Source organism: Neomonachus schauinslandi, chromosome X (assembly GCF_002201575.2).
Source record: "Neomonachus schauinslandi chromosome X, ASM220157v2, whole genome shotgun sequence".
Classification (NCBI taxonomy): domain Eukaryota; kingdom Metazoa; phylum Chordata; class Mammalia; order Carnivora; family Phocidae; genus Neomonachus; species Neomonachus schauinslandi.
In genome coordinates this window covers 108807378-108951556 of record NC_058419.1, presented here as the reverse complement: position 1 = coordinate 108951556, position 144179 = coordinate 108807378, and the positions used below count along the sequence as shown (strand labels likewise).

The 144179-nt window shown below is 40.2% G+C and overlaps 1 protein-coding gene, 1 long non-coding RNA gene and 1 pseudogene across 2 annotated transcripts; all 3 read left to right on the top strand.

Moving 5' to 3' along the window:
• Positions 1–41230: 41230 nt before the first annotated feature.
• On the top strand, positions 41231–48637 carry LOC110573607 (annotated as a pseudogene).
• Positions 48638–54804: 6167 nt separating this feature from the next.
• MBTPS2 (membrane bound transcription factor peptidase, site 2) lies at positions 54805–93358 on the top strand. The gene is made up of 12 exons (XM_044911582.1): positions 54805–54996; positions 58103–58251; positions 61877–62117; positions 68375–68478; positions 70164–70291; positions 78356–78474; positions 79378–79558; positions 87418–87512; positions 87876–88065; positions 89497–89572; positions 91097–91696; positions 92323–93358. The coding sequence occupies exons 1-11, from the start codon at positions 54922–54924 to the stop codon at positions 91317–91319; spliced, it is 1581 nt and encodes a 526-aa protein (XP_044767517.1). The 5' UTR covers positions 54805–54921; the 3' UTR covers positions 91320–91696; positions 92323–93358.
• Positions 93359–93388: 30 nt separating this feature from the next.
• Positions 93389–99027, top strand: LOC110573638. The gene is made up of 3 exons (XR_002479917.1): positions 93389–93410; positions 96192–96248; positions 99009–99027. It is a non-coding gene; the product is annotated as an uncharacterized LOC110573638 (long non-coding RNA).
• Positions 99028–144179: the final 45152 nt, after the last annotated feature.

Below are 144179 nucleotides of genomic sequence, written 5' to 3'. Positions count from 1 at the left end.
AAGCTTTTAGGCAAAGGCACTGATTATACAAAAATAGAGTAATCCCTGTCCCAAATCCAAGGCAAAATTATGAAGCCAGTGAAACTCAGGTTCTGTGTCCTGATGCCTCTTGTTTTTTGCTCCTGCCTTCAATAAAACTGGCCTTAGGAAAGAAGAGAGAGAGGGAAGGAGAGAAGGAGGGAGGGAGAGAGGGATGGAGGGAATAAGAGAGATAAGGAATCCAGGTCTTCGTTTGGGTTCCCTGGAAGTAGAGTCTGAGATGGGACTCTTGTTCATGTGGTTGTGGTGGGAGTGCTCTGGGGAGAAGTGGTGTGAGGGAAACAGGATAGGAAGGGGTAGATGTTTTGCAAGAATGTGGTCTCAGCTGTAGACCAGCTTTAGCCTGATGCAGTAAAGAGCTCTGGAGTACAAATGGCAACACACCAATAAGGAGACAGCATTGGCGCCCCCATGTCTTTTCTGGGGGGTTGGAGGCGGGAGAAGCCACACTGAGCCAAGGGCAACTCTGGAGAAGGGGCTCCCAAACTCACAGGACCTGGGTGGCTAATGCACTTAATAGTAAAAGAGATCTGGGCAGAGCACCAACAGCATCCACTAGGCTTCAAGAGGTTGTCCTATGAGTTCCTTTTCAGAGGTCCTTTCCACCAAGAAGCCTCCCCTGAACCTCCAGTGTGGGTCTGAGAGAATACCTCATTTTTTCAAGTCTGCCCTCATGCAGGAAGACCAAACTTTCATGCATTTTCCTTTGACTATAGCAAGCAAACAGGCTTCTCATAATCAAAGTACTGGATTTCTACAACTACAGCTGAATAATGCAGGGGTTAGGGGCATGTGCCCCTCACACAGTCAAAATCCAAGTGTAACTTTTGACTCCCCAAAAATGTAACTGCTAAGAGCCTACTGTTGACCAAAAGCCTTACCAATAACATAAGCAGTCAATTAACATGAGTTTCCATAGTGTAGTGGTTATCACGTTCGCCTCACACATAAGCAGTCAATTAACACATATTTTGTTTGTTATATGTAGTATGTACTGTATTCTTACAATAAAGTAAGCTAGAGAAAAGAGAATGTTATTAAGAAGATCATAAGGAAAATACATTTACAGTACTGCACTATAAAAAATTTATATATAAGTGGGCCCGCACACTTCAAATCCATGTTATTCAAGGGTCAACTGTAATACAAAACTGGAAGGAGGGTTAGCTGCCTCTGGTACATCAAAGATATCTTACCCAGTGGCATGAAGATATGCCTCCCCGTCTTTCCTCTGTCTTTTTTTAGTCTGCTTTCTATGCTGGCCTTCCTCAACCTCCATTATTTTTTCTCTTCTACTTCTGTTCTCTATTGCCCTGTCTGACTCCATCCAAGGCTACAGGTAGTCTATCATGGACCTCATTTTGTGACAATATGTAGGGCCAACTTCAAAATGACAGACCACAAGATGGGTCTGTGGGCTAAGGGTCCCACCTCAAACAGGGGCAGCCATGCTTTGATCTACTGTATATATTGGCCTTCCACAAGAGCTATTATTTGAAGACAGGGCTTAATGACTTTACAAAGATTCAAAAACACTGGTCTACACCACAGCTGTGTTTATAGTGTTTCATTTGAGGAAGCTGAATCCTTCTGCAGACCGTGGATTCTTACTTTTCTGCCATAAACCCTTTTGTGTCTAGGAAAGCCTTTGGGCCCCTCCTCAGAATAATGTTTTTAGTGCATAAAATAAAATATATAGTACTACAAAGCTAATCAATTATATCAAGATAGTTACCAAAATATTAAAGATAAACTTATAATATGTGCTGATTTATTAATGTGTTCACTGATAAAGTCCAGAGGTAGTTCCATTAACTATCATAATTTCCAACTGATGAGCATAAACAATGTTTCAACAATTGCAACAGTTGTAATGTCCTTGGAAAATACATGTTCCATTGGTGATAAAGTTACAGATCAATGCCTAATATTGTTGTGGTTCATTGCCTATATTCATAATTGAGATAAATACTAAATTTCGGTTAGGAGATAGTGAAAAGAAAGATATAAGTCCTTAAGTCCCCTAAATTAATCCAGGTTAAGAAGCCACGTCAATGGGTAGAATTTAGAAGACGGCTATCAGGTTAATCTTACAACTGTGAGGTAGCTCATACAAACACACATACACCCACAACAGAAGAGACATTTTTGTGGTGCATTCCATCGGGTCGAATGCCATGACCAGTGACTCGGCTTCCAGGAAGGCCTGAGGCCATCTTTCAGGGTCCAGTTCATCTTACAGCCCTTGGAAACAAGGTCAGACAATAGATGGATGCCCTGAACATACTTGAAAATTAAAAGTAATGTGTTTTTGGGAAAATTTACATCTAAAATCCCCCCAAATTTGGAATATGAAATTAAGTGGTAGAAAAATCACTTGCCACCACAGTGTGAACTATGTGGTTTGCAAGATATTACTTGCATTTGGCACTTCTGGGGCTGGTGTGAGATGTGTTCTTCTTCGTTTCCAGAGTTGTTTCTGACCTGCTTTCTCCCTGACCACCCCACCAGGAAAAAAGGAGGAAAGAACTTTGAATTTGCTCTGTTTTCCTGAGTACTTTTAATTAAAATATTTTGAAGGATAATGTGCTTTCATAAAAATTGTAATGGCACTTTTCTTTAGAGCTCACATTTTATGTCAGTGAGCAGTTTTGACCCAGATTGAACAAAGTTTGGGCCTGACTCATTTTTCTATTAATATAGTAATAATCCCTCAGGAATATTCATAATTCCTCCATTCTTACTATTTTTACATATCTCCCTTAGATGAAATAGCCTAAAATTTCCACTTTATCATGGAGGAAATAAGCATAGTTAATTTCAAACAGATAATGTAAATTTTTATCAAACTTGGGTTAGTTTTCTTCATTGATTTTTGCATAAACATATTTAATTCTCAAATGAAACTCAAATAAAATGAGTCCCAATTCTTGAAGACTACCTAACACATCAAGTTCTTTCTTCCCACTCCCATACGATCTCTCTCTTCCTCGAATAAAAGAAGTGTTTATTCAATCCTTAGCTACTAGAATGTTCTAAACTTCAGTTTATTCATTCAACAAATATTTACTGAGATGCTCCTCTCTGATGGTCAGTGAACTAGACCTGGGAATGCAAAGATAAATAAGACGTGTTCTGATCCCTGAGAGTTTCATAGTGAGGAAAACAGATAAACCTAACCAGACTGGGTACAACAGAGGCAGGGACCGAATGCTGTGGAAGTGCTGAGGAACTCACCATTAATCAGCTTAAGGGATTAAGGTAGGACTTCAAAGACATAATGATTTTTGGATTGGGTTCTGAAGGATGAGTAAGAGTTTTCCAGGTGGAGAAGCCTAGAAAAAGACACTCCAGCTTTGGGATATACAATGTTCAGAAAAGAAAATTCTGCTAAACATTTAAAAAACAAACCTAAATATATTAATCCAAAAATTGAATAAGGATACATACAAAACACACAAAAACAATTACCTCTAGGAAGGGGAGGAAAAAATGGGGAAAAAGATTTCAAGTTTAGCTATAATGCCTCTTCTATATAAAAAATAAATTTGATGTTAGTCATTAGCAAATTATGGTTCATGGATACAAAGGTATTTACTATACTGGTATGGAGATACTTTTCCATATCTCTAAAAATTTGTCAAAATTAAAAATAAACAAATAATGAAAAAATAATAAAGACATTTATTTTATTTACTCTAAAATGGAGACGGTTAAGGTAGCTAAAAAAATTCAAGTAGAAGAAAGACAGAGATAATCTTTTATCCGTTCCTTATAAGGAAATGTTCCCCAACTCATAAGTTGCAGATTTACCAGAACATCCTGAAATTTCACTTGGTCCACCGCCAAGCCATTTGCCAACACAATGCCTGCCCTCTCTGAACCCCTGCCCCTGCACCTCCAACTTGCACCTCTTGAATCAAGAATGTTGAAAATAAAATGTATAAAAGTAGATACCAACATAAGTACAATGACATCTCAGGGAGGTAAAGCATTAATTAAATTACTAATGAGGTGGTGATTAAATCAGGGAGGTCCAATTACACAGGCAAAATTACAGAACAAGACCAAATTGAAAATAGCTTCATTTCAATGGATTATCTGATTCAAATTCTTTTCTAGGGTTCTTTTATGCCATTCTTTCGGTCAAAGACTGGCCAATACCTATTTATCTCCATCACCTCTAATTTACTGTGCTATTGAAAACTATTAAGACTCACATACCTGGTGATGCTTGATGTACCTTTGATTGATCTTCTATTTTTTTTTTACCATGCAAATAAAAGTTCACCATGATGGGGCACCTGGATGGCTCAGTCATTAAGTGTCTGCCTTCTGCTCAGGTCATGATCCCGGGGTCCTGGGATCAAGCCCTGCATGGGGCTCCCTGCTTGGCAGGAGGCCTGTTTCTCCCTCTCCCACTCCCCCTGCTTGTGTTCCCTCTCTCGCTGTGTCTCGCTCTGTCAAATAAATAAATAAAATATTTTTTTAAAAAGTTCACCATGATGAGTTGAACATAATGAATATTCTCATTATTTGTCCTCCAGGATGTAATTTGGCTATATATAATTGTATTTCCTCAAATCTCAGCCATTTCCTAACTTTCATTGCCACTCTCCCAGTATTGGGACAATTCCCAAACTCATTTCTGATGAAAGCTTCTCTGACTAGACCCATTAGGTATGTCTTCCATGAATGTGTTTGTTAGAACACCTGTAAAACAATGTCCATATTTCAAAACCAATTTCAAATCAATATGAATTTGGTATAATCCTATAAACATTTTTGGAACACATAATTTCATGGAATGCTCTATTTGGGGAAGGAATGCAAAGAGAAGTAACTTCTGTCTTGCTAAAATTCATGTTCTGTATGAGGAAACTAACATGTAAATAAATACTTAGGATGTTTTGTGATGAGCACTATACTGTTACTGAGGTTTACACACAGCATTATGACAGCACTGAGGGAAGGGGGATTAATTTGGCTTTGCAGGGTGTCTTTACAGAGGAAGTGATATTTGAAGTAGGTATTGAAGGATGAGTCAGCCACATACAAAACATTGTAAAGGCATGAGGAGAAGAAAGGCTAGATCTTGAGGACAAACGGTTGGCAAAGTGACAGGATCAAATATGTGTTTTGCAAACACACTAGTGTTTAGACCACTAGTATGTCCTGCAGATTTGCCCAGGAGGGAGACTATCATAGCCTTCAATGTCAAATGAGAGTGCCAGAGAGGAAAGAAGAAATATGAGGAAAGAAGAAGTGTGAGGTATTGTGGTATGAAGTAAGACAATGAGGAAAAATAAGAAGAAAGCTGAGGAAGAGCAGACTTGATACAGATACTAAAGAAGTTGTAAACGTGCTGAATCTGAATCTGTTTACCAGTGGTTGAGAGCAAGAGTATGGTGTGGCTTATCCGCTCTGTACTAGCCAAGACTTCCAGCTGTCAGCTCCTGTAGTCCTGGGCTTCAGGGCCTTCTCTGGCTACTATAGCCCATTTTGTCTGCAGGATAGAAGTGGCAGAGAATTAAACCCCCATGGGGCCAGTCTGCCTTCCCTGCCCTGTCTTACTTCCCCATCCCCAAATGGGGATTTCCCAGGATAATCTCTCAAAGGAACAACTTGTATTTGAATCCTCATTCCATACCTTGATTAGAAATAAAGTATGTGTGAGAGAACAAATAAGAATGGAAAAGTGAAAGGTAGGTTGAAAAGTGAACATGAAAAATAAAATAAGAGGCAGGAAAGACAGGGGTGCCTGGGTGGCTCAGTGGGTTAAGCATCTGCCTTCAGCTCAGGTCATGATCCCCGAGTCCTGGGATCGAGCCATGTGTCAGTCTCCCTGCTCAGCAGGGGGATCCTGCTTCTCCCACTGCCTCTGCCCCTGCTTGTGTGCTCTCTCTCTTGCACTCACTCTGTCTCTCAAATAAATAAATAAAATCTTTAAAAAAAAGAGGCAGGAAAGACAAAAAGGAAACTTGCTAAGTCCTAGGAGAGATGAAACAGAAGAATCCAACCACAGATCCCTTAAAGCAGAGGTTTTAAACTTTGGCTGCACATTAAAATCACCTGAGATCAAAAACAAACTATTCTTTTTATGGCTGAGTAATAGTCCATTGTGTATATATACCACTTCTTCTTTTTTTTTTTTTTTAAAGATTTTATTTATTTATTTGAGAGAGAAAGAGAGAGAGCACATGAGAGGGGGGAGGGTCAGAGGGAGAAGCAGACTCCCCACGGAGCAGGGAACCCGATGCGGGACTCGATCCAGGGACTCCAGGATAATGACCTGAGCTGAAGGCAGTCGCTTAACCAACTGAGCCACCCAGGCGCCCATACCACTTCTTCTTTATCCATTCATCTATTAATGGACACTTAGGATGTTTCCATACTTTGACTAATGTAAATAATGCTATAATAAACACAGGGATGTGTATATCTTTTCAAATTAGTGTTTTTGCTCCTGGGTAAATACTGAGAAGTGGATTACTGTATTTTTTGTTTTTTGAGGAACCTCCATGCTGTTTTCCATTGTAGCTGCACCAATTTACATTCTCACCAACAGTACACAAGAGTTCCCTTTTCTCCACAGGGTCACCAACACCTCTTGTTTCTTGTGTTGTTGATTTTAGCCACTCCGACAGGTGTGAGGTGATATTTCATGGTGGTTTTGATTTGCATTTCCCTGATGATTAGTGAAGTTGAGCATCTTTTCATGTGTCTGTTGGCCATCTGATGTCTTTGGAAAAATGTCTCTTTGGATCCTCTGCCCATGTTTCAATCAGATTTTTTGTTTTCTTGGTGTTGAGTTGTATGAGTTCTTTATATATTTTGAATGTTAACCCCTTATCAGATACATCGTTTGCAAATATTTCCTCCCATTTAGTAGATTGTCTTGTTTTGTTGATGGTTTCCTTTGCTGTGCCAAAGCTTTTTAGTTTGAAGTAGTACCAATTATTTATTTTTGTTTTTATTTCTCTTGCCTCAGGAGACAGATGCAGAATAATATTGCTAAGGTTGATGTCCAAGAGATTACTGCCTATGTTTTCTTTTAGGAATTTTATGGTTTCAGGTTTTGCATTTAGGTCTTTAATGTATTTTGAGTTTATTTTTGTGTATGATATGAGAAAGTGGTCCATTTTTATGCTTTAGTGTGTACCTGTCTAGTTTTCCCAGCACCATTTCTTGAAGATGGTCTTTTCCCCATTGTATATTCTTGCCTCCTTTGTCTTGGATGGGTTGACCATATAAGCATGTGTTTATTTCTGGGCTCTCTATTCTGTTCCATTGATCTGTGTGTCTGTTTTTATGCCAGGACCATACTGCTTTGATTACTACAGCTTTGTAGTATGTCCTCAAATCTGGGGTTGTGATACTTCCAGCTTTGCCATTTGCCACAATATGAATAAACCTAGGGAATATTATGCTAAGTGAAATAAGCCAGACAGAGAAAGTCAAACACTATAGGATTTCACTTACATGTGGACTCTAAAAGGCAAAACAAACAAACAACAACAACAAAAATGAGAGAACCAGACTCATAAATATAGATTGGTGGCTGCCAAAGGAAGAGAAGGGGGATGGGCCAAATGGGCAAAGGGGATTAAAAGGTACAAACTTCCAGTTATAAAATAAATAAGTCACAGAATGAAAAGTACAGTATAAGGAATACAGTCAATCATACTATAATACACTTACTGTGGTGAGCTTTTCATAATGTATATAATTGTTGAATCACTATGTTGTATAGGTGAAACTAGTTTAATATTATATGTCAACTATACTTATTTAAAATTTAAAAAAAAAAAACTGTACCCAGGTCCCATGCAGAAATTCTGATTTAACTGGTCTGGCTGAGGTTTGGGGCCTCAGATATTTTATAGAAGTTTCCCATGTGATTCAAATGTGCAGTGGGTTGAGAACCACCACCTCGAAGGGACAAAGACACTGTTTAAAATGTAACAGGGACACAATAATTGTAAATATACCAAGTGTGTCTCCTGACTCTTCTGCCCCTGCACACCCTGCTTTGTGCTGCTCTGCTATTTGGTGTCATTGTGATCAGGGGAATAGGTAGAAATGCATACTTGTACGAACGAGTGACTGAAAATGAATGGAAAAGGAGGGAAGAACAAAAGGAGAGCTAGCCGAGTATTGAATAAAGATCTGCATTGGTCTTGAAGGCTTTGGAATTAGACTGGATTTTTCTTTTAAGTGTACACACTGAGGAGGGCCTCAAGGTGGCCTAGATTTTTTCAGGTTCAAAACAACAATTTTTTTTAATGAGCATTTGATTGACAAGGTCTTCAAGAGGAAGGAACAGAACAAATGTGCCTAAAAGAAAACAGGGCTGGGTCTGGGAATTCCTTTTACCTTACTGGGAACAAATCCAATAGACTAGGTGACACTTACTCATGATCTCTACCGTCCTGATTTGGAGTGGAAGATAATTTCCTATTTGATTTCAGACAAGCTTTTAAGGAAAATAATGACACTACTCCATGTTTGTTGGGGACTGGGTTGGCAGAGAGACTCAGGATGGGAATAGATAGAGGATCAAGTCCAAGAATCATCACTGAGTGAGCCAAGGGTTCTTACTTCAATGAATGGGATGGAAATAAACACTGCAATAAATGCAAGTCCCCCAAATGTCATCTTCTCTAGGAGGAGTAAAAATTAGTGGTACAGACAACCTATTAGCAACCCCCAAAAGAAATCTACAGCAAACTTAGAACTAGAAGAAAAATTAAGTTTACTTTCATTCTTCAGCTATTCTTCATTTATATCATTAAATTACCATTTTTAAAGATAACTGGTGGTGAATGACACTATACGGTGCAATAGAAAGAGCTGGACTTTGAAGTCAAATACACCTGGATATAAATCCCAGCTTACTAGGTATATGTTCTGATGTCTATATCATTGGGTTGTTGCCAGGATTAAATGAGATAAAGAAATACAGAGCATGTAGCTGGTGTATAGCTATTGCTCAATAAAATTAACCAGCAGTTCCAGTGGTAGCAATAGTAATAGCATTCCTATTAATTAGTAACCTTTCTCAACCTCTCTTTCTTCATCTGTAAAGTGAGAAAAATAAGACCCACCTTTTAAGGGTTTTGAGAATAAATGTGCAAATTAACTAACTTATATAAAATACTTAGGCCTTGGGGTGCCTGGGTGGCTCAGTGGGTTAAGCAGCTGACTTCTGCTCAGGTCATGAATGATCTCCGGGTCCTGGGATCGAGCCCCGCATCGGGCTCCCCACTTGGTGGGGAGTCTGTTTCTCCTTCTCCCTCTGCCCTTCCCCCCACTTGTGCTCTGGCTTGCTCTTGCTTGCTCTCTCAAATAAATAAATAAAAATCAATCAATAAATAAAAATAAAATACCCAGGCCAGTGTCTGCCTCAAAGTAGATATTCAATTAATGTAGTAGTTATTGTTATTGGTGTGCTGTTATTTGCCTGGGACCTCGTGATGTTTCCTTACTGATCCCTGCCCCCACTCCCTGGACGTGTCCTCAAACTCTCTGCAGGTCAGCAGTTTGACCAATGGACCACAGTTCTTTTTCTACCCAGGTGCGCGTGACATGCATTTAGAAATGTTTATCATCCTCATAATAGAGCAGATAGGAACATTGGTTTGGTCTGATCCTCACTCTGGGTCGTCTGTCCCTGATTCCTTTGGCACTCTTCCCCTCACTGGCACTCTTTACCTGTTACCAACCCCCTTTAAGTCACCGCTTAAACCTAAGTGTTTTTATGTGAGGAAAGGAAGTGGGATTATTGCTGAAGACAAAGTCCTCAGGGCAGTCACAGTAGGAGACTTGTGGAGCCTTTTGTATGGACAGTGGAAGGAACAGTCCAAGGAACGGGTACAATGGGAAAGAACCCAACTCCTGGTCCCGCAAAACACTGGACAAGCCAAGTGGTATCAGGTGGCTGGTGAAATATGAGGTCTGCTTCTTCTTTTGTAGCTTATTTATAAACCCCAAGTAATCTCCATCTTGTTGAAGGGGACCTTGAATCTTTGTAACAGAACCAATCCCAGCTTTGATTAAACACGTTTACTGTGAATTTGTAAAGCACCTGAATTTACAAAATGTGGCTCTCACAAAGCTAAATTGTGCAGAGAAATCTGGCTCATGATGATGAACCCAATCAAGCACAGAAGAAACAATCATTTCCTGTTCCACTCAGGTTGCTGAGGTGGCTATCTTTTTCATTTATCTTAAATTTCTTTTGGCTTTAATGTTAATTGTTTCAAACAAGCAATGAATACAGCATAAACATGGCCTTTTTTTTAAATTAACTATGAAGTCCTATAGGACTAACACTCCCATTTTCCATTTCCTGTCTTCTGTCCCAATTAAGCACAATTATGAAATGACATACAGTCCAATTCAATCAGGTCCCTTTAAAAATATATATATTTATCTCTTTTTCTGGATAGTAAACGAAAAGATGTTCACTGTGAAGGCAATGTAGAAATGCCACAAAGGCCAAAGAGGAAAAAAAATTACTCATTGCCCCAGCAGAGAAATACTATTAACATGTTGGTGAAGATCGCTCCTGTACTTTTATATCCATTTGTATGTTTTATTTAACCAGGATGATAATGTACATAGTGCTTTTATGATCACATTTTTAAATCATTCAATGTCTTTCTCAACATGATTTTTATTTATTTATTTTTTTAAGACTATTTATTTATTTGAGAGAGAAAGAATGAGACAGAGAGAGCATGAGAGGGGGGAGGGTCAGAGGGAGAAGCAGACTCCCCACCAAGCGGGGAGTCTGATGCTGGACTCGATCCCAGGACTCCGGGATCATGACCTGGGCAGAAGGCAGTCGCTTAACCAACTGAGCCACCCAGGTGCCCTCAACATGATTTTTAATGACTGCACAGTTTTCTGTCAAATGGTTACTTTAGATAGCCAATCTCTAATTGTTGACCATTTGGGTTGTTACAAGGTATTTCTGTTATTTTTAACACTTCAGGGAACATTCCCGTACATACATTTGGGCACAACTACGATTATTTCTCTAGGGTAAATTCCTAAGGGGAAAGTTTCTGTACAAATGGCATGTTTATTTTAAAAGGCATTTTTTACTTTGTAGAACCTATCACAACTACAACTAAATGACTATTCTTGTAATTATTCTTCAAATGACTGACTTCCGAAGTAGTCAGAAAGTTCTAACATTTTGGCTTCCAGTCTCTATCTCCCTCACTGTCTTTCATATCTGAAAGAAGTGTAAAAATCTTTCGTCATGAACATGTGTCTATGTTTTTAGTTTGGGAAACGTGGTGGCCATAATAACCACATGGCATGAAAGTAAAGTGTTCAGTAAAGTCCCATATATTGACACACCTAACACAGAGTAGAAGCTCAAAAACTTCTTCCTGAATAAATGAATGAATGAATGGTTATCTGGTAAGGATTATATCATTTTGCATTCCCACCAATAAGGAGAGGAACTTAAATCTTTTAACTTCAGTCAGCCAACTTTTAGGTAAAAGTTCTATGTATTCCGTATATACCCAACTGTTTAAGAAAATATATTTTAATTGCTTAAGTGATAAACCTGTCTAAAGGAATCACTCAGTCTCACCAAAGTAAAAAGCATATGATATTAACCTACTTCATATGTGTCATTCTAGAACAGCACTGACCAACAGAAATATGATGCAAGCCACTTAGATAATTTTAAATTTTCTGGTAGCCACATTAAAAAGAACTGAGTGGAATTCATTTTAATAATATGTTTTATTTAATCCAATATGTCTAAAATATTGTCACTTCAACATGTAATAAATAAAGTATTAAAATTTTACATTCTCTCTCATACTAAGTCTTCAAAATCCAGTGTGTTTTATACCACAGTTCAGACACCAAATTTTCATCAGAAATTCTTTTTTTTAAAGATTTTATTTATTTATTTGACAGAGAGAGACACAGCGAGAGAGGGAACACAAGCAGGGGGAGTGGGAGCGGGAGAAGCAGGCTTCCCACTGAGCAGGGAGCCCGATGCGGGGCTCGATCCCAGGACCCCGAGATCATGACCTGAGCCAAAGGCAGACGCTTAATGACTGAGCCGCCCAGGCACCCCTAGAAATTCTTGACCTGTGTTTAGATTTCATAACATTTACAGTTGTTCCATACTCAAGGTGTTCCAAATACAATGCAAGTTGTTCCAAATATACTACAAAGATTTCCAATAACTGAATCAAGTATCGGTTTTTAAATTTTAATTTAAATGAAACAAAATTCAATTCCTCAGTGGCACCAGTCATATTTCAAATGCTCAGTAGACACACATGGCTAGTGGCTGCTGTGCTGGACAACACTGCAGAGGCCAGCCCTTTAGATGAATATGGGCTGTCAGCATTTAACAAGTTATCCCATAAATTAGATCTTATTATCCCCAGTAGATAAGGACATGGAGGCTGTGAGAAGTTATCATTTGTATAAGATCACACAGCTAGGGAATTAGTTTAACCTCAAATCTAGGCATTTAGACCCCAAAGGCTGAATCCTTTCCCCAGTCCCACCAGCAAAATGGAACATCTGTGTTAGGTGTGTAAATATCTAGGACTTTCCAAGACACTCTGCTTTCATGGCATATGGTTATGGCTACCATGTTGCCCAAATTAAAAACATAGACACATGGTTTTGACAAAAGATTTTTGCACTTCTTTCAGGTGTGAAAGACAGTGAGACAGACACAGTTTGGAAACCAAAATGTTGGAATTTGAGGACATTTCAAGAGCTTGTGGCAGTGGTTTCCAACTTCTTTTAAACAGCAGGACCCTTTTATCACTGAGATCTTAGATGGAACCCCAATATATAAAATCAAAACAAAAGTGAAGCTGCTCTATGAAATCATAGGGAAGGGCTCCTAGAGGATCAACGACCACTCCACACTCCCCTCGGTCACCCTCTCCCCCACTGTAGCAGCCCCTGCAGTAACACCCCAGAAGCCTATGACCCCATGAAATGGAATCTTAAAACAACTTTCAGAAAGGACTTCTGCTTTCAGAAGGATAGAGTAGTTGTACTTTGCCCTATTTCACCCACTAAGTGCACCTTAATACTCCTGGACATTGTATATCAAACAAATAAGGAGACTCAGAAAGGTAGAGAAAAGAAGGTAGACAAGCTAGAGACCTTGAGGCCTGAAAAACAACATGGTGGTGAGTTCCTGGGTTCTTGCTTTTTGTTTTTGCCTCAAATATCCCAGTCTGGGTACTGGAGAAGCTGGCTAACTAGAATTCCAATGGGCACGGACCAAAAGAAGCCCCAAGAAAAGCCTGCCTTCCCTAGCCAAACGATCACGAAAGGTATGAACAAGAAAGATAGAAAACTTTTAGGCAATAACCCCTCTACCCCCAGCATACACCAGAGAAAATACTGTAGCCCCCATGCCCATCTTCATCGACAAAGCCTGACTGGGAAATCTGTTCTTCTATACTTGTCAGGCTGTAAACAAGCACCACAAGTCCCCCACCAAGGTGTTTTCAGAGAAGGCCAAATGAGGAGCCCAGACTTTATTCTCCACTGGGCGGTAACAAGGCTCACCAACCTCCTGGTGTCAGTGGAGACCATGTGGGGAACCTGGACTTCCACTCTTACCAGTCAGTAATGAGGCACTCCTCCCCTTCCCCCATTAGAGTGGTGTCAAAGGGAGCCTAGTGGAAAGTCAAGACTTTTACAACCACCCAGTGGTAATGAGGCCTCCCACTCATGATGTCAGTGGAAGCTATGTGGGGAGCAGTAAAGAGGCACCCTGTTCCTCCCAGCCAGGGTGGTATTGGCAGAGGCCCAGTAGGAAATGAACCTGAACTCCCACCTTAACCTAGCAGTAATGAGGAGTGTGAATGGAGGTCAATGAAGAACCTGGATTTCTACCTCCACCTAGCAGTAACAAGGCAGCACCCCTCTCTTCTCCCCACCAGAGTGATGTCAAAAGAGGCCAGCTAAAACAGAAACTTCAAATAAGATCCACCCCCTCATTACATAATACCAAACATGTCCAAGTTTCAACAGAAAATCACTTGTCACGCCAAGAACCAGAAAATCTCAACTTGAAAGAGAAAAGACAATCAACAGACACCATCACTGAAATGGCACAGATGTTAGAATTATCTGATAAGGATTTTGAAGCAGCCATCATTAAAATGCTTCAATGGGCAATTATGAACATGTTTGAAAAAATGAAAAATTAGAAAGTGTCAGCAAAGTAATAGAAGACATAAAGAAGCATCAAATGGAAATTTTAGAAGTAAAAATACAATAACCAACATTCAAAATTCACTGGATGGGCTTAACAGCAGAATGTAAAGGATATACAAGAGAATTGGTGAACTGGAAGACAAAATGATAAAAAAAAAATTACCCAATCTAGGGGTGCCTGGGTGGTTCAGTTGGTTGAGTGCCCAACTCTTGATTTCGGCTCAGATCATGATCTCAGAGTCTTGGGATCAAGCCCTGCCTTGGGCTCTGCGCTCAGCACTGAGTCTGCTTGTTCCTCTCCCTCTGCTCTTCCCCTCACTCTCGCTCTCTCTCTCAAATAAATAAACTCTTTTAAAAAAAAACTACCCAATCTAGGGGTGCCTGGGTGGCTCATTCAGTTAAGCATCTGCCTTTGGCTCAGGTCATGATCTTGGGGCCCTGGGATTGAGCCCTGTGTCGAGCTCCTTGCTCAGCAGGGAGCCTGCTTCCCCCTCTGCTTGTGCTCTCTCTCTCTCTCTCTCTCTGTCAAATAAATAAATAAAATCTTTAAAAAAAATTACCCAATCTGAACAACAGAGAGAAAGTATACTTAAAAAAAAAATAAATGATAGAACCTCAGGGACCTGTGGGACTCCAACAAATCTAACATTCGTTATCATCAGAGTCCAAAAAGGGGGAGGGAGAAAGGTCAGGCTTATGAAGTATTTGAAGAAATCGTGGCCAAAACTTTCCAAATTTGGCAAGAGATACGAACAGATTCAAGAAGCTGAGCAAACCCCAGATGGGATCAATCTAAGGTATTTCACACAAAGACACATCATAGTCAAACTTCTGAAAATAAAAGACAAAGGAAAAATCTTGCAAATAGCAAGAGAGAAACGACACATTACCTACAGGGGTAAAACAATTCGAATGACAGCAGATATCTCATAAGGAACTGGGGAGGTCAAAAGATTTCTCAAGTGCTAAAGAAAAAAAGAACTGCCCATCCAGAATTCTATATCCAGTGAAAATAACCTTCAGGAATAAAAGAGGAAATAAAGACATCCTCAGATCCAGGAAAAATAAGGGACTCTGTCACTAGCAGACCCATGCTAAAATAACGGCTAAAGGAAATTCTCTGAACACAAAGGAAATGATAAAAGGAAATCTTAGAACATCAGGGAAGAAGGAAGAATAATGGAAGGAATAAAATATGGGTAAATACAATAGACCTTCCTTCTCTTCTTGAGTTTTCCAAATTATGTGTGACAGTTAATGCAAAAATTATAATACTGCCCGATGTAATTTTCAATGTATGTAGAGGAAGTATTTAAGATAATTATATTATAAATGGGAGAGGGTAAAGGGAGTTAAGGGGAAGTAAGAACTCTACACTTCACACAGACTGGTAAAGTGTTAATACTAGCAGACCGTGATAAGTTATGTATATGTAATATACATATTATATACCATTTGCAACATTATTCAGACGGATACACTATGAAACACAGGAAATCAAACACAAATCCCAGAAACATAATAAATCAAAATGGAATTCTAAAGAATGTTCAAGTAACCCACAGGAAAGCAGGAGAAAAACAAAACAGAGTAAACAGAAAATAAAAAAGAATGACAAAACCAACTTCTTTCAAGGATGTAGAGTACCTGGATCTCTCTTACACTGCTGGGAAGAATGTAAAATGGTACAGCCCTGCTAGAAAATAGTTTCACAGTTTCTTAAAAAACTAAACATATACTTACCTTAAGACCCAGCAATCTCACTCCTGGGCATTTATCATAGAGAAATGGAAACTTAGAACCACACAAAAACCTGTACATGATTTTTCATTAGCAACTTTATTTGTAATAGCCAAAAACCAGAAATGACTAAAATGTTCTACATAGGTGAATGGTTAAACTGTGCTGCATCCATACCATGGAATACCACTCGGCAATAAAAAGGATCAAACTTTTAATATACACAACAATTTGGATGGATCTCAGGGGCACTATGCTGAGTGAAAAAAGCAATCTCAAAAGGTCACAGACTCTAAGATTCCATTTATGTAACATTCTCAAAATGACAAAAGTATAGAAATGGGGAACAGATTAGTGACTGCCAAGGGTTAGGATGGTATGGGGAGCATGCTGGGTAGAACTATACAGCTCTGTATCTTGATTGTGGTTCTTCCAGTTGGTCATTATTCCAAAATAAAAAGTTAAAAAAAAGAGTGATCAGACTGAACCATATGAAATGCTGGTAAGAATGTGGAGTAACTGGATCTTTCATACACTGCTGATAGAGGAGTATAAATTGATATAATCCCTTTGGAAAATAGTTTGGCCATTCCTACTAAAGCAAAATGTGTGTGTGTACATGTGCGTGTGAACCTTTTGGTTTGAGATACACACACACACACACACACAGACCTTTTCGTTTGACAACTCCACTCCTTGGTATAAACTCAAGTGAAATGAGATCGTATGTCCACCAAAAGGCGTGTACAAGACGTGGTACTTTTATTCATAATATCCAAAAACTAGAAATAACTCAAACATCCATGAACATTAAAGTGGATGAGTAAATTGAAATATATTCATACAATGGAAATGAGACAGTCATGAAAAGAACAGACTACTGCTACACACAACCACACAGAGAAATGTTAGGGACATTTTGCTAAGGAAAAGCCAGATACAAAAGAACACATACTGTATGATTCTATTTGTGTGAAATTCAAGAACTGACAAAACCAACTGATAGGGATGATAGAGGTCAGAACATTGATCACCTCAAGAGAGGGGTATGGGTACTGACTGTGAGAGGACAGGAAGGAACCTTCTCAGATTATGGAAATGATCTATATCTTACTCTGGGTGCTGTCTACGTGGGTGTATACCTTTATAGAAATTCATCAAGCTGTACACTTAAGATTAGAGCACTTTAGTGTATGTAAGGAAGACCTCAATAAAAAGTAACAGACGAACAAAGAAACCAACAAGAAATGACAAACCAAACCACTGGTAGTGGGAGACTGTTCTGCAATGTCCAGGCTACTGGGTCACTTGGAATGGAGCACTGAAGCGAGGAGCTGTGTGTGATGGACACAGAGTCACCTTCCTGCTCTTATGCCCTTCCCGCTTCTGCCACCTCCCTTAGTGGCACCATTTAAGCCCCAAACCTGGTGTCCCTGACTCTTCAACCAAAGCCATGGTTATGTTTTAGTACATTTACTTACCTCTGTTAAAGAGGTTATCACACCTTAAGTAAATATCTGTTTGCAAATATTTGCAGGGAGAAATGTGACACAGTGCTTAGCCGTGTGGGCTGTGGAATCAGAGAAGATTGCCTGGGTTTGAATCTCTAATCGGTCACCTACTAACCCTACTTTGGGCAAGATCTTAAATTCTGTGGTTTTTCACTTTCCACCTGACAGCGGGTTATGATATCCAGTAAACTCCAAATTAAAGATGGGGTGGGGCGCCTGGGTGGTGCAGTCGGTTAAGCCTCCGACTTGGTTTCGGCTCAGGTCGTGATCTCTGGGTTGTGGAATGGAGCCCCGCGTCGGCTCCGCGCTGGGCACGGAGTCTGCTTGGGACTCTCTCTCTCTCCCTCTCCCTCTGCCCCTGCCCCACCTAAGCCTCTGAAATAAATAAATAAATCTTTGGGGCAAAAAAAAAGGTGAGATAGGCATAATATGCCAGTCTCTCACACTTGGGGACAAGAAGCAAATCTGATTCATTTGCCGTGTTCCTAACAATCCAGTGCTTGCCACACAGCTATGACCACCATAGCCTAATGGTTAAAAGTAAGGACTCTGGAGCCACAGAGACTTGGGTTCAAAAGCCAGCTCTACCACTTACCAGCTGTGTGGCTTTGGGCATACAACCAAACCTCTCTGATACCAATCTCCTTGTTTATAAAACAAGAGAAGAAATGACAATTCATAATGCTCCACACAGTATCTAGTGCGCAGACGCTCAAATAAACATCTTAAGCTTAAAATAAACATCTATTTAACTGAAATGAACCATCGAGGGGTTGTAGTTGAATCTACAGTATGAACAACTGTACTTCTCTGAGTAATCCAAACCTAAAGTCTGCATGGGGTTTAGAAGAAAATATTTGCCCGCAGAGTGTCCATCATAGCTGAAATGTAAAATGTATTATTTAGGGGGAGGGAAACTTCTTTTACTTCAGACTCAGCCAATGTGGGGAGAGAAGATGTGACATGTCCCTTCCACCGGGGCGAGATGGGTGAACCAGAAGGAGGGGAAGGAAGAGCTGTCCTTTCCATCCCCTCCTACGACTGGAGGCTGATGTGTGGCACTGGGCCCACCGAGGGGTATTGATTTGTTCTTTCCAGGAAGAAATGCACATTATTCATTTTTTAACAGGCTGTCTTGTTCTGGAAGGCAACTCCTGCGACTTTGAAATAATGCACTTGCGTGGTTTAGGTATAGCCTGCTTTGGCGGAAATTCTGCTTTGGAGGTGTGCTGTTTTGATTAAGTGGGTACACAGGGGAGCTCTGTTCTCGGTCCCATGATTAATGGAGGAAATGTCCTTAGTCCTGTTCTCTGCCTGTTCCTCGCTTGACTGTCATGGTACACGATCTCCCCAGAGCTCATTATGACTAACAACTTGTTCTACGGTGCTGTCTTCTCCCATATGGTCAAATGTGTCATTCTACACAGGGGTTTGAAAAGTTCCTAGTGCAGTCTCACTTTGCCTGGCTCTGGTCACTTTTCTCAACATTTCTGCATCACCGTATTATTTTGTCCTCACAACAAAAACCCAGCGAGGTCACATACTGACCCGTTCCACTTCCGAGGAAAGTGAGGCACGGCAGTAGAAAAGAGAGGACAGGGTGGCTCAGTCGTTGAGCGTCTGCATTCGGCTCAGGTCATGATCCCAGGGTCCTGGGATCGAGCCCCGCTTCGGGCTCCCTGCTCAGCAGAGAGTCCACTTCTCCCTCTCCTTCTGCCCCTCCCCCTGCTTGTGTTCCCTCTCTCGCTGAGTCTCTGTCAAATAAATAAAATCTTTAAAAAAAGAAAACAGGACAGAAAGAATGAGAGTTAGCCACCTTGAAGAAGGAGGAGTGGCAGAGGCATTTAGGACCTAACCAATCATTTATTAATTAATTAAGTAATAGTATATAGCTGGTGGGTGCTTTTTCTACTAGGAAAAAGACAGGAGAAAAATAGATATATTGAAACACCAGGAATGTCAGATACTTAAAAACACTTTCCCAAAATATACTGCACAACTTTATGGAATAGGATTCCAAAAAACTATACTAAATATAATTTCCTTCTGTATCTGTGAGTTTCTTCATTAATTGTCTATCAGTATCTCCTGTATGCCTCTTAAGTACAAGACACACTGGAGAAATGGAAAACCTCAAGAAGTTTATCATCTAGTAGAGGAGAGTTTAAGATACATAAATAAAACAGAATACGGCAAGCGACTTTCGGTTTCCCGAGGAGGGAGAGGCCCATGGGAGCAGCAAGCGATCCCGGGGAGATGTCATTAAAGGTATCTCCGAGCCTGAAGGAGCTCAGATTGGCACAATGAAGGGAGTATGAGACGCCACCAGAGAAAGTAGATGCCAGAAAGAAACGCATCAGAAGCCAGAAAGCAGGGCACTTTCTCAAAGTGTCAGAGTGACTACAGTGGGGCCTATTACTATTGAGGCCTATTTGAGAATGCTTCAGAGAAGGAACCTGAACTACATTCTCTCACAGTGTGGATTCTCTCCACTTGGGTTATGCTTTGTGCAAATTCAAAACAGTGTTTGGGTGCTTTTGGAAGCGCTGGTGCAATTCTCTGCAGCAGGGATGTGGCAGGGGAAACTTTCCTAATCGTACGGGGATGTTAGTTTTAGTAGAAATGAGTCCCAGTGAAGCTCACAGATAGAGCCGGACTGGGCTGTGCAACTTCTGACCCCAGAAATAATTTGGTCTAGAAGGCTGCTTTGAAAACCGCCTGGGGTTTGCAGCCAAGCAGGTTTTGTACCATCCAAGATTCATGTCACCGTGTTTGGTGAGCCCGAACGTGGATAGCTGTACAGTTCTGGGTTGAGAGCTCACCTACCCTGGATTTGGCCCAGGCAAGCTGTTCTCCTGGCTTTCTTCGCTACATGACCTTTTCTACTGTTGCGCCTGCTCGAGGGATAAACCTGGAGATGAGGCGTGAACTTCCTTCCCAGCAGGGATTAGGACGCCACCTGGTTTGTGCCCTCATAGAATTACTGACCTCCATGGCCTGGAGTGGCCTCTGCCGTTATTTTTAAGCCAAGTAGTTGGGAATTAGTCATCACCTAGAATTTAGTATGTGTGTTTCTTGGCCTCCTAACAGAACACTTTGCTCAGTACACATGCAATGTATTTACCCTTGGGTCCAACATATAATAAAACGGTGCTGTTTTGTAATAGTTCCTCATGTCATAGGCCAGGATGATGGATCATCTTGAGCCTTTAGCTACTCACTTTGGTCTCAGAAGGGAATGGCTTCAGCGATCCTCTCCCACAGGTAGGCTGTGGTCAGGATGGGCCCTTATCTAGGTGCCCTTCCTCGCAAACCAAGAGCCATCCCAGTTTTCTCCCTGTAATAGCAGGAGGGATACCAGAGGCCTTTTAGCTTGGGGGGGATGGCCACAGGATCAAAGCTTATTAGCTTCCCGGTCCTATACTGCCTTCTGGATGACTCGTTTGGCCCCTGACCCCTACTCTGCCCAGCCACTTGGTTCCTGTGGATTCTTTGTTTCTTTACTACACGGCCACTATTTGACGCTCTGCCCCTTGCCTTCCTGGCTGCTCAGTCTCCCTGTCAGCTCTGTTCCACCCTCCCTGGAGCTCCTGCAGTTTTTCTACAAAGGGACCGTTTACCCAGCTCCTGACCCCCCGTTCTGCCTTCACTGTGGATCTGACCAAATCTCAGCATCTTATAGGACAACCATATGGTCCATCTCTTCCAACCCTTTCTTCTCCTTGCACTTGGCTCTGATCCTTACCTCAGCCCTCTGGACATGGCTATGTGTCTTATCTTTGCAAACCCTTACTGCCTGTGTTGGTGCTAATGACACCATGGCCACATGTAAAATCCTGTGACTCAGCATCCGCACTCCTAGGTGTCTATCCCAAAGAACTGAAAGTAGGGACTTGAACAGATCTCTATACATGAGTGCTCATAGCAGCACTATTCACAACAACCAAAAAGTGAGAACAACCCAGGTGTCCGTGGAGAGATGAATGGATAAACGAAATGTGGTCTATCCATACCATGGACTATTATTCAGCCAGGACAAGGCATGAAGTTCTGACACAGGCCATAACATGGATGAACCTTGAAAACACTATGCTAAGTGAAAGAAGCCAGACACAAAGGACAGATATTGTGTGATCCCACCTATACGAAATATCTAGAATGGGCAAATTCATAGAAATAGGAAGCAAAATAGAGGTGACCAGGGGCAGGGGGAAGGGAGGAAGGAGGAGCTGTTGTTTAATGGGTACGGAGTTTGTACTGGGGGTGAGGATAAGCTTTGGTGATGGGTACACAGTATTGGGAATGTAATTAATGCCACGAGAGTGTATACTTACAAATGATCGACATGACAAATACTATGCATATTTGACCACAATTTAAAAAATTTTTTTAAAAGTCTCTATTACCAGCACCCATGAGTGACCCCAAATGGGCTTTCTTCTTCTGGTGCCCGGCACCCACTTTGCCTCTCAATATATCTGTGGACATAGCTGGGCCCTAGAAATGCTCAGATATGAAAAACAGACGAGCTTACCTTGGGACAGGATTGACGATACACCAGCAGCCCCGCCATTTCCAGCAGAGCTTATGCAGCAGGACTCTGCCACGGCCTTGCTGAGTTACAAAGACAAATGTACTCATGAGGGAAAGAGTCAGGGCCTGCATTTCTTAAGAGAGCAGAGAGAAGCAGCAGAGTACATTGAAAAGGAGAGAAGGTACCTTGCGTATGCCAGAAAGCAGGAACACAGAGCTCACTACCCCACTCCCATCCCTCAAGCTTCTTTCTTGGATCAGCACAGTTGGAGGAGAAACCTCATCCCCAAACAGCCATTCCGTCCCTGGCTCCATTGCTTCCCCAAGAGGGCAGTGTCTCTGGAATTTGTCGAAGAGCAAAATGGATTTTTAGGGCCCAAAGACTTAATTCACATAAAAAGCAAGGTTTACAGCTGGGAAGAATTACTATTTGGTGCCTTTTTTTTTCTCCTTTCTGTAATTTATTTCTGGTGTGTTAGATAACCCTGGGGGGAAAATTAATGTGATTTGTTTAAAATTAAGACAGGCTCCAGTGCAATTTTCATTATACTCCCCAAACCTCAAAATTAAAAAGACACCATGAGAACTTACAGAAATTTCCCTCAGTGCTCTAAATAATTTCTTCAAGGTGTACTCTGTAATTTTTATCGTGTCTCTAAGTTTAAAATTCACTTCCTAAAATGTGTAAATGGCAGTGTCAGGCAAAGGATGGACACCCCATTTTGTACACAGAAAATAGAAGCCCAGAAAGGAACAGGAACAGCCTGCTTTGATTTGTTTGTGGGAGAGTCAGGACCAGAGCCAAAACCTCCTAACTCTTCAAATCCAGGCCTCTTTTCAGAGAAACCGTTCTGAACAGATGCAATGCAGGGATTAAGATCAGGTTTCTTGGCTAAAGTCAAAATGACAAGTCAGCAGCACGAGAAAATCTGAGGAATGAGGAATAAAGCACCCTGAACTCAACATCGTCAGGCCTGAGAAGAGCAGTTTCAGGACCTTAACTTTCCAAGCTGTGTGGGTCCCAGCCAGTGTGGGCCTAGCTACCAGTCATGCTAGGATGTCGCCTCAGCCAAAGGCCTATCAGGGAATCGTGAGTCAGTCAGAACTGGGCAGGACTGGGACTAAGGGAACTGACCTTGCCTTGGGTGGCCTGTAGTTCAAATCAAAATGTTCCAAATAATAGGGAAGCCTTGGGTCTAGAAGGACATCAACACAGCAGGGGTACGATTCAGTTAATGGGACACCATGGCAGGAATATCTGGCCAGATTCTGCATGTGAGACCAAGTAAGCAGGGCATCCTTGGGTCTCAGCCAGTGGCTGAGGATAGTCAACTCCAGCACCTTGGAGAGAGAAATAGAAAAGCTGGTAAGGCAGTCAAAGCCTGGTCAGACAAGGGCCTGCCTCCTGGCCAAAGGGTGTACAAATCAGGAGAAAGGACAGCAGTTTAAGTACACAACTAGACACACGGGGTGAGAGTTAAGGCATCGTTTGGAAATGCTTCTGGCTGTAAGTATCAGAAAAACAGCTAACAGTGGCTTAAACCTTAGTAGCATTTATTATTTACTTAATAAAGAGTCCAGAGATAAACAGTCCCAGGATTCATTCAGGAGCTCAACAAGAACAGAGAGATTTCGGGTTTTTTCCGTCCTTCCCTCCCACCATTCTTCAGCATATTGGCTTTTCTGCCCTTGGACTGCTACCTAATGGTCACAAAATGGTTGCCACAGCTATAAGCATTTTATCTTCAAATAACTGTCCCCAAAGGCAGACAGTAGGGGAAAATATTTCTCAGAAGAGTTCTCCTTATGTCTCATTGGCCAAAGCTGTGTCACATCAGTACCCACAAGACCATATAGTATTTGACTTTGCACTTCTCCAGTGTGAGGTAGGCAAAGGAAAAGAGGAATGGTTATAGGACAACCAGTCAAGGGGCACCTGGGTGGCTCAGTCGTTAAGCGTCTGCCTTCGGCTCGGGTCATGGTTCTGGGGTCCTGGGATCGAGCCCCGCATCGGGCTCCCTGCTCCACAGGAAGCCTGCTTCTCCCTCTCCCACTCCCCCTGCTTGTGTTCCCTCTCTCGCTGTGTCTCTCTCTGTCAAATAAATAAAATCCTTAAAAAAAAAAAAAAAAAAAAAAGAACAACCAGCCAACAGTATGTGCCACAGTGTGGCAGGGAGGTTGCAGGTTGGTGGGACGTGCTGGGGCCCAGGGTCTCCCCAGACACCAGGATTGGGCAGCCAGACCAACTGCAGACCCCCATTTCCTAGTAAGGATGGAGGTACTAATACTCCTGTTCAGATGGCACAGGGCCTGTGTGGGACTAAATCTTTAGTTGAAGGTCTTTAGCGCGGACATATGTTTTGGAACAAGCCTCTTAACCTAAAACCATGTATGTGAAATCCTGTCTTCCTATAAGAAATAATGGCAAAGTCCATCATTAGGGATGGCCAAGCCTACCCTAGCCCCACCCAGTGACAGAATTTAGTGAAACTGCCCCCTAAGACTCTGGTCTCCTTGGGTGGCCTTTGGGAGGCCAGGGCCTCAAATCAGTTCCTATGATAGGCACCTGAGTGTTCCGATAAACCAGACAGACCCTCTCCTGACAGATGTAATTCCAAATCACAGCAACCAGGGGCAATGATAATTAGCCAGTGACAGCTAACACAGAGCATTTCCTATGAGCCAGGAACAACATGTTCTATGCCCTTTCTGTGCCCAGACTCATTTAACCCTCGTAACAACCCTGTGAGTAGGTACGGTTATCATCATACCCATTTTACACATAAGGAAACGGAGGCACACAGAGGTTAAGGAGCTTTTAGTAAATGGCAGGGCCAGGATTTGAAGTAGGACAGCCTGGCCCCAGAATCCATGCTCTGAACCACTACCCTGCCTCTGATCCAGGTCAGCTTTGCTGTGCTTTGAATGACACATGGCAGACGCGCAGCACGCAGAGGCCGGAGGAAGCATATGGATGAAGAAGGAAGACGGGGCACTGCCATTCATTCATTCATCACCCGCCAGGGTCTGGTGCCCTTACCCAGTGCTGTCGTGGTAGCTTGTGGTGGCACCCACCGGACAGGGAGGACCACTCCATCTGGACAGTGGCACACTGTGTTAACAAGAAACCTAAATGGAGAGTGTCTAATCCAAATATGTGTGAAAAGAGCAGTGTCTGGAGCTAGGCTGCTGTGGGCCAGGCAAGATCGGACATGGCCTATGTGAGGATGGAGTTGTCACTTGGGTTATACTTAACATTCCCACATAATGGAGTCTTTGTGAACTTTTTACAACGTATAAACAAAACATCTTCTTTCTCATGCAGTTACTTCAGAGCGATTTTATGGCTGCCTGCCTAACCCTGACATGAGATTGCTTTTGTCTTAACTGCCCGAGTCATGAGGTGACATTATTTGAAACACAAAGCTTGCTCCTATCTGTTCTCATTGCTTCATGAATTTTTTGCCCACGAAGTACCAAGTATAAAATTCATTTTAAAAAGGTTTTGTATCCATATACATTCCCTCCAGGGTTCCTTTTAAAGGGTACTCACAACTATATAAAATATATGAAATTGGGGTTAAAATATGCAGACTGTTTAATGACCTAGGGTTTTGAGGTTGTAACGATGAAAGTCAATCACTCTTTGACTTCGGCAGCACCTTTAGGTAACTTGGCCTCCGTTGAGGAGAATACCAAAATTCTAAAAGCTCAAAAATAATATTTCACCCAAATCAGGTGGATTTGCTTCTAGGTGATGTGAGAATCACAGGGCAAGTATACAATATTTTCAGCCAAAGGATGACTCTCTAATGACATAATCTACTTTTGGGGCCACCCTTACCTCACCCTAAGCTAATTCACTTTAATGACACAATGGGTGATGTTAATGACATAATGTGATAAACAATCACCTTTGAATACCCTAATTCAACTTCTTTCATCATTTAAAGTTTGATTATGAAAAGAAGAAGCCATGTAGAATGAAGACTTTGTTTTACACTGCAAAGGTGGAAATTGAAATTTAATATTTAGGACATAGTCCCAAAGCCACCATCTTAAAAGTACCTTCTGTCCCTGATTAGAGATCAGGAATAGCCTCTTGTTAGAGGGTGGGCCACCTGGAAGGGTACCAAGTAAGAAAGAACCTTCTAAGGGTCAGGTACAGAGCTAACTCTCAAGGTTGGCCCTAAGCAAACATATGAAGTCGGGAAATTTTGCCTGTCGGCGATCCCCATGTCCCTTTCTTGACTTGGCCCCATTTCCCCTCACCCTCCTGCCTCTCTCCCTTGCTTTCTCTCTAGTAGAGGGAGGGATGGTCAGGGAAGGCCTCAACGTCACTGTTTCTTTTCCAAACTCTTGGCTCTTACTTTCCAGTTACCCAGGTTGATTGGATCCATTCAGATACTGCTCAGGCAACCCAGACTCAGAGGAAATGAATGTGTAACAGCAATCCAAATTAATAGCTTGCAGGAGAAATGCAGTTTTTAGGCTGACCAGTGGATAATACATTCCCTCACTTGCAAAATGGTCTGCTTACAAGGCAGAAGAAAACAGCAAGAGTCAGGATAGACTAAGTCAGCCTGTGGTAACAAACAACTCCAAACTTCAGTGGCTTATACCGAGCCAAAGGTATTGCTCACTCACACTCGATGGCCGGCCCAGCTCTGCTCCTTGCCATATTCCCTCAGGCTGTTGAGGTAAAAGGAGAAGAGAGATCATGAGCCACAGGGAAGGGGTACTGAAGAGAGAGAAAAAAAGGGAATATTTTGGGGAACAGTAATACAATCTGCCAGAAGCACATGGGACTATTTCTCAGAAGACCCCTAGGCTTAGAGTCAAAAAACAGGGTTCCCCTTCCAGCTCTGCTGCCTAACAAACTCTTTTTTTTTTTTTAAAGATTTTATTTATTTATTTGAGAGAGAATGAGAGACAGAGAGCACAAGAGGGAAGAGGATCAGAGGGAGAAGCAGACCCCCCGCCGAGCAGGGAGCCCGATGTGGGACTCGATCCTGGGACTCCAGGATCATGACCTGAGCTGAAGGCAGTGGCTTAGCCAACTGAGCCACCCAGGCGCCCTGTCTAACAAACTCTTGACCGTGGACAAGTCTCTTCACCTCTCTGAGCTTCATTTTACAACAGGAAAGTAAGGGGACTGAATTCCATGACTCTCAAGGTGCCCTCCAGCTTGGAGACCTGAGGTTCTGATTGCTAGAATAGGGACCCTCTCACCAACCAGGGCCTTCAACACACTCCCGAAGTTTTTCTCTAAACTCTTCTGACTCTACCAGAAGTTACCTTATTTGGGCTATAAAAAGCCTGATGTCTCAATTAGGAGTCCATTTCTGAACCCCGGAACACAGAAGATGATTCAGGTGACTCCGTTCTCAATTCTCCCAAGGAGAGTTGAAAACAAGTACCATTCTAGATGCACAGGAAAGAAGTTAATGCATTACATACAATGTGTGATGTGCATCAGGGTCTAATTGTCTCTTGGAACTCTCTTTTAATTATCACCTGGGTCTGCTCCTTGGATTTGAAGGAGCTCAATCAGCTCAAGCCTCCCCAAACCTTGTGAGAAATTCAATGCTGTCCCCAAATGTCTGCAAGGAGCTCATGATCTCCTGACCGCTTCTCAGTAGGAATCCCAGCTCTTCCTGAGTCTCACTCACACATTTCTTCCTATTCTGTTACCTCATCTCATCTCTGTCCAGGTGAGAAAGGCAACGTCTTTATCCTTCATCTAGTTGAGGGAAATTAGCTATACCCAAAGCAAAAAAGTTCCATGTTATATGTCCCAAAAGTTAAAAACCCAACTAACAAAATAGATCCTTAATGTTTTGTTCCCTCAATGTTTAATTCCTAGGTTCTTAGCGAATACTGCAATTCTTTTTTTTTTTAGGATTTTATTTTTAAGTAATCTCTACACCCCTACATGGGGCTCAAACTCCCAACCCCGAGATCAAGAGTCACATGCTCTATCAACTGAGCCAAAAAGACACCACTGCAATTCTCTTTCTTTTTAAGTCACCTGAATCTTTCTCCAGGTGAACACTCATTCAGTTTACTTTGACTTCCTTTGTTTTCAAAATGTATACTTTAATTGCTCTTCAAAGTTGTATAAATTTGTTTATGAATACAAGAGTCTCCATCCCCTGCAGATCCCAGCACAATTTCTGGAAGGGGGGGTTGCATCTTGGACCACACACATGAATTAGAGTAGCGGTAAAGCTGATGTGTTAAGAACTGAGGCAAATTGTCATTTGGCTCTAGCTTGCAGGTGCTTTCCTCCTTTCTTCTCACATGAATAATTGTAGTAAATGTCAAGTGTTCCTATTTGAAAAACTCTTGAGTCTGTGGTCTCATTTCCACATCAGTTTCAACAGAAAACATTCCAAAAAGGCATAAGTTTATAGCAAATACTGAGTACTAGACGACCTTGTTCTAAAAGTTTTCCACCTGCTCACTGGCAGGAACTTCCCCAGAGTTCAGCCTACTGCCCACTGCCTGGCGCCTTGCCCACTCTCACTCTCAGCCTCACACCCACCCTGGGCCTTCCTGTCTTCACTCACTCCAGGAATTCCCCTCCGTTCCTATGTAGGCAATTTTCCTGAGATCTTTGTTGTCTCTTTTCACTTTGTCCAAGTGCTTTGTCTTCCACCCCCTAAGCAGCCCTCCAAAGGATTTTAGGCCCTTCCCTAAATTCTGGTAGCAGCCAATATAATCAAATGTTCATGCTACTCTGCTGCCTTACAAGGAATCATTTGGTAGAGGTACAAATAGTGCTAGGATGGGTTTGACCAACCTTAGTAACCATGTCCCCAGGTTTCCTATCAGTGATCTTAGCCTCCCAGTATCTGGGAACTAGTCTTCCTGTCTGATTTCATTCTCTCTTGTTACATATGACATACTGTAGAACCTAGGGGCTTAAACAATCATCTCATTCTCTTTCACCATCCCTTAGTTGACTGAGCTCAGCTGGGTGGTTCTCTTGCTCCACCTGACGTCAGCTAGGACTACAGTCATCTAGGGGCCCGCTGGTCTGGAACATTCAAAATGGCACACTCACATGGCTGGCAGCAAATGCTGGCTGTCTGCTGGGCTCTCAACTAGGGCTATTGACAAGTGTACATCAGTTCTCCTTTATGTGGCCTTGCTTTGTGGCTCAAGCTTCTCATAGCATGGTGACTGGGTTATGAGAGCGACTGTCTCAGGAATGAGCAACCCAAGGGGAAGAAGCCTATGCTGGCAGTTCTATTAATGATTGGGCTCAGAATTCCCAGAATATCAGCATAAAGCCAGTCACAAGACAAGCCCAAATTCACAGGGAGGGGAAGGAAGTTCTACCCTGATGGAAAGACTGGCATGTGTGTAAAGGCAGGGAAGGTATTACTGGGACCATCTTTCGAGACTAGCTAGCACACAGTCTTTTACTCCCAGGCACAAAGTGCCTGCTTCCCCAATACCTGCTGTCACATCACTGTGGTAACTAGATCTTGGAAAATCTCCTAATGACCTGATATAGGCCTACCATACTGACATTTTCAACCTTGGGCTCTCCAAAGATAATCATATTCTATTAGTCCTTTCCTTGTAAAGTAACCTTTTGGTTTGAAATTTTCATTGCAAAGCTCCTAGAATTTTTTTTTTTTTTTTTTTTTTGCTTCTGTTCTTATATTTAGACCCTGACTGTATCATTTAGGATCCAGGCTGGAAAATAGAACCCAGATCAGTTATTTTAACAGAGTAAGTTTAATATAGGGATTTAGTAGAGCAGGTACTGGAGGACTGGAACCATAAAACAAGAACAATGAGGCAACTCAAAGACAGTTGCTGCAAGAAACAAAGGGAAGAAGTCAGTTCCCAGAGCCTAGGGGCCCCGGGGAAGGGTCCCGTGGAGCTGGGACCCAGACCTCTGAGCAGGGAGGGGCTGGGCTGGTGCCAGTGTATCAGAAGCACAGGAAGGTGATGCTGCTGACAGAGCAAAGTGTAATCGCTGGCTGAGGCTGGACCCAGGAGGGAGCAAAGTGCTTTCTTCTTCCTGCCTTGTGGTCCCTGCCCAGGGGCCCTCCAGGCAGAGCCTAACAGGGACGGCTGGCTAAGCAGGCACGCCCACAGAGTCCCCACCCCAGCGGCACAAAGAAGAGTTTGGAATTGAGGAACAATGGTTAATAATCTGTACACTACTTTACTGTGAGGGGCAGGGACTTTATTGAGTTATTTTATTTCCATGAAGGATGTGTATAATATTGTTCATGAAGATTAGTGGGGGGGGGGGGGGGGGGCGCGGGAATTGCTACAGGAGGGAAAATGTACTTTAATCTACACCCCAGGGGCAGTTAGCGAACACTGAAGGGCTCTCATCAGTAAACCACATTCCAGGGTAGCTCTGCAAACATGGCCATGTGAATCTTCCCTGGGGCTTTTATATTAATTCAGGGGATGTTGGAAATCATTGCTCATTGGTGAAATGAGTGGTGTTGGAGATCTATGAGGGACCTGAAAGATTCCATGAGCCTCAGAGCTCTTGCATAAATAAGAAAATAGGAATCTACTACATCGAGTAGCCAAACATAAACTTAAACCAATCTATTTGATCTGGTGTGTGCTCCCTTCAAAAAGGACAATGGGGGCCTGATCTCACTAAAAGGTCCGGTCACCCATCTTCACAGCAGTGCTGGGTCTGCCCTGGATGAAACCTTTGGGACCAGGGGCTTGTCGGAATGCCTAAGGAACTGACAGCGAGCTCACCGAACTCACGGGGATGAGTCGTCTGTCTGGTGACTGTTGGCTCTAAGTACTTGTTATGTTTGGCAGAATTAGGTTTGGTTTTATAGTGGTATCCACCTGGTTGTGGGGGAGGAGATCCATAATTCACATCCGTCTCTGCTCATTGAGTATTTCCTTATATTAACCAAAAACCCTGGCAATGACTGAACAGCCACACCGGGTCAGGTTCCTTCGCCAGAACGCTAGGGGGCCTGGCGGTGGTGGCAGCAATAGCTCCTAAGAGAGCCCCAAGAAGGTCAGATTTGGGAGGTGAGTCAGACAAGCATGGTCAGCAGAGCATCCATCCCTGATAGTTCTCTTTCCAGGGCCTCTCCCTGGAACCCTGGAAACACGTGCGTTGAGAAGCCATTTCTTCACCTTGAAATCCATGATCCTCCAGCCCTCCAGATCCAGGAACAGCCGCGCCCTCCAGCCTCAGCCCTCTCTCCCTCACCTGGCCCCCTCACCCAGGCCCTGTCCTGCTGGGCTCCTCTCTGTGGCCACCGGAGCAGTTCCCATATGCGCTGGGAGAGGTTCGCTGTCCTGTGAATGACAAAATGGGCAGAGGGGAAGTCCCGAAGGCCGTTGTGAAGTTCAAGCAGCTGTGCTGAGAACTGCGTAGCAACTTCTAAAACAATTGGGAGATAAAGGGTCACAGCACAGAGGATGGGAGACATTTTGGAAGAGGTTAATCATACAATCTGGAGTTCTCCACATCCCTGCTTGCACATGTAAAGTGTTTCCATAGTCTCTTTATAACCACCTCCCACTGCTCCCCGACACACACGAACCCACATGCTTTTCCAAAGAGATTACTGATCCCATCTGAGAAACAATCAAGTCAGTGTTGCCAAGCCCTTAAATTAGCTGGGAAAAATGAGGCTACATTTTAAAAGGACCAAGCTTTATATAAGAAGAAACTCAGAAAATCGAAAAAATAAATAAATGCCACGAGTCTATACTGTAACCTAGGATGATTTGGGCCCTTCAGCAGAAGCTATTTGGCAGCTTTGGTTATGATATCTGTTCTACTGTTTGGCCAGGATGGGATTTTTCAAGGCATTCATGCAGCTCATTAAATATGTTATTATGTTGGCTTATGTTTCTCTTTCAATTTAAGAACTCAGCTCTTAGAAAACATTTGCCTGAAATGAGTCCAAGTAGTTTAAGCCTCAGAAGCAAATCCATTTTGACTAATAAAAGACTAATTCTCTAAATAAGCAAGATGGTTTTTCTTAAATGAGAATCTAATTGTGAAATCCTATATCCTTAAATTTAGCAAATTACTAGCATAGACATTTCTAAGCCTATGCGACTTGGATCAGATTTCTCATCATCAGAAAAAGGAATAATTTCTCTATCATCAGAATTTGAAACGAGCTGCAAGAACACAGGCCTCAGCTGGCAATCACCTCTAGAAGTAAACAAACCCATATGCTAGGACCTGGAAGATTTGGGTCCTCCATGACTTCTACTATCCCCCCTCCATGCACACCCCACACCCACCAGCCAATCACCTTCAGATCCTTAATTGGCCTTCTTGTCTGCCCTTTATTGGGGACTAGGAATGGCTCCCATCCTTAATGAAATTTTCTTCCTCAAATTCCAGAGACAAGACATTAGTGCTCATATTTTCATGTAGAGCAGGTAGTCAGGTGTGACTGATCGACTCCCATCCCTCAAGCCAGAACTGCATAAATTGACACACTCTAAAAGAGAAAATTAGCATGTAACATCTGGGGCTCTTCACTCAGAAATGCATCAATTAAGAATTAGTCTTCTGGCTATAAACAAGTAACTTAGAGCCGTGTATCTTACAAAGGCAGATCTCACCACTCAGTCCTGGGGGAGCTGCTTTTGTCCCTTGGCATACGGTCAGCCACAAAAGCTGATCAATATTCTGGCTGTGTCCTTTGAATTGTTGCAAACATCATCGGCCCAGTTCTGTCTTCTTATTACAGCCACAGGGTAAAGTCTTTCCTCAACACTACCGGGCTCACCTATAGGCTGTCTTGCAATGTAGTGTGTGGATGACAAAAGTCTCAAAAAGGGGAGATTTGTGTAATGAAAATGAGCAGCAGAGACCAGAGAGGACTCTGAAAAAATGAAAAGGCTATGCACATATTTCATTGCCTTGAGCCTTTTGGACATGTGTATATCCTAGACTTTTCAAAATAAATTACTTTGAGCAGACCCTCAAACCAAATTGTATTCTCTGTTGGTTGTTCTTGCTTATGAGTATATTCGTTGAATAAAAACAAAATGAGTACTCTTCTATGCAAGGCACTAACTGGGGACAGGCTGGTGGAACAGAGTCACAGTCTTCAACCTCAGGAAGGTCACAGTCAATCAGGGGAGCCAGTCAATTACATAAGAAAAAAAAACAATACCTGGTGAGAAAGGCTCTGATAAAATCAAGTGCTGGAGCTTTGGCGATGCAGACAAGGAGGGATGGACAGGAGGTACCATTTATACTGGCAGCCAGGACAGGTGAATCCCCTGGGGCGAGTGGGAGCAGGAAGGCAGGGGTGAGGAAGAGAGACGGAAGGGTGCATCAGGAGAAGGCAGTAGCACGGTTGAAGGCTTGCACGTGAAAGACAGCATGCCCTCTTATTGGACCTGATCGTCTCCTGATCATCCAAAGCTCGAAGAAAATGCAGTGAGAGAGGAGGAGAAGTTGCAAGAGAAGGTGGGAAAGTAAGAAAACAGATTGTGAAGGGTTTAGGACTGAATCCTAAGGTCAAGGAAAAGTGGGGTCGATTGGGTTGTTGCTCCCAATTCTTTCCGCCATTCGTGTTACAGAACTGACCACAGCTTTATGGTGTGCAGAGCAAACGTCCCTGCCCCTTGACCTCGGGTTTAGCAATGTGACTTGCTTTGGCCAATGAAACGGTAGCAGAGAAGGCCAGCGGAAGCTATGAATGAGCTACTTGGGTTCACCTGTCGTTTTGCGCCCCTGTGGTGGTCTGTGTCAAGGATATGCTTCAGGGAGCCGATGCCCCTTCGGGCTAGGCCCTAGAATGATGGTTCAAAGACGACACCTAAACCCTACCAGAAACCTGGAGTCCTACCCAGCTGAACCCAACCTGGGTGAGCCAAACTGCTGCCAACCTGCAGACCTAAAAGCATGAAAATATTTATTTTGGTAAGTCACTCAGATGTGGGGGCTGTTATACAGCAAAAACTGACTAACATACAAAACCATGGCAAATTTTGCTGAAGGGAATGACACGGTCATAGTCATATTTTAAAACACTCCCTGGCTCCATTATGGAGAACAGATTGAGGGAGAGAAGCCCAGTTGGAAGAGGAACACAGCCAAGCTGAGAGATGGTTTTGTTAATCCAGAGAAAAATAAATGATGGGGTCTTGTCTAGGGTGTCAGTGGTAGGGGGCAGAGAGAAGCCCTGATTCTTGTTTAATATGTATTCCTTTTAGTGCAGTATTCTTGTTTTGTGGGGGGTTTTCTTTTTAATATAAAATCTACTTTCCTCTAAGACCAAGATAAGCACAATCTCTCTAAGACATTAGAGTGCAGGCCTGTTTAGCAATCCAGCTTCATTTGTTCATTCAGGTATTTATTCTACTGACATTTATCAAATGCCCGCCGAGTGTCAGCATAATGAAATACGCCATCCCTGCCATCCCAAAAGCCGTAGTCCAGGATGGAGAGACAGACCCATAAGCAAACATTTGCAATAATACATTGAAGGTACTGTAATAAAAATGAGAATAAAACCTACAGTGACATGAAGGAGAGAATAAAATCCTTTATTCTGTTAATGTTCCTGGAAACATTTATATTCATTTGCGTAGGCAGCAGTCTTTGTTTTATTCACTGATACATCGCAGGTGCCTGAAAGAAAATGCCTAGCACGCATAATTAGCGGATGCCTAATAAATATTTAGGTTTCGTGCTTAATTTCCTGAACTGTGGCTCAGATTCACCCTTCTGTCTCTTTCCAGTCTGGACTGCCTCAGATAGGATTCCCAGGAACTGAGACGGTGGTCAGTAGGTTCAAGTAGCAAAGCGAGTGTAGGATAAAGGCTGAGAAGTGCAATGTCTTCTACGACAGTGCTACTGACTTCTGAGGGCAGAGTTTCAATAGAGGCCTGGAGTAAAACATCATACTGCAAACACAAGCTTCTTCACCGTCTTTTAAGTTCTTCAGCAGTAGGGACTGGAATAGTCACCATATGCACTGTAGATGGGGGAGGAAAGGTACACAACCAAGAAGGGCTAGCAGGATGGCTACTCCCTTGATGGTGTTTATCTTAATGAATTCACCCTGGTCTAAGTCTGGCCCTTGGTTGTTACTGTCTATGAGATTTATCTCAGAGATCATGATTCAGCCTAACCCACAGGGGACTAAATATGACACCCCAATATGCTTCATGATGAATTTTTATTGAGAAATATAACTGCTGTGTGGACTTTTTTATTTGTGATAAACATGGGGGTGCATATATCTTTTCAAATTAGTGTTTTTGTTTTCTTTGGGTAAATACCCAATAGTGGAATTATTGTGTCCTATGGTATTTCTATTTTTAATTTTTTGAGGAACCTCCATACTGTTTTCCACGATGGCTACACCAATTTACATTCCAACAGTGTACAAGGGTTCCTTTTCCTCCATATCCTCACCAACACTTGTTGTTTCTTCTCTTTTTTATTTTAGCCATTCTGACAGGTGTGAAGAGATATCTCATTATAGTTTTGATTTGCATTTCCCTGATGCTGAGTGATGTTGAGCATCTTTTCATGTGTCTTTTGGCCATCTGGATGTCTTCTTTGGAAAAGAAGTCTGGTTGGTTGGTTAGTTGGTTGGTTGGTTTGTTGGTTGGTTGGTTGGTTTTGAGTTGTGTAAGTTCTTTATATATTTTGGATATTAAACCCTTATCAGATATATCATTTGCAAATATCTCCTCCCATTCAGTAGATTGCCTTTTTGTTTTGTTGATGGTTTCCTTTGCTGTGCAAAAGCTTTTTAAAGCTTTTTATTTTGATGTAGTCCCATTTTTTTTTTTTTTTTGCTTTTATTTCTCTTGCCTTAGGAAACATATCTAGAAAAATGTTCCTAGGGCAAATGTCAGAGAAATTACTGCCTGTGTTTTTTTTAATATTAAAAAAAAATTTAAGTAATCTGTACACTTAATGTTGGGCTCAAACTCACAACCCCAAGATCAAGAGTCGCATGCTATACTGACTAAGCCAGCCAGGCTCCCCCTGCCTGTTTTTTCTTCTAGGATTTTTTACGGTTTCAGGTCTCACATTTAGGTCTTCAGTTCATTTTGAGCTTATTTTTGTGTATGGTGTTAAAAGGTGGTCTAGTTTCATCCTTTTGCATGTAGCTGTCCAGTTTTCACAGCACCATTTATTAAAAAGACTGTCTTTTCCCCAAAATGGAATCAAGTTTCATTAGCTTGCCATAATTTCAGGGTTTGAAGCATCAGGTATTTTGGATATTTGTTGAGACTCACAGTGGACCCTCTCCCCAGGACAGGGCATATAATGTTTACCTAGCTCACCGTACTTTTTTCTAGGGCTCCATTACTGACCAAATGTTGCTTCTGATTGACACTTAGGTTTCCACAAAGCTTTTGAGGACAATTGCATACCTCAAGGCCATGTAGCTCTCACACGTGTAATGTTTGAATCCAGAAAGGTTGAATATGCCAATGCAATTTGTAAAAACAATCTGCAAGTGAAGTAATGCTAAATAAATTAAAATTTGACTGGCTCTTTTTTTTTTTTTTTTTAAAGATTTTATTTATTTGTCAGAGAGAGACACAGCGAGAGAGGGAACACAAGCAGGCGGAGTGGGAGAGGGAGAAGCAGGCTTCCCGCCGAGCAGGGAGCCCGATGCGGGGCTCGATCCCAGGACCCCGGGATCATGACCTGAGCCGAAGGCAGACGCTTAACGACTGAGCCACCCAGGCGCCCCCTTGACTGGCTCTTCTTATAAAGCTGATTGTAGTACCATAATGCTGACGCCCTGATTTTCATTTGGGGTTACACCTCCATGACAAAGGATTAAGGAAAATTTCACAGCTATTTGTTTGAACAATCTTTAGTCTTCCAATGAACCACAAATTAATAAACCATTCTGTTAGCTATGTATTCACCTTTACATCTCCCCCAACTTACCCCTAATCGACTCAGCAGTTTCAAGATAAAATTGCATAGTACTGAATAAAATGTAAGCACACGTATGTAAATAATATCACCATAGATCACCATTCTTATCAAATTTAGCCTGTCTGCATCTACCCATGCATTCATTGCTCTACAGGTTATTAGAACAGAGTAGCAGATTTCGACTGGCAGTTACTCAAGTCACCTGGTCGAGTGGGAATGGCAGTATCTTGCAACTTTCTCCATCTTAACTGGAAGGGGAAGTCATTTCTTATTTACTTAAAATCCTTGATTGGCTTGTTAGTATTTCTACTACAATTGGTACTTGGTCAGCATAAATTGTTGTTTTTCTCTTGAGGCATCTGTATTCCTCAGATGTCTGGCCTATGAACTCATATTCCCATGGAGGTCCTGGCAGCTTAGCCTCATATCAACAGGTAATGGCTGAAGGCCAGCCCTAATCTGAGTCAACTCCAAAGTTCAAGGGAAGCAACAAGGAGTACTCCCTATATGCAAGTTCTCACACAAGGCTCTAACTATATCATTTGCTGGGGACAGGATGGTGAAAGAGTCATCTGTTTACTCTCATCCCACTGAGCAAATTCTGAGGCTAAGTGTACACCTTTGGACTCTCAGAGTAGTGGCACTTGGAGAAGACAGTCTCCATCAGCTATGCAGGGAGCAGGGTGATTGCCTGAGGTCAGGCAGTCCACCCTCTCTTCAGCCACTCCGCACCCCAGGAGCACCTGGGCTCTGGTTAAATTACTCCCACAGTCCCCCACAACCATGCTTTGGTCTCACTTGATTGTGCCCCTCAAAAGATGTCCTGCATTTGCTTTTTCCAAGAGCCGTGAAAATAATCTAGTCTGCAACCATCTCTTAAACTAATTTCCTAGCTTGGGGCTGCCAGGCCACAGAGGTAATATAAATTCAGACTGAAAACTACCCTCAGAAAAGATGATGATTATTTATTCCCATGGATGTGTGTGTGTAGGTGTGTGTGTGTGTGTGTATCCCCCCCACTCAAAGCTCAGATAAGGGTAGACCAGCTGCTTTGTTTTCTACCTCAGCTAATGGATGGCTTTGCTTCCTACTCCACTGTAGCCCTCTCAGGGTCCTAAGTTTATACAAGGTTCTTAGTTCCAGATCCCCATCTTGTCTGCTCCCAGACCCTTTTCGCTGGACCACCAAGGCTGTTAAAACCCAAGATCTTGGTTACAAAAATAAGAGTTCTCTCTTGCTCTCCGGGGGAAATAGTGTCAGCAGCTCCTTACCATGTGGAACTGTAGGTCCAGCTCTGACTTTGGCCTTGAAATATTTTCCTTACTCTCCTAACTGTGCATTTAAAATGCTACTTGCCAGGGCGCCTGGGTGGTTCAGTCAGTCAGGCTTCCAACTCTTGATTTTGGCTCCAGTAGTGATCTCAGGGGTGTGGGATCAGGCCCCAAGTCAGGCTCCGGGCTCCACACAGGGTCTGCTCCTGATTTTCTCTCCTTCTTCCTCTGTCCTTCCCCCTATTCGTGCTCTCAATAACTAACTAACTAAATAACTAACTAACTAAATAAATAAATAAATAGAATAGATAGATAGATAGATAGATAGATAGATAGATAGATGAAATGACACTTGCCTCCTCAGGGTGCCTGGGTGGCTTAGTTGGTTAAGCGTCCAACTCTTGATTTTGGCTCAGGTCATGATCTCTTGGGTCATGAGATCAAGGCCCAGTCTGACTCCGTGCTCAGTCAACACTCTGAGATTCTCATGTCCTCTGCCCCTCCCCGCACTCGCGTGCAAGTCCACATACGCCCCCTCTCTCTCTCAAATAAATAAATCTTAAAAAAAATAAAATGATATTTGCCTTTTAAAAGAAAATAAACTTTAAGAAAAAGGTGGGGGGGTACCTGGCTGGCTCCGTCAGAAGAGCATGTTGACTCTTGATCTCGGGGTCTTGAGTTTGAGTCCCATGTTGGGCATAGAGATTACTAAAAAAAAAAAATAAACTTTTTTTTTTTTTTAAAAAGGTGCTTGCCTTATTTTATCCAGCACTTCTAGGTGTTCTATAGCAGAAGGGCTTTCACATTATCCAAACTGCCCCGTGGCCCAAAATGGTGGTCTTATGGGAGCCTAAAGAACATGTAAACACGAACATGTCCATGTTCCAGCCTCAGAGAGTCTCAGCCTTGCATCTACCCAGGGGCCAGGACCAGGGCTATTGTGAAGATGCACCCCCCTCCAAGTTATTCTCATGTGTGTCTCCACTTAAAAACCATTGGAAAAGAAAATAACAAGCCTGGATCATTACAGCATGCAAGAAGACTGTTTATATTTTGCTGGAAAATCATCTTTGTCTATTTTTCAAAAGAAATGAAACCTTTATTGGCATCTACAAAGATAAAATGTTTTGCTACAGATGATTGCCTTTTGATGGTTAGTTCTTTTTATAGCTAATTGGATGCAGAAGAATTGTTGGAATTATGTATTATTATATAGTGGACAATTCTATTTTCTGAAAGGTAAGAAAAAAATAGATGTTTGCATCATGTTTCCTGCATGAAAACTTTTCTTGGCCAAAATTTTACTGAGCTCTGAAAACATTTAAAAATTTTTGCATCATTTGCTTTGGTGTGTCAGTATGCCAAAAACCAGTATCAGAGATTTTGACCTTTGGCTGTTTTATCGCTGAATGGATAATAATTCAGCATTTTTTAATTGTGCCACTGATAAGATAACTGAATAAGTAAATGAAAATTTCCAAGTGCCAAGTACAGATATCCAATTTGCAGTTCTCACCAAAACCCATTAAATCCAGGTGGATAAAATGTCCATTGTAAATACTGTACATAATATTGTACAGAATTTGCCGAGAAGATATAAGCTAAATTTTTCAAGTCGCCTATCAGAATTATTGTTGACCCAATATATGCTCTGTGTTAAGGTGATAAAAATAGAAATTTTAAAAACTAGCTTTCTGCGGGCGCCTGGGTGGCTCAGTCGTTAAACGTCTGCCTTCGGCTCAGGTCATGATCCCAGGGTCCTGGGATCGAGTCCCACATCGGGCTCCTTGCTCGGCAGGAAGCCTGCTTCTCCCTCTCCCACTCCCCCTGCTTGTGTTCCTGCTCTCGCTATCTCTCTCTCTGTCAAATAAATAAATAAAAATCTTTTAAAAAAAATTAGCTTTCTGCAAATTTCTTAGTTACCAAAAAATATTAGAAAATAAATGGAGGGGTGCCTGGCTGCGTCCATCAGGAGAGCATATGACTCTTGATCTGGGGGTTGTGGGTTTGAGCCCCACGTTGGGTATAGAGATTACTTAAAAAAATAAAATTTTTTGGGCGCCTGGGTGGCTCAGTTGGTTAAGCGACTGCCTTCGGCTCAGGTCATGATCCTGGAGTCCCGGGATCGAGTCCCGCATCGGGCTCCCTGCTCGGCAGGGAGTCTGCTTCTCCCTCTGACCCTCCTCCCTCTCATGATCTCTGTCTCTCATTCTCTCTGTCTCAAATAAATAAAAATAAAAAATCTTTAAAAAAAAAAAAAATAAAAAAATAAAATAAAATTTTTTAAAGAAAAAATAAAAAGAAAAGAAATGAATTTTCTTCTGTTGTTTTGACAATACTCATTATAATATCTAAACAGTGTCTCCTTGCCCCAACTTAAACCAGGCAAAAATCCATATTCCATATACCATAAGTTTTTTTTTAAGATTTTATTTTGGGGGCGCCTGGGTGGCTCAGTAGGTTAAGCAGCTGCCTTCAGCTCAGGTCATGATCTCGGGGTCCAGGATTGAGCCTGCATCGGGCTCCCTGCTCAGCGGGGAGTCTGCTTCTCCCTCTCCCTTTGCCCCTCCCCCACCCCATCCTCCACCCCCTGCTCGTGCTCTCTCTCAAATAAGTAAAATCTTTAAAAAAAATTTATTTTTAAGTAATCTGTACACCCAGTGTGGGGCTCAAACTCACAACAATGAGATCAAGAGTCATATGATCTACTGACTAAGCCAGCCAGGCACCCCCATGATAAGTTTTATATGAGGTATCTCATTTATTCCTTACAAGAACCCCCTGCTCATATCATCCACATTTTACAAATGAAAAATGAAGTAATGTACAAAACTGCACAACTGATAGGTGGTAGAGTTTTGATTTGAACCTAGAGCTTGTATGTTTAAGAAAATTGCACTGGCTCTTACATTTAAAAAACTAAAAAGCCCCCACATAGAAGCAGCTTCTTGTGTCCTTCTCGAACCTCTTTCAGGTTCAGCCTACTCGCCTCCACTCTAGCCTCCACCATGTCCATCAGGGTGACCCAGAAGTCCTACAAGGTGTCCACCTGCAGCCCCCGGGGCCTTCAGTAGCCACATGTACGCAGGTGCACCCGGCGCTCACATGAGCTCGTCAGCCTTCTTCTGTGTGGCCTGAGCACCAGCGTGAGTATGGTCTGGAGCCACAGTGGGGCCGAGGGTATGAGGGGCATCACTGTTAGCTCAGTGAACCAGAGCCTGCTGAGTCCCCTTAAGCTGGAGGTGGACCCCAGCATCGAGGCTGTGCACCCCCAGGAGAAGGAGCAGTTGGAAACCCTTGACAAGTTCGCCTCCTTCATCAAGGTGTGGCACCTGGATCAGCTGAACAAAATTCTGGAGACCAAGTGGAGCCTCGCGCAGCAGCAGGAAACAGCTCGGAGCAACAAGGACAACATGTTCAAGAGCTATGACAACCACCTTTGGTGGCAGCTGGACACCCTGGGCCAGGAGAAGCTGAAGCTGGAGGTGGAACTTGGCAACATGCAGGGACTGGTGGAGGATTCAAGAAAAAGTAGGAGGAGGAGATCAAACAGCATGCAGACATGGAGCATAAATGTGTCCTAATCAAGCAGGATGTGGACGACACTTACATGAACAAGGTAGAGCTGGAGTCCCACCTTGAAGGGCTGACTGACAAGATCAGCTTCTTAAGGCAGCTGTATGAAGAGAAGATCAGTGGGCGCCTGGGTGGCTCAGTTGGTTAAGCGACTGCCTTCGGCTCAGGTCATGATCCTGGAGTCCCGGGATTGAGTCCCGCATCGGGCTCCCTGCTCAGCAGGGGGTCTGCTTCTCCCTCTGCCCTCTTCCCTCTCGTGCTCTCTGTCTCTCATTCTCTCTGTCTCAAATAAATAAATAAAATCTTTAAAAAAAAAAAAAAGAGAAGATCAGTGAGCTGCAGGCCCAGATCTCAGACACGTTTGTGTCTGCTCCATGGATCTGGACAGCATCATTGCCCAGGTCAAGGTCCGGGACAAGGACATCACCAACCACAGCCAGGCTGAGGCCTACACCATGTACCAGATCAAGTACGAGGAGCTGCAGATATTGACTGGGAAGCACAGGGATGACCGCTGTCACATGAAGATGGAGATTTCTGAGATGAACCAGAACATGAGCCAACTCCAGGTTGAGATGGAGGGCCTCAAAGGCCAGAGGGCTTCCCTGGAGGCCGCCACCAATGATGCAGAGCAGTGTGGGGAGCTAACTGTTAATTAAGGACGCCAATGCCAAACTGGCTGAGCTGGAGGCTGCCCTGCAGTGAGCCAAGCAGGACCTGGCGTGGCAGCTGCATGAGTAACAGGAGTCCGTGAATGTCAAGCTGGCCCTGAACATCGAGATCACCACCTCCTGCAAGCTGCTGGAGGGCAAGGACAGCCAGCTGGAGTCTGTGAGGCAGAAGATGACTACTCACGTGGGCTGAGCTCAGCCTACAGGGCCCTCATGAGCCCTGCCCTCAGCTACAGCCTTAGCTCCTTCCAGTCCAGCTTCAGCTGCGGGAGGTCTCCAGTTCCTTCAGCCAAGTCAGCTCCTCCAAGACCATGGTTGTGAAGCTGGTGTGCAAGTCATCTGATGTCCGGTCCGAGTGAACAGCCACTGTGGTCCCTTCCAGCCTCCCTGCTCCTGAGGCTGCCACAGAGCCTTTGGGGGAAGGAGTTATGGAGGTTGCATCAGGAACAAGACACACACCTGAGGCTCAGCCTCAGCCCTCAGCCTACCCTTGGGGGTGTCTACTGCCTTGGGTACCCCCTCTTGCCCATGCCCCCCTCTTGCCCATGCTCTGCCAACCCCTCCACCTCAAAATTTTAAAATAAATAAATAAGTAAAATAAAAAACTAAAAAGCAGAAACACACAAACAGGAAACCTACTTAAAGAACAACCTAGGATCACAATGTTTAACATCAAGTTTCATTGGCTAGACCCCTCCAAATATATCCTAAATCTAACAACCTCTCACCTCCACTGCCTCTCACTGGGACATCGCAATCAGGGACCTCAGTGGCTCGCACTTCACAGTGTGCTCTTGGGATCAGCAGTATGGGCATCACCCGGGAACTGGTTAGAAATGCAGATTCTCCACCCACTCCACCAACCGAGATCTAATTACTCAAAAACTCTGCGGGGTGGGAGTGGTAAGCTGTGGTTCTCTTTATTAGACAGTTATGGGGAGAGAAGTAGAGAATGTTCAGTCTTTAATGTATCTTGTCTTCTCATACACTTAGCTATGAAGTTAATGAAACTTTCCTATGGAAAAGGTACCACTGAGTAATTATTTCTTTTTAATGATAGCGGGTACACATACAAACAACAGACTTTTCACTTAAAATGCAATAAGCTTTGATCTTGCTCTTCTTAGCAATATCTACTAGCCTAAACCAGGAATTCCATGCCGCATGGGGGGTTTTTTGCTTAAGGTTATAAAGGTAAAATTGGGAAACAGCAGGGCTTCTGGAGAATGGCAGAAAAGCCAAATTGCAATCTCCTAAAATATGAATATTGGCAGCACATGTCAACTTTAAAAGGAACTGGTCATTGGCACAGAGCACAGAAATAATCAATAGCACTTCCCTGGAGTAAGCCCTCAATGTTAAATTTATAGTCTTTGACCATTTTTCCTCAACCTAGGATCTGAGAGTAGCTGGGGTTAGGCAGATATATTCTCAAAAGATCTGCAGTAACTTATCCCTTTAAAGAAGGCCTGTAGGAAGTTACCAAGGGCTGGGAGGAAGGTGGGGGGAATAGAAAGTTATTATTTAATGGGTTCAGAGTTTCTCTTTGGGATGATGAAAAAGTTCTGGAAATAGTGATGATGGTTATATACCATTGTGACTGCACTTAATGCCACTTTAAAATGGCTGAAACTGTAATATTTATGTTATGTATATTTTACCACAATTTAAAAAAAAAAAAACAGGTCTGTAGGGACTTCCATTTCCAGTAATATGACACATTAGCTATCCTGAAAAACTTCCTAGGACAAAAATGCATAAAATATTAGAAAAGTATTTTAAATATTTCGTAAATGCATGGTTGAAGTAGTGGAAAGTAAGGGAAATCCTCAAAGGTTTTATTTTTTTTAAGATTTTTTATTTATTTATTTGAGACAGAGAGAGAGAGAGCACAAACAGGGGGAGCAGCAGTAGGAGAGGGAGAAGCAGACTCCCCGCTGAGCAGGGAGCCCACGGATGACACAGGGCTTGATTCCAAGACCCTGAGATCATGACCTGAGCCAAAGGCAGACGCTCAACCGACTGAGACACCCAGGCACCTTCAAAGGTTCTAAAAAAATTCAGGCTGAGAAAACATGAATTCAGAGAGGGGAGTAATCTCTAAAACTGATGTCATCTGCTGATCTTAGCTATTTTAACATGCCCTCAGTAGGGACAGAAGATGTGGAAACTGGACCCTCAGTGAGTGAACTAGAACAGACCAAACATCCCCAGAGATTAAAGAAGAAACTCGCCCTTCCTGGCCTTGGCTATAGATGGAAGAGGGAAAAAAAAGTCTCCCATGGAATTTTCTGATTACAAACTAGCCTCCAACAGCTTTGGAGCCTATAAGTGTTGAAAATTCCTACTGCTCCTAGATGAGGCTTCTTTTCAAACACCATCTTTTTTTAAAATGTGAAAAAAAATCATAATACATAAATTTTTCAGGTAGAACTCACCTAATTCATTCACCTGTTCTTCATATGACATATTTTCCAGACCACTTACCCCCCTAACAGTCTTTCTTTGGGTACTTTCTGGTTTGTTCCAGGATCCTCTTGAGGAATGATGGCCACAGTGGGAGATAATAACATAGATTTGGCTCAACCTGTACAGAGTAGAATAGGACTATTACTGCTGGTGATTGGTGTGATACTTACCTACTACTTGATAACAAATAACACCAAAACTGAGTGTCTTGAAGTAACATTTCTGATCTCACCATTTCTGTGGGTCAGAAATCTGGGCCCAGCTTAGCTGGGTCCTCTGGCTCAGGGTCTCTCACAAGGTGGCAGTCAAGTTGTCAGCTGGGCCGCAGTCGTTTCAAGGTTCAGTCGGGGAAAGATCTGCTGCCAACCCTGCTTGTGAGGTTGTGGACAGTATTCAGTTCTTCAGGCTGTTGGTCTGAAGGCCTCAGTTCCTCACTAGCTATTGGCCGGAGGCTGCCCTCAGTTCCTTGCCTCTCAACAGGACAGCTTATAACATACTAACTTGTCTCATCAGAGTGAGCAAGTGAGAAGAGCCAGAAAGAGAGAGAGAGAGAGAGAATAAGGAAGATAGAAGTCACAGTCTTTTGTAACCTAATCATGGAAGTCACACCCCATCATTTTGTCAGTATTGTATTTGTTAGAAGCACATCACTAGGTCTAGCCCACATACAAAGGGAGGGGATCACACAAGGCATGATTACCAAGAGGCAATGATCATTGGGAGCCATTTCAGAAGCAGCCTACCACAACTGGACACCACACCTCTAATCCATCTAATTGGGACCTAAAAAATTAATGATTTGGATTTAAGTGACCCCTCAGGTTAGTGGGGCCCTAAGGTACTTAGCAAAAGTAAATGTTACTCCTCTCAGGAGGAACTTACCTTAAACTCAGGCATTAATTACTTCCACCAGATAGAATTCCAACAAACATGAGTTTGCAATAAAAAAGGAAAAAAACACACATTACCATGAGCAATAATTAGCAGAAACAAAGGATCAGAACAGCTGACATTACAGATACTGGAATCATCGGATACACAATATATAATGAGCATGTTTAATATGTAGAATTGAGAATATGACTAAGGAACAAGAGAAAGTAAAAAAAAAAATAGCAAATCAGATTTGAAACAAAACCGAATATAATTTCTAGAAATTAAAAATAAAATAATTAAAATTGGAAAATCAATACACCATTCAGAACAGCAAATTAAACACAGCCAAAGTAAGAAATAATGAACTGAAAGATGGATTTCAAGAAACTATCCAGAATGCAGCATGATAAAGACATGGAAAATATTAAAGAGAGGGAAAAAGACAGGGCGGATAAAGAACCTATTACATTTAATCAGACTTTCAAAATGAGGGGGAAAAAAACAAGGGAAAAAGAACAGTCAAAGTGAGAATGGCTAAGAATTTGCCATGTTTGATGAAGATGACAAATCCTAAAATTCAACAAGCTAAATAGTGCTGGATACCTACCTAGCTTTCAGCTCCACATTCATCCTTCTATCCCCAGCAAGGTAGCACTGGGGTTGGGTGTTTGCAAAATGCTGTCCCAGGCTCCTTTAGCAGGTGGCTTCCTCCTGGATTCCACCAATAAGAGGCACTGGTACTTAATCATAAGTAGAAAGAGGGTAATAGTAGGAGTTCTGCTCTCACACTTGCTCTCTTAATTTTTCTCCTTCTGGCCACAAGCCCTTAGCCACAACATTTCCTCCAACCATCCAGCCCAACCATTCCTGGGATGGTGGCCCCCTCCCCCACCCTCCAAGGTTCTGGTAGCATAACCTCCTCCCTTTGGTGCCTTGAGCCCTAGGGATATGCTAGCTACTTTATGCTTTCCAGTCTCCCAGCTACCTCGCCTTTGTTCCTCTTTCAACCTTCCAATATATGTGTAGCTAATTCCCTTATAAAATCCTCTCTGCTTTGAAGTACCTAGCATTGTTGTCATTTTCCTGCCTGCACCCTGACCCATATACCAACAAATTCCAAGCAAGTTAAATAAAAAGAAATGTACATCTAAACACGCCAAAGAGGAACACCAAAAAGAAGACAGATTACCTAAAACAAGACAGTTAAACTGACAACAGACTTCTCGACAGCAACAATAGAAGCCAGAAAATAAGTAACATTCTCAAAATGCTAAGTGAAAACAACTTTCAACCTAGAATTATATGCCCTATGAAACTATCTAAAATAAGAGGGAAATCAAGATATTTTCAGACAAGCAGTAAAGGATTACTTTCAGAGCCTGCTGAATTAAATAACAGTGATGCAATGAAGTTTTGTTTAAACCTTGGAACTTGGCACTTGGGATTTTGTTTCCCCCTGAGCCTTGTCTTTGGAAGTCCAAATGGCTGAAGCAGAGCAAAATATACCACCCCAGAATATGCCTCTTTGGCATATTGATTATTTTAAACTAGTTTGGTGTTTTGTTTTGTTTTTTAAGAAACAGCAGACAAAGGGGAAGCTTTGAAAACTGAATACAAGTTACCCTTTGTAAGAAAGAAACATTTACAAGGCAAATCTCCATTTGTAGGGGTGTCTCCCTCTGTACCAGAAGGAGGAGGATGACTCTTAATCTCTAGAAACTCTTATCAGTGCAGAAGGCAACAACTTAAATCTGCTTAACAACCTTACCCTTGTTTACTGTGCTTGTCCTGGTCACCTCCCAAAAGTAGCTCCCCCCACTAATATCGTTTGTTTCTAGCTGAAGATATTTAAGGTCGTGGCTTGGGCTATTTCAAGGAGTTACTCAGTTTTCCTGGGTCTCTCCCCTGTATATAGGACGTGTTCATGTTATTAAGCTTCTGTTTGCTTTTCTCCTGTTAATCTTTTATTATGGGGGGGGGTCTCAGCCAAGAAACTCAAAGGGTAGAAGGAAAATTATTTTTCCTCCCCTATATGGCCAAATGCCTACTTCAACATCATTTCTGGAATCTCTGAAAATTTGCACAACCAGTGATCATATGACAGAGGAGATATCATCATATATAATTAGTGAAACAATGTCAATAATATGAATAAGGTGTATCACTTGAATGTACTAAAAATATTTTAATATTCACTTTCAAACATACACGCAGAGTCTAAAATAACTTGAGGTAGAAACATTTTTATGTGCTTTCTAAGTTTAAATCCATCACTTGATTAACAAATGTATACCCATTACTGAAGAGTAAAATGCTGTGATAATTATAATTTTTAAAACTATTAAGCTTACAGGGCGCCTGGGTGGCTCAGTTGGTTAAGCGACTGCCTTCGGCTCAGGTCATGATCCTGGAGTCCCGGGATCGAGTCCCGCATCGGGCTCCCTGCTCGGCGGGGAGTCTGCTTCTCCCTCTCCCACTCCCCGTTTGTGTTCCCTCTCTCGCTGTGTCTTTCTCTGTCAAATAAATAAATAAAATCTTTAAAAAAAAAAAAACTATTAAGCTTATGTAGAGAAACAATTAAGAATCTGCATTGCTTGGCTTTTGCTAGGTTATGCTGTAGCAACAAACTCTAAAATAAAAACTGTATTTAATTTTTTCTTCTTCACTTTCACTTAGGTTATAAGCCTTACAAGAAAAAATCTCACTAAGGAATTCTTCACATCTTGCAAGGGTAAATTAATGGCAGAATGTCAGTTTGTCATGTCAAAATTTCACAAGCAGGAAAAATTCCAAAGTCCTGTTCAATAGCATCCTTGATAAATCATCTTCAATTTATACATTAAAAAATATAAAGTATAAGAAGAATAAAAGAGGGCGCCTGGGTGGCTCAGATGGTTAAGCGTCTGCCTTCGGCTCAGGTCATGATCCCAGGGTCCTGGGATGGAGTCCCACATCGGGCTCCCTGCTCAGCAGGTAGCCTGCTTCTCCCTCTGCCTCTCTCTCTCTCTCTCTCTCTCTCTCTCATGAATAAATAAATAAAATCTTTAAAAAAAGAATAAAAGAAAGTGCTAAAGCAAAATGAGATCTCAAAACCGCATTTTATTCCCACTTAGCAAATTTCAAAATAATAGACTTCTTGAGAAGGCTTTAAGAAGAGAATTCCTTATAGTTCTATGCCTAGGGAAGCTAAAAGTTAAAGAAAATCTTATCGACAATATTACTATAGACCATAGGTCAGCACACTTTTTCTTTTAAGGGCCGGATAACATTTTAGGCATTGGCAGCCATTAGGGCTCTGTCACAACTACTCAGCTCTGTTTTGGTGCAAAGGTAGATAATAATGCAAACAGAGGAGCATAGCTGTGTTCCAACAGAACATCATTTACACAACAGGCAGAGGGCTAGATCTGACCCTCAGGCCATAATTTGACATCTCCTACCAGATACTATGAAGTATTTTCAATATTTGAAAATGAAGGATTTTTTTTTTGTATTTGCTAGAGCTATAAATGCTAGTTTTAAATTCCTTCTAAAAAATGTGTCATCAGAAAATTTCTTGAATAGTGTTCTGCTGTATATAGAAAGGCTACAATATTGTTAAATGTGCTACTTTATGGAGGACATCAGACATTTGCATATGTAGAAACAACTACAGGTCATATTTAAGTCAGATGAAATGGTAGATTAATAATGAATTCCACTCTGTTTCTGTTCAGAGATTGCTGTGCTCTCACACAGCTATCAACATCATGCATTCTGACTGAAGAACTACTTATAGGATGGAAAATCAGTTGTAAAATGTGTCACTATTATTAATAATAAAACAAACACGGTAAAGGCTAAGAGTGATTTAGGAATCATAAGTATACAGTGTTTTGTTCACTTCAGTACTCTAATCAAAAAGCCATTATCACTGTCTGTAAGCAGAAGGATAGTGGGCCACTTCATCATACTTCAAAGACAAAAGTACATGATGTCCAAAGATTTTGGAATTGCCTTGTCATATATTTAACAAGATGTTTAAACAATTTAAAAGCCATCTTGAACAAAACCAAAATAATATGCTTTTTAGATTAAAACAATACATCTTATTACAACTGCTTGCAGAGCAAGTACTTTGCTTGCTGGAACCTGATGAAGAAGTAACCAAACTGATACTTTCAGAGTACAAGTTTTTCTTACATGATAGCTGCCAAAAAGATTCACTTCTCCCACCAGAAAGATGAAGACACTCATGTACACGAAATGAAACTGAAACACAGATGGAAAAACCTAGATGACTAGTTTCTTGAAAGCCAATTATATTGCTCGAGTAGCACATTTTTAGAAGCAAGGTTTATAAGGACAAACATTATTCACATGACTGTAAAACAGCAATTGCAGGCAAAATGTCTATATATATTAGGAATGAAACGATAAGTGAAGACATCACTTTCAGAAGAGATTCAGAAAATATTTTCTTCAACTGGCACGAGAAACTTCCATTTATGGGACTGTTTCCACCAAACTGTACCATCTTCAGCAACCATACCGACTGGGATTTAAAATGGAAAGGAGTCTTTACCTTAGCCAGTTCCTAGTAAACAGAAAGGAAAGGCTTAGTAATTATGTGGCAGCATCAACACTAGCAGTATCCCATAATGACAGCATTAACCAAACATTTTGTGTCACTACACCCCCCACAGGTGAGAGTGAATGGCTATTTATGTGGTAGATAACACTACTGTGTATTTCCAAGTGTTCTTCTCTCCTTCCACGTGATGACACTCCCTCTGCCCTTTATGTTAAGTACAATTATTTGACTACTTTTGGCTAATGAAACATGAGTGGAAGTAACATGTGCACATATGGGCCATAGCATATGGCCCATTCACTGCCTGTGGTACATACTCTAGTCTTCTCTTTCTCTGCCACACTAAACTCTGAACCTCATTTTGAAATGTGAGCATGATAAAATGGTGGAGTCTCCATCAGCTTGCGAACCCATCAATGGATACATAGGACAAACAAAAAATAATTCTTTGCTGTTTTTAGCCCTTAAGATTTTTTTTAAGATTTTTTATTTATTGGGGTGCCTGGGTGGCTCAGTCCGTTAAGTGTTTGCCTTCAGCCCAAGTCATGGTCCCAGGGTCCTGGGATTGAGTCCCACATTAGGCCCCCTGCTCAGTGGGGAGTCGGCTCCTCCCTCTCCCTCTGTCCCTCTCCCCCTGCTCATGCTCTCTTTTTCTCTCTCTCAAAGAAATAAAATCTTTTTTAAAAACTATTATTTATTTATTTGATAGTGAGAGCTCAAGAGCAGGGGGAGGAGCAGAGGGAGAAGGACAAGCAGATTCCACACTGAGTATGGAGCCCAATGTGGGGCTTGATGCAGGGCTCAATCCCAGGACTCCAAGACCATGACCTGAGCTGAAACCAAGACTCAGACGCTTAACCGACTGAGCCAGGCTCCCCTAGACCCTGGGATTTTAGAATTTGTTATCCAGGCATAACCTAGTTTTTCCTGACTGGTATAATTTAGTGTCATAAATGTAGAGTATAATGACCCCAGAAGCAAACTATCAGCTTACATTGATAAGAAGTAAATATTCCTGGGATGCCTGGGTGGCTCACTTGGTTAAGCATCTGCCTTCAGCTGAGGTCATGATCCCAAGGTCCTGGGATCGAGCCCCGCATCGGGCTCCCTGCTCAGTGGGGAGTCTGCTTCTCCCTCTCCCTCTGCAGCTCCCCTGGCTTGTGCTCTCTCTCTCTGTCAAATAAATAAATAAAATCTTAAAAAAAAAAGAAAGAAATATTCCTGCATAAAACATCAGACTTTAAAAATCTGAATACTAATATTTTTCATAATAAATTTGTGATATTTTAAATTAATATCTAATGTTATATCTCATGTTGATTCTGGCATCTCAAAAGTTTATTATATGATGTTGATATTCTGCTTCAGCCAAATATTGATTTTTAATAATGAGGCTATTTTGCATTCAGCCAAAATATATATCTGGTGCCCCCTCTAAAAATAATAAATTAAAATTGTATGAATAATTTCATAATAATAGAGGCTATGTGTCCTCTATTTAAAAGTTACCGGACATGGGTGCCTGGCTGGCTCAGCCAATAGAACATGCGATCTTGGGGTTGTGAGTTCAAGCCCCATGTTGGGTGTAAAGCTTCAATCAATCAATCAATCAATAAAATAATTACCTGACAGAAACGTGAAACAACTTGTAAATTAGGTCACAAATTTGTTTTAAGGAAATATACTTTGATCTTCTGGAATTCAGGAATTTTTTGCTGCCATCTTGCATCCTCTATCTTATCTCTTCTGCTGCTACCAGCTGGCTTCCACTACTGATAAGTTCCAGAAACCAGCAGGATTCAGTTTAGTGTTTTGTTTTGACTGCTGGGTCCCTGATGGGAACACCAAGTCAGCTGAATAAGTAAATTTTTAGGTTGGGAACAGAAAAACACAATCAACTCATTTCCTACATATTTTGGGTAATCAGATAGCCACACAGTAGCTGGTACTTATCCCAGCAAGGGGTCCAGACAAGGCTTCAGGCTAACAAAAAAGATCTTAAGTTCATATTCTCTTCCCCCGGGGGGGAAAAACAATGTTAAAAACTGCAGTCATTATGTAAGAGTGAACAAAGGTCAGTTCAAACACAATAGCCTACCAACAGTCTCAGTGCAGTTTTAAGCTTTAATAACTTCAGAAGTACAAATTCTACAAACTTAAAACATCCTTTGAAAGTAAAAATACCATGGCACCTGGGCAGCTCAGTTGGTTAAGTGTCTGCCTTTGGCTCCTGTCATGATCCCAGGGTCCTGGGATTGAGCACAGATTGAGCCCTGACTCGGGCTCGCGGGGCCATTGGCTTCATCAGGGAACCTGCTTCTTCCTCTCCCCCCTGCTTGTGCACTCTCTCCCTCTCTCTCTCTCTCAGATGAATAAAATCTTTAAAAAAAAATAAAGTAAAAATACCTAAATTTCTTTCATGCTTAGTCTTGGGAATTTTTGAACATTAAATGTATTTCAATTTTTTGTTTCAATGTTTATCTTCAGTTGAGAGACAAACACTTGAAATTTAAAATTATTCAAAATTCATAAAATGAAATAAGTATAAAAGAAATTTAAATAAACTTTCAAGTGATGGCTTTTATAAGTTTGTAGCAATTATACTTCTGAAATTATCAAAACCTAAAAGTGCACTAAGACTATTGGGGCACCTGTACATGGAAAACTGTGGGGCCACAGAGTGCTTGAATATAAACTTTTATAATTTACACCCAGCTACATCCAAAATAAGTTGACATATTTTGTAGCAACATATATGCGCACATGTATGCAAGGAGATGTAAAACTGAGTCTTAAGGTCTCTTGAAGCTAGAAGGACATGGTACTAAATTATTAAATCTTTAGGAAAAGGATGGGAGAATGAGGCAAATTAATACCAATATTTGTAATACAGGTTTCTAGTATTATACTATCATTTTTACTTCAGAGGTCGTTGAGGGTCCATTTTTATTAGGGATACTTGTTCTTAAAATAGTATTGTATTCTCCATATTAGTACTGATATTATCATTGCTAAGGATGCTTTTCCGGAAAAGTTAATTTACAAAAACATGAACATTAAGAGAATGCATTAAAACACTCCATAAATAAGGTTTTCCTTCCCTTTAGAAGTCCTCTAGGTCAGTGATTCTCAATCTTGTCTGCACAGTGGAATGACCTAAAGAGCTTAAAAAATACTGACTCTTGGGTCCCACTCTGAGCTTCTGATTCAATTAGTCTAGGCTGGAAAATGGGCAACGGAAATTTTTAAAGCCCCGCGATGGTCCTACTGCACAGCCAAGGCTGAAAACCACTACTCCAGGTCAACATATAATCAGGTATAAGTCAACATAAAAAGAAGTGCAGATATTCAGACCTCCAATTTTTTAAACATAGCAGCAATTGCGAAAAGAACCTAATTTAATCAACAACATGGATGAATCTCAAAAATATTATGTTGGTGGATGGAACTAGAGGGTATTATGCTAAGGGAAATAGAGAAAGACAACTATCATATGATTTCACTCATATGTGGAATTTAAGAAACAAAACAGAGGCTCATAGAGAAAGGGAGGGGAAAATAAGATGAAAACAGAGAGGGGGGCAAACCTTAAGAGACTTAACTATAGGAAATAAACTGAGGTTTGCTGGAGGGGATGTGGGTGGGGGGATGGGGTAACTGGATGATGAGCAGGAAGGAAGGCACTTGATGTAATGAGCACTAGGTGTTCTATGCAACTGAAGAATCAATAAACTACCTCTGAAACTAATAATACACTATATATTAACTAATTGAATTAAATAAAATTTTTAAAAAAGAAAAAATATTATGGTGAGCGAAATAAGCCAGACACAAAAGAGTATACTTATCCTATAGCTCTATTTACACAGTTTAAATACATTAGAACAGGGGTGGGGTGGGGGGACTGCCTGGGAAGAGACACGAAGAAAATTCCTGAGATGGAAATGTTCTCTCTTTTGATTAGGGTACACAGATATATGCAGTTATCAAACTAATGGAAATGGACAACTGAGACCTGCATTGATTTCGCTTTATGTAAATAACACTTCAATTTAAAAAAAGAATAAACATAATTAACTTAAATCTGGATACCTATGACAGGGTCAGGGAGGCGGAGACATGACCCGCCGCCTTCAGAAGACCCCAAATTCTCACTAGCTTTTGGAACAGCAAACCCCAGACCAGAACCGGAGAAAACAATGAGCCAACAGCAGGGAGGGCCAAAGCCTAAGAAATCGCTAGAGGGCTGGGAGCCGGTGTCGAGCAAACGCCCACACCTCGGCGCCCGGGTGTCCCACGAAAATAAGCACCCGCCCCCTTTTCCGGTGCGCACATGGCCGTCTCTGTGTGCCTTCCGGAAGGGCCCGGGGGGAAACGGAGCCACTGCGAGAAAGGAACCGGCGGCAGCTTGGTTCCTGCGCGGATGCTGGGGCTGTAGGCGCCGCGCTTTCGGCTCGTTGCCGCTCACAGGGAAGAGGACGCCGGGGCTCGCTTTCCCTCCGCTGCCTCCGCCACTGCCATGATTCCAGTGTCGCTGGTGGTAGTGGTGGTGGGCGGCTGGACTGCCGTCTACCTGACCGACTTGGTACTGAAGGTGAGGGCCTCGGGCCTAAAGCCCAAGCCCGCGGTGTCCAGGGCCGGGGCGCAAGGCCCGAGGCCTTTTCTCTTCCCCTGCCTCGCGCCTCCCGGGCTGGAAGGGGCGCTGCCAGTATCCACGTGCGCCTTTCCGCGTGGCGCCCGGGCCCCGTGGAGTAAATAAAACGGCGGACCGCGGGAGGGGTGTGGCGGTCTGCGCAGCTGCCGCAGTCGCATTGCGGGGCGGTGCAGGCCCCGCCGCCTTCGGGTCCTGGCTGGGAGGCGCCAGTAGTGGGCTCGGGAGGGTCGGGGCTTTGCCAGACCCCGCGGCAGTGCACCTGGGAGAAAAATAAAAAGTCCGCCTAGGAAAGGCATTGTTCTCCCTCGTTGTCTTTAAGGCCACGACCCTCCAAAGACTGTGGTACTGGAATGAATCTAAATCAAGTTGTGTTTTAGACCAGCGGGCTCGAATTTTAAAGTGCATACAGCCATTTGGGGTTCCGGTTAAAATTGCTTTCTGATTCAGCAGGTTTGGGGCGGGGCCTAAGATTCTGCATTTGTAACCAGTTCCCAGGTGCTACCAGTGTTGTTAGTCTACAGACCAAACTTCAAAGTAGCATACTCAGGTAACAAGGATTTAAATAACTAGTTTCTGACTACTACAATTCTCATTTGCACCCTGTACCCACTTCTTCACACTAATCTCCTTCCCCCACCCCACACGTACATCCCGGGTGCACGGTCCACTTTTCAGCTGTTTGGGAAGGGTAGCAAAAATTATGCACAATTGTCTGACCACATGTTTCAAGCAACCTTTGAAATTGAATTGGGGGGTGAAGGTAACAATAAAGTCACTACAACATACAGATTTTATTCCACAGTACAGTTCTCAAGTGTTTAATAAAACCTTCATGTTATGAATACCGTTTTAAATAGAGTATTACAGTTTAGTATTGTGTGTTTTAGGTGTAACAGTAAAATGAAATGATACTTGTGCTTCTTTGTTGGATTTGAACTTACAAAGTGAGGAGGTTTTACAGCAGAGTCCTTAGAGCAAGGGCTGGGTTCAGCCACTTCCCAGCCTTTGTGACCTTGGCCAAATTACTCTCTGTGCCTCAGTTTCTTAATCTTCAAAATGGAGGTAATAATGGTAAGGATCTTCTGAGACTGTAGAGAGGATTACATTAGTTCATGTACATAAAGCTTTGCTACTCAATCTAAAATTCAAGTACCAGCAGCACTCGCATCATCTGGGAACTTGTCAGAAATGTAGAATCTCAGGCCTTATCTCGGACCTACAGAATCAGAATCTGCATCTTTACAAGATCCTTAGGTGCTTCCTCTGCAGGTACTTGGCATAGTGTTTAGCATATAGCAGTACCAGCCACTGCTTCTTTCAACAGTGATTTTGTTGTTTAGAAAAAACAAAACCACGTGATTTCTTCATGTTGCATATGTGACAAAAGTCCAAAATAAAAAGAACTTTTCAAACCTCTACAGTCTCTGGTCAAGTGTGTGAGGTGATCAGGTTACTTCACTTTCAGTAACAGCCCCTAGTTCTCCAACAGAGCACTATTCCTTGAGCAAAAGACCTAACCGTCACTCAGAATATCTGCCTGGGGAATGGAGAAACCTCAAGTTTTAGGAGTCTGCACCTTCAGCTTCTCTGCTTCCAACTTGGTCTGCTGTTCCATGTTTGGTTCTTCGAAGATTTCCTTAGTAGACATATACTGAAGGGGTGTGTCACTCTACTTTTCCAAGTCCTGGAAAACAAGCAAATTTTTAAAACTTCACCTGAAGACTGAGAACAGAGAACATTACAGATCCAAAGGCGAACAGATACCTATATTCAGTCACGTCCTTTCTTATGACTGATACGGCTGAAATACCCTTCTAGAGACAAGTTTCTCGAATGGATGAGCATCAATATAACAAAATACTTAACTGTACTTTCTGTAACTGAGGGGTAATGGGGGTCAGTGTCAGGGTATATAAAACAAAATCGTACATTACGCAAGGACTTCAGACTTCCCTAAAGATAGAACTCTTGTTAAGCTGTGTATAGCAGCTATCCCCTCAACCCTGGAAAATGTAAGTTACTAAGACCCAAGATGGCTTTACGTAAATTTTGTACTTTTAAATGATAAAAGGCAACCTAATTTCTTACGAGGTTGTTGCTCATAAGAGGATAGAAAGCACTGATTCCATCTAACTCGTTCCCTGTGTTGGATTGGTTGGGGGTCTTTTTAAATTATAGCACAAGACCTCTTTTTGTTGTAGCAAGGCTTCTAGAACTCTTCTGTCTAGTGTGGTAGCACTAACTATGTGTAGTCATGGAGCATTTGAGATGGCACTAGTCCACATTGAAATGTGCAGTAACACTGGATTCAAAGGCTTACATACAAATAAGTAAATGGAATGTAAAATATTTCAATAGTTTATTACATGTTGAAATGATAATATCTTAGATATTTTTAGTTTAAAAATATATTTAAATTAATCTGTTTCTGTTTACTTTTTAAAATTCAGCTACTAGAAAATTTAAAATTATATATGTGGCTTGCATTTGTGGCTCACATATTTCTGTTGGACAGTGCTCCTCTAAGCAGAGCTCAGCAAGCTTTTTCTGTAAAGGGCCAGATGATAAGTATTTTAGGCTTTGTGAGCCACATAGCATCTCTGTCACATATTCTTGGTTTTTGTTGTCTTTTTTTACAATCCCTTAAAAATGTAGAAACCATCTTTAGTTCACAGGCTATCCAAAAACAGGCTGTATTATGGGGTCCCTGGCTGTCTCAGTTGATAGAACATGTGACTTGATCTCAGGGGTCGTGAGTTTGAGCCCCACATTGGGCATAGAGATTACTTTAAAAAGGAAAGAAAGAAAGAAAAACAGGGTGTAGGCCACATTTAACCCATGGGCCATAGTTTGCCAGACCCTAACCTCAACAGACCAGCTAGTCTGAGACCTTTAATATCCTGAAGAATAAACATAAAGCTTTTAAATTATAAGTATCTGGACAGTCAGTATCTTGCTTTCCTATAGAAAAGACTTTTTTGATTTTCTTAAACTTCATACATGTTCTTCAAAACTGAGTGATGTCGAACTTTTCTTTCTCTCCTAGTCATCTGTGTATTTTAAGCATTCTTATGAAGACTGGCTGGAAAACAACGGATTGAGCATCTCCCCTTTTCACATAAGATGGCAAACTGCTGTTTTCAATCGTGCCTTTTACAGTTGGGGACGGCGGAAAGCAAGGATGCTTTACCAGTGGTATTCTTCATTTTCTTTTTTTTGTTTAAATCAGTCGTTGTGATCATGAGAAATGCTTGTTGAATGCACTGTTTCCATTATTTTCCAATCTGCTGAGTTTTAAAATGGTAGTATAAAACTTTTCTGGTTTTATATAAACTTAGGAGATTACATCATTGTACTTTTGCATACATCAAAAATCAAGGTTCTATATCTTGATCTGGGTGGTAGATACATGGGTGCACATGTAAAAATTCTGTGAGCTCTATGTATGAGACTTGTGCACTTTACCGTGTAAGTTATACACTACTAGAAATGCAAAAACAAAAGAAATGCAAAAAAAAATTGGAGCATTTTCTATCAGGAAACTAATTCTGTAGAATTCTGTCCCCTGTCATCACACATAGAAACAAGGGTCCAGGGAGTCATAGGATGCCCAGAAGTCTGCAGGCTTTTCCCTATACTTCTTTTGTGATACCCCTCCAGGAGAATGATATTTAAAATATTTCACAACCAGTAAGGCATATACACAAACCAATTGGGAAAATGACCAGCCAGATTGTAGCAGCAGGGTTCTGGAGTCCCCTGGCCATGCCAGGCATACCCCTTTAGTTTAATAAATTTCTTCAGTCGAGGAGCATATAGTGTTTATTGTTAAGAGGTTCATAATGATCTCTGGGACACCGTAGAGACTGACAGGTTTTGTAGTTGGCAGAATTTCTAGTGTGGGCATAGGAGGCCTTTGTCCAAATTCCTTTTTTCTAGAAATTTAGCTCCAAATGGAATAGAGCTAAATGTAAATAATCAGATCATTAAAAAGCAAAATATGTAATAGTGGATCAAACAAAATAGAAAGAAATTATAAAGAGCAGAAATCAGTGAAATAAAAACTATACAGAAAGAAAGTCAGCAAAGCCAAGTGTTGGTTCTTTGAAAAGATTGATAAAACTAATAAACCTCTTCCATAATTATGAAGAAGAAAATACAAGTAACTAAAAATCAGAATTGAATGGTTAGTATAAAAAAGATAAAAAGCAGTAAGCATTAGCAAGGATGCAGAGAAAAGGGAACCCTAGTGCACTGTTGATGGTAATATAAACTGGTGCAACCACTGTGGAAAACAATATGGAGGTTTGTCAAAAAAAATGAACTAAAATACCAGCATATGGTAGCTATACTTGTGGTGAACACAGGTATAAACTTGTTGAATTACTATGCTGTACAGTAAAACTAATGTAACATTGTATGTCAACTGTACTTCAATTTAAGAAGATTTAAAAAAAAATACCATATGATCCAGTAATTCCACTACTGGATATTTAGCCAAAGGAAACAAAAACACTAATTCAAAAAGATAGATGCACCCCTATGTTTATTGCAGCATTATTTACCATAGCTGTGATATAGAAGCAGCCCAAGTGTCCATCAAGAGATGAATGGAGGGGTGCCTGGTGGCTCAGTTAAGTGTCCAACTCTTGATTTCAGCTCAGGTCATGATCTCAGGGTCGTGAGTTCGAGCCCTGTGTCAGGCTGTGCACTGGGTGTGGAGCCTGCTTAAGACTCTCCTTCTCCCTCTGCCTCTTGCCACCACCCCTTGTTCTCGCCCCCCGCCTCTCAAAAAAATAATAATAATAATAATAAAAGCTTAAAAAAGACGAATGGAGGTGCTCTTCAGTGGCTCAGTCAGTTGATCGTCCGACTCTTGGTTTCAGCTCGGATCATGATCTCATTGATCGTGGGATTGAGCCCTGCTTCGGCTCCACACTCAGCAGGGAGTCTGCTCGAGGATTCTCTCCCTCTGCCCCTCCCCCCACTCGCTCTCTCATTCTCCCTCTCTCTCTCTCTAGAATGAATAAATAAATCTTTTAAAAGAAAGATGAATGGATAAAGAGGGTGTGGTATATATACATAATGGAATATTAGCCATAAAAAAGAATGAGATCTTGCTATTTGCAACAACATGGATGGACCTAGAGGGTATTATTATAAGTGAAATAAATTAGACAGGGCCAGACAAATACTGTATGATTCCACTTATATGTAAAAACAAAACAAATGAACAGCCAAACAAAAACTAAGCAGAGTCTTAATACAGAGAACAAACTGTTAGTTGCCGGACAGGAGGTAGGCAGGGGTATGGGTTAAATAAGTAAAGGGGATTAAGAGGTACAAATTTTCAGTTACAAAATAAGTCACAGAGATGAAAAGTACAGCATAGGGAATATAGTCAATAATACTGTAATGATATTGTATGATGACTACACTTAGCATGGTGAGTATCGAATAATGTATAGAATCGCTATGTTGTATATCTGAAACTAATATGTTAATTGTACTTCAATTTAAAAAAATCAGAATTGAGAAAAAGGAACATTACTGCCTATTCCATAGATGTTTTTAAAAAATGAAACTATTGTGAACAATTCTATGCCTATACATTTGACAATTTAGATGAAACAGACAAGTTCCTTGAAAAACACAACTTATAAAAAGTTAGAAAATATGGGGCGCCCAGGTGGCTCAGTCGATTGGGCACCTGCCTTCGGCTCAGCTCATGATCCCGGAGTCCTGGGATCGAGTTCCGCATCGGCTCCCTGCTCAGCGGGGAGCCTGCTTCTCCCTCTCCCTCTGCTGCTCCCCCTGCTTCTGCGCGCTCTCTCTCTCTCTCTCTGGCAAATAAATAAATAAATTTTTTTTTAGGGGCGCCTGGGTGGCTCAGTTGGTTAAGCAACTGCCTTCGGCTCAGGTCATGATCCCGGAGTCCTGGGATCGAGTCCCGCATCGGGCTCCCTGCTCAGCGGGGAGTCTGCTTCTCTCTCTGCCCCTCCCCCCTCTCATGCTCTCTCTATCTCATTCTCTCTCTCAAATAAATAAATAAAATCTTTAAAAAAAAAAAAAAAAAAAAAATTTTTTTTTTAAAAAAAGTTAGAAAATGTAATAGATTATTCCCAACTATAGAAGGGTAATTTGTAATTATTAAAACAGTAGAAGGAAACTGTTGTTAAAGTTTACCATGTTAATATTTAAGCTCATCACAAAATATAGCTAAAATAAAATGCAAACAAAAGAATTGGTAGGGGAAAAAAGAAATGAATGTCTATAATGTCAAAAGGGCTTTTGTAATTATATGAGAACTAGATCAAAACAATTCTATGTAAATGGGCAAAAGACATGAGAGGAAAGAAACTTTTTATTGGGAACAGTATTCAGCCTCTTCAGCTATGAGAGAATTATAAACTATTACAGCTGCTTAGAGAGATCAGTGCCTGTGCTTCAGTCACATACCTGAAGTTCAGGTAGGAAAACAAGGCAGAAGTAGTGAAATTTTTTTTTTTTTTTTTTTAAAGATTTTATTTGACAGAGAAAGACACAGCGAGAGAGGGAACACAAGCAGGGGGAGTGGGAGAGGGAGAAGCAGACTCCCCACCGAGCAGGGAGCCCCATGCGGGACTCGATCCTGAGGACTCCAGGATCATGACCTGAGCCGAAGGCAATTGCTTAACCAACTGAGCCACCCAGGCGCCCTAGAAGTAGTGAAATTTTTAGCCATTATTTTGAAGCTATGAAATGTGGCTGGTCGATGAATTTGTTAACCCACGAATTGTAAGGAATTGTGTGTTTATGTGATTTTGTTTCCTCCTGACAGGTTCAATTTTGGAATGGTGTTCGGCGTAATTGCCATGTTCAGCTCTTTTTTCCTCCTCGGGAAAACGCTAATGCAGACTTTGGCACAGATGATGGCTGACTCTCCCTCTTCTTATTCTTCCTCCTCATCTTCCTCTTCCTCTTCCTCCTCTTCCTCTGCTTCTTCCTCTTCATCATCTTCCTCTTCCTCCTCCTCTTCCTCCTCCTCCTCACTTCACAATGAGCAAGTGCTACAAGTTGTGGTAAGTACCTTCTTTTTGCTTTTTAAGTTTATTGCAACATGAATATAAGGTATTTCTTCTGGCTAGCATAACTCCTCTCCATATTATAAATATGGAAATAGATGAAAAGTCTCATTTCTCAAATTACCTGCTTAAACAAAAATATTAATGGGAATCTAGCAAAGATTTGTTGCAATATGTAGTAGCAGCAGTGGTAATAGAACAAATGCACCACCATCAAGATTGTCAACAGTTATACAGATACTTGATTCAATTCATGTTGTCTTCTCGAGGTGTTAAATGATTGTTTCTATCAAGGAATGAGGTGACCTATTTAAGATCTCTATACTGTATAAATAAATTGCATTTTAACCCTGTGTAAAGTGTTCCCCTTTCCTCTTCATGGCTTTCAGACTCTAAGCAATAATATCCTTTTATTTAAAGATATAAGACCTTCAGTAATCACTGGGATTTCCTGATGTGAAGAATAATGTGCTGAGTTTTACTCCTTTACTCCTTTATAAGCTATTTATAATAATTCTCACTTGAAAGCACATGTATAAACCTATATCTTATTGATGCATGTCTCCAGAGTGCGGAAGGGTGCTTTACCACTGACTAACTTTTATTTCAAATTTTTTACATGTATTGTTTTTATTTCCATGAGTCATGGGTGTTATGTTCTTAATCGTGCTCTTGTTAATGGAATAGACTATTTAAGAGCTAGTTACTGATTTTTTTTTAACTCTTCTTTTTGTGGTTTCTACTAGGCTGGGCCACTATGGATAGATTTAGAAGTCATTTGTAGAGAATGATAATGAATCTCTCCTATGGTCATAGCTCTTTTTTAGAGGTTCAAAGGATTCGCCAGGTGAGGCCTCAGAAGAGATGATTTATTTCTTCGACATTTACTAAATGTATTCTGCCTACTGGCCCTATGCTGAATCCTGCTTATATGGGGAACAAAATCCAATCCTAGCACTCATGGAGCTTTCAGTCTAGAGGGAGAGCTGCCGTGATTGTGCTACAATTGGACAGAGTACCAGGTACTATGGCACAGAGAAGAGGCATGCTGAGATGTCCCTGGCCCTGGGAAGAGAGGAGAGGAGAGCTTCAAGGGAAGGGTGAGGAGACTCCCCATAGCCTCTAACGAAAGATGGCAGTTGAGCATCCCAGTAACAGAGAGAACCATATTTGCCTATTAAAGATCTCTATACCGTATAAATAAATTGCATTTTAACCCTATGTAAAGTGTTCCCCTTTAGGGAGGGGGGAATAATAGAGTAATAATAACAGTGCTTCCTGTGTGAGGTTTTTGTGCCCATTTTATTTTATTCTTGCAACAATCTCGAGATAAGTATCTCATCACAGATGAGAAAACCAAGGAAGGGAGATGTTAAGCCACTTGCTTGTAGTCACAGCTTGTATATGGTGGGCCCAGTGTTCACCCACCACTGACCTCAGAGCCATTATGCTCTACTCCCTAAAGAAAGACCAGTAATTCTTCAAGGAACTATAAAGTAACTTTCACCTGTGTCTAGGTGGTATATTGGCATATGGTATATGGTACAGGAGATAAGATGGGAAATAGAGATAGGGTCTGGATTATGAAAAGACCATTCTAAAAAGGTTTTTTGGGGGGGGGTATCTGGCTGGCTCATTAAGGCTGGAGTCATCCCAAACTCTCAGGCTACACAATTGGTTATTGTTTGCTAAAGAAGAGATAGTAGAAAAAGAAGCAGGTTGGGAGGAAATGTGATCATTCACCTGTCTGCCTGATAGGATTAGAATGGCAAAGTGTTATTATTATTTCTTCTTTCTGCTTCTCAGTTTATTCAAAGAGTTCACAAAAATATTGACTCTGTTAGGAGAGTCATGCTTCAGAACCATGAAAAAGCTGTCCTCTGTAGCCCACTGTGCATATTTATGTGTACATTTAAGAATGTTATGTCTTCTGGCTTTGATATGGGTTCTTGTAGCTCAGAGAATGTACTTTCTATTTACATTATAATTCCTACAGCCTCATTCAGTATTAATTCCCAAAAACCTGGCACTCTGTGTCATTGAGAGATCAGAATTCTGGTACATCTAATACCCTGTGTGATCATGGCCAAGACAGATGGGCAGTCACATACTGTTGCCAGCAAATAAGACCTACCATCTGTTAGTATAGTCACATACTCAAATCCTTACCTTATCTCATCATTACATCCGTAAAATAATAAAGCAAAAGGGGCACCTGGATGGCTCAGTTGGTTAAGCATCCAACTCTTGATTTCAGCTCAGGTCATGATATCAGGGTTATGAGATCAAGCCCTGTGTTGGGCTGTGTACTCAGCATGGAGTCTGCTTGAGATTCTCTCTCTCCCTCTCCCCCTCCCCCTGCTGATGCTCTCTCTCTCTTGGATGCGTGCATGTGCATGCGCACGCACACTCTCAAATAAAATCTTTTAAAAATAATAATAAAGCAAGGGAACCAATGTCCTATTGAATCAAGCCTACTGATGTATTTGAAATAAAGGTAAAATAAGATGGATACTTGTAGAGAGAGTGTGTATAAGAATTAATCTTAAGTACGTAAATTTAGAAGAGGGGTCAGAGAAAAGGAAACTAGTGATCTGAACAGGCAGACCCCTAACAACATGGAAACAGAGCAGGTATGTAGAAGAGCGTACCCTGATACTTTTTTTTTTTTAAGATTTTACTTATTTATTTGACAGAGATAGCGAGAGCAGGGACACAAGCAGGGAGAGTGAGAGAAGGAGAAGCAGGCTTCCTGTGGAGCAGGGAGCCCGATGCAGGGCTTGATCCTAGGACCCCGGGATCATGACCTGAGCCAAAGGCAGCCGCTTAACGACTGAGCCACCCAGGCACCTCATCCTGCTATTCTTAGAAAGAGTTGCTTAGTAGGGGCTGAGTAAAGAGAACTTCAGATAATGAGCATCATAAAAATATTCATACATTTTGACCATTTATTTACACATCTAGGACTCTAGTTTTAAGGAAACACTTCCAAATATGGAAAAAAAGTATTCATCAAATTCTTTTCCTAACATTATTTATTATTACGAAGAATTAGAAACAATCACAATGTGTAATTGAGGAATGCTTAAGTTATGGGATGGTCATACAGGGAAATATTATGCATACATTAAAAATGAAGATTATGAAAACTAGTTTCATAACTAAGGAAAGACACTTGCAATTTATGAATTTAGAAAGTGATCCCTGCAACATGGTTTGAATCTCCTCTTCAGTTATTAAAGGAGACTTAAAAGTGAAATTCCTCTGTGCACAAAAATAAATTCCAATTGAATTAAAATTGAAACACAAAATCATGAGACCTTGAAAGATAAAAAACGGGTTTCTGCTATATGAACACAGAATTAGGATGACATAAGCATAACACTAAAGGCACAGACCATGAATATTGATAGCTTTGATGACAAAAATTTTTATATATCAAAAAACTAAAAGTAAAATAAAATTAAAAAGCAAAAGAACTTGGGAATACATCTGTGATATGTATTACAGAGGACTGATCGTTGATATTCGAAGTGATCTTCTAGAGCAATAAGAACAAAAGAACACTCTAGGAGAAAAAAATAGACAAGTCATGAGTAGACTACTCACAAAAGACCTATCAATGGTCAGAAGTAGGGGAAAAAATTGAGCTTTAATAATCATCAAAGAGGGGCGCCTGGGTGGCTCAGTCATTAAGCATCTGCCTTTGGCTCAGGTAATGATCCCAGGGTCATGGGATCGAGCCCCACATCGGGCTCCCTGCTCAGTGGGGAGTCTGCTGCTCCCTCTGCCTCTCCCCCTGCTTGTGTTCCCTCTCTCACTGTGTCTCTCTCTGTCAAATAAATAAAATCTTTAAAAAAATAAAAATTAAAAATAATCATCAAAGAAATATAAATCAAACAGAAACTTTTTATTTCCCTCAAATTGCAGATTTGAAATATTTGAATAATATTACTTTGCCCAAGGTTATGGAAGGGTCTGCTTCTGGAGAACAGTTTGATATGTATCAAAGTCCTTTAAATTTTGTGTAATGATAGCATTTATTACTCTCCATGAAGCATAATATTAAACATGGGACAAGGATTATCTTATTTAATCCTCAAAATTACCCTTTTATGTAAATGTGGTTATTTCCATTTTAATAGTGAGGAAATTGCAATGTTGGGGGGAATAATCCAAACTTCCTTGAGGTCACTTTAGCTAGTTAGAGATGGATCCAGAATGTCGAAGAGCCAGAACCAACCATGCTTGTCTAAGAATTTATTCCCCCAAAATATTTGAATATATGTGTCCAAATGGGTTTATCACAGTATTTATAAGAGGAGAAACTTTTGGGCGCCTGGGTGGCTCAGTTGGCTAAGCGACTGCCTTCGGCTCAGGTCATGATCCTGGAGTCCCGGGATCGAGTCCCGCATCGGGCTCCCTGCTCGGCAGGGAGTCTGCTTCTCCTCCCTCTGACCCTCCTCCCTCTCGTGCTCTCTGTCTCTCATTCTCTCTCGCAAATAAATAAATAAAATCTTTAAAAAAAAAAAAAAGAAACTTTTTAAACAATTATATGCCTAACAGTCTATTTTATAGAATGCAATACAGGTATTAAAAATCATGTTGAGCCAGAAAACACTCATGGAAAAATGTTTATGATACCATTAAGTGAAAGGGGCAGGTTTCAAAACCATATTTATAATAAAAGTATAATTTTTTAAAAATATACGTATATGAAAAGACTAGAAGGACATAAAACATTGAGAATAGTTTTTTGTTTTGTGTTTTGGGATCAGGATTATAGGCTTCTGTTTCTCTGAGTTTTCCAGTTTATAATTAAAGTAATAATAAGACAGAGGAGGAATTTCCTCTAGAAGGATACTTTTAGGGTCCAACTCCTGGACTATGAGAAATAGATGCTCAGTATGTAAATAATATTAATGATGTGTGCCCCACTTAACCTAATTTATGGAATTTCTCCTTAACAGATGACAGAACTTGGGAATGATTATTTATCTTACAAGGCGATTCTTGGGTATCTAAAAAACTATACCATGCAGCCCTGACAATAGCAAACTTGCTTTGTGTATGCAGTGATACATGCACATCATCAGAGGAGCATGTGTTTGCAAGACAACTTCTGCTTCTTCATAGGTCCTTGATATGTCTGTATGTTCCAAAGAACTTACTTCCTGCATTAAATTTTAATATACTTATGTATCATTTTGATACTATTTTTCTGACCAATGTACTAGACAAATTTGATGGAATCAAAGAAATGGAGGTCATGGTGCTCCCACTCCAACACCATGAGGTACTTGATTACACTACTCTTAATTACCAGTGCTCATGTAACTCAAGAATATTAAAATGAAAACTCATTGATGGGAGGCAGGAATATCCTGTATTACTCACTTAAGTACTTGGAACCTTGCAATAACAATTCAGAGGAAGGACTAGGAATTGTAATAAGAATTTCCATATCAGGCTTCTAGCCCCTGAGGGTAGAACAGTTGCTGACTCTGTCACTGTCACTCCGCATTCCCTGACACTTTGCCAGGCTCCCTAATTCTTTCCCATGGTGAATACTTCAGGGAGCTAAAGTTTTTACTTTTTTAAAAGATTTTATTATTTATTTGACATAGAGAGAACATAAGCAGGGGGGAGGAGCAAGGGCAGAGGGAGAAGCAGGCTCCCAGCTGAGCAGGGAGCCTGATGCAGGGCTTGATCCCAGGACGCCGGGATCATGACCTGAGCCGAAGGCAGACGCTTAACCGACTGAGCCACCCAGGTGCCCCAAAGTTTTGACTTTTTAACCTGGTGTTTACTGTTATCTTTAGATGGGTGGTGTGCTTAGTTCAAAAACTGCCTAGTTCAGAAAAACTGATGTTTTTACTTTTATTGTGATATAGTAGAGAAGTGAACCACTGCTATTCATATTACTTTTACTTTTTTTAAAAAAGATTTTATTTCTTTATTTGAGAAAGAGAGAACATGAGCAGGAGTGGGGGGCGTGGGGGTGCGGATTCTCCAGCAGATTCAGTGCTGACCACCGAACCTGAAGCGGGGCTCAAGGCAGGACTCAATCTCATGACACTGAGATCATGACCTGAGCTGAAACCAAGAGTCAGATGCTTAACCAACTGAGCTACCCAGGCACCCCTACTTTTAGTTTCCAGAACCTTCAGCCTGGAAGTTTAAGCTTTAACATGGAGCGAACATCGTGGTTGCTTTGTGCCCATGTGTGTATTTATCATTGTGTCTGTGAACAGGTTCCTGGTATAAATTTACCTGTCAACCAACTGACCTATTTCTTCGCTGCAGTTCTCATTAGTGGTGTTGTACATGAAATTGGACATGGGATAGCAGCTATTAGGTAACATTTTTCTTTCTACTACATGTAAAAACTTTTTACTTAGGAGCGTTTATTACTAAAATCTGCTAAATTTGATAGTTTTTTCTTTCTGTGGATATTGCCCAGTGCATATCCACATTATTTTGAGGTACCTTCTCTTTTATAATGATTAATATATTGATGAATATACTCAAATAACTATGTGCATATCTGTAATCTAGGTCTTCTACCCTTTGCCTTTTGCCAGCCTGGTTATATCGTCATGGTGCTTCAAGATTTTCATCAAACCCTGAAACCTAATCTTTATATTCATCATTAGGTCGGAATGATAACCACTACACTTGGAGACCACCCACCTGCCTTCTTAGTACTTTGTTTGACTTACTGGCTGAAATACTTTCCTGCTTCTACTCATGGCCTCTGCTGGCTAGAAAGAACATTGAAAGCTCTGGGTTTGTTAACAAATATCATAGCCTATCTAGAAACCCAAATAGAAGATAAGAGAGGATGAGATCTGGAACTTGCTTTAAGTATCATGCCCTGTTCTTGTCTTGACTACTCAAATGTATCATTGTAATTACACCTGAGCATTTTAAAGGCTCCTAAACTTATAAAGTTGTGATAAGGGAGCACAATGCCCCCTTCACTCCCACTGATAATTAACTGCCATGGTGAACACACATACTGATGGGAATGTGTTTTATCCTCTGAGTATGTGGACCAGATAAAAGATTTTATAGAAGAAGATGTAATCACTTCTTATTACTTTCTAGTTGCTTATGAACAAGAGTCTGTTGACTGCCGATAAACCCTCATCTTGACAGAGCATATGCTGTTACACAAGTGTGACATATAGTGGTTTAAGTGGGCAGCTACTTTTTTTTTTTAATCTCTCACCTTTGCTTCCTTATTTTTAGCATTGCAGCTTTTAGGGTTTTGCATATAAAATCATTGTTATTAACAGTTTAATACTTCAGTGTACGTTTGTGAAACAGTATGGGTAATCTTTTATAAAATCCAACTGCCAAGTGAAAGTGAATTTTACAGTCATATTCAGTACTAAATGACAGCACAATATATTTGGGGAATGGTTTTTTTAGAGTAGCTGTTTGGTCTTATGAGGCTATTATATGTAATTCCATTTTTAGAGAATGAATTGATAAAAAGTAGTTCTCTTAAGGACAATTTGAGCATTATGCATATTTAAGTATACTTATTTTAACAATAATTCAACAGGAATACACTTAAATAAACCTCCACTTTTATGAATAATAGCTAAAACAGATATAAATATTTAGATACTTTACTTGAATTATATTTTCTTTTGTGTCCTTCTCTGAAAATAATTCAGAGTAAACCATAAAAATGTTTTTCATTTAGTTTTTCACAAATATTAACCATTTCTTTATATATGTGACTAATTTCAAGTTATTTGCTCAGCATATTGGTTTCTAAAAGTTTTGAAGCTTTAAGCCTATTTCAGAATGCCCTTGTTTTACATAATGAAATTTCATAGACAACCAAATCTGTACACTATTGTAAAATTATGAGATAAATATACATCATATATGAGTTTATTTTTCTCTACTGTCCAGAGAGACTTGTTAAGCAAGAATTTAAATCACAGTGGTAAGTTTTAAAATACATTATTAATTTGAAAAATGCAGTACTAGTAGTAAATTCCTTTTTCTTATGTGATTTCTTAGGGAACAAGTTCGATTTAATGGCTTTGGGATTTTTCTCTTCGTTATTTATCCTGGGGCATTTGTTGATCTGTTCACCACTCACTTGCAACTTATATCACCAGTCCAGCAGCTAAGGATATTCTGTGCAGGTAACAAACTTAAATTTCTTTATTCATATGTGTATCATTATGGAAAATATTCACTTCACAAATGAAAACATCTCACCTTTTGGTTGATAAATTCAGTTTGTAAGATTCTCAGTTAAAAGTAATAAAGCAAGGGGCTCCGGGCTGACTGAGTCTGAGGAGCATGCGACTCTTGAGCTTGTGAGTTTGAGCCCTATGTTGGGTGTAGAGATTACTTAAATATTTTTTTAAAAAGTAATAAAGCAAAATAATGTACATTCCAGTGCCTTCAAAAACAACAATTTTTAAAAGGTTGAAAGTAAAATGAACAGGACATACCATGGAAATGTGAACAGGAAATATGACTACATTGTTAGTTAGACATAGGGGGTGACTTAATAATCATAAGGAGGGTAATTCACAGAGAGAATGTAATCATTGTGAACTCACTGCATCAAGTAACAAACCATCAAAACAAAAATGGAAAAGATGCAAGTGCAAGGAAAAAACAAAAATGTAATGAAGGAAGCTTATCTCATCTCTTAATACATGGCAAGTAAGTGTGAAAAGTCAGATCATCCAAACTCGAATTAGTAAAGTAAAATTCAATAAATATGTCAAACTCTATATCATGACAGTTTCTTTTCAAGTGACCATGAAACATAAAAATTGACCAATTCAGTTCCAAACATAATTGTGGTATATTTAAAAATGATAATGACATAAGTTGTAAGGTTTTGCTAAAAGGAAAATTCACTGTCTTACACAGTTATGAAATAAGAAATGAAAGTCGGTTAAACATTCAACTGAAGAAGTGAGAAAAGAACTATAAAATAGTTAAGAAGCAATGTAATAAGGATGTAGGTAGAAAATTATAAATTAGGGGAAAAAAAAACCTTAAGCCCGAGAGGTTTGAAGAAAAAAAGGATTATACATGGCAAAAAGCATGTATAGACAGAATGACAACCGATACAGAAAAAACTAAAACAATTATAAAAGTGTTTTGTTCATCTCTGCAAAAAATTTTCAAAAACTTGGATAATTAATTAAAAATATAAATGGCATAAACTCCAGAGAAGATAGAAAAAAAATCTAAATAGGCTAATTACAATGGGAGAAATTTAAAAAGTTGATGAAGAATGCCCCTGAAAGTTTCATAAGTGTAATTCTTTCCAATCTTGAAGGAAAGTTGTTTTTTTTATTCTAATTTAGTATAAACTTTCCACAGTGCATGGAAGAAATTAAAAAAAAAAAAATAGGCTAATATAACACTGATACAACATCTTGTAAAGTACCAAAAACTCTACATACGGTGTATCTGAACAATGCAAGGATGGTTCAACAATAGGAAATGTATTTGAAAGTGGTAAACATTATTTACCATTAGGGAAAAGTAATCCTCATCTCGCAGATATTGGACTGGGTATTTAACAAAATTCAACATCCATTAATGGCTAAAAAACCAAAAGATTTCCTTAGTAGAAGTAAAAATAGCTGGATACTTCCTAATGGCATAACACTAACAAGCATTCCTATTAAAGGATAAGACAAGCAATCCCATTATCAGTTATCACTGATACCATTAAATGGGTCTCTAAATATGGGTCAGTACAGTAAGAGGGAAGAAAGAAGCAAAAATATTAGGAGTAAGCCTTTTTTTCCAGATACTGTTATATACTTTGGTGGGGGAAGGAAAGGAGAAAAATCAACAGAAATATAGAAAAATTCGGTGAAAAACCTAGTTACCGAATTAACATTCAAAAAACAATAGTGTGGCGTTCGGAGTGGGGAGGGGAGGGTGACGTGTGCATGAGGGCTGGAGCGTCCACGAGCGCGTGAGTGTGAACGTAAGCATGCGCTTGTTGAGGTAGTTGGAAGCGCATGCGCCTGGCGCTCCCAGAAGCCCTCGCGTCTTCCGTGTCCTCGGCGTCCTCGGCCACGACTTCCGAGTCTTCTGCGTCTTCCCGCTCAACCGCCCACACCTTCCTCTGGCGCTCGGGCTTTCCTCGAGCCCTCGCTTTTCTCTCAGCCTTTAACGCAGCCTTCCAGTCGCCCACCCGCTGCCCAGGAGCCAAAGCCTTTGTGGAGCTCTCAGCCATGGCCTCAAACGACGCTCTCTACATCCCCACAGAAAATTCGGAGGTACTTACAGATACTGTGGAGCTGCACCAGATCCATGTGGAGACCGTCCCAGTAGCGACCGTCCCTGTGGCGACCGTCCCTGTGGAGACCGTCCCTGTGGAGGCTATGGCGATGGAAACCATCACGGAGTATGAGATTATCAGCGGCAGTTGGGTACACGGTGGCCACTACCATCCGCCTCTGATCGCGCTGCAGCCGCTTATTACCAGCAACCCGAACCAAGGGGACCACAACCAGGAAATAATCATGGTGCAGACACAGGAGGAAGTGGTGGGCTGCCACGAGTCAGACAACCTGCAGGCCAACAGCAGTTTCGAGGACCAGATGGTCATTCCGGTTGATGAAAACGACTGCTTCCAGCAGACCCTGGCTTCCTTGTCAGCTACCACATCATCATCAACCTACAGCCGCAGCAAGAAGCGCAGCAGCCGAAGCAGGAAGGCCAGCGGTAAGAAAAATTACACCACCAATGAGCCCCAGGCGGGAAGTAGCAATTCCAAGATGGGCCCCAAGAAATGGGAGCAGAAGCAGGTGCAGATCAAAACCCTGGAGGGTGAGTTCGCCGTCACCATGTGGTCCCCAAGTGAGAAAAGAGACCATGAGACAGGACTGATTGAGAACTCAGCTCCTGATTATTCAGAGTACATGACAGGGAAGAAGCTTCCTCCTGAAGGAATACCTGGTATTGATCTCTCAGATCCTAAACAACTGGCAGAATTTACTAGAATGAAGCCAAGAAAACCCAAAGAAGATGCTCCAAGAACAATAGCTTGCCCTCATAAAGGCTGCGTGAAGATGTTCAGGGATAACTCTGCTATGCGGAAACATCTGCACACTCACGGTCCTAGAGTCCACGTATGTGCAGAATGTGGCAAAGCTTTTGTCGAGAACTCAAAACTAAAACGACATCAACTGGTACATACTGGAGAGAAGCCCTTTCAGTGCACGTTTGAAGGCTGCGGAAAACGCTTCTCCCTGGATTTCAATTTGCGTACACATGTGCGCATCCATACCGGAGACAGGCCCTACGTGTGCCCCTTTGATGCTTGTAATAAGAAGTTCGCTCAGTCAACTAACCTGAAATCTCATATCCTAACACACGCAAAGAACAAAAACAGCCAGTAAAAAGAGCAGACCCTTCTCAAACTTGTGAAGTGTCTTCTAGGAGTGTGATTGCAAATAAATATGCCTCTCTTGTGTATTGCTTCTAAGAAATCATTTTTTTAATGATTCCTACACATCTAAGGGTCATGTTTTGATAGAGTAGTAAAAGTAAAATTAAAAAAAAAAGTATTCCTTTATATAAGATAACATTGTTAAGATGCTATATCTTGTTCTGTAATGCTATTTGAAATACATGGTGTTTTTGTAAAGTTTGGTCCCAACAGGAGGATAATTTATGAACCTCACATCAAAAGACCGTTCTTTATACAACTGTTCTAAAAATGGGACTTATTTTCAGGTTTTTTTAAATATAAAGTTCATGTATTGCCTACAAATTTTTAAAGTTCTGAATTTTCCAGATGTTCATATTTATACTTTTAGGAATGTGTTTGGTAAGTCTTTGTATGTTTTTTCTGAAGGTTGATAATTTTGCTTGCAACAGATTTTCTTTAAAAGAATGAACAATTACATATGTACGTAAAGTATTTTCCTGTTTAAAAAAAAGTTATATAGGTTTTGTTTGCTATCTTAATTTTGATTGTATTCTTTGATATAAACACATTTTTCCTAACTTACCTGTATTGATTTCCATTGTATTGAATATTAGATGTGATTTAATAGTATTAGTCAGTTTAAATCTATTTTAGTCATTTTATTTCCCCAAAATACTGTCGGGTGCTGTTGTCTAGTATAATTTCTCTGCATGTTCAGTTAGTGGTGCTCAGTTGTAGAATATATTGTGTACATACTGACTTTTTAACACTTGATGTGTATATCTTGTGTAATAGAAAAAGCAAAAATAAAATACCTCTTCTGAGGAAGGAAAAAAAAACTTGCCTATATGAATACCATAGCTAGAAAATAGAGAAAATGGGGAGGGAGCTACTGACATCTGGTGGGTAGAGGCTAGGGATGCTGCTAAACATCCTATAGTGCACAAGATAGTTCCCCACATCACAGAATTATGTGTCCTAAAATGCCACTAGTGCCACCGTCAAAAAACTCTGCTCTAGAAAAAGTAAAAGTTATAACAAAGATTCCTTCAGTATACTTAAAAACAAATCGTTAATGGACAAGAGGTTGTTTAAATAAAGGAAATGTTTATTGCCACTTAGCCATCATGGGCAAATCTGGAATCTAGAGGGGTGATGTTCTACCAGCTGCCTCCCTGACAAGAGAAAAGCTGCCCAGAGAGTCAGGAAAGCAGTGCTGCTCTGTGCCCCCTCTGACTGGATGGGAAAACAATAGGGTCTGTGCTATGCTTGTGTGGTCGTATTATCCTGATAAGGGAGAAATGGTGAGAATGCAACTCTCCTCATGGCATTCTTCTCGTGAACTGCCATCCTGAAGAGTTGGGGGAAAGCTGAATAACACATGGTAACAATGGCAAATCTAATCAATGTTGGGGTTGGATTATTTTGTGAAATTGTATTGGGACTAGCAGTTGGGGGGGGCAGTTTATAGCTGTATCCCTAAATTAGTTTCACTAGAGTAAATTCCAGTGGGCAAAAAAAAAGTTTTTGCTTTATTTTTGTTTTTTAAATGAAGCTATGAAAGCAATATAAGAAAACACCAGGTGAGTATCTTCTGTAATCTTGAACTGGGAAAGGTTTAATGCAAAGGAGCAATTTGACCACACCAAAATGTAAAATGTCTACATAGGCAAAACTATAAACCAAGCCAAAAAACAAACTGGAAGAAAAATTGTAATACGTCTTACAAAGGACCAAATTCGGGGGCACCTGGGTGGTTGGTCGGATAAGCATCTGCCTTCAGCTCAGGTCATGATCCCAGGGTCCTAGGATTGAGTCCCGCATCAGGCTCCCTGCTCAGCGAGGAGCCTTCTTCTCCCTCTCCCCACTCTTGCTCTCTCACTCTCTCTCTCTCTCAGATAAATAAATCTTTTAAGGGGTGCCTGGGTGGCTCAGTCGGTTAAGCGGCTGCCTTCGGCTCAGGTCATGATCCTGGGGTCCTGGGATCGAGCCCCACGTCTGGCTCCCTGCTCAGCGGAGAGCCTGCTTCTCCCTCTCCCTCTGCCTACTTGTGCTGTCTCTCTATTTCTCTGTCAAATAAATAAAATCTTTAAAAAAAAAAAAAAAGGACCAAATTCTTCAATATATACATTCAATAATAATATATACAAATTAGTAAAAAAATGTGAACAGGCGATGGATAGAAATAGTTCTCAACAGAAATACAAATAGTCTTAATAAACATGGAAAATGTACAAGCTTATACTTAAACAAATCACAACAGATTTTACTTTTAACCTAGCAGATGGCAAAATCTAACATTACATAGCATCCAGTGTTATTTACAGGGTAGGGAAACCTATGCCAATTATGAGAACATTAATGCAGACTCCCTGGAAGTCAATTGTTTTTTAAGATTTTATTTATTTGACAGAGAGAGATAGCAAGAGAGAGCATGAGCAGGGAGGAGAGGAAGAAGCAAGCTCCCCACTGAGCAGGGAGCCCAACGCTGGGCTGGGAATGGGACTCATTCCCAGGACCCTGGGATCAGGACCTGTGCCGAAGGCACTCAACTGACTGAGCCACCCAGGCGCCCCTGGAGGTCAATTTTAATGCACATTTTTTTGACCCAAAAATTCCATTTCTATGTAACTTTCCATACCTTCATAGATGCATACTTAATTAGATAACAATATGAACAAAGCTGTTGCAGCATTGTATGAACAAGTTAAAACAACCTAAGTGATCATTAGTAGGAACCTTATAAATAAGTCCATATGTTTTTTAACATGGATTATTCTGTAATGGATATAAGAACTGGGCATTCTGATAAATTAGTAAAGTAATGGATATAGGAAAATAAAGTGGATATAAGAAATGGGATAGATATGAATATGCAAATGAGGGGAAAGTCCAAAGTACATACATGGAAAAGCAAAATATAGTTTCCAATAAATAGTTTTATACCATTGGTATATTTAAAAGATCTCTCTGGGGCGCCTGGGTGGCTCAGTTGGTTAAGCGACTGCCTTCGGCTCAGGTCATGATCCTGGAGTCCCTGGATCGAGTCCCGCATCGGGCTCCCTGCTCGGCAGGGAGCCTGCTTCTGCCTCTGACCCTCCCCCCTCTCATGTGCTCTCTCTCTCTCATTCTCTCTGTCTCAAATAAATAAATAAAATCTTTAAAAAAATAAAATAAAATAAAAATAAAAAAAAAATAAAAGATCTCTCTGTGTATAGAACAAAAAAGATTGTTTACCCATTGTGTCCTGGACTAGACTTGCTCTGGATATTTCTGGAATTAAACAACAACACATAAAAAAATAAAAGGTGGAAGAATATCTTAACAGTGTGAATAAGGTACATAAAACATGTCTTAGCTAGGTATCTGACTACCCTACTAGCTAAAAATAACAATGGCTTAAACTCTCATAAAACATTCCAAATGTGGGTAATTCAGCACTGATATGTTAATTCTATTATTTGGAGGACTCAGGCCCTTTCTGTCTTGTTAGCTCTATTATTCCCAACATCCAGCTTCTATGTCATGGACTCAGGTTTATCTCCATCATAGCTACATTCCAGCCATAAGGACAGTGAAATTCCCATCACCTCCACTCATACCCTTTTAGCCAAAGCAGGCATATGGCCATACTCAGCTTCCTGTGAGTATAGGAAATGACTTTGGGTTACATTTCTGTTGCTATAAAACATTGGTTCTCAACCACTGGTGTTGCTACCCTCCTGGAGATGTTCAGAATGTGTGGGGCGTAGGGAGTATTCTTTGGTTGCCTCAGTGAGGGGAGAGTACTAATGGCATTTGGTGGATGAGAGCCAGAAATGCTAAATATCCTATAATGCAAGGGACAGACTTGTACAACTAAGAATTGCAAGGTTCAGAGTGCTAGTAGAGCCCCCACTCTGCCCCATGAGAAAAATTAGTAGAAGAAGGAAAGGCTAGGTATGGAAGAAAAGGGTATCTAGTGATGTGCTAGTGATTGTTTAAGCCCTGGCTCTGGAAGGGAGAATGAGGAGCTCTCCATATGTAGCATTTGCTGGTTTCTGTGGTATAATTTCTCCTGCCTTGGCCAATTTCAGGGTGCCAACCCAAAGTCCCTGAAGGAGGAATTAGAGATGTACACAGTCAGCTGTGGCAAGCTGGTAGGACCGGCCTCCAGCACACCACTGAGTTCACTTTAACCTTCTCTGTATTTAAGAAAAAAAAAAAGAAAGAAAGAAAGAAAATCTCTGTATATATGGTAGAGATGGTTATAGTCTGTGACATGGTGTAAGATACTGTGTTTGGTCCATTGATATTACTCTCCATAATAGTTTAATTCTTAAAACACTCTTTTTCCAAGTACCATTTGAATTTCCATGAACCAGCTCAGCAAGAATGTTTTTTTTATTTCATCTTAACTTTTATTTGAATAGCTTTGAAATTTTTTTCAAAGATCACAAGTATGCTTCAGTTAATGTATACATTTTCTGAAAAGAAGATGAAGCAAGTAGAAGATACTAATTCTCTTTGTTTTATATATATATTAGAATATATAGATTCTACTAATGTTAAACCATATTAGTATATGGCCTTCTTTATGTGGTATTAACATGCTCATTTTACATTTCAGAATCTGAAATGGAAGAGGCCTCTAACTGAACATTTTTCCTCGGTACTAAAGTAGTTTTATCTGCTTCACAGCTTCTGGTTACTTCATTAATTTATCAGAATGCCCAGGTATTCTGAAGTCCAGATACCTAGATCATTCCTGCCCCTGGTTGAGCTTACTCCTTTTTTTTTCTCTTTTCAGGTATCTGGCATAATTTTGTCCTTGCGCTCCTTGGTATTTTAGCTCTTGTGCTCCTCCCTGTAATTCTCTTGCCATTTTACTACACTGGAGTCGGGGTGCTTATCACTGAAGTTGCTGAGGTAAATAATGAGGATTACGTGGGGCATTCGTTTACCAGATTTTGTGATGTAGCACTTAGCATTTTATGTTAGGAATGTATATTCAAGTTTTCATATGCAGAATGTTCAGTTTCTCCTGAAGAAATTACTATAATCCTTTTAAGTTGAACAAAAAGTTTTTTGAAACCCATTGGCTTTTTAAAAATACTTAAAATTGTTTCTGTTCTGAGTTACAAAGATAGTGTCAAGATTTTCTACCTGTACTTTGTTGATAAAATGCATCATTTAACTTTACTGTTTATTTTTATAACTGTGCTTTTGAGTCAGATGTCCTTATTCCTAAGTAAGAAGATTGAAACCTAGACTAGCCAGCCAGAACATTTTATAGGAGCTTAAGTTACTTTCTTCAACTCTTTATTTCACTGCCTTAGACAATAATTACTACAATGGCATCAAGTCTTCTATTCAGACCTTCGGAAGAGGAAAATTACCTTAGTGAGCAACTGGCTCACGTATTCATTGTGCTGATGGTATTGTCTGCATATTTGGGACTGTGTTTAGATAAGGACTTGTCTTACAGTTTTATCCACTGAGGGTATACAAGATAATGAAGGCATCTGATGACTACTTTCACAAAAAACTTTAATCAGCAGTCTGGGAAAAACTTTATCATTTTAATCTTGATAGTTGGCAAGTAGGTTTTTTTTCAGTTATGAAAAATTACGAATCTTGGAAAAGTAACTGTAATTGTTAGGTATTATTTTATTAATGTTCTAGGACTCTACATCTTGGATTCAAAGCTGGCTTATTTTCTGCATTAGTTAAAATATTCTACCTAATCAACTCAGTGTCTTTATTATTTGGTCAGATTAATCATAGCTTGTCTTCATACGTTATCTGATTTGGTTGTACCCTCTTCCCAAGGACTCACCAGCCATTGGACCCAGAGGCCTTTTTGTGGGAGACCTTGTCACCCATCTACAGGATTGCCCTGTTACTAATGTACAAGATTGGAATGAATGTCTAGATACCATCGCCTATGAGCCCCAAATTGGTTACTGTATTAGTGCATCAACTTTACAGCAGTTAAGCTTCCCAGTTAGAGGTGTGTATATTTCTTCAGTATAATATAATGCTTCAAGCAGCAGTACTTGCCATTCACCAATTCTTAGACCATGTCTATAGATGTATTTTGTTCTAATTTCTTTAAAGCAAATCAGTAAAGTAATAATAGGCCCAAACTAGGAAACATTCTTCTTGGTAAGTTGGGTACTAATATTTATATATTGTTGTTGAATTTCTAACTAATTTCATAATATTATATTTGAGTTTTAGGACTCTAGTATCTAATTCTTCACTTAGAAGAACTTGTGTTAAGGCAGCATTCAAGCTCAACCATAACCAATTAACTATATTCCAGTAATTAAATACACCCGTGCTGTATGGGTGGTGTCCTATCCAAAGCTATTTGGGGTAGAGTTATTTTATGTAGGCATCTAGAGTAAGTCATTTTGGCATCCAAAAATACACTTTGAAGTCAGATCTTTTGTTCTGTGTAGCAAGTGACAAGGTGAAGCAAGTTTATTCTCAGAAGCTGTCAAATTTATTTTGAGTTCTTTCAACTCTGAAAAATCAGCCTCCCGAGTCTTTATACAAAATCATGGGATCCAGATTATTGTCAGTGTTGAAAAACACAAATTATGTTCACAGACTATCTCTTTAAGTCAAGAAATGCCCTGGATGCTTGTCCACATCTACTTGGGGTTAGGAAATATGATAAATAATCAAGAAAAACTTCACTTAAGTACTGTGTGCAAGAATGGCAGAGGAGTAAGAACTGATTTTTAATTTTTTTTTCAAATGTAATCTTCCATTTATAATACATTTTTAAGAGCTTTTATTATTGTACAAAGTTTTCAAACATACATAAAAGTCAAGAAAGTAGTATGGGGTGCCTGGCTGGCTCAATCGAAGGAGCATGCAACTCTTGATCTTGGTCAGGGTTATGAGTTCAAGCCCCACGTTGGGTGTAGAGATTACTTAAATAAATAAAACTTAAAAAAAAAAAAAAGAAAGTAGTATAAATGAAATTCCCTGCATCCTTTTCCCAGCTTCAGTAATTATCAGCATTTTGCCAGCTTTTTAATCTAATCAGCCCACTTTTGAGGGGAGTATTTTAAAGCACATCCCAGGCATTGTATCATTTCATCCATGAACTTTAGCATGTCTTTAATATATGATGACTTTTTAAACATGACCATAGTACTGTTATTCACACCTAAGAAAATTAACACCAATTCCTAATATCTAGCTGGTATTCACTTTTTCCGAATTGTTTTTTTCATAGTTGGTTTAAGTTGGATGGTACCTTTTAGTGTCTTTGAACTTGGAACAATTCCGCCTTTGGGAGGGGGGATATCATTTAAGAAACAGTCATTTGTTTTGTCGAATTGCCCATATTCTGGATTTGTCTGGCTCTGTGTTATCCTTATGATGTTAACATGTTCAGTTATCCCTCAGATTTCCTATAAATGGTCATTAGGTTTAGCGGCTTGCTTAAATTCCGGATCCATTTTTTGAGGGGATGAAAATATTTCATAGTTGTTGCTCACTACTTCCTATTGCATCATATCAGGAGGCACATAGTGTTACACCCTGTGGTAATGTTAACATTGTTCAGTGGGCTAACCTGATTCTTTAAGGTTGAAATATTTATCAATTTTTCTTGTTCTCAAGAACCACTTACCATCTTCCCAAACATTTCAGATGACACAAGGTTGGTATATGACCTATAATGCATTCTTCTCTGAGAAAAATAACACATTATCTCATACTTAAGTCCTTTATCATTTTCCTCCAATTTCTCTAAATTTGGTATAATTTCTATTGAATTACAAAAGCCAAACTGACACAGTGATCAAATAAAGTTCTTTCTAGTAGAATTGTTTTATTTAGGATATCTGCATTTCAGATGTTTAAGGTTTTGTCCTTTTCCTGTCATACAGAATGGAAATGAAAATTTTCACTGAAATACTCTGAAACTCTTTTTAACTTTTTGAGTATTTCACTTTTATGAGTCATATGCTGTATTTTGGAGGTATTTGTATAAAAACCTAAAACAGGTATTATTCTTTCCACACTAATAAAAAAAAATCAGTCCCAAAATAATTCTTCAATATCTATTTAATCTCCTTAGGAGTGACTATATTAGGATACATGTTTATTCTACATGATGACTGTGTCTGATAAACCTGTACCTCTATTTAACCATTTTAAAATGGAGTACATATGGGCACCTGGGTGGCTCAGTCGTTAAGCGGCTGCCTTCGGCTCAGGTCATGATCCCAGATCAAGTCCCACATCAGGCTCCCTGCTCAGCAGGAAGCCTGCTTCTCCCTCTCCCACTCCCCCTGCTTGTGTTCCTGCTCTCGCTGTCTCTGTCTCTGTCAAATAAATAAGTAAAATCTTTAAAAAAATAAAATGGAGTACATATATTTAGCCAACTTACAGGAATCTAAATGACTATAAATGTAACTTTAAATAAATACCAGATTAATTTTAATGGCAGACTTGACCACTGGGGCTATGGACTTTTTTTTTTTTTTTTAAAGATTTTATTTATTTGACAGAGAGAGACACAGCGAGAGAGGGAACACAAGCAGGGAGAGTGGGAGAGGGAGAAGCAGGCTTCCTGCAGAGCAGAGAGCCCAATATGGGGCTCGATCCCAGGGCCCTGGGATCATGACCTGAGCCGAAGGCAGATGTTTAATGACTGAGCCACCCAGGCGCCCCGGCTGTGGACATTTTTAAGAAAGCTATGCATTAATAGTATTTTACATGTATCTAGGTACGTTTTTTTATCCTTCATTATAAACATTGGAGAAACATACAGCTAAATACAGTAATACAAAGTGGCCAATAATCCAAAAGTGATTTGCGTTCATTTTGGAGTGGAATTTAGTATACATAATTAAAATTCTAGGAAATTATACCACTGCAGAACAATAAAGCCACCTTGGAAAGATCTGACCCTGGATGTGCATATAAGCTGTCCCAACCAATCATATCTGGCCACTTATCTCTCACGGGTATATTATTAAATTTTTTAAAATATAATTAAGCAGACTGGATGGTCTTCTTAAAATATTAACAGATAGATTTCTGTCAAATTAGAAAAATATGGTTAATCCACCTTATGAAATTGTTTAGACCTACTTTTTCTTCTGTTAATCCTTTCCTTTTTTTCTTTCCTGAAAGCATTGTCTTGCGTAAGAAAGACTATACTCAACAAGTCCACCATTTGAACTACATTTTCAGGAGCATGAGATTGAAAACTAAAGGCAACTGCTCCCTAAAATGAAGCTTTGAGCTCAGATTCAGACATCCCCCTTTGAACAGCCTATATTCCTTTTCAGAGGAGGCAAGGGTACATCCCTGTAACTGCCTGGGAATGAGAATATTGTCCTGTCCTACATATCTTTAACTCAAGTGAGAAAAGACCTTTCCCCACCTGGTTTAAGATAATAAAAGGAAAATTTCAGGAAGCCTTTCCATATATATTGAGTACCCAGATTGTTTTTATGCCTAAATCTTCTTTAATGTTTGGAGTAAAGTATCTGTTTTTCCATTGTGAATGTCAAGTTATGATCCAAAGTTTTTTTGCTATCCTAAAGTGAAGAGAGAATGTGTGTGTGTGTGTTTATAATTTTTTAGCTACTGGTTACTAGGTGATGCTGGTATAAATTCTGCTGTGGAACTAAGAATAAATAATTAGGCTTGTCTCCCTGTGTTGGAGCTCTAACTACATTTATATATTTAATAAACTAGAGTAAGAAAATTGTTCAGTTCATTTTAGTAACATAGAAAGTAGTGGGGACTATGAACTATAGATTGAAAAAGTCTCTTCTTTCCAGCCTTATTCTAAAATTAACCTCTGGTGGGGTACCTCGCTGGCTCAGCCAGTAGAGCCTGCGACTCTTGATCTCAGGGTTGTTAAGTTCGAGCCCCACATTAGGTGTAGAGAGTACTTTTAAAAAAAAATTTTTTTAAATATAATAAACCTCTGGTCTAGACTATTCTTTGGAGGCTGGACTATTTCTACAGCTTTGTTTTGAGGCCCATCTTAGGGTATATTCAGAATATGCAGGTTGCCCCTATAGTAGAATTCTAACACTGATCTGTTCTTGAATTACCTAATTGTCTCCCAGACTGAGGAGATTTAAGGGACAATTCTAATCTTCCAGAGTTAAATTCAACCTGTGAATGCCTCGGGGGCCTCTCAATGCAGTCTTGAGCGCTCTTTGTAAAGTAGAATTAGATTGGCCTCTCATGCTTAATAAAAGTATGGACACTAGTGTGAAAATTGTCTGTGCCATCCCCATCTTATAGGTTAAGAATTGAGTTAACAGAAATTGGCTTAGCAACTTGTCCTTAAATGTGACCCAGTAGAAAAGATTCTAATACAACTTTTTTTTAACAGATAAACAGAGAAATATCAAATTTACTTCTCAAATCACAACAAAATATTTAACTCTTTATTGGAAAATTCTGTTTGTCAAGAGGTATTTAAACTTGTCAGGATGGCCACAGCCATGGATTTATGTTTGGGTTATAGTAATCAGCATAGGAAGAGGCCATAACGTAGAGGTTACAAATTGGTGGTAGCCCAGAGGCCAAATCCAACCTCGCCAGATGTATTTAGTTTGGCTTGCATGGTATTTTTTTTAATATTAATTAGATGCCAATAACAAGAGGTTTCATATGAAAGTACAGATATCAGATTTCTTTTGGAATAAAATAGATGATCTGTGGAATCAGGCCCCCAAGTTGAGTAGCCTCACTGCTCACCCATTAAAGCAGGATATATATTTTCTAATTCATCACAGTCCCAACACTTCCTATTTTTGCCAAAACTATCCACTTCATTTATTTGCTTCCTGGTTGGTCCCTTTAAGCATTTGTGTTACCAGACATGCTGTATCAAAAGTGATATCAAATTACTGACTTTCAATTCTGTATTGTATACATTCCTCCAAGAAAAGTTAGTGATCAAACATCAGATGTAAATTTTCTAAATAATTACTAATACAAAGGCAAATGGCATAGAACATCATTTATGTATTCAGTGTATATTGAGTTATGCACCTTATGTAAGATTGAGAAACTTTTTTTCTCAAGGAGCTCAATCTAGTCAAAGATATAGACCATGTGATAGGGATTAAGGAGTGTACTTGTGATGAGCACTGGGTGATGTATGGAAGTGTTGAATTACTATATTATATACCTGAAACTAGTATTACTAGTTGTATGCTAACCAATTGGAATTTAAATAAAAACTTTTTAAAAAAAGAAGCAGACCATGCCCATATTATTACGGTACAAGGTTAACTGTACCGTAATGACAGGAATTGGTGGGAGTTATGGGAGTTGGTGGCAGTCGGTCTTGACTGAGAAGATGAGGGCAGGTTTCATAATAGCAGCCCTTCAGTTGGGCCTCAGCAGTGAGTTTAATTTCAGGAGGCCAAAACAGAAATGAACCTTGGTACCATAGACTAGAAAGTGGTCAGGGAACTGCTCGTAATTTGGTTCAGCAAGATAATAGTATGAGATAAGGTGATAAAAGAACAGAAGTCTCTCTAGTCTCTCTATTTTAGTCTGTGGAATTTAGACATTATTTGGGAGCAGTGCAATCTTTGGAAGTTTTGAATTAGAGGAGTTAACATTCTCGTAGTTCTACATTGGAAGGTTAATCTGAAGCATTCAGTATGTAAGAAAGGCTTGCATATGCTAGCTAGCTGGTGAGCAAACAAGACAACTAGGATTCTTCAAATGGGTCAGATGAGAGGAAATAGAATCTACATTCGAATGGGAATATATAGGTGGAAAAATAATAAGGAGGTTAAAATTGGTGGGACTTGGCAACTGATCAGAGAGAACACTGAAATTGTAGCCTGTATTGGTAAACAATAAAAAATCCTAAACAACTTTTTGCCTTATACTTTATAATTAGGGCTGATGAATGATTACAGGCACAGGTTTGTCTGTGCCATTAGATATTCACAGTTTGCTTTCATATTTCAGAGACGACTCATTATCCAAAATTTAAATACGTATTCAATTATGCTAAGAAAACAAAACTACCCACACAGCCAAGCAATGCAGAGGAGAAACTGATTTATCAGCCAGTTTGTTTCATCTCTGTTTTGTTCTTCGTTTTATGTTGGCCAAGGAGAGATAGTGACAGTCTAACCAATACAAGCTGTCTTCCTCAAATAACCTAGTTTTTCTTTTCTTTTTTTTTTTTTTTAAAGTAGGCTCCCCACTGGGCGTGGAGCCCAATGCAGGGCTTGAACTCAAGACCCTGAGATCAAGACCTGCGCTGAGATCAAGAGTCAGAAATTTAATGGACTAAATCACCCAGGCACCCCTCAAATAACCTAGTTTAAAAAAAAACTGTTTTGGGGTGCCTGGCTGGCTCAGTCAGTAGAGCATCTGACTCTTGATCTCAGGGTCGGGAGTTCAAGCCAACTGTTGGGTGTAGAGATCACTAAAAAAAAAAAAACTGTTTAAAAACAAACAACAACTGATGGCAAAAATATAAAATCCTTATAAAATCACATTGCAGGGCGCCTGGGTGGCTCAGATGGTTAAGCGTCTGCCTTCGGCTCAGGTCATGATCCCAGGGTCCTGGGATCGAGTCCCGCATCGGGCTCCCCGCTCTGCGGGAAGTCTGCTTCTCCCTCTGCCTCTCTCTCTCTCTCTCATGAATAAGTAAATAAAATCTTTAAAAAAAAAAATCACATTGCAAATCTACTAACATTTTCATGCCAGTGTTCCTGAAGACACTCTTGTAATAGAAAAGCTTTTTGTGGTACTAGAAAAATGTACTTTTTTTTTTTTTTTTTTGTAATTCTCTGGTAACTTTGCTCTTGAGTCTATCTTCCTCAGCACATCTGAGTATGGTAGTGTGAATATAAGATTCTAAGTTTAATTGGTCCCTGCTACACATCGATTTATGCTTTACAGGTTTGATATGCTGAATGCAGGAAACCTTCCAAAATAAATACATGCAAATAATTTTTTATCCCACCTGTATCAGTGACTTAGTTTTCTTATTCTGCCCTAGATACAAGTGAGGCAGTCTACCAAAGAACTTTTAAAAATAAATGAATAATGGGAATAAATAGTTGCCCTGTTTCCATTGTCTTCCAAAAATGGTAACTGGATTACTGGTAGGCTGGCAAATATTGCACATCTCTGGGGTCAAATTGGGCTGCCCTGATTTTATGAGGAAAGCCCCAAGGTAAGCATGGAGGTAAGATAGATATTTGATATAATAGTGATTTTAGGGATGAGAGTCTCTTAGGCATCTTCTCGCCCACTCTGCTAACACTAGAACGCAGGAACTCAGTCGTAATCCTGGATCAGTAGCATTAAAGCCACTAATAGTGGCTCATTAAATATTTGTGCTTGACCTGCTGGAGTCATTGCAAAACCTACTGAGACCCTGGAACTCCAGGTTTATTTGTAGGTAAGTTTATGTGAAGACAGGTAACCGAGGGGAAGTACTGCTTCTTGATTCCAAACTGGACACATCTCTTTTTGTAATATCATGTCCTTTTTTGTACCATAAAATCACTGCAGCAAGTAGCCTGTCAAACTGAACTCTGAATCATATAGTTGTTTCCAAATTTGTGTGCATTTTACTTACTCTTTTTGTCTTTTTTTTTTGTGGTTCTTTTTTTTTTATTATGTTAATCACCACACATTACATCATTAGTTTTTGATGTAGTGTTCCATGATTCCTTGTTTGCATATAACACCCAGTGCTCCATTCAACACGTGCCCTCTTTAATACCCATCACTAGGCTAACCCATCCCCCCAGCCCCCTCCTTCTTGAAAGCAAAATTTTTATTACAAATGTACCTCTGTATAACAGATTCTAATAAATTATTTCTCTTTAGCATACAAACGGCTAGATGGTTCGACCGAATGCTGTAATAATCACAGCCTCACGGATGTGTGCTTTTCCTACAGAAATAACTTTAATAAGCGTTTGGTGAGTTGTCCCTGAAGCAGTCTTGCTTGTCTGATATAATTTTTACAAAATAATCATATAGAACTAAAATGGAATCTATGAAAATTTTACCTTTTGCTTTGTGTCGTTTTATTAAAATTTCTGCATTTCACTTGTCACGTTTCATCTGAGAATCTTTAACAATTTATAGCTGTAATATCTTATTTGGCCGAAGTGGAATACTTGAATCTAATTTATAGTAGGTGCACATAAATGGCATTTCTTCTATATGAATTTTGTTCCTTTTATGCTCTGTGACATAAAAGATATTAAAGAGCTGTAACTTTCTGGTTTTCTTGTTAGTAAATTATTTTTAGTATTGACTAATTAATATTTTGTTCATAGCACACATGTTTACCTGCCCGGAAAGCAGTTGAAGCCACACAAGTTTGTAGAACCAATAAAGATTGTAAAAAAAGTTCAAGTTTCTGTATAATACCTTCTTTGGAAACTCATACTCGCTTAATAAAAGTGAAACATCCACCTCAAATTGATATGTTGTATGTAGGCCATCCACTGCACCTTCACTACACAGGTGAGTATTTATTGTGGTCGACCCTCAGAAAATCATTAAGATGCCATATATTCTCCATGATAGAAACTCAGTACAAATCCTGTGTTAATTTTATTTATTATAAATGTGACCACTTTTCAAAGTCTTATTAACTTGTTAAGCGTTGCGTGAAATTTACCATTAGGAAAATAATCTGAATTTATGAAGCGAGATGGAGCTGAATCCCATGTCTGCCTATGGAGAGTGATGTATTTTCTTTTCACCACCATTTATGCCCAAGTCACATAGATGATTTCTCAGATATTCTCTGAGAGTTTACTAAATCTATCCAAGCTCCCAAAACAGTGGCAAGAGCAACATACCCCAGAGAATGCCAAGAGTCCTCATGATAAGACTATAATTTGTGTATAACACATGAATTTTATATGAATATAATTTTCAAAACTGGGCCAGCATAATTGTTTTAACAGTGGCTACATGATTGGACTAAATAGCTTCTCCATATGGCTGAAGATCGTATGGTCCAACTCATTTTGTAGAACAAGAATTTTTTAAGTTCCTTTTTTTATAACAGTTGTATTGAAATATAATTCACATACCATATATTTGACCCTTTTAAAGTATACAACTGAAGAGTTTTTAATATATTCAGAGTTGTGCCACCATCATCAAATCTAGTTCTAGAATATTTTCATCACCCCAAAAAGAAACCCCATATCCATTAAGCAGTCAGTTCTTATTTCCCCCCAACCCCCCCCCACCTCTTGGCAATCACTAATCTACTTTCTCTTTCTATAAGTTTGCGTGTTCTGCACATTTCATATAAGTAGAATATTTTGTGACTGACTTCTTTCACTTAGCGTAATGTCTTTAAGGTTCATCCATGTTGTAGCATGTGTCAGTACGTCCTTTCTTTTTAGGGCCAAATATTCCATTATGTGCACATACCACATTCTCTTTATTCACTCATCAGTTGATGAACATGTAGGGTTTTTTTGGGTTTTTGGGGGGTTTTTTTTGGGCATGTAGGTTTTATGTTACTCTTTAAAAGGCTCTCCCATTGCTTTATAGTCATATCCTGAGATACAACCTGGGTCATTCTTCTTATTTATTAATAGTTACCGTGAATGTAATTTTAAGGTTGTATCTCTTTGAAGGATAAGGACTCTTGATAAATTCTGGCATAGTTTTTAAGTCAGTCTCTGTATTTAGTAGTCATACTATGTAAGTACACACTGGGACATGAATTTCTGTATTCCACTATATTTATTAGGTGTTCTAGAATAATTGTTCTTATATGTGGGGCATATAGGCTGCCTGCATATGTTTGGGAAGGGCTTTCTCAACCAATTTAATAGGCTAGCCTAATTTTTGACCATATGGAAAAATTTTTATAATACTGTTGCTTATCTGTATGAACAATATTCATTATTCCTTGTTTTTATTTTTTAGTGAGCATCACCAGTTTTATCCCACGTTTCAACTTTCTAAGCATAGATCTGCCTGTGGTTGTGGAGACATTTGTCAAGTATCCTTTCTGGTGTGAAGAATGTTTTTAAAAGTGTTACTTGGAACATGATCAGGCTTACCTTGAGTAGAGCATGCATAGACCTTACAAGTACCGATTGATTGCTAACAATTAAAAAGGAGACTTTAAAGTTGAAAAAGATCAGATTGGGTACCTAGGAGGGAAGAAGTCATGGGAGAGAGATCGATGGGGGAAGGAGAAAAGTTAAGATATAGAAGGAAGGGAACCTAGACTATAAATTGAGAGTTGAATTTACCGATCTAAGACCCTTTAGTAAGTTTATGAAGAATGAAAACTTCAGTTACTACCACGGTGATGAATTCTGCCCCTTCTGAGCCTATTAGCTCTGACTAAGTGGAGGAATGAGTAAGGGAGATCGAACTGGTTTCCACTATTAAAATAGCAGTTCAGAGGACAAAATCTTGTGTTCTTTAGCATATTCAGTTTGAATGTAAAACTTGGTTTTTTAAAATTCATCATTATGAAGAATCTGAACAAACGGAACAATTTGTAAGGGTTATTTTTGTCACTTTTTTTTTTTTACTTTCTAGATTTTAAGTTTATTTCTAGGCATGGATCTTTTTTGTTTTTTTAATTCCAGTGTAGTTAACATTACAGTGTTATATTAGTTTCAGGTGCACAACACATATTTTTGTCACTTTCAAATCATTTTCATTTCCTTCCTCAATAATTTGCAAAAAAATGAAAGGGAAAACAAATGAGCAGCTACTGAAAAATATGTACAACCAAGATTGTACCTTGTAGATTACACCTTTGTCTCAGAGATTTATGATAGACATAAGCTTATAGATGGTAATAAAATAGAGTGATGTTATAGTTATATTTATGCTATAACCTTATAGATAATAGTAAAATAGAGTTGAAGCGGCCAAAATCTTTATGTTTCCTAAGATAAGTTAATACTTTGTAAGGATCAAAAAGTGATTTTCCCTTATTTCTAATTGCTTCCACATTCCTTTCCCTCCTTGTGTCATTAGAGGATTACAAAGACTCTGTCTTTCTCTGAGTTTGTTATAGATTGCCTTAGTTTACAAATGGTTGCCCTTTATTTTTCTAGTCAAGGTTTTTGAGTTTTGAAATAATATAAATAATTTGTTTGAAATAGTAGAGATCTGGGGTGCCTAGGTGGCTCAGTCAGTTGAGCGGCCAGCTCTTGGTTTTGGCTCAGGTCATGGTCTCAGGGTTGTGGGATCAAGCCCCTCATGGGGCACCTTGCTCAGCAGGAAGTCTGCTTCAGGATTCTTTCTCTCTCCCCCTCTGCCCCTCCCCCCTGCTTCACCCATGCACCCTCACTCACTCTCTCTAAAATAAATAAATCTTTTTAAAAACAAATAAATACCAGGATCTAAGAAGGAATATCCTGTACTGGTGGGCAGAAATTTAAAGAAAGGAGGGAAGTCAACTATGATCTCAAATGCAGTCCTAGTAAAATATCTTCTTCTGACTATTAGGTATGTTTTCCACTCAGACTTCACAGTCGGCTCCTTAACTCATTTTAACCAGGTACCTGATTTCCCTCTCAGGAGCTCTAGCTATTGTTAATGCAGTGCCCTGCTTTGCTTTGGATGGTCAGTGGATTTTAAACTCTTTCCTAGATGCTACCCTTACCTCAGTGATTGGAGACAATGATATCAAAGATCTGATAGGATTTTTCATCTTGCTCGGTGGTAGTGTACTTTTGGCTGCCAACGTGACCCTGGGACTCTGGATGGTTACAGCACGGTAATATTTGCATTCATCTTGCAGAATGATACTTCATATGAAATAGAAAGCATTTCCTTAAAATTATATTTTAACCAACGACTTTAAGCTCCTCCTGTATCAGAATATCCAAACTCTGGGATGGGGGATAAACAGAAGAAATGAAAGGCATAGTCTCTGACTACATCCGACTTTTAAAGACTGAACTTAACAAACTTCAGATGCTTGTGGAACAATTTCTAAACAAGTGAAAATTCATGTTAAACCATTTTATGTGACTACAGATCACATTGCAGTAGTGTAAAGGAGAACAGAATTGGGTGGAATTAATCGGGGAAAACTTTTTGAAAAAGCATCATTAATCCAGATTTGAAGAAGACCAGACTCTGGCCAAGTGGAAGGGTGAGCATTTTCTTGGCCTATATCTCTTGTCCTTTTTCTTAGTTTGAAAAGTATTTTAAGATTTATTGGTATATTATTTTGTACTCTGACAACTGAGGTCTGATTACAATTAATAAAATTCTATGAAAGAATCTGCTGACATGAAAGGGAAAATCTTTGTCAAATGATACCAAATAGGTGAACAAAGTAGGAAGTAGGGCTTACAATGATAAATGCTTTGCCCCGCAAAAGTTGCCTCTTTGATAATGTGTCCCCATATGCTCCTAAAGCAGCACTGTGTTCTGACATTCAGACTGAGCTACAAGAAGTATCTTCCACTTGCAGCATGTGAGTTGAGGAAGTTAAAGTTGAGCGTGAGAACTGAGCTTGGTCTTTTAACAGATCACGAGACAGATCTGCTGCAGTCCTGGTTACCATTCTCTACAGAGCTTTGAAGCTCGGAACCTTTCCAGGGTAGACGTTTTCTCTTATGCTGCTGGGGTTATCTGGGGCCTATCCTGGGTTCCTGTCTTCAAGGAGCAACTACCTTAAGCTTTCAACCATACTCTGTTCTCACCAGCAGCTTCCATGTTTCTCTGTATTGAGTAATTAAACACCTAGTCCTTGTTTTCCATCTTTCTCCTAAGCTACCTCTGTGGGTCCACAGAAGACTTGGTAGTACAGTGAGAATGGCTACACATGAGTACAGATGTGGATTTGCCAGAGCCTGGGAACTGACTCTTGAGCCCAAAAGAGCCCTGAGTAGTTCAAGGTCTTTTGAACTGGAGCTGGAGCCCTGGAAGATCCAGGAAGTCACCTCAGGCCACTGTGAACTCTTGGTCTTCTAAGTGTCTGAGCGTGCTGTTCTTTAATGAAAAATATGTTCTTCCCTCATACACTCAAGAACATTAACAACTGTGTACCCAACTTTTTCACTAAGTGAAGCATTCCATGGGGTTCACCTTTTTCTGATCATTGAGCCGCACTTCAGGCAATAAAGGTTTTTAATCATTTTTAAGAAACTCTTTAGACTGTATGCAAGTTTGCCTGCCTTCTTAAATTGAAATTATTTATTGAGTATAATGTTAAGATTTTATTAATGACTTGAGGTCATCAGTTAAACCATACAAGTTATTCGTTTATCCCAGAAAAAAGGTGGTGGTTCTATTCTTAGGTAGATAGTGATTCAGGATCAAAGTCTTAGCAGAGAGCTCAGACCTGTTTAGGTAGTAGAGCTTGGGGAATGCCATGAAATACTTGCATAATTAATTTGATTACATGAACTATGCAGTTTACTAATGAATATGTCGTATATGTGCAGATCAGTTTTTTAAAACAGAAAAAAACTTAAATAGAGGAGCTCCTACCCATTAACTTCTTTTTCTGGGTGGAAAAAAAACAACAACTGCAACAACAACAACCAACACCTCATTTTCTTGTAGCATTTGAACATCTTGGTCTCTTGCTTCATAGGGTCAGGCTTTGAGAACCACTCTTATTAGGATAATGAGCAGATCAGTCACATTTGTATAGAAATGGCCTCATCGTGTAAAAAAGGAAATGTTGTCTGTTGTCTCTTCAGCTTGATTGTGGGCACTTCTGGAGCAAGGACCATGCCATACTCATCTTTGCATCCCTGGCACAGTGCATGAGACATCATAAATACTTAATAAACATGGTTGAATGGATGATGAATACTGGTATTTATGGATTAGAAAAGCATGTTTCTATTTAAGTAAGCTATGAATAGTATTATTGAATATTTACTGTAATGTTAACAAAAAAAATAACTTGGAAGGTCTTTGTGTCCCTAGTATATTATCATCTTTATGAAAATAATCCATTTTGGTTCCTGTAGAGCAATTAGAAAAATGAATTACTTTGAGGATTTGAAGAAAATGTGCTTTCTGTGTTGTCACGTTCAACAGTACAACTTTATTTTCAGTGTTCCTACTCTACGTTGTTTACATTTTCAGCAGTTTTTTTTAACTCACCTACAATATGTAAAGAACGTATATATTCTTTTCATCTCAGTTTGAAAAGACATGCGTTAAACTTGACCTTTTGATGATCGCTCTTATAAGGTCATTGTCTTCTATTCTAACAGCAAATTTTAAACAAGTACTTCATGGATACATGGCTTTCAGTCATCAGTTTGTCCTATGGTATTTATTGAATGTCCACATACTAATTGATGGTGCACAGGTATTTTTTTCTACAGATCTTTCGACTGTGCTGTAATTCATTCTTAGTATTCAAGTTGAAGATACCATAGTTGCTGGCATTTGATGTTTAGCAATAAAAGAATAAATGTGTACCAGCTCTATCTTTTATCATATTTATGTGTTGTCTTTTTTTTAAAAAAACCATTCTATCAAAAGTGTTCCCTTTACATACAGTATGATCTTTGTTGTTTTAAATTCTTGTTTCTAAAAGCAGCCTTCAGTTTTCACTCAAGCAGTCCTTATATGAAAGTTGTTGCCGGCCACAGAAGGAAGTCTTTTTTTTTTTTTTTTAAGATTGTATTTATTTATTTGAGAGAGAGAGAAAGCAAGAGAGAGCACAAGCAGTGGGGAGAGGGAGAAGCAGACTCCCCACTAAGCAGGGAGCCTGACGTGGGGCTCAATCCTAAGACCCTGGGATCATGACCTGAGCCGAAGGCAGACACTTAACTGACTGAGCCACCCAGGTGCCCCAAAAGAAGTCTTTTTTAAATAAGATTCCTGAGCTCTTACTAGTGTTTTGGAAATGGCCTGTTTATGGATGAAGAAAGAGGACTATCACGTTTCCTTTCAATAGTGTCTGACAGAAGTCTTCTCTAAGTTAGTCTGTTTCTTAGGAATTCATGGAAAAGTATTTCAACTCTGACATTTGGTTCGTCTTGACCTTTTGCTCTAGCACTTCCTCCCTTGTCCACAGGACCAGCCTCAATCTCTCTCTCCCTCTCCTTTTCTCTCTCCCCCTCCCACTCTCTCTCTCTTTCCCTCTCTATGCCACCCCCCCACACACACACACACACATAGGCACATAATCTCTTTCTAGATTACCTAAAATCCAGATAAAATAGGCTGGAAATTTAGCCCAAATCCTGATTGGCTAGCATCATTCCACGCCTCCTTTTTGCCTCTGATCCCATTCTACTACAGTTAAGAGCCACAAGACTAGATGACTGATTATCTAAACCACTTTTTTTTTAGCAGCTTGAGATAGAATTAAATACCATAAAATTCACCTGTTTAATGTGTACAATTCACTGTAAACTCTTTTTCTTTTAATGACTACTCAAACAATAGTATTCATAGGCTTTAGTATAATCTAACCTTTTAAGCAAATGAGCATGTGATAAAAGACTGGGAAGAAAGAAAATGTTTCATTTATTTCACAGCTTTTAACTCTGAGGTGGTTTTCAGTACTGGAATAGAGTTGAATAACAAATCATTTTTAAGGTTAAGCATAAGCATGTAGAGGGGTGCCTGGCTGGCTCAGTCAGTAGAGTATGCAGCTCTTGATCTTGGGGTTGTGAGTTCAAGTCCCATGTTGGGTGTAGAGATTACTTAAAGATAAAATCTTTAAAAAAACAAAAACAGTAAAACATGTGATGGCACCTTGGGTGGCTCAGTCGGTTAAGCATCTGACTCTTGATTTTGATTCAGGTCATGACTCAGAGTTGTGAGATCGAGCCCCGTGTTGGGCTCTGCACTGGGTGTGAAGCTTGCTTGAGTCTTTCTCTCTCCCTCGCCCTCTGTCCCTCCCTCCCTAAAAAAAAGATAAAGCATGTGGATATATTTTCTTTGAGACAATACGCCTTTTTAATTGGTGTATTTGCAAGCTGCTCTTGCTGTTTTGGTCATACTAATTTGAATAATCCATTGTATATTTTATCAGACCATGGCAAATGAATTCAATGAAAGGAAAGTCTCTATTTCAAAACCTAATGCCACAACAGATTATACTCAGGGTGGAAGTAGGGAAAAAATGGCTAAAGGAAGCTGCAATTCTAATTACCAAGCAGGTTATATTGCCTAATTTCCCAATGAAGAGAGACAAAAACATCCTTATAGCTTAGTTTTATTTAGCTAAAGATTGAAGGATATTCAATAATTGTCCCTTTTTATTAAATTACCATTTCTCAAATTTTTCTACTGATGTGCTCCTGACACCTTAGAGAAGGGAAAAACTCAGAAAGATCTAAGAGTAGAACCCTATAATTGGCTTCCATCCTACAAAATTGAAGTCTTGCTTTATCTTAAATTTATGTAAATTTTACACTCAGTCAAGTATCATAAAGCCAGTTCTCTTAAAGATATGAAACTCTAAACTGTGAAAGAATTAGATGCTAAGAATATTAATATTTTTTTCATGTGTCCCTAAAACACATTGATAGAAGTAGTTTATAACAGCTGATCTGTAGACTAGTGACAGTCTGTGGTGGTATTGTTGTCTATTTCTAGTGAAATGAGAAAAATATGTTATATCTAATTACAAAATAAGGAAAATGTATTTGTGTTGTTATAAGGTGCCTGCTGTCCTTTATCAAGAAGCTCTCCTTTATTTGGATTATGGAAACACATACGTAAGTTCACTTAGCCCTTCTAGATTGCTCTGCAGAATGTCTCTCTAACTGACCCTCATCAGCAAGGCATTAGGGTTCCATGTTTCCCCATGCCCTTACCTCCACTTGAATTGTCTGACTTTTCATTGGGTACAAAATGACATTTCCTTTTAATTTGCATTTCTCAGATTAACAAAGTTGCGCATCCATATACTTGTTTAGTCGCTTAGATTTTTCATTTTGCCAGTTGCTTATTGATACCCTTTGCCGGGTTGTCCATTGAGTTTACTAAATTTTTCTTATTGATCCATAAGAATTTTTTGTATATTCTAGATTAGGAGTCAACAAACTGTAGCCTGCAAGCCAAATCCCGCTCACCACCTATTTGTGTAAACAAGGTTTTCTTACAACATAGCCACATTCAGGGGCGCCTGGGTGGCTCAGTCTGTTGAGCCTCCGACTCTTGACTTTGGCTTAAGTCGTTATCTTGGGGTCTTGGGATCAAGCCCCTCTTTGGGCTCCACACTCATTGGGGAGTCCACTGGAGATTCTCTCTCTCCCTCTGCCCCTCCCCCTGCCCTTTCTCTCTTTCTGAAATAAATAAATCAATATTTTTTTAAAAAAGAACACAGCCACATTCATTCATTTATATATTGTGTATGGCTGCTTTCATGCTACAACAGCAGAGTTGAGCAGTTGCAAGAAAGACCGTATAATCCCCAAAGCCTAAAATATTTACTATCTAACTGTTTACAGAACAGCCCATGTTTTATATATCAATCTCTTGTCCATTTTAGATGTTGCAAATAATTTTTACCAGTCTGTCACCCATTTATAAGTTTTATTTATGAGGTTTTGTTGTTGAATGAGTATCTTTAGTTTGATATAGTCAAATCCATTAATTTTTTGATTGTTTCATGAATCATTTTGATTCATTCACTGAAAAAGTGCTGTCCTATCCCAAAGTCACAATAACATCCTACACTTTCTTCTATTTGCTTTAGAGTTGTACTTTCACAATGAGATCTTTGATTTCTAGAATATATGGTGTGAGGTAGGAAATCCAGGTTCCAGGTTTATTTTTCTATGTAGCATGAACTATTTTTAAAACAGATATAACAGTATTTTCCTTTTTAAGATTGTTAAAGCAGTTTACATGAAATTCTTTTTTTTTTTTTTAAGATTTTATTTATTTATTTGAGAGAGAGAGTGAGAGAGAGAAAGAGCACAAGAGGGGGGAGCGGGAGAGGGAGAAGCAGACTCCCTGCTGAGCAGGGAGCCCGGTGCGGGACTCGATCCCGGGACTCCAGGATCATGACCTGAGCCGAAGGCAGTCACTTAACCAACTGAGCCACCCAGGCGCCCTACATGAAATTCTTAATATGGTGCCTGGCATATTCAAGATATTATGTACTTAAATTACTTATTTTCATAATGCAGAATTATGACATAAATTTTCCCTGATATCCCTGATCACATTGGTGTCAGATCCTGCCTCCTTTTGATATGCCTTCTTGGCTTCTACTGCCTTCAGCCTCGCTCTGGTTGTCCAGAATGTCTTCCAGGCCTTGACCCTTTTAAATAGTTCTTCCTCCAATTAAAATGAACCAAAAATCATAATACTTAAGGTGTTGGCTAAAGATTTTGCTCACTGAAACTATTCAAAATAACTGTGTTTGTAGGGTATGTGTATTGATACCAGCCAGGCACCCCTGAACATGACATAATTAACCAACTCCTATTATTTCCAATTTTGCAATGTTATAAACAAAGCAGTGAGGAATATACTTATAACTAAATCTTTTTGCATATCTATGATTTTTTGGATAATTCTACAAACTCTTAAGATAATCTTAAAAGAAAAATTACTTTCTCGAAATGTGAACGTTTTATATATACATATCGCCTCGTTGCATTTACATTTTTTTCTCTTAATTGGATATGCAAACAGCATCCCATTTTAATTTGCATTTCTTTGTTTAGAAAAAAGTTAAACATTTTTAAATGTATTTATTGGCCATTGTGTTATTTTTGTTTATTCCCATCCTTTGCCCATTTTTCCTGGGAGTGATTATTGTCTTACTGCTTTTCATCATAAGCTCAGCTCTGCCATTTGATTTGTTACATGTGAATAAATTAAAACCTCATTTAAGTATAATGCTAATGCTTATTTTTATGTTTTTATATATCATGATCTGTTAAGCTTTGCCTTATGTTTTCCACCTTTGGTGAAATGTTTTCAAAGTCTTCTCAAGATTTTATAAATATTCACAAACATTTTATGATCATTTCATGACTTCATTTTTTCAAATATTATAATCTTTAATTTACATGCAATGTATTTTGATGTTGGTGCAAAGTAGGAATATAATCTTGTGTTTTGTTATCCCTAAATGATTAGCCAGTCATCTCAAAGGAGATGGTTAGTCTTAAGAGCTATTTCATGCCAGCCAGGAGGAGACATAAATTTATATCCTTTTGAGAGAATGGCTATAATAATTGAAATTATCTCTCATTTAATAAACCATTCTTATTTATATAGGAGGCAGCTATTATTTACTTTTTCAATTCAGTAATACAGTGAATTGAGAATATGTCTTGTATTTTGACAAGAGTCCTTAAATCATTTTTTTCCCTAAGGTGTTTTTAGTTTTATTGAAATAGTGTTTCTCATTCCTAAGCAATATAGATTAGCAATCTGGAGATTATCCTTAATTATATCATTATCTAAAGGTACTGTCTTCATCAACGTCTTAATTAAAATATTTTTTTGCTTCTTAGATTTTCAAGCTTTAATTCCTCTCTCTGTGGATTGTTTAATATTAGTCTTTAAAGGTTTAAAAAAAGATCTGTCTTTGAAATAGATGTCCTGATTTTAAAGTAAGTATCTTCTCTTCATCTGTTTTAATTATATAATGATTAAGTTTGGAACACTGCATTCCTTGATTATTTGTTCAAATATATGCATTTTTAGTCATAATTTAAAATCATGAAAATAAGAGGTAATGAGGATACTACGAATTTGTATTTTATTTCTTATAAAGTTTGAACAAGTGTGCTTTTTTCCCCATTTAAAATGTTTTTTTTCTGAGATCATTGTAGTTGGTTTTTAAATTTGCCAAATTTTAGAATATGACTCTTGTAAATATGCTACTCTAGGAGATGGTTATTGGATTTAAAAGTTTCCATTTTTCTTTTTTTTTTTTTTTAATTTTTTTTTTTTTTAAAGATTTTATTTATTTATTTGAGACAGAGAGAATGAGAGAGACAGAGAGCACATGAGAGGGGGGAGGGTCAGACGGAGAAGCAGGCTTCCTGCCGAGCAGGGAGCCCGATGCGGGACTCGATCCCAGGACTCCAGGATCATGACCTGAGCCGAAGGCAGTCGCTTAACCAACTGAGCCACCCAGGCGCCCAAAAAGTTTCCATTTTTCTTGCTTAACCCCATTCTGTAGTCACTAGAACTGATACAAATATTCTTTCATTCATTTAGGAAATACTTATTGCATACTTACTGTGTTCTTGGCGCTATTCTGGGCTCCAGGGATATAGCAATAAATAAGACAGTTTTTCTTTTTTGTATTTTGTAAGGAAAAAAACCATTTATTTTTACAACAATAAATATATGCTAAGCATTACTAAGTGTTGCAGGCATGGGGTGGCAAGAGATTAAGCCAAGAAGGTTAGCAGAGGCCAGGTCTTAGAAATATGTTATGGACTTTAGTCTTAATTGCAAATGGAAGTCACTGGAAGTCTCAAGCAAAAGAGTGACATAATCACATTTGCATTTTGGTGGATCACCTTGACTAAGGATAAAGGATAGATTGGAGGGAGGCAAGGAAATTGGTTAGGAGACGATTTCACTAATCTTGGCAAGAGATGATGGTGATATAAAATAGGATGGTGACAGTAGAGGTTGAAAGAGAGAAGAGAACAAATCAAAAGTAGGATCCACTATATTTGATGGTTTCATGTGGTTTAGATTCAGGAAGGAGTCAAGAAGACTTCAGGTTTCTGGCTTGGACAATTGAATGGTGGCTAGGAAACATCAGAAAAGGAGCAGTTCAATTTGGAACTCTTGAGTTTGACGGCCTGGGAGAATTTCAAGTGGTTTGTTGGACGTACAGGTCTGGAACTCTGTAGAAATTAGTTGGAGACACCATGTATAAGCTGATTTACCACAAATACGTAATTAAACCCATGGGAGTGGATAGTCTAGGGAGAGGAAAGGAAAAGGAAAGAGAAGGTGTCCTAGGATAAAGCACTCAGGAACACCAGCATTTAGGTAAAAAGGGTACAAGGAAGAGGAAAAATGAACTTTAGAAAATTGGGAAGAAAACCACAAGTGAGAGTTTGGTATTAGAGAAACAAAGGGAAGAGAATGTGTCAAGATGTCAATAATGTGAGATGGTACTGAGAGAAGCTGCCAAATGTCCATGGGCTTTAGCAGTTCATAGGTGATCTTGAGAGAGCAGCCCCAGTACAGCACAGAAAGCTGAGCCAGGTTGTAGTGGATGGAGTGGAGTGGGGGTGCAGGGAGAGACTGCAAATGCAGAAAACGCACCCAAGAAGTTCCATTTGGGGGGTGCCTGGCTGGTTCAGTCTGTTGGGCGTCCGACTTGATTTTGGCTCAGGTCATGAGCTTGGTGTCATGGGATGGAACTGTGGGCACGGTGTGGAGTCTGCTTGAGATTCTCTCTCCCTCTCCCTTTGCCCCTCTCCCCACTCGTACTTGGCTCTTGCTCTCTCTCTCTCTCTCTCTCAAATAGGTAAATAAATAAAATCTTGAAAAACAAAGTTCTATTTGGAAGGGGTGGGGAGAACTGGGACTTGGTGAAGGATGTAGAGGAAAGTGTCAGTATTGTTGTCATTGTTTTAGCACTAGGGAAATCGTGGGCATGTTTTTGGTGCTGATGGGAAGAACCTAAGAAAAAGAAAGTAGATCATCAAGGGAGGAGATTGGGCTCTAGAGGACAAGTAGAGCAAGAGCCTTCAGCAAGAGAGATGCCCTGTCTAAGAGAGGGAAAGAGAAAACATGGATACAGTTATCCTGAATCCTAAGTGTCTAGAACAGTGCTTGGCACAGAATAGGCACTCTAGAAATCCTTGTTGAGTAAGATGGAGTTCTCATATAGCTGCAAGGAGCAGTTTAGCCAACCCCCTTCTAGATAAGGCATACTGTCAGAGGCAATTGAAGAACAGGTACAGAGTGCTCAGCTCTGGGATAATAGCATTGAATTTCCTGATTTTGAAAATGTTCTCTGTTTACCTAAGTTCTCGGGAAACACAGGGCTGAAGTATAGAAGTTGAAAGGGTCCAGAATAAGACTCTGTGGCATAAAAATTATTTTGAGCTGAAAATGTTTGAGTTCCTAAAATGCCTTATCTGCCTAAAAGCAGAGCTTCCCAAAGGAACTCAATTGTCATAAATCTCCTACCCAGGAGCACCTCTATCTTCTCAAACAGGCATTGATACAAAACTATCATATCTCCCACCAGTTCTTCTAGGGGCCCATTCATCTTTCCAGAAAGTTACTTGTTTTTTCGTAAGTGCCCTTTCTTTCCTCCTTCTAAGAAGTCATTTATTCTCCCAGAAGTGACCTTCTGCCCCTACCCATCCCCTGTTAGATGCCAGATAAGCCCCAAATTCTGACTGCCTTGAGTCACATTTCTTTGTGAACTCCTGTGCTGTGTGTGTAAATAAATCTGTTTTTCCTCTTGTTCATCTGTCTTTTGTCACTTTAATTTGCAGACATCAAGTCATTAACCTAAGAGAGTAGAGGAAGTTTTTTCTCTCTGATAGACTAAAGGGGCATGATGTGTGAAACTTATACTCACATGGTTCAGAGAGAGAGATAATAAAGCCAAAATGGCAAAATATGGGGGCGCCTGGGTGGCTCAGTCGGTTAAGCGTCTGCCTTTGGCTTCGGTCATGATCCCTGGGTCTTGGGATCGGCACATCGGCATGGGGCTCCCTGCTCCACAGGGAGCCTGCTTTTCCCCTCTCCCTCTGCCTGCCACTCCCCTTACTTGTGTTCTCGCTCTCTCTGTCAAATAAATAAATAAATCTTTTTAAAAAAATGGCAAAATGTTAACAATTGTTGAATCTCGATGAAGGGCATGAGGGAGTCATTTGTATTCTTTTTTTCTCCTTTGTATTCTTCTTGAAATTTTTGTTTGAAATTGCTTCAAAATAAAATGATTTTTTTAAAGAAGAACCAGCTTCTGCATTTATTGAATCTCCACTTTTTAACTTTCTATTTTACTTTATTTCCAATTTCAACACTTTTTATTTCCAGTTTCCTGTGAATGGCAAGCATGAGGAATTTTAAAGACAGAGCTGCTTTTTGGATTTGGGCAAATTATGTCTCTGTGTTTTAATTTCTTCTTTTTGAGAATAATACCTACAAAACTTTCCTATATTAACTGAAATAGTCACACAATCGGCACTCATAAATGTTTTTCCCTACCTTTCCAGGACCTGTTCAAATCACGGTGCCCTTATGAAACCTTCCCTCATCACCTCCATGATAAAACTTATTTTGTATTGCCCCATACATTTAACTAAGTGGCTTTTTCATACATTACATCTTTGAATTCTCCCAATAACCTTCCAGTCATTTGCTTTGCCTTATAGATTAGGACATTTAATGAAGTTAAATGACTTGGCTAGGATCACACAGTCAGTAGACATGCAAGGATGAGAACTCAGGTTCTTTTAGTTCCAAGTCTTGTGTTCTTTGTTACACCATAATTTGATATTTCTCCTCAAGTGTTTTTTTTTAATTGTGGTAAAATATACATAACATAAAATTTGCCATTTTAGCCATTTTAATTGTACAGTAGTAAGTACATTCACATTGTTGTGCAACCATCACTACTGTCCATCTCCACAACTCTTCATCTTGAAAAACTGAAACTCCATACCCATTAAGCAATAACTCCCCCCTTCCAACAGCCCCTGAAAACCACCATTTTACTTTGTGTCTCTATGAGTTTGACTATTCTGGGTACCTCATATGAGTGGAATCATAGAGTATATGGCCTTTTGTTACTGTCTTATTTAACTTAGCCTAATGTCCTCAAGGTTTATCCATTTTATAGCATGTGTTCTTCCCAAGTTTTATAAATATTTGTGCTCATGGCATTCACCTGTGACCCCATGTGTCCTTGAGGGCTGTGACTCTTTGCTTACCCTTGGTATGGCCACCCACAGTGCCTAGTTCATAACAGTAGTCAATGAGCTCTCTTGAGTGGATGGCTAAGGCCACTCTAAAGGAGAAAATGATCCTCCTCTTATACGGTATATTCCAATTTCATACCTACCCTCAGCTACTGGAGACAAGGAGATGGATGAGCATAATTGTTCTCTCTACTATTGCAGTGGAAGGCCAGACATTTAACATAAGAAGTTTCCCCGTGGTTGGAAGGATGGCAGGCACATAAATTTTAGTCATGTACAGTTAGCTCCCTGCTCACTGTAAAAATCATATATGCGGTAGTCTTTAAAAAGAGGAAAAAAAATCTTTTAGTAATATGAGTTGAGTGAGAGTTTGGTAATGTTTTTTTCCTCCCCTGAGAAAAATAAAAGTGACTCACCACATTATGGTAAGAATGAACTCTTTGGATGATTGGTCATCAATCTTTGATGTCATCTGAGTGTGCTGAAGATGCATTTGCCTTGTCATGCTATTTGATTATTACATAGTTCCTACACACATTAAAGGATAAAAAGAGGAGAAATGGAATAAGAAATATTTTGATATTTAGCTCTGCCACCTACTCGTGATTTCCAGAAGGGGAAGTCCCTTCTCACTAGCAGGCCCATGCCTCCGCCTCTGTGGAGCAGCAGAACTTCAAGGGCCAACCTGGCTTCAGAGCCAAGAGACAGTGTAGCCTGGTCAGCAGCAGCCGCCCCAAGAAACTCGAAGGTCTTCATCCCCTTGTCTAACAGCAGATTGCTGGACCACATGCCACCAGTCCCACTCCTGAAGCAGAACATTCAAGGAGGATGTCCAAAAAGCAGAGGCCACCTACTCCCCAGGAAGAAAGGCTATGCTTCAACCAGCCTAACTCTACTTCAAGAAAAGGCACCCAGAAGAGACACAACCTGAGGGATTCATCCAAATGTTTCTGCCAGGACCTCTAGCACACTTTGGACACTGGAGGCATAAAGTGATTGGACGCAACCTGAAAAGTAAAGTTGTTGAATATACTAAATGACTTCCCTCTGCATGTCTACAAAAACACCAGTAGCACATTTTTCGAACATGCAAGCTCTGTGGAGATCAAGCAACACACAGGATCTCAAAGGATCTTCCTTACTAAAGGGAAATCAATCAGGCTTTTATTTTAGCAACCTACTTATAACCTTAATCTACTTGTGGTTGTTTTATGTAGTATTAAATATTTCTCATACTGGATTGGATTTCTTAAATCTCATTTTTTATTTTCAAATCAAAACGGGAAATATAGGGGTGCATAGGTGGCTCAGTCGGTTAAGCATCTGCCTTTGGCTCAGGTCATGATCCCAGGGTCCTAAGATCGAGCCCCACATCGGGCTCTGTTCTCCCTCTCCCTCTGCCCTTACCCCCCCACTCATGTTCTCGCACACTCTCTCTCTCAAATAAATAAATAATCTTAAAAAAAAAAATCTGCCTGAGCCAAGAGATAAGCCGGAAAACGAACCCAACTAGAAAGTTTGAGGTCAAAATGGAGGCAACCAGTCTTTCGTTTTCAATTATGTCATATAATCCATGTTTCCAATTGTGTCCTGCTATAAGGAATACGGATTCTTATTGAATTTATGCAAATATATATTGCCATAAAAATATAAGAATACTCGGGATGCCTGGCTGGCTCAGTCGGTGGAGCATGTGACCCTTGATCTCAGGGTTGTGAGTTCAAGCCTCACGTTGGGTGCAGAGATTACTTAAAACTAAGATCTTTTAAAAAAAGTTAAAAATCTTAAAAAAAAGAAACTCACTGACAGTTTCTGAATTCTGGAGGGATCAGGTAGGGACAAAAGATGTTTCAATTTGTTCACAAAGGTATATTTTATCAAATTGCTGTAAATCAGTAAGCTTAAGAGTATTTTTTTTAATTTGGAAAAACAAAGCACTTTTTTAAAAGTCAGCAATGTTTTAAACAGAAAGTCATAAAAATTACATTTACCCTCTTCAGTTCATGCAGTTCCATGTTATTACTTTTTGTTCTGCTTAAATCCAGTTTTCCCCCTAGTTTTAGAAATTCTTAGTTCACTTTTAGGATCTTTTTTTTTTTAAGATTTTTTTATTTCTTTATTTGACAGAGAGAGACACAGCAAGAGAGGGAACACAAGCAGGGGGAGTGGGAGAGGGAGAAGCAGGCCTCCTGCGGAGCAGGGAGACCGATGCGGGGCTCTATCCCAGGACCCTGAGATCATGACCTGAGCTGAAGGCAGACGCCTAACAACTGAGCCACCCAGGTGCCCCTCACTTTTAGGATCTTAAGGTTATCAGGAACCTCTACTCAGAGGTTTTCTATGAGTATCTTTTAATATGAAACACATTTGCAACAGCATCAGAGTAAAACAGTAACTGTAAATGAACATTTCAAGTTAATAACATACCGGACATTGGATTTCTAGGAGTTTTATACCATTTTTAGAACACTTATCTTAAGATATCTATACAAATATAATCTAAGAGGGTTTAGTACCACTTATTTGACAATGCTTCTCATGTAATTTAACATACCAAATAAGCCTAATTAGTTTAATGTCTCACAAAATCTTTGAAATGTTCCATGAGCCCTTTGTAACACCTCAGATTGTGGCCAAAAGACTATTTTAGAATTTGATTTTGTGGGGCGTCTAGGTGGCTCAGTCGGTTAGGTACCTGCCTTCGGCCCAGGTTGTGATCCCCGGGTCCTGTGTTGAGTTCCTTGCCCAGCGGGGAGTCTGCTTCTCCCTCTCCCTCTGCCACTCCCTGCCTCTTGTGTGTTCTCTCTCTCTCTCTCTAATAAATAAATAAAATCTTTAAAAAAATTTTATTTTGGGAAGTATGTTTAAAAAATATTAAAAGGTTTGAACATGTGATTAAATAGAATCATAAATTATTATGAAACAATATCCATTTAACCAAAGTGACAATAAAAGATATTAAAGGCAAATATAAAAGGTTACATATTAGTGAGCAAAATTTAGCTTTTTTAATATTAAGACTCAGTTTTTGTTTTTATTTTTGTTTTGACTCCGTTTTTTTTTTTTTCTAAGTAATCAAAGACCTGACAAACAGGAAATTATTTTGGCAAAACATAGAATCCTTGTTTTTTAGGCAGATAAATTTATTTTATGTATGTATGTATGTATTTGACAGAAAGAGAGAGCGAGTGCACAAGCAGGGGGAGCAGCAGAGGAAGAGGGAGCACCACTGAGCAGCGAAGGCAGATGCTTAACCGACTGAGTCACCCAGGTGCCCCTAGGCAGATAACTTTAAAGGTAAAGAAAAACTTCTGTTTACAATTTCTTATTAAGAGCAGACCAATAGTTCAAGAAAACTTTGTCCTTTTAATAAAGAGAAAACACTATTTTCATTTTTGGCATTAAAATTCATTTACTTACTGAAATTTATCTTAATCTTAGCCAGTATTGACCACACATAAATTCCTTTCAAAAGGTTCCTTTTTTTTTTTTCTTTTTAAAGATTTTTTATTTATTTATTTGACAGAGAGAGACACAGTGAGAGAGGGAACACAAGCAAGGGGAGTGGGAGAGGGAGAAGCAGGCTCCCTGCAGAGCAGGGAGCCCCATGCGGGACTCGATCCCAGGACCCTGGGATCATGACCTGAGCTGAAGGCAGTCGCTTAACCAACTGAGCCACCCAGGCGCCCCAAAAGGTTCCTTTTGTATAAACCCTCTACAACTTTTTTTACATTCACATTTTGCCCTCAGTTTTCCCTCTTTAAATAACCAGCGTCATTTTAGGACAAAATCATTTTATTTTCCTCAACTCAATAAAAATGTATTTCTATTCCTTATACTACTTCTTACCAAAAACACGTCTTATTTTCCTTGCATACAGAGTTGTTCCCCTTATTTCCAGTATTCTCATTTACATTTATTAGAATTCATAACTTTTTAAAAACTTAATTTCTAGTGAAAACTAGTAAGCAGTTGTGAGCCATCTGTTATACCATTATTCTTTACATTAGCAAATTTATGGAATACATTTCATAATTTCTAGAAACGTGCTTTTTCATAGTATAATTTTTCAATAAAACATAAACCAGGTTTACTAATAGACCCATATTTATCTTTAGTTTCTCTGTGATAAGATAAAAACAGATAAACTTATGTTTAGTACTTGATGGTTTATTATTTTGTCTTATTTGGAGATGATTTAGGTATTCAATAAATTTAACTTAACTCATTATTTAACTTAGCAAAACTTTTAAAGTTTCAGGTTACCAAAGATTTTGAAACTACTTAGAAGTTTACTTATAAACCTTTTACCTTATTTACATCTATTTAAACTACTTGTTCTTAACAATTACATTTAGATTACCCACAAAACTTTATGAGGCATCAGACAAAGTCAACCATTACTCTGGGTTTTCTAGACAAATTTTGCAACAGAGATAATGGACTTATTTGACTTGCAGTGAACACAGGCAGACTACAAGTTAACTCTAAAAATGTGTATTTTAATTTAACCGACAACCTTAAATTAGCTTTCATATTGAATACTTTCCCAGATCATGTGAACTTGAAAAACATTTGGGTTAGTTTTTGTCTTTCTGAATTTTATATGCCCAATCTTACAAGCACTTGCCTTCAAACTGACTACATAGATCTCTTTTACAAGTTAATTTTAGCAATACTGTTGGGAGTTAGTTGAACAGTTAGGTAGTCAGGGCCAGGGTCCCCAACAAGAAAATATGGAGTCAGGACAGCTAAAATAAAACACTAACATCCTGTTTTACAGCTTACACAGGACCACATTAGTATTTTGCTTTGCAGCCTTTGCAGAAATGACTTCTGCAAAACGTCCTAAAATAAGGCAATTAACCACAAAGCATTTGTCACTATCACGGGCAAGGGGCAATTAAGACATAAGCCTCCAGATGTGAGCAAAAAAAGACCATCAGCACAGAGACATTAACCTAATAGATAGACAGATATGTGACCAAAGCCCTGATTGCTTAAGAAAGTTCTGCAAAAGAGCTCATAAAAACCCCTAAACTTAGAAACTCCAAGGGCAACCCTCTCGGGCCCTCCTCCCTCTCCAGGAGCTTTATACTCTTGCTCAACAACTTTGCTTTGCTGCCCACCACTCTTCTTCTGGTCTACCTCTTCATTCTTCGAAGCAGCGTAACCAAGAACCTCAGGCACTAAGGGGACAAAAATCCTGTAACATTTACATGAGCAACCTGTATACTTTGAACCTAGAGATTAGGCTGCAGTGCTTCCTGTAAATCTTGTAGGGAAAGGGAAGTTACAACAGGCAGATGAAGCTGGGTTTTAAGAAGGGAAATTTACGTTGGATGTGGACATTTATTTTTAAGTCGTAAGTCTAATTTCCATTATTTCATCTTGTCAAGGTGGTCCCTAAGGCTAGCTAATCTACTAATAAGACAGTTGAGAGCTGTCTCTTAAAAAAAAGTTTTTAATATAGTCAATTTAAAGTCTCCATCCTTCAGCCATTGAGTAGGATGTATTAATAAACCAATAAGCCTTAATGGTTTAACCAGAGATGCAAGGCATCCAAAGAGGGGTTAGATGACACAGCATCCATGATTCAAAAGTTTACTCCCAAAATTCATCTGAGAAAGCAAAGGCCTTCCTTGCACATAAGGTAAGGATGGTGTAGGGAAAACTGTGTCTCTGGTCCTTACAAAATCGTGAGATGCCTCCAATTACAGACCTGCTCATCTGTGACATTGGGCGGGTGCTCCTGGAATAGGACTTTCCAGCACTCACAAGCAACGAAGGTTGAGATGACAAGAGTTCCTCTGGGCCAGAACCTCTCATGACAAACTTCCCACAGCCAGACAGAGAGAGCGAGCCTTGGATCTCAGTCTATTTGACTGGTCACCCAGTGCACTCGAGAAAGTGCACCCTCTGAATGGTAGAGACCAAAGAGAATATTCTCACTGGTCACAAAGCCAAGCTCTTGAAAGAGGACTTCAACTACCTCCATTTTGACCTCAAACTTTCTAATTGATTAAGTTTTTCTTTCTGGCTTATCTCTTCACTCAGGCAAAAGACCCTGAGGGCAAAGCATCCCCGGATAGGAACCAAAACTACCCCTTCAAGCAATAAGGACTGCCCTTAGCCAGCAAGACCCTGCCTGTGCTTGACTTCAGGACAATGATCGACTTGACCTTCACGGCCCACCTGCAGGTACCCACCCGCTTTTGCTCCACATTTTCCTGATATAAACCTGGAAGTATTTTTAGCACTTTGGAGACAGTCTCTGAGATGCTAGTCCACTGTCTTCTGGGTGTTGGCCTCACTGAAATAAATTCCTTTCTTGTTTCACCACCACTACCTTCTCTGCCTTTGGATTTTGTCAGCGGTGAGTGGCCAAACCTGTTCTGTTTGGGACCCCCGGAGCCAGGTGCTCTTGCACTCCTGTGCCCCAGCTGTACTCTTAAGACATAGAACATGACTGGGTGCCTGGGTGGCTCAGTTGGTTAAGCATCCGACTCTTGATTTCAGCTCAGGTCATGATCTCAGGGTCATGGGATCAAGCCCCGTGTTAAGGCCCAAGTTGGGCTCCACACTCAGCGGGGAGTCTGCTTGGGATTCTCTCCCTCTCCCCCTCTCCCACTCATGCTTTCTCTCTCAAATCTTAAAAAAAACCCACACAGAACAAGAGGAAAGGGCACGTCTTTTATATGCACATTACAAGCCTTGGCTAGGCCTTGGGTCTCTTGGGGCCACAGCCACACTAATACTTAGGAGGGAAGTGCAGCAGGGTTAGGGATTGTGTGTTGTTTTACAGTGTATCTCATTGCACAGAAGTTTTCTTGAGGTTCAGGGGTGACCTAGTGTCAATCTAACCTGTTCTGTGACCAATTTACCGTAACATGGGAGCCTTCTTGAGGTGGTGAGCACTCTAACAGCTTTTAAGTGTTCGACCTGTGCCCACCAATTTTGCAGCTTTGGCTTCCAACATGTTCCTTAGCAACAGCCTTACCTCATGTGGGGATTAAAGGACACCAAAGACAGACAAGGGAAAACAGAGACCATCTCTGGGAGGAAATGGATCAGTAACCAAAGAGCACTCTACCAAATGTAGCCAAAGTGTAACCTAGCCAAAGGAACTAGTTCCACAAGTATTTTCTCCTGCTAAATTCAGAAAGAGAGAAAAAGGTCTCTCACCACTATGGTTCCATTTGCCTCCACAGATAGAGATTCCAGGAGGCTGACATGGTAAGAAATCTTACCTGCTACTGGCTGAATGTCAGAAGTCCCAAGGATCTCTCAGCTGCAGCAATGTCAGGGTAAGAGGTGTCCAGCGAATTCAAGTATCCTGTGGATTATATCGTGTTGGGGAGAAAGAATTTCCTTTGCCCTTTAAGACCCTCTAGCTTGGAGGTGCGTGGGTGGTGCAGTTGATTAAGCATCCTGCTCTTGGTTTTGGTTCAGGTCGTGATCTCATGGTTGTGAGATCAAGCCCGGCGTCTGGCTCCACACTCAGCGTGGAGTCTACTTGAGATTCTCTCTCCCTCTACCCCTCTCCTCCACCCTCCTGCTCATGGTCTCTCTCTCAAATGAATAAATAAATCTTTAAAAAAAAAAAGACCCTCTAGCTGGACTAAGAGTCAAAGTGACATGAGACAGATTAATAGAAGAAAATCAAATTGGGGTGCCTGGGTGGCTCAGTCCATTAAGCAGCTACCTTCAGCTCAGGTCATGATCCTGGGGTCTTGGGATCGAGCCCCACATCTGGCTCCCTGCTCAGCGGAGAGCCTGTTTCTCCCTCTCCATCTGCCTTCCACTCTGCCTACTTGTGCTCTCTCTCTCTCTCTCTCTGTCAAATAAATAAATAAAATCTTTAAAAAAAAAAAAAAGAAAATCAAATTTAATAGCAAACATACAAGGAATCCACATAGACTTAACATTTGAGTTGTTTCCACTTTTTTACTAAGAAACCATTAAAGTCGTTTATACTTATTTGCTTAGTGATTAATTTCCTTATACCAATCATTTCCCTAGGATCATCTCTTAGAAGTAGAATTTCTGGGTAAGCAGCTTTGATTATATGAGTTTATAGAATTTTGCTTGATTTCTTTCTTTTCTTTGCTTTTCTATTCTTTTCTTTCCCTTTCTTTTCTTTTCTCTTCTTTTCTTTCCTTTTTTTGGAGTCTGTGGGTGGGCCCAAATGATTTCTTTTCTTATGCTATTATAATCATGCAGCAAACGAAGTTTCATATCCTGTTTTATTTTTAATGAAAATATTTCCCCGTGTTATCACATGTGTTCTGTAAAGCAATTTTTAAGTTTATTTATTTTTTTTAGTAATCTCAACACCTAACGTGGAGCCCAAACCCACAACCCAGAGATTAAGTCACATGCTCTTCCAACTGAGCCAGACAGTTCCCCCAATTTTTAATATTGTTATGTGGACATAAAGCTGAGTCAAGTTAGTCAATTTAATCTACTGTTTTGGTTGTGGTACAGTTAGGTACTTTCCTTGGAGATCTTTAAAAAGAAAATAAATCTGGGGCACCTGGGTGGCTCAGTTGGTTAAGTGGCTGCCTTCAGCTCAGGTCATGATCCTAGGGTCCTGGGATTGAGCCCCATATTGGGCTCTCCATTCAGTGGCAAGTCTGCTTCTCCCTCTCCCTCTGTGATCTCTCTCCCTTTCACTCTCTCTCAAATAAATAAATAAAATCTTTAAAAAAAAGAAGAAATAAATTTCTTGGGGTGCCTGGGTGGCTCAGTCAGTTGGGCATGTGACTATTTGTTTTGGCTCAGATCATGATCTCGGGATCGTGGGATGGAGCCCCACATCAGGCTCCACACTCAGTGAGGAGTCTGCTTCTCCCTCTTCCTCTCCCTCTGCCCCTTCCCCTGCTTGCTCTCTCTCTCTCTCTCTCTCTCTCTGAAATCAATAAATAAACCTTAAAAAAAAAAAGAAAACAAATTTCCTTTTCTGTGTTCCAATTTAAAATTTCAAAGACATAAGAAAGTATGCCATCTCTCAATTAAAAAGAAAAGACATTTAGGGGCCCCTGGGTGGCTCAGTCAGTTAAATGTCTGACTCTTGGTTTTTGGCTCAAGTCACGATCTCAGGGTCCTGGGATCAAGCCCTGCCTCGGGCTCCCTGCTTAGTGGAGAGTCTGCTTGAGGTTTCTTTCTCTCCCTTTCCCTCTGCTCCTCCCCTCAACTTGTGTGTGTGCATGCACTCTCTCTCTCTCTCTCTCAAATAAATATATAAATCTTAAAAAAAAAAAAAGACATTTGAATTATAAATACCGGGAGGGTTAACATGGACTTGGTATTCTTGACCTTCTCTCTTATATAAAATCTTAGATTTGGATGGTGACTTTCTTTCCAAGTAAAATGTTATCACATTATCTGTACAAGCAAGGTAGGTATCTATTCTATGGACAAGGAAATACTGAGGCACAAAGAAAGTTTTTAAATTGACTTTCCTATAGCTATATAATTTATGCTAAATTCAAATCTATAGTTTCATGCCTTAGTAAGAACTCTTTGCAATGTTAGTAACATTCAGGTTCACCTCCAGACAAACTAGATAAACAACAATTTTTTTTCATAGATGGAATTCCTGGAAGGAAGGCTCCATCTAAGTTCCATCTTTACATGAAAGAAAATATTATAACGTCAAAAGAAGGAATTTCTCATAGAAAACAAATAATACAGGGGCCCTGGCTGGCTCAGTCAGTGGAGCATCTGAGTCTTGATCTTGGGGTCATGAGTTTGAGCCCCACAATGGGTGTAGAGATTACTTAAAAAAAAAACCACACAACCCCCCCAAAAAACAAATAATACATACTAGCTAGACTTCAACCTAATATTTTGCAGTTTGTAAGAATCAAGGTTTCCCCTGACAGTCTCTTGAGATGACTTTAAAATGATAATTATTTCCTTATCAAGAACCATTTTGTGTTATATTTAATTTTTTATTTTTAATTTTATTTATTAAAAATTTTTATCTTTATTTATTTTAGAGAGAGAGCTGGGGAGGGGCAGAGGGAGAGGGAGAGAGAGCATCTTAAACAGACTCCCCCCTGAGCCCAGAGCCCAACGCGGGGCTGGATCCCCAACCCTGAGATCATGACCTAAGCTGAAATCAAGAGTCAGACCCTTAACTGACTGAGCCACCCAGGTGCCCCTTATTTATTTTTTTAAGTAAACTCTAACCCCAACGTGGGGCTTGAACTCATGACCCCAAGGTCAAGAGTCACACACTCTACTGACTGAGCCAGCCAGACACCCCTGTATTATATTTTAAATATCAAGGTGCTTGGTGTAGACCAGACATTTGGGGTCTGGATCATTCTTTCTTTTGGGGAGCTGTCCTGTACATTGTGGGATGTTTAGCAGCATCCCTGGCCTCTACCCCCCAGATGCCAGCAGCACCGTGCCCCCTTCCCAGTAGTGACAATCAAAAGTGTCTCCAGGACGGCTGGGTGACTCAGTCGGGTAAGTGTCTGCCTTCAGCTCGGGTCATGATCCCAGGGTCCTGGGATCCAGTCCCGCATCGGGCTCCCTGCTCGACGGGGAGCCTGCTTCTCCCTCTCCCTCTGCCCCTCCCCCTGCTTGTGCTCTCTCTGTCTCTCTCTAAATATATAAATAAAATCTTAAAAAAAAAAGTGTCTCCAGACATTGCCAAATGTTCCCTGGGGGACACAATCATCCTGGTTGTGGTACATATAGTATATTTTATATACCACTGGTGTGGTACATATGGTATATCTAATAAACTCTGGTTATGTCTACATGACTGACAGATGGAAAAGGTGGACAGCTTGGATAGTAACATCCTTTAATAGATATTTTCATATTAATTTCATTTTTCAACTTGATCTAATACATTTTGGGAAAATTGTATGCCTTATCACAGCAAATAAATAGAAAAGGAAAGGGCGCCTGGGTGGCTCAGTTGGTTAAGCGACTGCCTTCGGCTCAGGTCATGATCCTGGAGTCCCAGGATCGAGTCCCGCATCGGGCTCCTTGCTCGGCAGGGAGTCTGCTTCTCCCTCTGACCCTCCCCCCTCTCATGTGCTCTCTCTCTCTCATTCTCTCTCTCAAATAAATAAATAAAATGTTAAAAAAAAAAATGGAAAAGGAAAATGGGAATCAATTGCTAAGTGTTCCAAATCTGTAAATAGAATGTGTGTGTTCCATATAAATTACAGTAAATCTAGAGTTTTTTTAAGGATTTTATTTATTTATTTGAGAGAGAGTGAGCACAGCAGGGGCAAGGGGCAGAGGGAAGGGCTGAGCAGGGAGCCCAACATGGGGCTCGATCCCAGGACCCCGGGATCATGACCTGAGACAAAGGCAGATGCTAAATCTAAATTTTTATGAAGAGAGTTTTCTAGCAAAACGCTAGGTAAAAACAATGTAATTCATAATATAATTATCTGTAATTCATAATGTAATTATCTGTGAATAACAATATTTTTTTAGCAAATGGCCTTTTCTATTTTATTAGGTAAAATGCAAGGTCAGATATCTGAGTTTTCTAAGACATTACAGAAACAATTTTGAAGCTGCTTTGTTTATGAATTCTACTTTCAATCTTGAGAATTTATATGGCGTTTCAAACAGGACAATTTAAAATTCCTGTTACAATCAGAATAAATGACATATTTGAATTAAATCCTTAAGAAGAATCTCGAATAATTAAGATTGGCAGTCATATCTTTGCTCTTAAAGTTTAAACTTTTTGAGTTGTATTCTAATAATTGTGCCAATAAATTTGGCCAAAAATTTTTCCTAACATATATTTTCACTGTTGTAGTATGTCTTTTCTCAGACATCATGAACAACCCTTTTTGACACCATAAAACCTGAGATGTCACCAGGTCAACCATCAGGGCTGTATGCTGGGAGTCTCCCTTTATCCCAATGTTATAAGGACTTTCTCATATGCTTATATTCAGTAATATGCCTTCCCAATATCTGAGGGAAAATTAGTAAATATTTGGTGTAAAATAGTTTCCTCTGGACTGTATTTAAAATCTTTTTTTTTTTTTTTTAAGATTTTATTATTTACCTGACAGAGACAGCAAGAGAGGGAACACAAGCGGGGGGGGTGGGGGAGGGAGAAGCAGGCTTCCCTCCGAGCAGGGAGCCCGATGCAGGGCTGGATCCCAGGACCCTGGGATCATGACCTGGGCCGAAGGCTTAACGACTGAGCCACCCAGGCGCCCCTGTATTTAAAATCTTCTTGAATCAGTTAAGATGCTTTTACCTGTGAATAAGAATATCCAACTAAAAGTGGCAGATATAACAGGAAGTTTCATTGTCTTACCTAACAAGAAGTTTAGAGGTAGATGGTCATCCCAGCTAAACAGTGTTGTCAGTGACCCAGGCTCTTTCCATCCCTATATGTTGTCATTCTCAGCATGTTCGCTTTTGTCTAGTGCTTAATGGCTGCAATATGGTCTCCACAGCTCCCATAGCCTATGAAATGACAGGAAGGAAGAAGTGGGAAAGAAAGCTCTCCTTGAATATCCTGCTTTCATCCGGATGGAAAATCTTTCTAGACGCATCTAAAGAAGAGTGTTGCTGAAGGGTTCGCTGACCAAACCTGGGCCACATGGCCAGTGCTACCAGCAAGGAGGGTGAGAGAGAGAGTATCTGGTATTTTTAGCCTCTATTATAAGAGGCAGACCCTGCCAGAAGGTAAAAGAGAGAGAGGAATAGCTTTTTGGTAAGCAACCAAACCTGTGTGCTGATTCATATTTTGGGAGAATGTTCCTCAATCTAAAAACCTGTGATGTTACCAAAGTTCTATGAGCATTCTAAATAGCTATCTCTTCTCTATATTTCCCGTTTTTTAAAGATATTTTATCTATTTATTTGAAAGTGAGAGAGAAAGGGAGAGAGAGAGCACATGAACTGGGGGTGGGGGGTGGGGAAGAGCAGAGGGAGAGGGAGAAGCAGACTCCCTGATGAGCAGAGAGCCCGACTTCGGGCTCCATCCCAGGACCCTGGGATCATGACCTGAGCAGGGGGGCTTGTAAGGTGGATCAGGGCAGACTTAGAGACTTAGAAGGCAGACACTTAACCGACTGAGCCACAGTAGCTCACATATTGGCAATCTATATGTTTGTTGCTCTTTGGGCCATTCAAAAAGATCACCACGGGGCATCTGGCTGGCTGTCAGTAGAGCATGTGACTCTTGATGTCAGGGTTATGAGTTCAAGCCCCACATTGGGCTTGTGGTTCAAATGTTTGTGGTTTATAATGTGATCCAATCATTAACCATTCTTTTTCTTTTGTTTCCATAGAAATGTCTCTTATTTAAAACCTGATTGCTTGAACCATAGGCCTAACTTTGAGAACACAATTGCATCACTGCCTCCTGAAATAAATTTAACTGAACTAACTTATTGCAGGGGCTGGTTCAACAAGACAAAATGATCTACCTGATTAACTTTTATATGTGAAACTTAAGGGAAGTTTCAGAGGAGGAAACTGTAGGGGCCAAGGGCAGTATGCCCCACGATGGGCCACTTTGGCATGAACATTATTTTGAGTCAAAAGCAATCAAAACCCAGCATATTCAAGAAAAGCTCTTTACCTCCCCCTCAACTGCTTGTTGGTTCCAGGAAGAGAGCTATTTACAGAGATTCCTCTCTACCCAAGAAACTTACCCACGTAATAGGGCAACTTTGTTTTTCAAACACCTCCTCTCACCTTCCTGCTAATGATCTTTCTCCCCTTTGTATCCTCAGACTCCTATCCTGCTCCTGAGCTCATATAAACCTCATGTTGTTTGACTATCTTTGGGATTTGCATGTCTGTTGATTCCATACTTATGAAATTAAATTTGATTTATTCCTGTCAATCTTTCTCATGTCAGTTTGATTCTTGGTCCAGTTAGAAGGACCTGGAAGAGCAGAAGAAATTTTTCCTCCCTGACACAACCTTTCCAATTTACTCATGATATACTCAGCTGGGCTAAAAATGTAGCTTTCTTATTTCTCTAAGTCTGCCCTGATCTACCTTACAAGCTCCCATATTCTCGGTGGAAGCTGGGAGGAGGGACAAGATCAAGTCTAATTTGTTAACCTGAATTCAAGCCTATAAAATGTCTTTGTAGGTAAACAGTCTCTACTTGGATGACTCTGTGAAGAACTCAGCCAGTCAGATTTCCACCCTCCCTCTACTCCTCTCCAAGAAGACATCCAGGTGTGTGAGGGAGGGATGTGGCTTTTATGACCTCAAAGTGGCAAAGGGCATATGTTAATCCTCCCAAAGAAAAGCAGAATCCAGACCGCCCCACTTCTGTCTTCTGCTTTCCCAGCAGCCTAGCTAACCTACTTCCTTCCCCAGTACTTCAGCCTGGGGAAGGAAGAGATCAGGACAACTGTGTCTTGTGATCTTCCTCCCAAAACACCACTCCCCCGTTTTCCCTGTAACTGATCCAAAATTGCTTTTCCCCTCATTCTTTACAGCCTGGAGGAGTCTCCCTTCTATTCTGCACACAGGCCCTATGTATTAAAAAGGAAGCTTTGTCATTTAGAAATCCCTTTCTCCAAAAAGCCTGGGTTTTATGTACATTGTCTTACTAAAAAGTTAGGTGAAGAAAATCAGCTTTGAAATCGGCCTCTCTCTTATGAGCAGCACCTGTCTGTCCTTCCTTTCTTGGGACAGTAAGCTTGATGACTCTGTCAGAAGGCTAATAGGACATGGGATTTAAAGTGGGGGGGGAATCAAAATGCATTGATTTAATTCCTATAAAATATGTTCCCCAGAGAAGTGAAATTGGATGAACTAAAGAAAAGAGATTCATTTTCTTGGGTGCTTGTGAGCTCCATCTCTTTTTCTTCATAGAGACAAAGTATAACTTTCAAAAACATGACCCTAATGAAAATATAGAATGAATACATGTCACAGGTTTTATGCATTAATGAGGGAAGCAGGAGAATGGTAAATAAGGTACAAAGGAGAATTTGAAAGACAGATTTATAGGTTCATAAAGGAAAAGGATGCTGAAATAAGTTTGCTAAATTAAAAGCAAAATAGGACAATAAATCCAGAACCTCTGCACAGAAATCTTTGGCATCTCTCCTGGACAAAAACCTACAAGTTAACATGTCTGAGCTTTAACCAAGCAACTGTGCATTCCTCTGAAGAACTAAATATTCCTTTGGTGGGCCTGTTAGATAAAGACCTTGAAATAAAGCTTTAGTCCAAGGTTCAAAGAACAAGCAGTCATCCTTTTGCTTTGGTTCCAAGTGTTAAGTAACTTTTCTTAACATAATCAAATGTTGCATACATCCCACCCACCTTAAGGTAACCTTTGTAACCTTAAGGGTTACAAACCCAGTATGGTGGGAGTTGATGAAATAAAGGGCCGTGAATGGATTTATAAAGAGCCTATAGAAATAAAAGATGTGGTTTAAAGCAAGGCCAGTTTTCTACCTTAGAGATACAAGTGAATAGGTATCTTTAAAAACCTAAAATTGTGATGTTGCTCCAAACCTGCAGATTTTAGAGATATCTTTTTCCTCACAAATTACCCTTTCCTGAGAATCATAATCTAGATATATTTAATTAAGCATAAATGATTCCATTACCAAAGCAGATTAATCTGGTAAATGAAACCATAAGGGCATGTGATTATTTTTCAATCATAGGCTACATAGGTTACTACAGCCCATGTAATGTATGCTAGCCTATTCGTTTACTGAAGTGACAAACATTATTTCATCAATCAGGCATATTCAGAGTTGGCTTAACTTTAAGGAATTTCGCATAGTTCACATATAAACCACTCTCCAACTGATAGTAGTTTCCAAAACAGATCTGATTTTTAAAAATTTCATAACAGCTCATTTGTAATACCATCCTCCCTATTCAGATGGTTATTGAAGTATCCTCTTGGTTAGAGAGCAATGAAAGGAAATGAATATTATAAAAGAACAAAGCCTACTCTGAGTAGCAGTTTCCCCATGGAATTTTATTTTCTGAGTAGAGCCCAAGATCATCTGATTAAAAAGCTCAAATCTTCTAAAACTTTCTCTTGATGTCTGCGGTGTGTGTAACATGAGCACGTTTCCATATTAAGGTTATTCAGCTGTGGAAAACACAAGAACTCGCACAAAGCTTTCCCTTTAAAAGTTGGAGATATCTAAGACGGCATGTTGGTGTAGCAATGAGAAATCTTTAAATGTTGGTCACCAACTGTTTGGCAGTGGGTTTTGTTTGTTTTGTTTTGTTTTATTTTTCTTTTTGTCCTGCAAGAAAGCAAAGACAGACATTTTGGAAAGCACTGTAACTTAAAGGCATGACCAAAGCTAAGAAATTTAAGTAAGCGTGTCACAGAAACACAGGAACATAGATTTTGTTGGCTAATCCAAACAGATAATTAATCATGTTCCTGACAGTGTGGAATGCAGATTTGCCTGCTATTTGCAGAAACTTTAGCAGGCAGGCCAAGAGCTTTCTTGGAATCTGGAGTGGCTTGAGGAGCTATAAGACAGTGATTTCAAGATCTACAGATTTCTTGGACCAGTAAAATTTCAAAATAATGTTGCAGACCAACACGGTGTTAACTTATTTTGGCAAATAATAATATTGGGGGGGAAATCTTAATATTTGTAATTGACATCCAGTTATGAACTGGTCTCAAAAAACCCATTTTGGGGTTGGGTTTGGGTGTTTTGTTTTGTTTTGAGGGCAGTTCATAATTGGATTCACCAGTAGATATGGGGTCAAGATATCTTTAGGGTAACTTAGCTTCTTTCTAAAACCTTTCATTAGTGACTAACAAGCACATTGAAGTACCTGCCATCCATGGCTGATCAAAATGAATGCTACTCCTGAGAAGGGGGAGTGTGACAGGATTAGACTTTGGCTCTAGATAAGGTCTTGGTTCTTGAGAGTTCTTCTTAGAGATCATCTTGTCTTAAGGAGGATTTTTTTCAAATGGTGAGGAGATAGGAGATTTAAACATTGACCAGATTCTGACTAGGGCATTTATTCAGCTTTCTTCTGACCTACATGACCTTTAAACAAAAATCAAGTCAAATTCCTTGAATGTCTATTACTAAGAGTATTGTGCTAAGCTCTGGGGCAAAATTTCTCAAACTTAAAGTCTTAATAAATAGAGCCTCAGAACTTATCAAAAGGGCAGACTTCTGTGTTTCAGGACCGAATGAAGTCTGAGATGGCAGCCCTGGAATCCCAATTTTTAACACGTATAATGTGATTTTGATGCACATGGTCCATGGACCCCATCTTGAGAAACATTGTTCTAGGAACTCTAAGGAAGTCAGTAATGGCACACTAGCTAATTCAGATTACCCCTCCTGCTGAACGTAATTTACTAAAAATTTAGAAGCATCAAAACGCTAACAAAATATTGACAAATTCCAAGGGTGAGACCCAGAAGAGAATGGAAATCCAGAGGAGTGAGCCTGGTCATTTTTGGACATGTTTACCTTACAGTCATTAGCTGATCCTGAAGAGACAGTTGAGAGGGTTAGCTGTCTTTTTAGCAACCTTGTGGGATTAGGGGGACAAAAGTCAGATCAGGACCTGACAAGGGTGGAGACCTGGTAAACCATTCCCCATTCCACATGCACACACTCCCCCCAGGAGTAAGGGTGAACTGGAAGAGGCTTGCTTGAAAAAAATCTCAAATCTTGAACTTGAACTAAAGTGATCCTGGAAAAAGCAAATGACTATTCTGTCTAGGAGAAAACCTATGAAATTCAATGATAAAAATTATCAATCCAAAAGGAGGCAAGGAAGGAAAGAAAACAGAACACAGGACAGAAGAAGAGTCGTGCATAAGAAGATGGTAGATTTGAATACAATTATACCAGCAATTACATTGAATATAAGTGGAAGGAATTTTCCAGTGAAAAAACAAAGATTGTGAGATGGAAAACAAACAAAATCCAACTATGTGTTGTTTAAAGAGCTACATTTAAAACATAAGAATAAAGAAAGGTAGAAAGTAATGACAAACATTTTCCCCACAATTACTAATGAAAAGATATAGCTATATTAATATCACACAAAATAGACTTCAAAGCAAAAGGCATTATTAGAAATAAAGCAAGTCATTTCTTTTTTTTTAACATATTTATTTATTTAAGATTTTATTTATTTGAGAGAGAGACAGACATAGTGAGAGAGAGCAAGAGCAAAGAGGAGAGGGAGAAGCAAGCTCCCCGCTGAGCAGGGAGCCCGATGCAGGGCTCAATCCCAGGACCCTGGGATCATGACCCAAGCCGAAGGCAGACGCTTAACGACTGAGCCACCCAGGCACCCCAAAGCAAGTCATTTCTTTTTTTTTTTCTTAAGAAAAGGTTCAATTTACCAGAAAGATAGAACAATTTTAAATTTCTATGTAGATAATAACATGGCTTTAAAATACATTAAATAAAAATTGATAATACAAAAAGGAGAAGGCAGTTCTCAGTTATAGTGGGAGATTTTAATACAACTTTCTTATTAACAAGTAAACCAGCAGACAAAAAGACCAGGATACTCTCCACAACCTACTTCAGGTATGACCATGGAGAATAATGAACAAGGACAAAGCTAAAGTCCAGAGAGGACCAGGTCTAGGGCATTCCTCCCAGAATGCATAACCAAGGTCTGACACAAGGATTCCTTTACCCCAAGACAGGGAATCTGCATTTCTTGTTCAACACAGTATATCATTTCTATGCACCTGTGACTGCTAAATGCTTTCCATTCTTCCCCTTCCAAAATGGGAATTCTCACTGTAGGTAACCTGTTCCCACTCCACATTATATACTGAAAGCTGAGTAATGGTGGAGGAATTACATTCTGTTACTATATATACTGCTGGAGCTAGACCTGATGGAGAGGAGTACACACTACCCAGAGATGCTAGACTTTATTTTATATTCAGTGAATGGATTATACTTTGGGCTGTCTCTTGAGGGGAGATACGAATGCATTCTATGTGTGTAAATAAGGGTATGCATGAATATTTAGATGGCCAGGGCTTTGGAAATGTCAGTTTGCTAATTGTTCCCTGTGTCCATTTTCCCTTTCTACATTTTAGTAACAGAGCCCCTCTGAGTGTGAGCTCATCACATGGTTGCCCAGCAAGATACTACATTTTCCAGTCTCCCTTGAAGGTATGTGTGGTCATATGACTGAGTTTGGACCAATGGGATATGAGCAAAAGTGATGTGTATTTATCTTTAATAAAGATGAAGCTTTCTTGGAGTGCCTGGCTCATTCCTTTGGTAGAGCACTCTCGGGGTTGTGAGTTCGAGCCTCACATTAGGTGTAGAGATTACTTAAAAAATTAAAAAATTAAAAAAAAAACTTCAAAAAAGATGAAGCTTCTTGTCTGGATTCGCACCACCACCACCCCATGCTGCCCCAGTTGGGAAATGACAATGATTGGAACAATTCCTCGAGTCCTAAGAGGGATGCTGAGAATGGCAGAACTGAGAATGGCTATCAGCCTAGGTTCCTATGTACCTTAGTGCAACAGAGCTGCCCTGCAGGCCCTGAACTGTTACATAAGAAAGAAAGAAGTTCATGACATGTATCAGCTATTGTGCTTTGGGGTTCCTTCGCTGCAGCGGTTTTGCTTGTATCCTAACTAACACAGAGACGTGTTTCAGAATAACAAAGGTCGGTGGGAAAGGTGAGAAAGAGGAGGAAGCAGTTGTTGGGATCCTTAATAGCAAGCTCAGGAGTCAGGATTTGAGGGGTTTGGGGAGGTGAAACACTGCAGAGGGACCGGGCGGGTGGTGCTATTGGGGGGGGGGGGAGGGAAGCTAATTAAATGGCTTTAGCTACCTCATGTGATTTTTATAATTCTTTATCTCCAGGAAAAAAATAATTCTGTATCTCCAGGCATATCTTTCTCCAGAATTCCATGCTCTTATTTCCAAGGGCTGGCCAGAATTTCTCTCTGGAGGTCTAATAGGCTCCTCAAACTCAACATTTCAAAGCCTAGCTTTCTTCCCCAGAGAGCCTTTTCTTCTTGTATTCCCTGTTCTGGTTAATCATTGCTCCCTTCAATACCACTCTTCACTTAGTTGTCCTCACTAGAAGCTAGGGTAACCCTAGATTCCTCCATCATCACACCCAATTTCTCATAGAGAAAGTTTACTTCTGTTCTTTTTACTCATTTGACTATTCTCATTGCCAATGCCTTGATTTGGGTCTCCATTATCTCTTACCTCAAATGTTGCAGTATCCTCCTTTCTAACTGATCTTTCTGATTTCAGTTTCCCCCATGCTTCACATTGCTCTCAAGGCTGTTTACCCAAAACACAAACTTGACCGTGTCACTTCACCTGTTTGTACACTTTCTCCCATTTCCTATAAGCCAAGGAGCCCAGGCCTATAGGAAATGTACTGTACAGATGAGTACAGATCTGGTCCCTTTTGAACCCCTGTCAAGCCCCTCAGTGCACTGTAGGCCCTGAGCACACTGGGCCTTGGCAGTGTTCTCTGCCTGGAAAGTTCTTGTCCTGTCCTTACTTAATGGACTCATACTCAGCCTTCAAAACTCAGCTTAAATATGGCTCATTGGAAAATTTTTCCAGGACCCTCTGGCTTAGTTGCTTAGTTATTCCCACCTCAATAACTGATAAGTGAATGAATTAATTAAGGATAGAATACTAAGAACTGAATCCCAAAGAACACACCTAGCAGAAAAGCAGACAATTTTAGAAGTATAGAATTTTACAACTGGAAAGGGAACTTACAGATTTTTTTTTTAAGATTTTATTTATTTATTTGAGAGAGACAGAGAGTGAGAGAGAGAGCACGAGCCAGAGGAGGAGGGGCAGCGGGAGAGGGAGAAGCAAACTGCCCGTGGAGCAGGGAGCCCTATGTGCTAGGGCTTGATCCCGTGACCCTGAGATCATGACCTGAGCCAAAGGGAGATGCTTAACCAACTAAGCCACCCAGTTGCCTCAGGAACTTATAGATTTTAAAGATTATCTAAATGTGTTTATAGATAAGGTTCAGAAAAATTATATGACTTTCCCAGGATCAGAGAGCAGAACTAAAAGTAAGACATGGGTTTTCTGGTTCCATTTCTGGTGCTATTTTCCCACATTTTGCTGTGAAAGTGTTAGAGAATAATTGAATAGAAGGGTTTGTGTGGAAGATTGAGTTCAAAGGTTTGGACATTTTGGCTTGTGGACTAGGTTGTATTTGAAGTCAGATATGGAATGATCAAAATGTCAGTGTAACCTTGTCACAGAGATAATTATCTAAATTATGGGCCGTTTTCCCAGAGAAACAGATAGAGATCCTGTGTACATACCAATGTGGACATAAAAAACCAGTGTCCAGTTCAAGGGCTCTAAATATTTTTTTTGACCCAGGGGCCCTTTCAGTCTGGCTTCTCAGAATAATGTCTGTTTTTTGTTTTTATTTTTTTAAAGATTTTATTTTTAAGTAATCTCTGCACCCAATGTGGAGCTCGAAATTACAACCCTGAGATCAAGAGTTGCATGTTCCACTGACTGAGCCAACCAGGTGCCCCAGAACAATGTTTTTGAATGCATAAAACATCATACATAGGAAAACAAAGGAAACCAATTACACTGAAAATATGGTTACCAAAGTATAAAAATGTATAAATGTGTGATATAGGTAGTTCTTAATTTAATCTACTAAATACAAGATCTAACAGCAGTCTAATAACTGCCATGATTTTGATGTAGCAATGAGCATGAAAGATATTTTAAGATATCTGCAACAACAGTAATGTGATGTGAAAGTATTTGTGATTTCTATTAGTGACAAGTCACAGGTCCTGCTAACAGGATTGTGGTTGGATACTTATATTTGCAGTTGAAGGAAACACTTTTGTTAGGGATCACTGAAAATGAAGAGCAGATGTTTTTCTCTCACAGTCACTGATCTGCTAAACCTCAGGTTGAGAACCCCTGGGTTAGTCCCATCTCTTCATTTTAAAGGTGAGGAATCTTTTATCTGAAATATGTACAATGAGTTCAAATAAAATTAATTCAAAGGAAACCATGGGTCATGATCTCAGGGTCCTGGAATGGAGCCTCACGTTGTGTTGGGCTCCCTGCTCAGCAGGGAGTCTGCTTCTCCCTCTCCCTTTGCTTGTGTTCTCTCTCTCTCAAATAAATAAATAAAATCTAAAAAAAAAAATTAATTGGGGCACCTGGGTGGCTCAGTCGGTTAAGCATCTGTCTTTGGCTCGGGTCATGCTCCCCGGGTCCTGGGATTGAGTCCTGTATAGGGCTCCCTGCTCAGTGGACACCCTGCTTTTCCCTCTCCCTCTGCCTGCCACTCCCCCTGCTTGTGCTCTCTCTCTCTCTCTCTGTCAAATAAATAAATAAATCTTTTTAAAAAAATTTTTAAAAAAAGAAAGCCATTGGTAGAATCTATGCAGTTGGCCTCTCTCAACTCAGCATACCTCCTTTAAGGAACTTGGGTTAAAACAAACACTTGGAAAAGGGAAGTTGCCCTTAAACCATTTCAGCTTTTTTAAAAATTGAAGTATATTAACATATAATGTTGCATTACTTTCATGTGTACAGCATAATGACTCAACAATTCTATACATGGCTCAGTGCTCACCACAGTAAGTGTGGTCACCATCTGTCACCAAATAACATTATTACAATACTATTGACTATATTCCCCATGCTGTACTTTAAATTTCCATGACTTATTTATTTTATAACTGGAAGTTTGTACCTCTTAATCCCCTTTATCTATTTCACCATTCCCTCTCCCCCTCTCCCCTCTGGCAACCACCAGTTTGTTCTCTGTATTTAAGCATCTATTTTTTGTTTGTTCATTTCGTTCTTTTTTTAAAGATTTTATTTATTTATTTGAGAGAGAGATAGCACAAGCAGGGAGAGAGGCAGAAGGAGAGGGAGAAGCAGGCTCAGCTGGGCAAGGAGCCCAATGCAGGGCTCAATCCCAGGACCCTGGGGTCATGACCTGAGCCGAAGGCAGACGCTTAACCAACTGAGCCACCCAGGTGCCCCATGTTTGTTTCTTTCTTTCTTTGTTCACTGGTTTTGTTTTTAGATTCCACATGTAAGCTAAATCATACGGTATTTGTCTTTCTCTGTCTGACTTACTTCATTTAGCATAATAACCTTGAGGTCCATCCATGTTGCCACAAAAACCATTTCTGCTTCCTGTTCCCTGTTTCTGGTCCCTAAGGCCTGCTTGGCACAAAGGACCCTGGGGAGGGGAGATAAAAGAACTAAACTCAACTTAGTATCTCAATGAATTATGCTGCCACCATACTAAGATCAATAAGAAAGATGACACAATTAATTATTTAATTTTTTAATAAATGCCAACAATTGGATAAGTGATATACACAAATATCAAATCATTATGTTGTACACCTACAACTAATATTATGTCATATGTCGATTATGTCTCAATATAAAAAAAGAAATAATGTGACTATAGGTTTGGGATGTAAATTCCCCTGAACTGTATTTTGTTTTAATTAGATTCCATTCTGGGTTATTTTTGTGCTCCTATTCTGGTTATTTTTAATTTGACTTTTTAAAAATACATTTTCAGGGCACCTGGGTGGCTCAGTTGGTTAAGTGTCTGCCTTTGGCTCTGGTCATGATCTTGGGGTCCTGGGATAGAACCATGCTTCGGCCTCCCTGCTCAGCGGGGAGTCTGCTTCTTCTGCTCCTCCCCCACTTGTTCTCTCTCTCTCTGTCTCTCTCTCTTTCTCTCAGGCGTGCGCGCGTGCACGCACGTATGAGTGCTCTCTCTCTCAAATAAATAAAATATTTAAAAATAAATAAAATAAAAATACACTTTGTAAGGTATGGAGTAAGGCTGTAAAACATTTTTAAACCAAATAATTGACTAAATGTGGCAGAACAACTTATTGAATTCACGTCTCTACCATTGATTTATGATATCTCCTTTATCATGTATTAGATTATTAAATGTACTAGTATCTACTTCTTGAGTACATAATTCTTTTATTCTTGTGCCACTCCTCTCTTGTGCTATACGTAGACCCATCTAATTACATCTCTGAAATTTTGGACATTTGAACAATAATAATAACAATAAAATAATAATAATATTTAAAAAGAAGTGTTCGAAAATGCCCTGTTAAAGAACAGAATGCCTAACCTTAAACTGAACTGTTGTCATCCAGAGATCCTGAGCAGCTGTATCTTTCAAACCTTTTTGAGTACCACCAACAGTAAGAAATATATTTTTATTTTTTTAAAGATTTTATTTATTTATTTGACAGAGAGAGACACAGCGAGAGAGGGAACACAAGCAGAGGGGAGTGGGAGAGGGAAAGCAGGCCTCCCGCGGAGCAGGGAGCCAGATGCGGGGCTCGATCCCAGGACCCTGATTGTGACGGGAGCCGAAGGCAGACGCTTAACGACTGAGCCACCCAGGCGCTCCAGTAAGAAATATATTTTTGCCTTGGAACTTATCACACACATATTTATTTACTTGTGGTTTTTCTGTTCAGTCATTTTAATGTGGATTCATATATTCTTACATTATTCAATAAAATATAACCCTTAATGTTATTTATGTTTATGCTCAAATTGTTCCAGGGTTTTTCAACCTGGCTTCTGTGACCTTTTACCATGTCCCCACCATTTCTTGAGCACTCCCTTCCTTTTTAGCGCAAGATGATCCAGGCTTATCCTGTCCTAAAGTCAGCCATTTCTCCAAGGATCCCTGGTTCCTTTTAGTGGAGAATGTTATTTAGAAACCAAGATCTGAGTCCTGGGTATACTTATCATTACTGTGGTTTCATTACTTCTAGACACTCTCAGCAGACAGAGCTGGGAAATAGACGTATAGATGTATATATACATACGTGTGTATATATACACGCACACACATGTGTATTGAATACATACGTAACACTCATACATATCTGTACCATTTCTGTATCTAGCTGTCTCTACATATTAAAACCTATACTTTGGTTCCAATCCAACACAGCAGTGTTCAATCTATTCCTCCCCCTTTCCATAATTGTAACTACCTTCTCCAGCAATGAAAATCTGGATCCCACCATTCACAATATATTGACTTACTCGATTAATCCTAGAATGCATAGAAAGTAGTTTCAGAATTGTGATCTCATGCCTATGCTAAAAAAGCTTTCTTAATTTAGCTTGAGAGCATGTAGTCCAAATTCTGGATATCAAAATTACTTGGACTAATGCCCCCTTCCCTGATGTGACTGTGTTATGCATTTGAAAAATGCTTCTGTTCATTTGTTTGTATTCAACTTGAAGATCCCCTAAATTGTTATCTTAAGCCACTAAATTCTGAAGTGGTTTATGTCGCAACAATGGATAACCAGACACCATGGCATCACACCATGAGGCACGTGATGTCAGCTTGTCCTGTTATCAGTGTTAAAAAGTTGGATCATTTGGTTAAGGTCTCATCTCCCAGATCACTCCAGTATAATTAATAAGTTATCTGTGGGATGTCTCATCCTGCTCCATGAACATAAGACCACCATAACTACGATCAAGGGACCCTACTTCAGAGTTACATTTTTCTCTGTGGAAATAGCTGCCTTGATGCCACAGGAATACAGAGAGAAAGCGAGCACCTATTGGCTGATTACCCAGCAGGTGGACTCCACAGCTTGCAGAGAAGGTGGAAGTCCAGCTGTGATGAAAACACTTGATTCTATTTGTAGTTCAACAGAGTCTGTGCTTGAAACAGAATGCTACAAACTCTGTGTAGGTTTGCCAACTTGTGATTCTGATCCCAAATCACAAGATCTGGAGAAAGAAAAGCAGCCAAGAGCTGTCCTTTTATTTTAGGCTTTTCATAAGGAGTTCGGATCAGATGCCCACTGAGAAAGAAGTCTATTAAGGACACTACTTCTCACTTTCAGAGTGATGCAGTTGTTTCCTAGATAGGATGAACGTCCCACTTTATAAAGCTAGTCTGGTCTATGTTGCCTTCTTGGTTATGTCTTTTGATTTCTGCTTTTAAGTATATTGTCTGATCATGGTACTTTTATATTCCAAACTTACAAATGTCCATGGCTTTATCCCTGGTGCCTAGGTTGGCACATAGTAGGGGCTGTGTGCATGCATGCATAAATGAATACATGGGGATTCTCATTTGTCCACTCATTCCTCACAGATTATAGCCTGCCCACTCTCCTGTTATATGCCAGGAATTATCCTAGGCATTGAACCACAGAGGTTAATAAAACAGAGCCCCTGCTTCAAGGGCTCACAGACTAGAGGACAAGAGAGGAACATCAACAGTGAATTATAAAATTTGGGAGGGGGCAGGCACTGAAAGAAATATGCACTGAGTTTGTTGTTGTATTTATAAGGCATTGTCAGTCAATTTATTCATAATTTAGGCACATTGAAGTATTGTTCACAGGGAAGTGCAAAACACCCACAGCGTCTCAGTAAGCAGTGCAAAGAACATATCGCAGTTATAGGAATGGGTGGAAGACCGCACAGTCTTGTATACATATTTATCAAAGTCATCACCATCATCATCATTTTTTAAAAGTATCAGTTGAATTAGCTGACAAGTACCTGGGATAACCAGAGTTGCTCAACTGTTTCAGAATATTGCCCTGAGTTTTATACCAACAGAGAAGAGGGTGGTAAGAAAAGCCCTCCTGCACTTAACCTGAGGTAAAATTATAAAATACTTTCATGAGATTTTTCTTAGTATAAATTATACTTTTAAAAATGAAGATAGGGGGCGCCTGGGTGGTTCAGTCATTGAGCGTCTGCCTTCCGCTCAGGTCATGGTCCCAGGGTCCTGGGATCGAGCCCCGCATCGGGCTCCCTGCTCTGCAGGAGGCCTGCTTCTCCCTCTCCCACTCCCCTGCTTGTGTCCCCTCTCTCGCTGTGTCTCTCTCTGTCAAATGGATAAATAAAATCTTTAAAAATAAATAAAAATGAAGATAGTTGGGGGGAAAAATGAAGACAATCAGGGTGCCTGGCTGACTCAGTCCGTAGAGCACGCAACCCTTGATCTCGGGGTCGTGAGTTCAGGACCCACATTGGGCCCAGAGTTTACTTAAAAAAAAAATTAAAGGGTACCTGGGTGGCTCAGTCGTTTAGCGTCTGCCTTCAACTCAGGCCATTATCCCAGGGTCCTGGGATTGAGTCTTGCATTGGGCTCCCTGCTCCAGGGGAGCCTGCTTCTCCCTCTGTCTCCTTCTCTCTCTCTCATGAATAAATAAAATCTTAAAAAAAAAAAATTTTTTAAGTTTTAAAAATATTAAAAATGAAAAGTCAGAAAAGGGAAAATATTTAAAAATTATGCATAAGTGACCCATAGGTAATAATAAACACCTTTATTTCTTTATTTTTCTAGAACATATATACTTTAAAATAAACAAAAATAGAACTAATCTGTATATTCTCTTTTGTGACCTGTTCTTTCTCACTTAACAATACTCTGTGAATATTTTTCCACATCCACAAATATTCTCCTGTGATCTCAAAGTTAAGGGCAGTACTATATGGAAAGAGAGAATGTTGGAATATAATTGCTGACTAAGCTACAGAGTTAGATGCAAATGCAACTATTAGTGTTGTCATTTTTACCAGGCAGAAATCATTTGCAGTTCTACCAGACAGAAGAAATCATGCACAATCTTATCAATCTTTTCTTTTTTCTTTTTTTTTAAAGATTTTATTTATTTATTTGAGAGAGAGAGAGAGAAACAGAGAGAGCACAAGCAGGGGGAGCAGCAGAGGGAGAGGGAGAAGCAGGGTCCCCGCCGAGCAGGAAGCCCAACTCAGGGCTCGATCCCAGGACCCTGGGATTATGACCTGAGCCGAAGGCAGACGCTTAACCGACTGAGCCACCCAGGCGCCCTATCTTATCAATCTTTTCTACAAGTTAACATGTATATATGTAACTTCAGGGAGTCTGGGCCTCAATCAATAGTAATCATTAAGTTAAAGTTACATTTCTCTAGATGTACACTATCCAGTATGGTAGCCACTGGCCACATGTGGCTACTGAGCACTTGAAAGGCTAGTGTGACTGAGAATCTGAAGTTTTTTGGGTTTTTTTTTTATATCATGCATGTGCCTCTCACCATAAATGATTTATTTATTTTTATTCAAATATAATTAACATACAGTGTTTTATTAGTTATAGGTGTACAATAGGATTCGACAATTCTATGCATTTCTCAGTGCTCATCATGGTAAGTGTACTCTTAATCCCCTTTATCTATTTCATCCATACCTCTCCTCTGGCAACCACCACCTCTCCTCTGGCAACCACCAGTTTGTTCTCTGTAGTTAACAGTCTGGGGTTTTGTTTGTTGGTTGGTTTGGTTTTGGTTTTGGTTTCTCTCTTTTTTTCTTTGTTCATTTGTTTTGTTTCTTAAATTCCACATATGAGTGAAATTACATGTTGTCTTTCTCTGACTGACTTACTTCACTTAGAATTATACCCTCTAGATCCATGGTGTTACACATGGCAAGATTTCATTCTTTTTTTTTTTCAAGATTTTATTTATGCATTTGACAGAGAAAGAGAGAGCACAAGCAGGGGGAGAGGCAGGCAGAGGGAGAGGGAGAAGCAGACTCCCCACTGAGCAGGGAGCCTGATGTGGGCCTCAATCCCAGGACCCTGGGATCATGACCTGAGCCAAAAGCAGATGCTTAACCAACTGAGCCACCCAGGTGCCCCTTCTTAGCTTTTCTTACAGTGTGTTCAGGAAGTTTTTTAAATTTTATTTTAAAACTGAAACGGTGTAAACCATTTTTCCATTAAACTTAACTGTATTGTTTAAGTAGGACTATATTTCACTTTAACTGTTGCAACTCACAGATATTGCTGCACTGTAGGCCTGCACTGAGTACATGAGTCATCTCCAGTATTACACATAAACACATTATCACTCTAGTTAGTATCAAAGATTGATTCAATTCAATGATTCAGTAAATTTCTATGCACTAATTTAACACTGAAATTTGTTTACTTGAACCTTTTGTACAGATTGTACCATTTACAGGCATACCTATATGAATCATATTTTATAACTAAACTGAATTTTTTTTTTTTAAGAGAGGGAGAGAGAGAGAGGGGAGGGGAGGGGCAGAGGAAGAGGGAGAGGGAGAATCTTAAACAGGCTCCACGCTGACAAGGAGCTCAATCTCACAACCCCAAGATCATGACCTGAGCTGAAATCAAGAGTTGGACACTTAACCGACTGAGCCACCCAGGTGCCCCTAAACTGAAACACTTTTTTTTTTTTTTAGATTTTATTTATTTATTTGTCAGAGAGAGAGCACACAAGCAGGGGGAGTGGCAGGCAGAGGGAGAGGGAGAAGCAGGCTCCCCGCTGAGCAGGGAGCCCGATGCGGGGCTCGATTCTAGGACCCCAGGATCATGACCTGAGCTGAAGGCAGACACTTAACCGACTGAGCCACCCAGGCGTCCCTAAACTGAAATACTTCTTATGCTTTAAATTATAATAGAATTAAACTATTTTTAAAATAAGAAATAAGTATGGACTAATTTTTAAGTTTAAAATGAAAGCATACTACTGAGGCAGAATTGAGTGGAGATACAGATACTAGTATTGTGCCAGAAGAAGGAAAAAACAGAGATTAGAAGTATGTTGTGTCATACAATTTGCTGCAGCCGACCAAAACAGAAAAGCTGTTTGTTGTGTAAAAATTGAGTAAAGATAATAAAGTGGACAATTAATAAGGGACATTTTTGGCAGATACAGAGTGAATTTGATGAGAATAGTCAAGAAAAAAAATCGATAAAATTAGTTGCCTGCATTCAAAATTGAATGTGCAACAAAAATTGTTTCAAAAATGATAACAGGTTCTGAACTTGCAACTTTGGCTGCTTGATAATGGCTTGGATTTCTGCACACAAAAGAAAACCAGTTTCAGATTGCTCAGTTCTCTGAAACAAACTATGAAACCGTCATGGATACAGTTGTTAAAACTGTTCAGCAGATATGTGCAAATGCTGTGACTCATCACCAGTGGTTATGGAACCATTGAAAGAAGTAGACAATGATTTTAATGATCTTGTGTTTGTTGCCAGTGCTCTTTGGTTGAGCCACAAAAAGTTTTACCAAGTTTTACTGTGCTGTTGACTGCAATTCAAGATTTTCTTGAAACAAAAAGAATGCTTGCTAAATATTAATTAATTTTAAAAATGGCATTGTGATTTACATGTTTTCTCATGGATAAGTTTGAAGCTCCAAGGAAGAGAAAGCTTATTTGTGATTTAACTAGAGAGGTATAAGAATTTATGTTAAAATTGACACTTTTCATGATTCAAATCAATAATAATAATATTATACCTTTTTCTAACATGAATCAACATGGGGAAGATTTTAATTGTAATAGACAGTGTTATGTACATTGGTTGTAAAAACTAAGAAAAAAATTGAAGAATCCTTTGTTTATATTGATAAATTTAGCATTGCTTTTCAAATACCCCTTTGAAACTAATACTGAGTTGACACAAATTAATGAATTTACATTGCTTGGACAGACGTAGTTTTTTTTTTAATAGATTTTTATTTATTTGAGAGAGAGAATGAGAGAGAGCATGAGAAGGGGGAGGGTTAGAGGGAGAAGCAGACTCCCTGCTGAGCAGGGAGCCCAATGTGGGACTCAATCCTGGGACTCCAGGATCATGACCTGAGCTGAATGCAGTCGCTTAACCAACTGAGCCACCCAGGCGCCCCAGACAGACATAGTTTTGAAACTGACATCCCTTTTACTTCAAAGTCAAATCACTTCTTCCAAAAAATCAACTAGTTTTGTAAATGTGGATGTAAATATTAAAGGAAAATGATTTTTGGTACTCAATTTAGTTACTGGAAAATTTTTAGATATCTTAAAACAAGTTCTTTTATGAACTAACTTTTTTCAGCTGTAAATTGTATGAAATCTAAGTGTAAATTAAATACTTCTCTTGCAAACATAGCATGCAAAGATGTGCTGTAAGAGTAAAATACATACTGAATTTCAGAAACTTAAGGTAAAAAAGAGAATCTAAAATATCTCATTAAGGAGCACCTGGGTGGCTCATTTGTTAGGCGTCTACCTTCAGCTCAGGTCATGATCCCAGGGTCCTGGGATCGAGCCCCGCATCGGGCTCCCAGCTCAGTGGGGAGCCTGCTTCTCCCTCTCCCGCTCCCCCTGCTTGTGCGCTGGCACGCTCTCTCTGTCAAATAAATAAATAAAATCTTTTAAAAAATAAAATAAAATAAAATATCTCTAACAATTTTGTTGGGGAGCCTGGCTGGCCCAGTCAGTAGAGCACACGACTCTTAGTCTTGAGGTTGTAAGTTCAAGCCCCACATTGGGTGCAGAGATTACTTAAAAAAATTTTTTTTAATTAAAAACAATAATTTTGTTACACACTGAAAGGATAATATTTTGAATATATTGGGTAAAATAATATGCACTAGTAGCATCAATTTCTCCAGTTTCTTTTTATTTCCTTTTTTAATGTGGCTACTGGAACATTTAAAATTGCCTATGTGGCTCCACTGGACAGTACTGCTCTGCATCAGGTAACACAGGTCTAGTATGGCATTGAAAGAGCATGGACTAATCTTTTTATTATTTGATAAGTAATCTTATTACCAAATTTTGGATAATGTTTCTTTACATTACTGGCTCCTGAAAGACCATGCAGTAGCTGACACAAAGGCTAAGACCAGATTGTGGTGTATCTTTAAATTATAGGTGGCACTTGATCTTTATTCTGTAGGCATTTAGCAGCCATCAAAGGGTTTTAGCAAGAGGGTTATTGTATCATTAGATTTGTATTCTGGAAAGATAACAATTGAAGCCAGTGGGGCATGAATTGCAGGGATCCACTTATTACTGTGCAAGATAGTAGGAATAAAGTCCTAAATTTAGGTAATGGGAGATAGGGGATGGGGGAAATGATGAGACAGATTTAAAAAAGATTTGATGGGGGGGAGCGCCTGGGTGGCTCAGTTGGTTAAGCGTCCAGCTCTTGGTGTCTGCTCAGGTCATGATCTTAGGGCCCTGGGATTAAGTTCTGCTTTGGCCTCGACACTCAGCACGGAGTCTGCTTGAGGATTTTCTCCCTCTTCCTCTGCCCCTCCCCCTGTGCACTCTCTCTCTTTCTCTCTCTCTCTAAAATAAATAAATAAATCTTAAAAAAAAAAAAGATTTGATGTTTGGTAGAGTGGGAAGGGAAGGGAAAGACTCAAGAATGAGTCCAAAGTTTCTGATGTGGTCAGCTCAGTGATGGTGGTACAGTCTGTTTTTATTCTCCACTTACTAACATGTAAATATCCTAGGTTTGGGATTACATGAGAACGATCATGTTGGGGAGGAAGGTAAAGCGTTCAGTTTGGTCATTTGACTTTGGCTCTGTAGGGGTAAATATAACCAGAGACAGATGCAAAGCTCAGGGGAAGAGGGGGGAGCCAGGGACAGAGATATGGGAATCTTCTGCATATAGGTGGCTAGAATTGTAGGAGTAGATGAGATCACCTGGACAAAGAAGTTCTCCACCTTTGCTGCACCTTACAGTCCCTTGGAGGGATTGAAAAACCCCAGTGCCCAGGCCATACCACTGACCAATCAAATCAGGGACAAGGACTCAGGAATGACCCTTTTTTTAAAGCTTCCCAGGTGATTCTGATATGCAGCCAGGTTTGAGAACCATTGGTACATGATAAGAAGAGCAGACAAGGCAAGGATGGAATCCTGCAGAAGCTCAGCACTGAGAGAGAAGACAGAGGAACCTATGAAGAAGTTAGTGAAAGAGCTGTCAAGTCAGAGAAGTAGCAGGAGTCCGAAGACAGTGATGTCATAGCAGCCACAGGAAAAAGAGGTTTCAAAGACACAAAATAGCAAAGAAAAGATCAAATGACAAAAGAACCAAAAAAAAGCCAAGATTGCCAAATGTGGTGAGAGCCCAGCATCGGGGGTAAAGGAACACACACACACGCACACACGCACACACACGCACACCTACACATATGTGTGTGTGTGTACCAGTCAGCACCATTGTGAGGTTTGCCTCGTTATCCTGAGCAACAAGTGGAAAGGACAGGAGGAGGCCCGAAGCTGGATTGATCCAGGGCTGGGAGTGCACAGGGACAAAGAACTAGGGCTTGAGGGGTTGGGGATGTGAGGACCAACCATAGGGAGGGAATGGAGACGAGGTGAGTGAGAGAGGGAGCAGGAATAGTGTGGGGTCCAGGGACTGAAGGTCCTGGTGTGATCAAAGATCGGGGACAGCACACATATCTGAGTGGCCCTTGGCCTGTTCCTGGAGCTGCCTCCTCCTTCACCCCACCCCAGGGACCCAGAATTACTGGAGCTCAGGTGATCAAGGAACTGACAACAGGGCCTTGGCCGAAATCTTCCACCCAGAAGCCCCTGAGCCACCCAGGCGCCCCTCAACCCTGCACTTTAAAAGGCAGGCTGTTTCCCTTAAGTCAAGCTTGCCTGTTACCAAGAGATTCAAGCGTGTCTTAGACACTGCTATGTCATCTACACTTCAGGAGCCTTAGGGGTTCTTTTCCTTCTTTGTAACATTCTTATGTTTTCTATACAGTCACTGTTTTGGGTAACTCTATTTTTTTTAAGATTTATTTATTTACTTTATTTACTTTAGAGAGAGGGTTGGGGGGGCAGAGGAAGAGGAAGAGAACCTTCAAGCTGACTCCCCACTGAACAGGCAGCCCAACTCCGGCTCGATCCCAAGACCCTGAGATCATGACCTGAGCTGAAACCAAGAGCCAGGGCTTAACTGACTGAGACATCCAGGCACCCCTTTGGAAACCTTATTTTGATGATTATTTTATTTTATTTTAAAGACTTTTATTTGAGAGAGAGAGAGAGAGCTCGCATGTGCACAAGTGTGGGGGAGGGGCAGAGGGAGAGAGGAGAAGGAGAAGCAAACTCCCAGCTGAGCGGGAGCCCAACGTGGGGCTCCATCCCAGGACCCCGGGATCACAACTGACCAGAGCCGGAAGCAGATGCTTTACTGACTGAGCCATCCAGGCGCCCCTGATAATAATTTTAAATGCCTGCACAGAAAAGTTGCAAAGAGAGTACAAGGAGCTCTTGTTTATCTTTACTCAGTTTCAACCATCACTGATATTTTACCCCATTGGCATGATCGTCTCTCTCTCCCTCTCTCTCCCAACATGCAAATATGCATATACGTATTTACACATGCATCTATAATTTTTTCCAAACCATGAGTTAATTGGAGACATTATGCCCCTTTACCCAAAATGCCTCAAGGTGTAATTCCTAAGAACAAGGGCATTCGGTTATGCAACCACAGTACACTGATCAAAGTCAGGAAATTTAACATTGCTACAGAGCGATTGTTCAATCCACAGTCCCTGTTCCACTTTGTCATTTGTCCCAATAATGTTTCCTATGGCTATTTTCCTTTCCTGGTCCAGGATCCAATCCAGAATCACACGTTGTGATTTAATTGTCATATCTTCTTAGTTTCTTTTCATCTGGAACAGTTCCTCCACTTTTCATTGTATTTTTTGACCTTGACATTTTTTGAAGAACATGGGCCATTCATTTTGTGGAAGGTCCCTTAGTTTGAGTTGGTCTGATGGTTCTTCATGATTAGATTCAGGTTGTGCAGTTGTGGCAAGAAGACCACAGAAGGGACGTCGGGTCCTTCTCAGTGTCTCACAGTGGGAGGCACATGAGGTCAGTTTGGCCCAATTGCCGATCTTACTTTTGCTTTGTAACAGCAATGGAATGTTCTTTTAGCTGTATTTTTCCCATTTGGCAGACATCTTGCATTGCAATACAATTTTCTTTTTTGCACAAGCATGATAATGCGAAGTTTCTGAACTATTTTTAATTAATTGCAAATAACCAAAATGCAATAAACTGGCGTTTTTTAAGGAAGCATGTTTAAAATAACATGTTAATTTTTACTTGTGGAGTTTTAATGTCAACTGGTATACACAGATTGAAACAAAATCTATTTCGGACAAAAATGAGAAAACTACGTATTTGTAAATAATTTTGAAAATGTGCCAGTTAAGATTAAGGAAAAAAAACTTCCTGGGGCGCCTGGGTGGCTCAGTCGTTAGGCGTCTGCCTTCGGCTCGGGTCATGATCCCTGGGTCCTGGGATCAAGCCCCACATCGGGCTCCCTGCTCGGCGAGGAGTCTGCTTCTCCCCCTCCTACTCCCCCTACTTGTGTTCCCTCTCTCACGGTGTCTCTCTCTGTCAAATAAATAAATAACATCTTTAAAAAAAAAAAAACTTCCTGACACAATGAACTTATTTTTTAAATAGTAATGTTAGTATATCCTTAAAGTGCAAGACTTCTGTGAGTAACATGTTGATGTGCCAGGCAATATAGTATGAAACCAAAAGAAACTTATGGCTTAGTGGGGAGGAGTGAAGTATTGTTTGCAGTGTGGATCTTAACAGTAATTGCTGCATAAGGATTTAGGTAGATTCTCAGAGCCTGACAGAGGGGAGTCATGGGACTGCTCGTGCCAAAGGGAAGAAGCTGAATGCGGAGCCAAAGAAGATTTTAAAATAAGAGCTGTGTCAACATGCATAAATTCACTTGCTTTGAAGAAGCTGCAGTGGGATCCAGGAACAGGAAAAAGAATATTTATTGTTTTGCCATTGCATGCCAAAATGTAATCTCTCTTTTTCTTTTACCCTTTCCTTAAAACAACAATTGTCTGCATGTAAAACGAGTATATTTTAAATGAACCATTCAGTGCTTTTATGTGCTCTCATTTTTAGTACTGAGGGCAACATGATAGATGAGAAATTCTCCTGACTTTGGACTCAAACTGACCCACATTCCAAACCTCGCTCTGCCACAGATTGATATGTGGCCTTGAGCAGTTCCCTTGGCCTCAGTGTCTATGTCTTTAAAGATTTTATTTTTAAGTAATCTCTATACCCACTGTGGGGCTCAGAACTTACAACCCCCGAGATCAAGAGTTGCATGCTCAACCGACTGAGCCAGCCAGGCGCCCCACTATGTCTTTAAACAGGGAATAAATTTTGCTGGATTGGAAGGATTAGAAATGACATACTTTACGAATACTGTGGCCCATAGTGAACAACATTCAATAATAGAAGTTGGACATAAGAGCAATATAGTTTTTGTTTATTTTTTTAAAAGACCATTTTTAATTTAATTTTATTTTTTCTTAAAGATTTATTTATTTATTTGACACAGAAACAGCCCAAGCAGGGGGAGCGGCAGACAGAGGGAGAGGGAGAAACAGGCTCCAAGCTGAGCAGGGAGCCCAATGCGGGGCTCGATCCCAGGACCCTGGGATCATGACCTGAGCCGAAGGCAGACGCTTAACTGACTGAGCCACCCAGGCATCCCAAGTGCATTATAGTTTAAAGAAAAGAGCCCTGGCCTGCAAACTACGGCACCAGGATCCTGGTCCTTGAGCCTTCATTTCACTAACAAGCACCTGACCTTGGGCTGGTCACTCAGACTTTCTGGATTTTAGTCCCAATAAGGAAGGAGTGTTGGTTGGAGAGACACAGGTCAAGTACGAGGGGCACTAGCCTGCTGCCACTAATGCAAGGTGGAAAGTTCTTCATTGGAGAGCTGACTGCTGTGCTGTGGGAACCCAGCTTAGCAAATGAGCAGGCTGTGGTTGGCACTCGATCTGGGCCACGAATGCTCATGGGTGGGCTTCTCCACTGGACAAAGGAGGTGTTTCAGGTGAGGACAAAGACCCAAAGATCCAGTAGGTGAAAGGGCAAGGCCCAGGGGCACCTGGGTGGTTCAGTCGGTGAAGCATCCGACTCTAGATCTCAGCTCAGGTCTTGATTGCAGGGTCGTGAGTTCAAGTGCTGCCCTGGGCTCATGCTGAGCGTGGAGCCTACTTCAAAAAAGGTGGGGGCAGGGCGGGAAGGGGCTACCATGCTACAAAATGGCAGCTTCACTCCAATCCCACTGCAACTGGCTTCTGGGACTACCTCTGGCTGTTGAATTATATCAAATACATTTTAAGACAAGTGGCCCCTCTGCGGGCTTTGGAAATCTTTTAGCTCTGCTGCAGGGAAATGGCAGCTGAAACGGGAGTGCTCTGTACATGCCCAGGCACTCACCATTTGGACTGGGCCAAAGGAAACTACCAGTTAAACATCAATCGTAACTCATTAGTAATTAGTAACTAATCCTTCTGGGGGGCTTTTTACACACTAGGCACTGTTCTAAGTGCTGTACTTCTATGAATTCACTTAATTCTCAGGCATAATTGTGTAAAAGAGGTGCTGTTACGGTACGCCCTTCACAGAAAGATGAGAGCATTTGTCAAAGATCACCTGCAAGCTAATGGAAGAATCAAGGTTAGGATCCAGGCTGGCTGACAAAGGCCCTGACCCTAACTATTCTCTGAACTGCTTCTCTAGAGACTTTAGGCAGTAAGGAGTCATTCTTACAGAAAAAATATATATTTAAGTAGCATTAATAGTTGAAAATTTAGTCACATCTTCAAGTACAGCTGTAGGAGGTGCTGTATTCAGCCAAGAAGCCAGGCATTACTTTTTGGACCCAAAAACACTCTATTATTTTCTTTATTAACACTTTTGATTATGTCATTATTTGGGCATAGGCACTTAAGCAACACATTGCAATAATTAAGTCTCCCCTCCCCCTAATGCTGTTCTTTGCTGGAAGTGAGAGGAAAGGAGGAAGTGGAATGGGTTGGACAGCGTTTCACGTGGGGGCTTTGTGTCAAGTGGAGGTTCTCCCTCTCTCTCTCTCTCTCTCTCCCTCTCTCTTTTACTTATTTAAGTAATCTCTACATCCAACATGGGGCTCAAACTCACAACCCCAAGATCAAGAGTTACAAGCTCTTCCAACTGAGCCAGCCAGGCATCCCTCATGTGGAGGTTCTCTTAAAAAGGCTGGCCCAGTGTGTCTTCTTGGGGCTGTATGACAGAGGCTCAGGTTGGCAGTTTTCCATCTAAGTCAGGCTTTCTCAAACTGGAGGAACTGGGTGTTCGGACACATCTCAGGGCACTGTGAGTCACAGGAGTCAAGAAAGTGGTTGCAGGGTAATAGTAAGAAGTGACTCTTCATGTCTTTGTGTTCTACATGCTAGTTCTAAAAGGGTCAGCAGAGGGGTGCCTGGGTGGCTCAGTTGCTTAAGCGTCTGCCTTCGGTTCAGGTCGTGATCCCAGGGTCCTGGGATCGAGCCCTGCATCAGGAGGAGCCTGCTTATCCCTCTCCCTCCGCCGCTACCCCTGCTTCTGCTCTCTCTCTCTCTCTCAAATAAATAAAATCTTAGAAAAAAGAGATGTGTTTAAGAAATAAATAAAAAGGGGCGCCTGGGTGGCTCAGTCAGTTAAGCATCTGCCTTCGGCTCAGGTCATGATCCCGGGGTCCTATGATCAAGTCCTGCATCAGGCTCCCTGCTCAGTGGGGAGCCTGCTTGTCTCTCTCTCTCTCTCTGCCTGCTGATCCCCCTGCTTGTGCTTGCTCTCTGTCAAATAGATAAAATCTTAAAAAATAATAAATAATAAATTAATAAATTAAAAATAAATGAATAAATAAAAAATAAAAGGGTCAGCAAGGACACAAATAAGGATTATGGCTGATACCCAGAGTGCTGGCTTGAAATGTCTTGAGGAAAACCTATTTTGTCATTTACCTTTCTTAAATAATTATCCAGAGAGTTCTACCAACAAACTTTTAGAGGCTTCTGAATGGGCAGTGGACTACCTGGCACCCTGGGGGTTGGGAATATGAGTCAAATGATGGGGAACAGAGTGGGGAAATCGCACGGGTTGCCTGTCATCCTCATCTCCCTTCTCCAGCATCTGAACTCGGAGAACCTGGTCCCTGCTGGGAGTCCTTTGGGGTGGCAATCATGACGTTCTATTCCTCAGTTCATTTCAAAGACACAGATGTTGAAGGCCTACTGTATGCAGGCACTGTGCCAAGCACTGGGAGCGTAGAGGTGAAAACTCAGGCATCCCGAAGGAGCATGGTGCCTTATTAAGACTGTGCCTTAATAATGATATCAACAGGGGTGCCTGGGTGGCTCAGTTGGTTAAGTGACTGTCTATGGCTCAGGTCATGATCCCAGGGTCCTGGGATCGAGCCCCGCATCTCAGCATCGGGCTCCCTGCTTAGTGGGGAGCCTGCTTCTCCCTCTTCCGCTCCCCCTGCTTGTGCACTCTCTCTCAAATAAATAAATAAAATCTTTAAAAAAAAATCAACATCCTCCTCATCACTGCTACCTACCATTTACTGAATGCTTGTTATGTGTCCAATATTGCCCTCTGTGCTTGTCATATATTTACTCATTTAATTTTCACAACAGCTCTATGAGGTGGGTACTATTATTAGCTCATTTTACAGAGGTGGGGAAGGAGGCACAGAGAACTTGATGAACCTGTTGACGGTCACATAGCTAGTAAGAGGTGGGCTAGGAATTCACCCCAGACATTGTTTGGTGGAGAAAGGCAGTAGCTGGAGAGAGGCAGAACACCCTCTCAGTTACATACACACCCTGCTGGGGAGGCAGGCAGACTCAGACACCTTGGCTTTGGGGAGCTGTAAGGAAGCACAGACACCTCGAGCCCGCAGGCAGCGCAGTCACAGGCAGTACCATGGAGGGGTGAACAGCCAGACTCTGGAGCCACCTGCCTGGCTTCTAGTCTTGGCTTTACCATTTTCTAGCCCTTGAACCTCTTCATGCCTCAGTTAACTTGTTTGTAAAATAGCAATAATTACACCTACTTCTTAGGGCTGTTGTAAGGATTAAGTAAGTTAGCATCTGAGGCTGAAGAATATTTTTCTGTGGGAAAACCACAACCATGAGGATGGTTTCCTAGCAGCCTTCAATTTTGCTCTTTTTTTGTAAACACCTCACTTCAACTCCATCTGATGGGGCGTGTACTAGAAATTTGCCTCAGGTAATGACGTTCACTTAAAAATTCCTTTACAGCAGGAGTGCCTGGCTGGCTCAGTCCAGAGAGTTGGCGACTCTTGATCTTAGGGTCTTGAGTTCAAGCCCCACATTGGGCATGGAGCCTACTTAAAAAAAAATTTAAAAATTTCTGTATGGGGCGCCTGGGTGGCGCAGTTGGTTGGGCATCTGCCTTTGGCTCGGATCATGATCCCGGGGTCCTGGGATCGAGCCCCGTGTCGGGCTCCCTGCTCAGCGGGGAGCCTGCTTCTCCCTCTACTCCCCACTTGTGCTCTCTCTTGCTATCTCTGTCTCTCAAATAAATAAAAATAAAGTCTTTTAAAAATTTTTCTGTATAGGGGCGCCTGGGTGGCTCAGTCATTAAGCATCTGCTTTCGGCTCAGGTCATGATCCCAGGGTCCTGGGATCAAGCCCCACGTCCAGCTCCCTGCTCAGCAGAAGCCTGCTTCTTCCTCTCCCACTCCCCCTGCTTGTGTTCCCTCTCTCTCTGTCTCTCTCTGTCAAAAAATAAATTTAAAAAATCTTTAAAAAAATTTTTCTGTATAGTTTTACCTTATAAACTTGGTTCAGCTACAAGTCTTTTTTTTTTTTTTTTCCAGTTGAGGTAAAATTTACATAACATAGAATTAGCTATCTTACAGTGAAAAACTTACTGGCACTTAGTACATTTGCTGTGTTGGGCAACCACCACTTGCATCTAATTCCAAGATACTGCATCACCCCAAAAGGAAACCCCATACCTATTAATCAGTCACACCTCCCACTCAAATATTAACCTGATTTCTACCTCTATGGAGTTGCCTATTCTAGACATTTCAAGTGGAATC

Coding starts and splice junctions, on each gene's coding strand:
- MBTPS2 (XM_044911582.1), top strand. CDS start 54,922: ATGATTCCAGTGTCGCTGGTGGTAGTGGTGGTGGGCGGCTGGACTGCC. Junction 78,475..79,377: donor TTATCACTGAAGTTGCTGAG/GTAAATAATGAG, acceptor CCTCTTCCCAAG/GACTCACCAGCCATTGGACC. Junction 79,559..87,417: donor GTTAAGCTTCCCAGTTAGAG/GTGTGTATATTT, acceptor ATTTCTCTTTAG/CATACAAACGGCTAGATGGT.